The sequence below is a fragment of the Cucurbita pepo genome, chromosome 6 (assembly GCF_057944985.1).
Source record: "Cucurbita pepo subsp. pepo isolate OVF chromosome 6, ASM5794498v1, whole genome shotgun sequence".
Lineage (NCBI taxonomy): Eukaryota > Viridiplantae > Streptophyta > Magnoliopsida > Cucurbitales > Cucurbitaceae > Cucurbita > Cucurbita pepo.
In genome coordinates this window covers 4,222,571-4,358,899 of record NC_141803.1, presented here as the reverse complement: position 1 = coordinate 4,358,899, position 136,329 = coordinate 4,222,571, and the positions used below count along the sequence as shown (strand labels likewise).

The 136,329-nt window shown below is 37.2% G+C and overlaps 18 protein-coding genes, 1 long non-coding RNA gene and 1 other non-coding gene across 37 annotated transcripts in view; 7 read left to right on the top strand and 13 right to left on the bottom strand.

Annotated features, from left to right (window-relative positions):
* LOC111796616 (ultraviolet-B receptor UVR8) overlaps positions 1-1,610 on the bottom strand; it is a 5,470-nt gene extending 3,860 nt beyond the window's left edge. For both annotated transcript variants that reach the window (XM_023679321.2, XM_087124856.1), the window contains exons 1-2: positions 1,462-1,610; positions 1-201 (exon numbers count right to left, since the gene is read on the bottom strand). The exon at positions 1-201 is cut by the window's left edge and continues 486 nt beyond it. The gene's annotated coding sequence lies outside the window, so the exon portion shown is untranslated. The remainder of the gene's footprint in view (positions 202-1,461) is intronic.
* A 1,341-nt stretch (positions 1,611-2,951) lies between these two features.
* LOC111796611 (MLO-like protein 11) lies at positions 2,952-12,938 on the top strand. 6 transcript variants are annotated; one of them, XM_023679312.2, is made up of 16 exons: positions 2,981-3,108; positions 3,383-3,535; positions 4,675-4,732; positions 4,819-5,051; positions 5,142-5,258; positions 6,452-6,512; positions 6,607-6,701; positions 8,980-9,054; positions 9,231-9,316; positions 10,305-10,354; positions 10,437-10,477; positions 10,572-10,742; positions 10,826-10,861; positions 10,996-11,063; positions 11,171-11,231; positions 11,940-12,938. In XM_023679312.2, exons 2-16 carry the CDS (start codon positions 3,407-3,409, stop codon positions 12,318-12,320), a joined length of 1,662 nt encoding a protein of 553 aa, XP_023535080.2. In that variant the 5' UTR covers positions 2,981-3,108; positions 3,383-3,406; the 3' UTR covers positions 12,321-12,938. The 6 variants fall into 6 exon arrangements, with proteins under 6 accessions (XP_023535082.2, XP_023535080.2, XP_086980835.1 ...); XM_023679311.2 differs by having other exon boundaries at positions 2,995-3,160; XM_023679314.2 differs by lacking the exon at positions 3,383-3,535 and having other exon boundaries at positions 2,952-3,108.
* Positions 12,939-14,335: 1,397 nt separating this feature from the next.
* On the bottom strand, positions 14,336-21,054 carry LOC111796603 (choline transporter protein 1). Its single transcript, XM_087124707.1, has 10 exons — positions 20,561-21,054; positions 19,223-19,581; positions 18,931-19,076; positions 18,237-18,420; positions 18,076-18,149; positions 17,881-17,998; positions 16,312-16,664; positions 15,948-16,208; positions 15,614-15,841; positions 14,336-14,848 (listed from the first exon to the last, which is right to left on the bottom strand). The coding sequence occupies exons 1-10, from the start codon at positions 20,743-20,745 to the stop codon at positions 14,648-14,650; spliced, it is 2,109 nt and encodes a 702-aa protein (XP_086980833.1). The 5' UTR covers positions 20,746-21,054; the 3' UTR covers positions 14,336-14,647.
* Positions 21,055-22,580: 1,526 nt separating this feature from the next.
* LOC111796641 (E3 ubiquitin-protein ligase RMA3) lies at positions 22,581-24,988 on the bottom strand. The gene is made up of 2 exons (XM_023679357.2): positions 24,839-24,988; positions 22,581-23,518 (listed from the first exon to the last, which is right to left on the bottom strand). Exon 2 carries the CDS (start codon positions 23,499-23,501, stop codon positions 22,737-22,739), a length of 765 nt encoding a protein of 254 aa, XP_023535125.2. The 5' UTR covers positions 23,502-23,518; positions 24,839-24,988; the 3' UTR covers positions 22,581-22,736.
* Positions 24,989-26,845: 1,857 nt separating this feature from the next.
* On the bottom strand, positions 26,846-32,946 carry LOC111796614 (Nucleotidyltransferase family protein). 2 transcript variants are annotated; one of them, XM_023679319.2, is made up of 14 exons: positions 32,476-32,946; positions 31,635-31,747; positions 31,491-31,547; positions 30,665-30,760; positions 30,500-30,570; positions 30,052-30,094; positions 29,365-29,445; positions 29,188-29,247; positions 28,907-28,957; positions 28,460-28,557; positions 28,289-28,337; positions 27,856-27,900; positions 27,319-27,777; positions 26,846-27,240 (listed from the first exon to the last, which is right to left on the bottom strand). In XM_023679319.2, the coding sequence occupies exons 1-13, from the start codon at positions 32,849-32,851 to the stop codon at positions 27,328-27,330; spliced, it is 1,590 nt and encodes a 529-aa protein (XP_023535087.2). In that variant the 5' UTR covers positions 32,852-32,946; the 3' UTR covers positions 26,846-27,240; positions 27,319-27,327. The 2 variants fall into 2 exon arrangements, with proteins under 2 accessions (XP_023535087.2, XP_023535086.2); XM_023679318.2 differs by having other exon boundaries at positions 26,846-27,222.
* Positions 32,947-40,152: 7,206 nt separating this feature from the next.
* LOC111796655 (translation initiation factor IF-1, chloroplastic) lies at positions 40,153-40,910 on the bottom strand. Its single transcript, XM_023679372.2, has one exon. The coding sequence runs from the start codon at positions 40,821-40,823 to the stop codon at positions 40,407-40,409; it is 417 nt and encodes a 138-aa protein (XP_023535140.2). The 5' UTR covers positions 40,824-40,910; the 3' UTR covers positions 40,153-40,406.
* A 1,931-nt stretch (positions 40,911-42,841) lies between these two features.
* On the bottom strand, positions 42,842-48,393 carry LOC111796600 (uncharacterized). Its single transcript, XM_023679295.2, has 8 exons — positions 48,241-48,393; positions 48,001-48,106; positions 46,744-46,872; positions 44,449-45,549; positions 44,300-44,363; positions 44,069-44,208; positions 43,673-43,984; positions 42,842-43,478 (listed from the first exon to the last, which is right to left on the bottom strand). The coding sequence occupies exons 1-8, from the start codon at positions 48,279-48,281 to the stop codon at positions 43,128-43,130; spliced, it is 2,244 nt and encodes a 747-aa protein (XP_023535063.2). The 5' UTR covers positions 48,282-48,393; the 3' UTR covers positions 42,842-43,127.
* Positions 48,394-50,400: 2,007 nt separating this feature from the next.
* Positions 50,401-59,112, bottom strand: LOC111796607 (putative hexosyltransferase MUCI70). 6 transcript variants are annotated; one of them, XM_087124777.1, is made up of 10 exons: positions 58,918-59,112; positions 58,708-58,817; positions 58,025-58,630; positions 57,241-57,522; positions 56,918-57,131; positions 56,347-56,755; positions 53,801-53,904; positions 51,301-51,488; positions 50,998-51,197; positions 50,401-50,828 (listed from the first exon to the last, which is right to left on the bottom strand). In XM_087124777.1, the coding sequence occupies exons 3-10, from the start codon at positions 58,281-58,283 to the stop codon at positions 50,592-50,594; spliced, it is 1,893 nt and encodes a 630-aa protein (XP_086980903.1). In that variant the 5' UTR covers positions 58,284-58,630; positions 58,708-58,817; positions 58,918-59,112; the 3' UTR covers positions 50,401-50,591. The 6 variants fall into 6 exon arrangements, with proteins under 6 accessions (XP_086980903.1, XP_086980905.1, XP_086980902.1 ...); XM_087124779.1 differs by having other exon boundaries at positions 56,347-56,546; positions 56,646-56,755; positions 58,025-58,770; XM_087124776.1 differs by having other exon boundaries at positions 58,708-58,770.
* A 4,110-nt stretch (positions 59,113-63,222) lies between these two features.
* On the top strand, positions 63,223-69,401 carry LOC111796595 (protein SPA1-RELATED 3). 3 transcript variants are annotated; one of them, XM_023679286.2, is made up of 8 exons: positions 63,230-63,553; positions 63,765-64,586; positions 64,763-64,920; positions 66,201-67,158; positions 67,234-67,380; positions 67,510-67,821; positions 68,110-68,169; positions 68,905-69,401. In XM_023679286.2, the coding sequence occupies exons 2-8, from the start codon at positions 63,894-63,896 to the stop codon at positions 69,088-69,090; spliced, it is 2,514 nt and encodes an 837-aa protein (XP_023535054.1). In that variant the 5' UTR covers positions 63,230-63,553; positions 63,765-63,893; the 3' UTR covers positions 69,091-69,401. The 3 variants fall into 3 exon arrangements, with proteins under 3 accessions (XP_023535055.1, XP_023535054.1, XP_023535056.1); XM_023679288.2 differs by lacking the exon at positions 63,230-63,553 and having other exon boundaries at positions 64,445-64,586; positions 64,780-64,920; XM_023679287.2 differs by lacking the exons at positions 68,110-68,169; positions 68,905-69,401 and having other exon boundaries at positions 63,223-63,553; positions 67,234-67,426; positions 67,510-67,747.
* LOC111796623 (beta-glucuronosyltransferase GlcAT14A) lies at positions 69,394-72,698 on the bottom strand. 4 transcript variants are annotated; one of them, XM_023679336.2, is made up of 5 exons: positions 72,042-72,698; positions 71,313-71,949; positions 70,403-70,478; positions 70,207-70,322; positions 69,394-70,110 (listed from the first exon to the last, which is right to left on the bottom strand). In XM_023679336.2, exons 2-5 carry the CDS (start codon positions 71,887-71,889, stop codon positions 69,608-69,610), a joined length of 1,272 nt encoding a protein of 423 aa, XP_023535104.1. In that variant the 5' UTR covers positions 71,890-71,949; positions 72,042-72,698; the 3' UTR covers positions 69,394-69,607. The 4 variants fall into 4 exon arrangements, with proteins under 4 accessions (XP_023535104.1, XP_086981129.1, XP_023535103.1 ...); XM_087125003.1 differs by having other exon boundaries at positions 72,383-72,698; XM_023679335.2 differs by having other exon boundaries at positions 72,388-72,696.
* Positions 72,699-76,004: 3,306 nt separating this feature from the next.
* LOC111796604 (proton pump-interactor 1) lies at positions 76,005-79,675 on the top strand. Its single transcript, XM_087125002.1, has 7 exons — positions 76,005-76,254; positions 76,841-77,246; positions 77,778-77,966; positions 78,097-78,276; positions 78,370-78,564; positions 78,797-78,895; positions 78,992-79,675. The coding sequence occupies exons 2-7, from the start codon at positions 76,869-76,871 to the stop codon at positions 79,526-79,528; spliced, it is 1,578 nt and encodes a 525-aa protein (XP_086981128.1). The 5' UTR covers positions 76,005-76,254; positions 76,841-76,868; the 3' UTR covers positions 79,529-79,675.
* Positions 79,676-86,309: 6,634 nt separating this feature from the next.
* LOC111796645 (VQ motif-containing protein) lies at positions 86,310-87,332 on the top strand. Its single transcript, XM_023679361.2, has one exon. It carries the CDS (start codon positions 86,407-86,409, stop codon positions 87,142-87,144), a length of 738 nt encoding a protein of 245 aa, XP_023535129.1. The 5' UTR covers positions 86,310-86,406; the 3' UTR covers positions 87,145-87,332.
* Positions 87,333-90,718: 3,386 nt separating this feature from the next.
* Positions 90,719-99,689, top strand: EMB2737 (embryo defective 2737). Its single transcript, XM_023679338.2, has 12 exons — positions 90,719-91,021; positions 92,637-92,701; positions 93,166-93,264; positions 93,425-93,557; positions 93,909-93,968; positions 94,537-94,596; positions 95,653-95,775; positions 96,628-96,699; positions 97,476-97,613; positions 98,058-98,213; positions 98,550-98,654; positions 99,140-99,689. The coding sequence occupies exons 1-12, from the start codon at positions 90,797-90,799 to the stop codon at positions 99,170-99,172; spliced, it is 1,269 nt and encodes a 422-aa protein (XP_023535106.2). The 5' UTR covers positions 90,719-90,796; the 3' UTR covers positions 99,173-99,689.
* Positions 99,690-102,176: 2,487 nt separating this feature from the next.
* ENODL1 (early nodulin-like protein 1) lies at positions 102,177-104,322 on the bottom strand. The gene is made up of 2 exons (XM_023679309.2): positions 104,037-104,322; positions 102,177-103,875 (listed from the first exon to the last, which is right to left on the bottom strand). The coding sequence occupies exons 1-2, from the start codon at positions 104,197-104,199 to the stop codon at positions 102,341-102,343; spliced, it is 1,698 nt and encodes a 565-aa protein (XP_023535077.2). The 5' UTR covers positions 104,200-104,322; the 3' UTR covers positions 102,177-102,340.
* Positions 104,323-109,570: 5,248 nt separating this feature from the next.
* On the bottom strand, positions 109,571-113,214 carry LOC111796619 (protein DETOXIFICATION 19). The gene is made up of 7 exons (XM_087125028.1): positions 112,771-113,214; positions 112,142-112,686; positions 111,906-111,992; positions 110,473-110,529; positions 110,145-110,383; positions 109,952-110,070; positions 109,571-109,832 (listed from the first exon to the last, which is right to left on the bottom strand). The coding sequence occupies exons 1-7, from the start codon at positions 113,032-113,034 to the stop codon at positions 109,701-109,703; spliced, it is 1,443 nt and encodes a 480-aa protein (XP_086981154.1). The 5' UTR covers positions 113,035-113,214; the 3' UTR covers positions 109,571-109,700.
* An 8,513-nt stretch (positions 113,215-121,727) lies between these two features.
* LOC111797350 (squamosa promoter-binding-like protein 4) lies at positions 121,728-122,637 on the top strand. Its single transcript, XM_023680337.2, has 2 exons — positions 121,728-122,207; positions 122,275-122,637. Exons 1-2 carry the CDS (start codon positions 121,837-121,839, stop codon positions 122,510-122,512), a joined length of 609 nt encoding a protein of 202 aa, XP_023536105.2. The 5' UTR covers positions 121,728-121,836; the 3' UTR covers positions 122,513-122,637.
* LOC111797349 (Protein phosphatase 2C family protein) lies at positions 122,616-130,337 on the bottom strand. Its single transcript, XM_087124619.1, has 6 exons — positions 130,067-130,337; positions 128,239-128,487; positions 127,872-128,148; positions 127,631-127,785; positions 127,526-127,544; positions 122,616-122,931 (listed from the first exon to the last, which is right to left on the bottom strand). Exons 1-6 carry the CDS (start codon positions 130,097-130,099, stop codon positions 122,813-122,815), a joined length of 852 nt encoding a protein of 283 aa, XP_086980745.1. The 5' UTR covers positions 130,100-130,337; the 3' UTR covers positions 122,616-122,812.
* On the top strand, positions 123,640-123,775 carry LOC147792182 (small nucleolar RNA Z247). Its single transcript, XR_015421562.1, has one exon. It is a non-coding gene; the product is annotated as a small nucleolar RNA Z247 (small nucleolar RNA).
* Positions 128,750-130,060, bottom strand: LOC147792181 (uncharacterized). The gene is made up of 2 exons (XR_015421373.1): positions 129,428-130,060; positions 128,750-129,381 (listed from the first exon to the last, which is right to left on the bottom strand). It is a non-coding gene; the product is annotated as an uncharacterized LOC147792181 (long non-coding RNA).
* A 1,834-nt stretch (positions 130,338-132,171) lies between the features above and the next one.
* On the bottom strand, positions 132,172-135,425 carry LOC111796524 (Serine/threonine-protein kinase WNK (With No Lysine)-like protein). The gene is made up of 7 exons (XM_023679182.2): positions 134,947-135,425; positions 134,602-134,652; positions 134,390-134,518; positions 134,186-134,291; positions 134,013-134,054; positions 133,878-133,934; positions 132,172-132,966 (listed from the first exon to the last, which is right to left on the bottom strand). Exons 1-7 carry the CDS (start codon positions 135,075-135,077, stop codon positions 132,283-132,285), a joined length of 1,200 nt encoding a protein of 399 aa, XP_023534950.1. The 5' UTR covers positions 135,078-135,425; the 3' UTR covers positions 132,172-132,282.
* Between the last annotated feature and the right edge of the window lie 904 nt (positions 135,426-136,329).

Below are 136,329 nucleotides of genomic sequence, written 5' to 3'. Positions count from 1 at the left end.
TAGGCGAAATCTCAAGCAATTAAAGCAACATATAAAGAACGCATCAGAAGGGAGGAAAATATGGGAAATTGAGTATGAAAAAGGCGTTCTTGAAAAGAATTTCAGCCGTAATGAGTACAGTGGTTGGAAACAAATCATCAGATGGAACGAATTGACACCCCAACAAGTTATCCCAAATTTGAAGAAATGCAATTTCTCTTCCTGCAAAAATCAACAAAGCCAGTTGAATCAATTAGAAGGCAGTACATTACCTCAAAGTTAATGACAAAATATCATGTCAATAGTACTAAAAAATTTCAAGTTAACCTAATAGTCAAAGACGGTTCATGCTTAAAGTTAGTCGAGATGAGTATAATTAATTGGCTCAGACAACCAGTGTTAATGACAAAAAGAAAAGGGATGAATTTGAAAATGAATAACGATGTTGATGAGAGAAGAGGCTTCATGATTACAATTTCTGGAACGCGACCAAGCATGCAACAAATTGAGGATTAATACAGGAATCAGAGGCGGGAGTGATTATTACAAGGCTTTTCAGTGACAAATGAAAGGGGGATAAGAGGGAATGTTTATAAGAGACAACTTTGGATTCTTGTCGACAGAAAGAGGGAGAGAGCCGGCGAGCGTGATGATTACAAAGCCTTTTAAGTGCTGGTCTCTCCCTTTTCTGCAGAAAAGTTCAGATTCAATTGCTTCAATGATAAATGGAAAGGCAATGAGAAGGGAAGTGTATTGGCGACAACTCAGAACTTTCCTTAAAGCTCTTTCCCTGTCTAAATAACACACTCTGTTTCTTCATTTCTAGTGGATGGAATTTCAAAACACAAATGAATGGATTTAGACGATGTGTCTGATAAAATAAAGAGTAATTCGCAAATTCTTTTAGGTCACTGAAAGTCCAAGCACCACTTATCATAATTTTGGAGTTGGACCTAACATCCGTGTCTTTATTAGTCTCAACTTTCACACGAATCACCACTGGAAAGCTCTTCGTTCCCTAAAAGAAGCTCGTGCTTACATTAAAACTGCTAAAAACGCGTCAAATTCAGCTATCAGCACACCCATACGTCAAATTGAAAACCCACTAAGAACTGTGAATCATGATTCCTGAAAGAAACCTAAATTTCCCTTCCATCCACACATTTGAACAAAAAGAAATGCTTCAACCACAGAATTCTTGATTACGAGAGAGAATTTGGGCCTTCTCCGACAAATAAACAACCAGAATCCACCCAGATTTTCGGTCAAATATCATCCAACATTCCAAACAAAACCCTCCGATTTTCGGCCAGACATTAAGGATTAAAATCGATTTCGTAACAATTCAGATCTCGTTTTCCGCAAACAACATCAAGTAGATACACACACACTAAACAACAATTAGAACGAAGAACACTATCTGCTGACTGAGTATATACAGAATCAATTAGAAGAAGCAAAAAGAAATTGGGGAAGAAAAACCTGGGGGATTGAGATTCCCGCGCTCCGACTTTTAGAAGAAAGTGCAAAAATCTCCTCGATTTCTGGAGAGAATAGGAAGTGCCTTGCCTCCCATATGCACATAAACAGAAAGCTTCAATTTTGAGACAGAATCTACTCCCGAGTTTCTCTTTTCCACTTCATATATATATATATATATATATATATTATTATTATATTTATATTTATTTCTAAATATTATTTTTTAAATTTTATATAAATCATTTTATAGACCTAATGATGTAAATAGTTTAGTATTTAAATTAGTTAGGTCCATTAGTTAAAATAATTATTTAGTATAACTTAGTAAATAAGAAATCTATTATTTTTCTCGATATTTTTTAATTTAAAAAATAAAAAAAATGTCAAATATAATGACAACGACAATATTAAAAATTTATGAATTAAAATTAAATCTTATAGTATATTTAATGCATTAATTTCAAGGTCTATGTTGACTTTTTGAATCAATAAAAATATTTTTAGCATTATTATTAATTAATGTAAATATTAAAAAAAAAAAAAGATGGGTTTTTCAAACTATGTCATATTCCTTGATGGCTAAAGCATGTTTTAGAAAGAAAAGAGCTCAACATCACTTTATAGCTTAAGATGCAAGAATGTTCTAGAAGAACAAAGAAATTTGGGCGTCGATGTTCTTAATCTTGACATTGTGCGATGTATGGAAGTTTGTGGAATCTAAATGCAGCACTCGATGGTCTTAGTATTTTTCTTAATTCGAGTCTTTTAAGGATGTTTTGTCCTCACTTACATGCATTTTAGGAAAATTCTCAGAATGTCACCCAACATAGAATTGTTTCAAGCAATACATACTTTATTATAAAATATCTGTGATTGAGTCACTGAAAAGGAAGATGCACATGGTTAGTGTAGATTGTAACTTTCATTTCTTTTAAGGTTTTTTTATTCATTCTTATTCTCAGGATCGCTCTCATTCGGACATGTTATTGGTTCATTTATGTATTTTTCCTTTACTCGGATGTCACATCGTGTATCGAAAAGTATGACGTGAATGCATTGGCTACTTTAGAGCGTTGAAACGCTACGATTTAAAGAATTTTCACTATAATTGTTCGTGATGTCATAACTTTGTATAGTGTTGAGATATTGTTTGTAGCGTCTCAATGCTCTTGCATGTAGCATCTCAACGTTGCCGCCCAATCTCCTCTAAAAGGTATAGTTTATTTGTGCTCGGATCATTTTTGGAAGAAAAAACAAAAGTCAAAGATACCATTTGTTAAATCCTACATCGATTGAAGAGCGGAACGGACATTACTTATAAGAGTGGAAATCTTTCCCTAGTAGATGCATTTTAAAATCGTGTGACTGACAGCTATACATAACTGATCAAAATAGACAATATTCATTATTAGAGAACGGAGAGAAAAGATTTTCAAAACTAGATCAATAAGAGTATGTTATTGGGATACGAACTACGTGACTGGGTGGATGGTACCTTGACCTAAACACACGTGAGTGCACTTTCGAAAAGTTTTGACTCTTCTGAGATATCGCGTTCACATGCTATTGTGGCGCCAAAAGATCGCAACAGGGGCACATACATATGTCTAGCTGGTTACGTATCGCATGAAGAGCGTAGAAAAACATGTAAGCCAAAGCGAATCATAACCCTCTTGATGAGATTTCTCCTGCCTTGATTGTGCGTTTTCTTGCATTTTTGTCATCTGGGTCTTTCGTTTTGGTTCATTTTGTTCATAAATTTCACTGGGTTTATTGTTTATGATGATGCCACATTTTCTTTGTGTCAACCCCAAGAAGTTTGTGCACATGGGGTTGTCATTTGTCTATTACTAATAGTCCTTGGCCCGAGGCTTTTCCCAAATCCTTTTGGCTGTTGATTTATATATATCGTTTCCTTTAGGTTAGTCTTTAAGATTTGTTGGAAATGGCTGAAAATGGCTCCCCTGAGGGGAGATCTCTGGCTCTGACGCCTACTTGGTCTGTTGCTTCTGTGTTGACAATATTCGTTGCGATTTCATTGCTTGTAGAGCGCTCCATTCATAGGCTAAGCTCTGTAAGTATATTTCTGAGCCACTGCTTGTTATGCTTTTAAACAAATAATGTGGCCTTGTTAACTAGTGAAGAATAGTATACTTTTGAAACTTTACGTCTGCTTAAACTTCCCGGGAGGTTTTGTGTAACTGCTCCAACCCACTCCTAGCCGATATTGTCCTCTTTAGGCTTCTCCTTTCGAGCTTGCCTTCAAAGTGTTTAAAACGCGTATGTTAGGAAGAGGTTTCCACACTCTTATAAAGGGTATTTTGTTCTCCTCTCCAACCGATATGCGATCTTACAATCCACCCTCTTCGGAGCCCAGCATACTCGTTCCCTTCTTCAATTGATGTGGGACCCTTCAATCCACCCCCTTCGGGGCCTAGCGTCCTTACTGGCACACTGCCTCGTGTCCACCCCCTTTGGGGCTCAGCCTTTTCGCTGACACATCGCCCGGTTTGTGGCTTTGATACCATTTGTAACAGCCCAAGCCCCCCGCTAGCAATTATTGTCCTCTTTGGGCTTTCCCTTTCGGTCTTCCCCTCAAGGTTTTTAAAACGCGTTTGTTAGGGAGAGGTTTCCACACCCCTATAAAGGGTGTTCCGTTCTCCTCCACAATGGATGTGGGATCTTACAATTCACTCCCTTCGGAGGCCAGCATACTCGCTGGCACTCGTTCCCTTCTTCAATCGATGTGGGACCCTCCAATTCACCCCTTTCGGGGCCCAGCGTCCTTGCTGGCACATTGCCTCATGTCCACCCTCCTTCAGGGCTTAGCCTTTTCGCTGACACATCGCCGGGTTTGTGGCTCTGATATCACTTGTAACAGCTCAAGCCCATCGCTAGCAGATATTGTTCTCTTTGGGCTTTTCCTTCCGGGCTTCCCCTCAAGGTTTTTAAAACGAGTCTGTTAGGAAGAGGTTTCCACACCCTTATAAAGAGTGTTTCGTTCTCTCCAACCGATGTGGGATCTTACATTTTGTTTTAGAGGTTGATTCCCATTGTTTATGCAAATTCATGTACAATATCTATATGAACTATGTCTGGAAATCTGGCCAAGTACTTTAGAGTCTCAAACATTATTTCCCTGATACATTGTGTTTCAGCTACTGCAGATTTTGTTCTAATCATGATATGTGTTTGTTACCTTTTCTCTTTCAGTGGCTGGAAAAATCTCATAGAAAACCCTTATTTGAGGCATTGGAGAAAATGAAAGAAGGTAACTTATTCGCTCAATCACCTCAGACAAGAATGGCCTTGTCTGGTCGCTGGTTCTCATTTAACCGCCATTTCTTGCCTTTGCAGAGTTGATGCTGCTTGGGTTTATTTCCTTGCTTCTGACGGCATCATCAAGTGTGATATCAAATATCTGCATTCCATCCAAGTTTTATGATACCTCTTTTACTCCATGCAGCCAGTCACAGATTGATGAACATCATGTGGACACTTCATCTGAGCAGAGAAAGCTATATATGGTTTCTTCTTTGCCACATTTGTATAGGAGGATGCTTACTGTGAATAAAAATACATGCAAAGAGGCACGTTATGATTATTAACTTTTTTTTGTTCATAAGAACTCTGTCTTCTTCCATCCCAATAGTCTCACTTGATACTTTCCTTGCTGGCAGGGTCATGAGCCCTTTGTTTCATATGAAGGACTTGAACAATTGCACCGCTTTATCTTTGTCATGGCGGTGACTCATGTATCTTATAGTTGCTTAACCATGTTACTGGCAATTGTGAAGGTTAGATACTTTTTTCATAGTCGGTGAGATCTCACGTCGCTTGGAGAGGGGAATGAAACATTCCTTGTAAGAGTTTGGAAACCTCTCTCTAATAGACGTGTTTTAAAATCGTGAGACTGACGACGATACATAATGAATCAAAGCGAACAATATTTTTGCTAGCGGTGACTTTGGGCTATCAAAGTCAGGCACTGGGTGGTGCGCCAGTGAGGATGCTGGCCCCCAAGGGGAGTGGATTGTGAGATCCCATCAGTTGGAGAGGGGAATGAAGCATTCCTTATAAGGGTGTGGAAACTTCTCCCTAACAGACACGTTTTAAAACCGTGAGGCTGATGACAATATGTAACAGGTCAAAGCAGACAATATCTGCTAACGGTGGCCTTGGGCTGTTACAAATGGTATCAAAGGGAGGCACCGGGCAGTGTGACAGCGAGGACGCTGGGCCCCAAGGGGAGTGGATTGTAAGATCCCACATCGGTTAGAGAGGGAAACGAAACATTGCTTATAAAGGTGTGGAAACCTCTCCCTGACATACGCATGTTAAAACCGTGAGACTGACGGCAATACGTAACGGGCCAAAGCCAACAATATATGTTAGCGGTGGCCTTGGGCTGTTACCAATGGTATTAGAGCCAAGCATCGAGCGAATGTGCCAGCGAGGACGCTGGGCCCCCAAGGGAAGTGGATTGTGAGATCCCACATCAATTGGAGAGGGGAACGAAGCATTCCTCGTAAGAGTGTGAAAACCTCTCCCTAACCGACACATTTTAAAACCATGAAGCTGATAACAATATGTAACGGGCCAAAGCGGACAATATCTGCTAGAGATGGACTTGGGCTATTACAAATGGTATTTAGAGCCAAGCACTGGGCGGTGTGCCAGCGAGGACGCCGGCCCCACAAGGAGAGTGGATTGTAAGATCCCACATCGGTTGGAGAGGGGAACGAAACATTCCTTATAAGGGTGTAGAAACCTCTCCCTAACATACACGTTTTGCATTTGGGTTTGATGCGAAAGAACAACGGTTTCTATTAAACTTTGATTAAGTAGCTTAATAGAAGTTTGCCTGTTATTGTACATAATGTAAAAATATTTAAAGATCATTATGACTTCTATCATCGTAAAGCATTTTGCTTTAGAAATTCATAGAAGATACAAAAATCTCGTGGTTGACATTTTATAATTTGACCAGATCCACAGTTGGAGAGTCTGGGAAAATGAAGCTCACATGGAACGTCACGATGTATTCAGTGGTGAGGTCTATGATAATGTTGTGTGTGATTCCTCATATTTTCTCTTAGCCACTTAAAGGATTAACAAGCAATTATTTCTCTACTATTATTGTAGATACGACGAAAGAAAAGATAATGCAGAGACAATCTCACTTTGTGCAATATCTCACCTCCAATCCCTTAACCAGGAGCAATTTCCTTATCTGGATGGTAAGCCTTGATCTTCTTTTCATTTAGACAATGCCGCACAACTGCATCTATTCAAAGGTGTTTATCTGCATGAGCTACTATAGTGAAAATATTGGTGTTTTCGGATCAAGTTTATGCTTTAAAATGCGTCTACTAGGGAGAGGTTTCCACACCCTTATAAAGAATGCTTCGTTCTCCTCCCAACCCATATGAGATCTCACAATAACCCAAAGAGGACAATATTTGTTAGTGGTGGGTTTTGGCTGTTACAAATGGTATCAGAGCCAGACACCGGGCAATGTGCCGGCGAGGAGGTTGAGCTCTGAAGGGGGGTGGATTGTGAGATCCCACATCAGTTGGGGCGGAGAACGAAACATTTTTTTTATAAGGGTGTGGAAACCTTTATCTAACAGACACGTTTTAAGAACCTTGAGGGGAAGCCCGAAAGGGAAAGCCCAAAGAGGATTGTATCTGCTAGCGGTGGGCTTGTGCTGTTATAAATAGTATCAGAGCCAGACACCGGGCGATGTGCCAACGAGGAGGCTGTTGAGCCCTGAAGGGGGGTGGATTGTGAGATCCCACATCAGTTGGGGCGGAGAACGAAACATTTTTTTTATAAGGGTGTGGAAACCTTTATCTAACAGACACGTTTTAAGAACCTTGAGGGGAAGCCCGAAAGGGAAAGCCCAAAGAGGATTGTATCTGCTAGCGGTGGGCTTGTGCTGTTATAAATAGTATCAGAGCCAGACACCGGGCGATGTGCCAACGAGGAGGCTGTTGAGCCCTGAAGGGGGGTGGATTGTGAGATCCCACATCAGTTGGGGCGGAGAACAAAACATTTTTTTTATAAGGGTGTGGAAACCTTTATCTAACAGACACGTTTTAAGAACCTTGAGGGGAAGCCCGAAAGGGAAAGCCCAAAGAGGATTGTATCTGCTAGCGGTGGGCTTGTGCTGTTATAAATAGTATCAGAGCCAGACACCGGGCGATGTGCCAACGAGGAGGCTGTTGAGCCCTGAAGGGGGGTGGATTGTGAGATCCCACATCAGTTGGGGCGGAGAACGAAACATTTTTTTTATAAGGGTGTGGAAACCTTTATCTAACAGACACGTTTTAAGAACCTTGAGGGGAAGCCCGAAAGGGAAAGCCCAAAGAGGATTGTATCTGCTAGCGGTGGGCTTGTGCTGTTATAAATAGTATCAGAGCCAGACACCGGGCGATGTGCCAACGAGGAGGCTGTTGAGCCCTGAAGGGGGGTGGATTGTGAGATCCCACATCAGTTGGGGCGGAGAACGAAACATTTTTTTTATAACGGTGTGGAAACCTTTATCTAACAGACACGTTTTAAGAACCTTGAGGGGAAGCCCGAAAGGGAAAGCCCAAAGAGGATTGTATCTGCTAGCGTTGGGCTTGTGCTGTTATAAATAGTATCAGAGCCAGACACCGGGCGATGTGCCAACGAGGAGGCTGTTGAGCCCTGAAGGGGGGTGGATTGTGAGATCCCACATCAGTTGGGGCGGAGAACGAAACATTTTTTTATAAGGGTGTGGAAACCTTTATCTAACAGACACGTTTTAAGAACCTTGAGGGGAAGCCCGAAAGGGAAAGCCCAAAGAGGATTGTATCTGCTAGCGGTGGGCTTGTGCTGTTATAAATAGTATCAGAGCCAGACACCGGGCGATGTGCCAACGAGGAGGCTGTTGAGCCCTGAAGGGGGGTGGATTGTGAGATCCCACATCAGTTGGGGCGGAGAACGAAATATTTTTTTATAAGGGTGTGGAAACCTTTATCTAACAGACACGTTTTAAGAACCTTGAGGGGAAGCCCGAAAGGGAAAGCCCAAAGAGGATTGTATCTGCTAGCGGTGGGCTTGTGCTGTTATAAATAGTATCAGAGCCAGACACCGGGCGATGTGCCAACGAGGAGGCTGTTGAGCCCTGAAGGGGGGTGGATTGTGAGATCCCACATCAGTTGGGGATCAGAACGAAACATTTTTTATAAGGGTGTGGAAACCTTTCTCTAACAGACATGTTTTAAGAACCTTGAGGGGAAGCCCGAAAGGGAAAGCCCAAAAAAGACAATATCTACTAGCGTTGGACTTAAAAATTAAATATCAATGTCCAATGTGATTTCTAATCTTATTTGGGAAACCCTCTGTGGTTGAAAAAAGAAGCTGCTTTTGCAATAGGAGAAGCATCCCCATCCCATTTTTCCCTTGAACTTGGCCTTCATATACACCTGCTATTCACGTACGTATTGACACTAACTCTTCTTTGAAATAATTAAATGATATCTGTAGACATGTTTCTTTCGGCAATTTGGGAGTTCTGTTGTTCATTCTGACTACCTTACACTTCGCAAAGGCTTCATCACGGTAATAGCAAATTATTCGTTTGGATTGCTAATTTTCTTTCATGTTTACCATTTACACTACATTTTAGAGCTGTGGCATTGTCAAAATTTCAGCTCCTTGTTCACCAATGATAATGAATAATCATCTTTTAGATACCAATATTTATGATTTTCCTGCATCTTATTATTTAATTGCAGAATCATAACCTCTCACCAAGATATGATTTCCATAGCTATATGGTTCGTTCTATGGAAGAAGAATTCCAGAGAATAGTTGGTGTGAGGTAGTTGAAGTGTCTGTTGCTTTCAATTTTTTGAATCTATATGCATGTAGTTATACTGTTTTTTCTAGTCATTGCTATCAAGAAAAAGGAGTTCAGGTTCAGTTATTACTCTTTGTTACTATATTATAAAAGATGGAAATGTTCTCATCCGTTCTTTGTTGGGATTTGCATTTTGTGGGTCTCCTTGAACAAAGTAAAGTAATTTTCTGTTTTGAGTGGAATAGGAAAGCTTTTGAAGGCAAGTTTGAAGGCACCGAGAATGTTGTTCCGATATTTCTCTATGTGTAACAGCCCAAGTCCACCGCTAGCAAACATTGTCCACTTTGGGCTTTCCTTTTCGGGCTTCCCCTCAAGATTTTTTAAAACGTATTTGCTAGGTTGAGGTTTCCACACCCTTATAATTTTTCGTTCTCCTCTCCAACCGATATGGGATCTCACAATCCACTCCTTCGGGACCCAGTGTCCTCACTGGCAGTCGTTCCTCTCCAATCTAACCTCCTTTGTTGAGGCCTAGCGTCCTCGCTAGCACACTGCCCGGTGTCCACCCCCTTTGGGGCTCAGTGTCTTCGCTGGCACACTGTCCAGTGTTTGGCTCAATACCATTTGTAACAGCTCAAGCCCACCATTAGTAGATATTGTCTTCTTTGGGCTTTTTCTTCCGGGCTTCCCCTCAAGGTTTTTAAAACGTGTCTGCTAGAGAGGTTTCCACACCCTTATAAAGAATGTTCCGTTTTCCTCTCCAACCAACGTGGGATCTCACAATCCACCCTCCTTCGGTGCCTAGTATCCTCGCTGGCACTCGTTCCTCTATCCAATCGTTTCCTTCTCCAAGCGACGTGGGATCTTACAGGAAATCAACTTTTAGAATATATTGAAATGAATGTGTTTTCTGCAACAATATATCTTTAGTTTCATTCCCAAATATTACCAAATTTCTTATTTTAGTCTTTTAATTAAGGAAGCTAATTCTCTGTTCACTTTAATGCAGCGGTCCACTATGGGGATTTGTCGTTGCTTTTTTGCTGTTTAATGTGAAAGGTATGATAACCCTCTGTTGGGAACAGAATACTTTTTCTGCCTCAATTCTAATTACCATTTGATCTCCTTTTCCTTCTTTCAGGCTCTAACCTATATTTTTGGATAGCATCTATTCCTTTTACTGTGAGCTCTCTCTCTCTCTCTCTCTCAAGAGCTGCAGCATCTATCTGGTTGATTGACCAGCTGATCTTGTACTACTTTTCATTTTTTCATACAGCTTGTTCTGTTAGTTGGCACAAAATTACAGCATGTTATTGCAACTTTGACGTTGGAAAATGCTGGTATTTCCGGATTCTTTTCTGGAGCAAAGCTGAAGCCCCGTGATGATCTTTTCTGGTTTAAGAAGCCTGAATTCCTGTTGTCCTTGATCCATTTTGTTCTTTTCCAGGCATGTCTTGATTATTAACAATGTTGCCTGAATGGAATATGATGTTCTTGGTTTTATCCCCCTTTCTCTTAATTCTCTTGCAGAATGCTTTCGAATTGGCTTCGTTCTTCTGGTTCTGGGTACCTTCCTCTCCTCTAGTCATGGCTTTTTTAATCTCAGAACAAAACAATCCCACTCGTGAAATAGGAAGCATTATATAGTTTCCTTCAAAACTTTTAGGCCATAACTATTATCTTGTTTAATTTGGTTACAGTGGCAATTTGGGTATAATTCTTGCTTCATTAGCAATCATCTGCTTGTCTATGCAAGACTAATCTTGGGGTATGAATCTTTAGTTTCCGACAGTCATAACCTTGTATACATGACTATGTTTATTGTGTGGCGGGAGATGAATAGCCTTGAAATGTTTGGTTTTGTCTTTCTTGTAGGTTTGCTGGACAATATCTTTGCAGCTATAGCACCTTGCCCCTCTATGCACTGGTTACTCTGGTAATGGAAAGGCATGACATCTTACATTTTGATAGGCTGTTTAAAACTGTTGATATCCTTGGTTTATGCTAGCGGTGGGTTTGTGCTGTTACAAATGGTATCAGAGCTAAACATCGGGCGGTGTGCCCGAGGACGCTGAGCTCTAAAGGGGGGTGGATTGTGAGATCCCACGTCGGCTGAAGAGGGGAACAAAGTATTATTCATAAGAGTGTAGAAACATATTCCTAGTAGACGCGTTTTAAAAACTTTGAAGGGAAAGTCCAAAGAGGACAATATCTGCGAGTGGTAGATTTTGGCTGTTACAAATGGTATCAGAGCCAGACATCGGATGGTGTGCCAGTGAGGACGCTAAGCCCCAAAGGGGGAGGATTGCGAGATCCCACATTGACTGGAGAAGGAAACAAAGCATTCTTTATAAGGCTGTGGAAACCTCTCCCCAGCAGACGCATTTTAAAACTTTGAAGGGAAGCCTAGAAGGGACTGTCCAAAGAGGACAATATCTGCTAGCGGAGACTTGGGCCGTTAGAGTTTAAGACATTAAACTTAAACGTTTATCGTTGTACAACGAGAGTTTGGTTATGAAATTTTATCTGGTTGGTAGTCTACGGGAGTATTAACCTTAATGACGCTATCCAAAGGCTATTGACTGTGATTCATCTTTCTGCTTCATGTTTCTAACTGTAAACTTTTCCTGTGTTCGTTTTGCAGATGGGAACAAACTACAAGGCAGCCTTAATTCCTCAAAGAATAAGGGAAACAATCCATGGGTGGGGTAAGTCAGCTAGAAGGAAGAGAAGGCTCCGGATATTTGCTGATGATACCACAATCAACACAGAAACATGCACCGTGATATCACTTGAGGACGACGACAATCATCATATTGATACCCCCAACACTGCCACTGGCCATGCCACAATCGAGATGCAGCCACTTACTGCATTGAATGTGTCTGTCTCTGTTGCCAATGATATATCATATGGGGTTGGAACTGCCCGTCTTCGACCCACTCTGTCTCTTTCCTTACCTGTCGCTCAAAACTTCAATCTCCAAAACCCTTTAAGAAGCTCATCTTTGCCGATACAAAGATAACGTGTAGCTAGTAAACAAAGCTATAGAAGTAGATAACAAATACCATGAAAGAAGAAGTGTTCAGAATGTGAGGCTAGAGATTTGTTTATAGGAAACTGAGTTAGTATTCTTAGAAAACAGTACATGAAACTGCTTGCTTTGTAATATATCTCCCAACAATGCAAGGAAAGTTTAAACTCCAATTATAGAACAGAGTTTCCTGATGTTCTATATTTCATAAGTTTATTAGAAAATGAACTCCATGATGGATGTTTTTTTATTGAGAGCTAGAAGAAAACACTTTCTTTGAGGTAAGGTCTAAGCTCTAAACCAGACCACCATTGGATTTCATGTCCTGATTTGCTCCCCCACTGGATTTTATGTGATGATTTTCTGGCAGGACTGGTGGTTCAGGTTCTTCACCCATTGGAATAGATTCATCTTGGATCTTAGAGTCGTTAACCGTGCCGACTTCGAAGGTACAAGGTGGATGTGGTGCCTGGCATCCTTGGCATCCTCCTTGACATCCTTGGCATCCTCCTTGACATCCTTGGCACCCTCCTTGACATCCTTGGCACCCTTGAAATCCCGGGCATCCCTGCCACGGACACGGCGAATAAGTGTAGCAAGGTTGGCAACCAGAGCTTCCACCACCAGATCCGTAGTTAGGAGGAGAGCTTCCACCACCAGATCCGTAGTTAGGAGGATAAGTATATCCCCCACCACCAGAGCTGCCACAGTTACCACCGCAATCACCATATCCTGAACCAACAGAACTGAGTTTGGGTACGTTGCCTTCAGGTATACTTTTCAACTCAGCATTATTGAAATCTTGTAATTGATTGTCTTGTTCAGAAGATACATTGTTGCTTAATAGTTCCTTTTCAGCATCATTGTTCTTGAGGACTCGATTGGCCGAGCTGAGGCTTAAGCAGAGGAACGCCAAGAGACCGACCAAGAAACTACTTTTGGTAACAGCCATTTTCTTTGAACTTTAGCTCTCTTTTGAGGGGAAAGCTGAGTATTTTTCTGTGCTTCTCAAAGTGAAGGAGCTTTTGGTTTTTATAGTGTGGGGAGTTTGTTGAGTTTGGAGGAGTGAATGTAAAAAAAGCAAGAAAAGCATTGGCGTTGGTTTGGCCTAAGAGTCCGGAGGACATCATTGTGTGAGGTTGTTGCCTGTAGTTCTTTCAGTCTTTGTTGCATAAAACATTAAGCAACAAGATCCTTTCCTAAATGCAAGGGATTCTTAATGTAAATTAGACTTTTTATTTCAAAAAACCATCCAATCACTTAACCCCAAGAACTTGAAAGATATCTTCAAGTTTCTAGCCCTTTCCGTACGAATCAATTATCATTGAGTTCTGGTCATGGTAGCATGTTAGCTTAGAGACCATTTTCTATGTTCTTTTTGTCAGTTGAATTGATTTGGTTAGCTTGATGCAAAGAACCTGAGACAAAAAATGTAACCGTTCAATCCTAGTAGCATATTTTGTCCCTTTTGGGTTTTCTCTTTTGGGCTTCTCTTCAACTAGGAGAGTTTCTACGTTCTTATAAAAAATGCTTCTCCACTCCCCTTCAAGGCTCAGCGTTCTCGCTGGCACACCACTTGATGTCCACCCCCATGAGATCCCACATCGATTGGAGAAAGGAACGAGTGCTAACGAGGACGCTGGGCCCTAAAGATGGGGTGGATTGTGAGATCCCACGTCGATTTGAGAGAGAAACAAGTGCTAGCAAAGACACTGGCCCCGAAGTTGAGTGGATTGTGAGATCCCACATCATTGGAGAGGGAAACGAGTGTCAGCGAGAATGTTGGACCCTAAAGAGGGGTGGATTGTGAGATCCCACATCATTGGGGAGGGGAACGAGTGTAGGGGGGTAGATTGCGAAATCTCACATTGATTGAGGAAGATAACGAAGCATTCATTATAAGCATGTGGAAACCTCCCCTAGCACACGCGTTTTAAAATCCTTGAGAAGAAACCCGAAAGAAAAACCTCAAAGAAGACAATATCTGCTAGCGGTAGACATGAAACGAACCCAACATAATATTAACTAATGTCATTGCAATAATAATGGAGAATACACCATATCCAAAGCTTCTCAGTAACAAGTAACAAAAATAGTAACCTACCCATAAAAAACAAAACAAGGCCTAAAGGTATTCCCTGTCTGTCTCTTCTCTATCACTTTTCCTCCAACTTCCACACTGCAAAGAACTTGATTATTTACAGTGAAAAAACTGTGACAGTGAAGGGTTGGAGATGACTGCAGCAGGAGAAGGTAAAGCCTATTTTTTTGGTAACATTCTGAGAGGGCAATCAATAAGAAAAGTAAATGATGAAAGGCTATGAACTGGGAGGCCCTTGTGTAAGCCTTTGCATCTCATTTTGATCATTGAGAGTCTCCATTAGAAGTGGAGGGGCATATTGAGCTGTGCCCTGATGTTCTTCAGAATCTTGACAGTAGGATAGAATTATTGTATCAATGGACATCTCCACCACTCCAAAGAAAAGTGTAGCAACCACATAGCCTAGCCCCCAGCAAACCTGTTGTTTCACAACCAAAAAGGCCTTGAATCAGTATTGACACGACTAAATTTACCGTGACTCGTTTGCTTAAGCTTTTGGGTTCAGTAACGATTTAACAGGTTATCAAAGGAGAGAGCGTTGTGCTCAAAACCTTGGGATGTTGGTTTCTTCCACTAATTTCTAAGCCCACAAGTGAGAGTGTAGAAGTGTGATATGATTAAGTTTATCGTAACCCATTAGCTTAAGCTTTTAGGTTTAAAGGCCATGGACGTGTCATATCATCATTTTGTTAATAAATTTTGTCTACTTTGGCTTGTTGCATATCCCTATCAGCCTCATGGTTTTAAAACGTATCTGCTAGGGAGAGGTTTCCACACCCTTACAAGAAAATCTCACAATCCACCCCTCTTAGGGGCCAAGGTGTTTGGCTTTGATACCATTTGTAACAGCTCAAACCCACTGTTAGCAGATATTGTCCTCTTTGGCCCGTTACATATCGTCGTCAGCCTCACAGTTTAAAAATGTGTCTACTAGGGAGAGGTTTCCACACCCTTATAAAAAATGTTTCATTCCCTCTCCAACCATTGTGAGATCCCACATCGGTCAGAGAGGGGAACTAAGCATTCTTTATAAGAGTGTGGAAACTTCTCCCTAGTTTTAAAACTATGAGGCTGACGGCGATACGTAACGAGCCAAGGCGGACAATATCTGCTAACGACGGTGGGTTTGGGCTGCTACATATTTAGTCTAACACTAATGTGTAAAAAAAGTTGAAGAACTTACCAAGACCGGAAACAATGGGGAAGAAATCTTGTTATGAGCAGATCTGTATTTGTGTGTATCCGACATGAGGAATGCAAAAAGAGCACTTGAGAGGCTGATACAAAGCTTCCCAAGGAACAGAATAACGTCTCCGATCACGTTCACTCTCCCGATCCGAAGGATGTTGTTCATTATTAACTCCGTCGCAATAGCCGACGCCTTGCAAAAGCTTTTGCCTGTTATCGCAATCTGCACGAATCAGAATAGCAACGTTTGTTGGAGAAATTACTGAGTTCTTGTTCTTGTTCTGCAAACTAATATATTGTTGTCAATGAGTAAATGAGTATCAATTTACCATTATATATGCATTGCGGTTAACGGATTTGATGATCCACTCTATACATCTCAGGCAAAACCGAGACGTATTATGTGCTGCTCGGCCAATCCAACTATCTGGTGTCGTATTTGCGACTTTCAATTTGCGACGAATAGACTCGAGTATGAACCGAATTGATTCCATAAAGGATACAGTCAAGGAACCGATAGCCATGGACCCGAGGTTATATCTTGCTAGCCGTTTCATCGAGGAGAACACTGGAAGAAACGGAATTTCGGGCTGCATTAACCAAAAACAATGAGTATTAAAGAAGGTAAGAACTTATAGCCCCAAAAGAAGTTCAGAATTGTTGGATATGTCGACCCCATCGTTAGTAACTTACCGAGGTTTCACCACGAGCCCAGTAATAGGAGGCCACGGAACCTGCAATGACTGTTGAAGAGCATGCTACAAAAAATTGAGTAGCCCAATAACCTCCGAATAGGTGGAAAAAGATGGCTATGTCGATATGAGGAGTATAACGGATGCTATAACCACAGCAACGGTCGCAGTTCACTCGTTTTGAAGCAAGATCGTAAGCGCAGCAATTCGAGTTGCAATTGTTCTGGACAATCTGACCAGAGCTGAAGAGATGAAGGGCAGCTGATAACCATAACATGTAAAAGATTGCAAGGATCGCATAAGGTATGATTGGGAAGATTATGAGTGCTTGAACTTCTCCGATCACCTTTGCAGCTACCTGCACGTAGGGTCGTATGAAACCGAAGTGAAATAATGATATTATCGATAATAATCGGTTTAGAAACTAAGAGTGCCTCAATGAAATGAGCGAAAACGAGCGACACTATAACAGCCTAAGCCCACCACTAGTAGATATTGTTTGCTTTGGCCCATTACGTATCGATGTCAGCCTCAAGGTTTTAAAACGTGTCTGTTAGGGAGAGGTTTTCACGTCCTTATAAGGATGTTTCGTTCCCTTCGCCAACCGATGTGGGATCTCACAATCCACCCCCTTCCGGGCCCAGCATTCTCGCTAAGGCACCGTCTGGTGTCTGGCTCTGATACCATTTGTAACCACCCAAGCCCATCGCTAGCAGATATCGTCCGCTTTGACTCGTTACGTATCGCCATCAGCCTCACGATTTTTAAAACACGAATGTTAGGGAGAGGTTTCCACATCCTTATAAGGAATGTTTCGTTCCCTTCTCCAATTGATGTGGGATCTCACAATCCACCCCTTTGGGGGCCAGCGTCCTCACTAGCACATCGTCTAGCGCCTGGCTTTGATACCATTTGTAACAGCCCAAGCTCACCGCTAGCAGATATTGTCCGCTTTGGCCCGTTACATATCGTCGTTAGCCTCACGGTTTTAAAATGCATATGTTAGGGAAACATTTCCACACCCTTATAAGGAATGTTTCATTCCCCTCTCCAACGAACAGCCCAAGTCCATCGCTAGCAGATATTGTCTGCTTCGGCCCATTGTGTATCGCCCTCAGCCTCATGGTTTTAAAACGCGCCTGTTAGGGAGACATTTCCACATCATTATAAGGAATGTTTCGTTCCCTCCTCCAACTGATATGGGATCTCACAATCCACCTCCTTTGGGGGCCAGCGTCCTTGCTAGCACACCACCCAGTATCCACCTCCCTTGGGGGCCCAGCGTCCTTACTCGCACACCACCCGGTGTCTAGCTCTGATACCATTGGTAACAGCCCAAGCCCACCGCTAGCAGATATCGTCCACTTTGGCCCGTTACATAACGCCGTCAGCCTCACGGTTCTAAAACGCGTCTATTAGGGAGAGGTTTCCACATTCTTATAAGAAATGTTTCGTTCTCCTCTCCAACCGATGTAGGATCTCACAGACACACAAACAAAGAAATCAAAAGTACTTGAATTACATATCAGTTTATAATTTTTGCTGCCATTATGCATATATAGCATAGTACTTGCCTTGAGGACAGACGTCGCCATTATGATTCGACGGATGATAGCAATTGAAGTAAGAACAGAGACAGCCATAACAAAAGTCATTAGAACAGCAGCAGCGCGCATATGATCGAGCTCCTGAACAATAATCAATCGAGTGATCAGAATCAGACGAGTTCTTTTATCGAAAAGTCTCACGAGATTCGGTTGCATACCCTTCCAAATATGTGGACATAGGGATCGTGATCACCGATGATGGGCGTGATAGCATCATTTCCAATCCATCCAGCTATAGCAACAAAGACAATGGCAATCGGTAATAATAATATAAGATGAAATAACAACTTTAACTCAGAGTAAACATGTTCCTCCTCACCTTTGAGGTAATAAAACATTGTGACCGATACGATGAGAATGTTGAATAGGACGACCGTTACCCACGGCATCGCAGCAACGAAATGTCGAATCATTAGCAACCAAATCACTGCCAAAAATAGAGGCAAAATCCCTCCGCAAACAATCAATATCGGCCACGACTTCCCAATATCAGACATGTATCTCTGTGAGTTGTTTAGAGCATAGAATAAGTGAAAACTTCAGAAATGGTAAGACACAACGAAAAAAGTTACGACATGATAGAGAAGCTTCAGACGGGACGCTAAAGATATTATTCGAAAGATCTTGCAATTTGGAACTCGTGAGCTCGTATGACACTTTACGTAGACCTGTGATTTGTTAGGAACCAGACTCTCCACAATGGTACGATATTGTCCACTTTGAGTATAAGCTCTCATGGCTTTGCTTTTGGACTCTCTCCCGACAATTCTCAAAAATCCTCCCCTTGAACAAAGTACACCATAGAGCCTCCCCTGAGGCCTATGTAGCCCTCGAACCGCCTCCCCTTAATCAAGGCTCGACTCCTTTCTCTGGAACCCTCGAACAAAGTACACCCTTTGTTCGATACTTGAGTCAATTTTGACTACATCTTCGAGACTAGCAACTTCTTTTGATTTAAAGTGAAATTTTTGTACGATAACTGCATGCATTGTAGAAAAGAAAAACTTGTATACCTTCAAGACAGATGACCGAGAGTTGGTCGACTTATGAATAGATTTATCTATGATCAAATCCGCATCTATGTTCATTCCACCCATCTGCTTCCAATGTGTTAACGATACATTTGAGGGGCGAGCGAGGAACTGGCAGCTCCAATAAACTGAGAAGGACATCGTTCTAACAGTGAGCTCGTTGCACATTCGTTCGTAAAACATTTTTTATAAAGAATCTAGACGTGAAGTTTTCGATATCATCCTATAAGGTGGAAAACAAACAATGGCATCAAGAAAGATGAATCTCACTTACCATTAACACTAGGAAAAATGACAGGGTAACAAGGACCTTGAAGGTTCACCGAGCTGTTCCTCATCTCAGGCGTAAGGAACTCGAAATAATCGTAGTTCCTGTCTATCCAATCATCCATTGAGAGGCGTATTTCGCCTTCGGGATAGTCACAAACCCAGTTTAGAGAATCTTCTGAAGGTGTTGGGCAATCCATCAAGCATATACTCCGAGCATCCGCCAGCTTAAATTGACTGTCCTTCAGACCACTTTGATACACCTGATTAGGATTCAACCAGTATTTAAGCTCGAGTTCACGAAGGCCGGGATTAGCATGCTTGTCGCCACAGACATTTCCTTTGTAGTCTAGTCCATATGTGAGCCTGATAAACATTAGCACAAAGATCAACTAAAAGGAGACTAATAAACAAAGAGAAGGAGAAGGCAAGCACTAAGTATATGTAAGCCTGATAACCGTATAAGAAACTATCAGATTGTTACTATTATAAGAAACTAAACCAAATCACGATTGGCGAACGGGAAAACCAGGGCCAATGAGAGCTATTGTGATGGCAATACGCGAGGCAAAGGAATGCTCGGTCCATCGGTTCCAAAGGGTTCTGTATGAATCTTACAGGGTACAGTTCATCAAGGATGTAATGTCAGTTTTAACATAAGCTTATAAAGAAGGGAGAACAAAGAAAACTAGTGGAAATGTCTCATCCTACCCATATGCTAAATTTCCTTCAAACTTCAAAGGGGTTAAAACAAAGAAGAAGGCCCAATGATACCCCCAGAAGCTATCTAGCCAAACGTTGAGTGATACCCCCAGGAGATATCTAGCCAAACAATGAGACCCCCAGGAGATATCTAGCCAACGTTGAGTGATAACCCCAGGAGCTACCTAACCAAACATTGACTGATACCCCCAGGAGCTATCTAGCCAATGTTGAGTGATACCCCCAGGAGATATCTAGCCAAACAATGAGACCCCCAGGAGCTATCTAACCAAACATTGAGTGATTCCCCCAGGAGCTATCTTGCCAATGTTGAGTGATACCTCCAGGAGATATCTAGCCAAACAATGAGACCCCAGAAGCTATCTAGCCAAACTTCGAGTGATACCCCCAGGAGCTATCTAGCGAACGTTGAGTGATACCCCCAAGAGCTATCTAGCCAAACAATGAGACCCCTAGGAGCTATCTACACAACAAATTATCAGGTGGGTAGTGATGAAGTAGTAGAATTCCATGTCGAAGTGAAAAGAACATCACAAAATTAAAGAACTTAAGAGCTTTCTGAATGAAAGAGACAATACGCAAGAACAAACAGTAGCCATTGAAGCAAAAGAAGAGTCCATACCTTAATGGGTCACCTTGGTTAAATCCAAAGCTGGAGTTAACAATCATGCCCACCCAGAAAGCTATAAAGATCACAAGAAACACAATATCTCTGCATTTTCTATTATGCCTAATGATCCCACCCATTTGGGCATTCCCATCACTTGAAGGGTACCTCCCAATCACTGCCCCTAAAGGACCCCTCATCTTCACAAACCCAGGTTTCCCCCTTCCAAGCAGAAACAGAGAGAGAATCTAGAGCGAGAAAGAAACTAAAGCTTCAACAATGGAGTGGCAAAGTAAAAGCTTCAAAGAAAAGGGTTTCAGATTTGGAATCTTTATGCCAAGTCTTTCTTTCCTTTGGGACTTCTGGACAAAAGTACAGTGGTGTTTTAGAGAAGCGTTTCAAAGGGGCTCAGCTAAACAACAATTTTGAAGAACCCAATGAATTGAAGACATCGAAATGTAAAAGAAACCGGAAAAAATGGAATAAAAACCTTTAATTCCTTGTGGGCTTCTTTAGATTTTGATAAAGAACTCATTTTTTGGAATAAAAACCTTTAATTCGTTGTGGGTTTCATTAGATTTTGATAAAGAACTCATTTTTTTTTTCCCTCTCAAACACAAATTTGAGTATCAGATATTAAATTGGATGTTATTAAGCATATTAAGCTGACACAGACATTTATGTCTGAAGATCTACGGTCTTTGTCGGTCTTGAGCTGTTGTAATTGCCTATCACTGTCGATGCTGTGGAAAATTTTTGTATTGACTGCGATGATCGAGCTCATCCAACGGTGGGTAATAAAGGTGTGAACTTTATCAATTAGTATGAGTGTATTACACCGGAAATTTCCCCCCTAAAAAGTAATATTCTCTATTATAAAATTTTAAAAAATAATAAATAAAATAATTAAAGTATTTGTGGGTCAGTGATAATTTTTAAATAATATTAATTTTCATTATATCCATAAATGTTACTATTGTATCTTGGAATTAAATTAATATAATCACATAATTTTTTTTCTTTCAAAACTTTACTAATTTCAATAAAAGTTATATTTGGGATAAAATTAAATTTGACTAACACATAATTACCTTATATAAATAGCCACAAAAATTGTAAAATTAAAAATTAAAAAAATTAAAAAAAAAATTAAAAAAAATTAAAAAGAAGAGGTAAAATCGTCTATTAAACTATAGAATAAAATGTAAAATTAAAATGGAATGGATATAAAAATTGATATAGAAAAGACATTATAATCATTGTGTTGATATCATAATGAATGATTATTAGTATAATCCTTGGAATCATTGCTTTTAAATGGAGGGATTAACCAAATCTAATTTGTAGTTTAAATCCCTAATTTTTTTTAATTTAAAAGGAGCATCCTGTAATCCTTATACTAAATAAGTCTATGAATTTTGGGTCCTTATACTAAAGATTAAGTAAGTCTGCGGGCTTCGTACTCTTATATAAAGATTAAATAAGTCTACGAACTTCGGGTCCTTATGTTAAAAATTAAGTAAGTCTAAGAACTTCAAGTCCTTATACTAAAGATTAAGTAAGTCTAAGAATTTGAGTGTTTATACTAAAGATTAAGTAAGTCTATGAACTTCGGGTCCTTATACTAAAGATTAAGTAAGTCTGCGGACCTTGTACCCTTATACAAAAGATTGAGTAAATCTAAGAACTTCGGGTCCTTATACAAAATATTGAGTAAGTCTAAGAACTTCGGGTCCTTATACTAAAGATTGAGTAAGTCTATGAACTTCGGGTTTTTATACTAAAGATTGAGTAAGCCTATGAACTTCGGGTCATTATACTAAAGATTGAGTAAGCCTATGAACTTCGGGTCATTATACTAAAGATTGAGTAAGCCTATGAACTTCGGGTCCTTGTACTAAAAATTAAGTAAGTCCATGAATTTCAAGTCCTTATATTAAGTAAGTCTATGAACTTCGGGTCCTTATACTGAAGATTAAGTAAGTCTATGACCTTCGGGTTCGGGTACTTGAAAACGCAGTTAAAACTTTTAAGATTATGTTGCAAAATATTGTGATATTAGCTTAAGCTTCTGTACAAATGGATGACTTCTCACAGTAAAGTCATACAGAAAAATTCTAGCTGCTCATTTTGCTGCTGGTCAATATGATATGATATGATATGCTTCTTCACAGAACGTCTATTGCCAATTTCAAAACAATAGAAGACAGATAATAAAGCAGCAAAATAGAAAGATGGAGACTCTATTAAGAGACTTATCAAGCTGCATTTCCTGTCTTCTCATTCTGCTACTGCCATTCCCTGTGATCGAGTTGTTGTAAGTCGGGTATGGCAACAAGTTTCCATCCACGCTACCGAAAATTCTAGTGAAAACTGTTTCTCCGAACATCCCGATCGTCGGGTTTAGCAGACTTGTTATCACGGCATTACCGAGATAAGAAGGTGCATATGAAGCAACGTCGCTATAAGCCTGGGGGAAGTATTGTTGGTGATAGATTGGGTGCTGGTGCGGGTGCGAGGGCGAGCGAATATAATTTGGACGAAGCTGCTGGCTAGGATGCAATGCAGAGGCAGCATTGGAATGGGGCGGTGCGTTCATCGACGGTGGTGGTCTTCGAGGTACAGGCATACCCAAGTGAGACTTCTTGGATTCGGAATCTGAGTTCGACGTGCCACGACCATAGAGGGGAACCAAAGAAGAGGGAGTGATGCTAGCCTTACAAACAGGGCAGTTCTGGGTGTTTTCGGGTTCGTCGCTGGAGATTTGAACGTGAAGCCATATGTAAATGCACGGCCAGCAGTAGAGGTGACCACAGAGGGTGACAACAGGATCATCGGCTGAGTCTAAGCAAATGTTGCATTCGAAACAACCATTAGCATCTTCTGAGACGGATCTCCAGTTTTGCTTGAGAGAGACATCATGTCCAGACTCATGCACGGAATGGTTTTGTTCCATGGAATGAGTAATACGTTCTGTTTACAAAAGGATAAATTGAGACAATGAGATTCTTTAAAAAAGGAGTAAATTAGTGAATAAAATCAGCAGCAATGAACAATTGAAGAACATTGTCGAAAGATACCAATTTGAGCACATTAATAACAAAAACAGAAACAAAAACATAATTTTCAAAGCATAGAAACTAAGAAACTTGTGGGCGGAAGTAGTGTTTCTAAGCTTTAATTTCGAAAAACAAAACAAAATGATTACTAAACTGAGTAGGTTTCTAAACAAATGTTCTTGGAATTTGACAAAAAATTCAAAATATTTCCTCATAAATGATTACTAAACTGAGTAGTTTCTGAACAAATGTTCTTGGAATTTGACAAAAAATTCAAAATGTTTCCTTAGAAATGATTACTAAACTGAGTAGTTTCTGAACAAGTTCTTGGAATTTAACAAAAAATTCAAAATATTTCCTTATAAACGATTACTAAACTGGGTAGTTTCTAAACAAATGTTCTTGGGATTTGACAAAAAATTCAAAATGTTTCCTTATAAACGATGAAAGGATGAGAAAACAAACACAAATTTCAAAAACCAAGCTACTATCAAATAGGGCCTAACGAACCAGATTTTTTCTTACAATTGGCAAAACTTAAGCTCTGTTCCATCCACTACTAATCCAAGCCAATTTATAGCGAAGAGGCCAAAAGGATTGTGAAAACTTAAACGAAAACACAGGGATCAATGATTCAAGGGCCGATCTATAGACACAAAAGCTGGGATCAATGTAGATTATTCAGACCATTCAAAAATCATCTATCACGAACCAGAGTCGAGACTCAGAACACCCTCTTCATTAAGCTAGCAAGCCAATTGCAGGGCAACAACGCAAAAATCCCAAATAAATAACAATCAAACGTCCAATCAATGTCCGGAACAATAGACCCGTTCGGCTCGTAGGAAAAGGAGAGAGACGTGGATGACCGGAAGCAAGTTTTTAGAAACAATGTCAAAACCCCCAAATCATCTCGAAACTTCGAAGTTGAAAATCTCGAGACGGAAAAAACAAAAAGACACAGCAAACCGAACAAACTTATCCGCAAAATCATGCAGTTCATATAAAACAAAACCCCAAAATCAACCTAGATCGAATCACATGGAAAGAAGAAAAAGAGCAGTTCAAATTGAAGCCGAACAAATTCGCTTAAACGCATAGATTAAGATCCAACACTCGTTTTCTTGAACAGGAAGAAAGACCAACCCAAATTCCCCGAACACATTTCACACAATTCAAACAAAGAATGAAACAAAACGTAACCTTAGAGATTCGAAATACAAAAATCACTCACCGTTAAACAAGAATCCGAAGGGTTTCGTACGACAATCCCCGACCGAAATCAAATCCAATCAGAGAGATAAATGAACGCAAAACGATGTTGGCGGAGAGAACTTCAAGAACAATTCTAGAGAGAGGAGAATCGAGGGGAAAAAGAGGGAGAGATTTATATAAAAGGGGGGAGAGAGCGCGTGTTCTCCACGAATAGAGTAAGCGCGTCGTGTGTGTTACGTTCGTGTCGGCGCGTCGGGTTTAACTTTATCCAGCTTTTAATTTTCTTTTTCCTTTTTTAATTAATTTTTTCCTCCAAAATAAATTGATTATTTAAAAGACTCAGACCAGCCAAAGTTGAAAATTATACGCGAAGAAAGCGGAGTTAGTGGCACGTGCAAGGGAGGCACGTGCGAAACCCAACAAACTTACTTCTTATTTATAGATTAATTGATAATAGACACTCTTTTATCATTTTATTTTATTTTTAAATCACCAAAATTAGTTAGTAGTGACGTGGCAATTTATTTTCAAATAATCTCAAATATTAAACTTATTATTTAATTATTTAATTATTTAATTATTTAATTATTTATACCATATCCACTAATTTCCTATTTTATGAAAATATTTTAACAAATTTTGAAAATTAAAATTCAAGCATAATTTTAAAAAATATATATATAAATAAATATATTTTTTTTTTATAATTTAAAGCGTTATCAATATCTATAAATAAAAAATTGGCCCACCTAGTTATAATGGTCCTATAACTAATTAGAAATATTTAAAAGAAATTAATTGAGAGTATTCTTTCATACTCTCAATTAATCTACCTTAATTTTAGAAATATGTTGCAATTTTAACTTTAAAATATAAAAAAATTGTTGCAATTTTGCCCCGAACGTGATTTATTTCATCTTATTGCACCTCAATTTTAGATAAATGTTATAAGTTTAATTTTAAAATACGAAAAGTATTTACAATTTTGCGTCTATATGATTGTACCTCGAATTTAAATAAAAATTATAAACATGGTTACATTTTTGCCCCTATAATAAATATTTATTAAGAAGATTATTTAATTTCATATAATTGAGAAGATAAACATTACCATTTTAATTTTAAAATATAAAAACATTACATTTTCATATATGTTTAATGAATTATTATTATATATATATGGTACAAAATTGATGATAATGTGACTCTACGCCGGGAACATCCCTCCGACAGCGGCGGCGGCGGCGGAGACGGGATTCACAGAACGTTGGTGGCCATAATGGAAGACGGTGACTTGACGGAATGAAAAAAGTTTCTTTTTAATTTTTTTTTTTTTTATTATTTTAATTTATTAATAGAAAATGATAAATGTTGAAGTGTGTGATAAGATAGGATGACACGTCATCATAGAAACTCAAGAATATTCGATATTATCCATTCCGGGAGTGTGGGGCCCACGTGCTTCCATTTGTGATGCCGTGTCCTGTTGCGAATGAGCGGATAGTCCACGTAGGGTCCCGAAGCTGCTTATCAATTTCCACGCAAGTAAAAATGACTTTTTCAATATTTAAAAAATTTTACATTAAAATATAATTTTAAAACAATTTAATAAATCTGGAATTTTGTTTATAATTTTTTTTTTAATAAATATAAAATTAGGATTTTTTTAATAAAAAAAAGTCAAAGAAGTATAAAATGACCCACTTCATATTTTAACCAAAACTACATTTTTTTTCTTTTTTTGTTGGGAAGTTCACATTATTATCGTGACTTCACAAACCATCACTAAAAACATCCTCGTCTATAGACATGAAATAAGGTTTATTATCGACTTCTCTGTATGAAAGTGTGCAAAAATGAGATAATCTCTACAGCTTAACACTGAGGTTATGAACTCATAAGGAAGAAAATTTATGGATGGAATCAAATATACAGTATTTATTACAAACAAAAGTACTCGGTTATTGGGGAAAAATCAATATACTTCTAATGTTGAATCGGGATTAACTAGGACAGAAATAAAGCATTGAGGGAAAGGAGAGAAGCAGCTTTACCTAGATCGAAAAAAACAAATTCCGAGCACGTCTGGTTTGTCGTTACAATTACAACTTATAAAGAGGAAAAAAAAAATCAACTAAACTTGTGATGGTTATATTTGTAAGTGTTTGATCAATAAAGTTGAGGATACATAAGAAGAACACTAATTTGGTTATATATTTGTAGAGGATACATTTGAATGATAAAAACATGGAAGAAATGATAAATAAATATCAGAAGATGATAATGAATGGTATCAAAATTTGTACCTGAGTAGAGACTAGGATGGTTCCTCCACCTCCAGGTTGAGTACACTGATATCACAACAAGCTCCAGCAATGGCCGCAGAGATACCTTCATCAGCAGCTGTTAACAGTGCTTAAACTGTTAGACCAAAGTGGAAGTCAATCAAATGCATCTATCTCCAAAAACTGATCGAGCTTGTGTTCGATCAAAAGCAACCTGTATGAGTTATCTTTTCCAAGGAGACCTTCTGCCATCACTCCCATTCTCTCTCCATCGTTTCTTCCTCGAACTCTTCTCTTTGCTGCGCTTACTGCTCCCGCGGTTTTCTTTTTCCTTATTTCTCGACTTCTCACGAGATTTTCTCTTTTTTTTGGAGGATGGTGTATCCAAATTCCCGGATGCGTCGTTCCCTCGAGGCAATGGTTCATCGTCGCCAAACTGCCAATTGCACAGCATCTCCTGACCATCCCCATACTCTGGTTGTTGTTGTATAGGTTCCCCTGCTCCAGGGAGTAAAGAAGTAAAGGTCACTTCTCCATCTCTGCCACCTTTTCGCTTCAACAAGACTGGATCGGGTCGGATTATTGTGCCTAGAATACTTCGGTTTGGACCAAGACCTAAAATGGTCTTAACATTTGTCAAGATTGAAAAGGCCATTGCAAATGCAGATCTTATCTGCAACCAAGGTAGATATCAGAAACAAAGTCGGAGTCGAAAAGAAAGTTAATCGACATACATGATTGAAAAACAAACCTGGAAGTAATTGTAGGAATTCTTGCCAATGTCATTATCTGGTGCCTGGATTATACCAATAAATCACATCAGAGAAACAACTTATAACAAGGAAATGGAGACCTATATCTTACAGCCTTTTACATTACTTAAAGCAAGGAATGCTCAATCATCAAGTTTTCATTTTTTTAAGAAAAATAAAAGAGATCAAAACAAAGTGAAATTGTATTCATCAAGCAATTCATCTTGAGGTAATGAGAACACGGTCGAACCGTAACTTCTCTAAGGCCTATTTCAGAGATTTACATCTAGCACAGCAAATCAGACATCCTTTGGTCCAGACAAAACAAGTTTATGTCGAATACGAAGGGAGTTGAGATACTATATTCTACAACAATTATACACAAACTGCTCAAACAACCTCCCTGTTAGTATGTCGAGAAAAGAAATTAACCTGAGGATCCTCAATTGAAAGAAGAAATGGGCGTCCTTTTGTCATGAATCTGCAACAGTACCAAATAAAAGAAAAAAATTAGGGAGAAGCCAAAACAGGAAGTAATGAAATGTGATGCCTGAAAATGAGAATGGAATTTATATTTATCATATAATCTTTTATGTGGCTTACCCTCTGTTACTCTTCGAGAAAAAAATGCCTCCCGTATTGCAAGATACACCAACATCAGAAGTATTCAATTTGCGACCATAAAAATCAAAGAAATGTACCTGATTTTCAAAATTAAGACAGTATAAAAAAGAAATCCTTCTCCTCCACTTCTGTTTCAAAGTATACAGAAAAAATTGCAAAGGATAGACTTCTGACAGTAGAAGAGGAATTAGAAAGAGGAAAAGAGTATAGTCTAATAAAGCAAGCTTCCATAAAGCACAAGACCCAGAGGCGATTTCCGAGAATAGATTGGCTTGCTAAAAGAATATAGTACCAAGACTACTCAAAGCAGCAATAGCTACACGAAAACTACGAAAAAAAAATTATGTTTTCACACTATTTTCACATCTGAGAAAATATTTTTCACTACAATGCTAGTAGGTACTTCGAACAATAAAAAACACATACCAAAAGGACTCCCAGATTGTGTTCAAGAGAAGAGTGGGACACGTTGAAACTCTGTGCAATAAATAAAACCAAATTAAAGAATGATCTGCTACGATTAAATGGAAATGCCTTAAATTCAATTCCTAAAATACACTTCGCCAGAAACCAATGCACTGACAGACAAATATTAGCACAATCAAATATTGCTTCACACGCAAATGTAATTTGGCCGGGTCTCAATATTCCGTTTGGTAGGAAAAATAACCTATACAGTCGAAATGTTAAAGTTAAAACATACTAACCTGCAACATGGCCATAAGCATGGTAAGAAGTGCATAAGAACCTAGTCCACCAGAATATACCTGCACACCTTACAGAAAACTTGAATTAAGACACAGAAAATTTAAAGATAATGGATCGACTAACATACACGATATGACAACTACAATCAGAATTGAAATCCGCAGTTAGAAACATACCTCATTCAGTTCTCTCTGCTGCAAAAACACCTTTAAGATCAAACACAGAGGACGTAAAGGAGGCCACTTACTGATTGCACCCTGCAAGGGGGAAAGCAATAGCAATAAGCAGATAAACCATACATTCCAAATACATCAAACAATAGGAAAGTGAACGGAGGTTTTCATGCAAATATTCCAAGCCATGCTTCTAATCAACTATATGTACACAAATTTCATTAGCAATCAAGAACCATATAATTCAAAATCCATTTTTCTAACAATAAGGGAAGTGAAAGTCAGATTTCGTTTGAATTCAAACTCAAACTTATTTTCAATTATGTGCAATCAAATTCCAGAATCAATCAAAATATTCCTCAAATACAAATGACTAAAAACCTACATGTTATGTTGAAATTACAAACGGTAGAAGAATACACTGAAATCCAAACAAGAAATAGGCAGAAGACAAAAAGAAAAAATAATTAATATTTTTTTATAAGAATCAAGAAAAATTAATATACAAAAGCAAAATATCACAAAACTTGTAACATTTTTTTTTTTGAAAGTCATTTTGAGAAAACCTCACAAACCTAATTTGCAGATCAAGCAGTCACCTCCTAATAAAGATCAAAACAACAAGGTACACACTGCAATGATTGAGCTAGGAAGGCCATCTTAACGAAAGATTGAAGTACAGCAACACACCTTTATAAAATCAGCAGCCTTTGGTCCATTCTGCACGTCAAAACTGTAAACCAAGAGCTAAGATGTCAATTTTTGGACTAGTATTGGCTTTTCCGTCATTACATTCCTCCTATTGAGTTACTATTCTCTAATCACTTCAGCTGTATATTTGTGTGTGTGTGAGTGTGTGTGGTGGTGGTGGTGGTGGTGGGGGGGGGGGGGGGGGAATCTCAATGATCGTTTGGTTTTCCATCAGTTATCAGTTGCAGAAGCATATTCAATACTTAAAAAAAAAAAACTTAACCAGTGAATGGAGCTTTGTGCACTTCTGGAAACAGTACTTGTTTTTGGATGCTTTTTTAGTGCAAATCCTGTTTTAACTTCACTTTTAGTTTTCTTCGTGGAAAGAAGATTTTTTTTTTAACCAATTTGTAAATTGCAATAGTAATCCCAAAATTTAACATTATACCTTATATCAAAAGATATACCACTTTGCTTTTCAACAAACTTAATTATTGGCACACGAGCCTTTCCAATAACCTGATCCAATGATACCATAAGAGATTCCAAAAGTAAAGTCAATGAAGATCCTGATCCAATCCCGACCAAAGCAATCATTATCACTAAAAGATACCTGAATCTTTTTTGCTATTCCTTTTTGTGATAAAGCCCTGGAAAGAGCTTGCAAACCAAGTTGTGGTTTTGGGATGCCTGAATCCAGAATAACAACCTGCAAGAACGAGTTATAAATTATAATCATGAATTTACTGAAATATAAAATAAATAAATAAATAATTGCATCCAATAAGATATACCACTTGATTCTAAATAATAACCAATTTTTCCATAGTCAATCCTTTATGATATATCACTAATCAAGGACAAAAAGAAAAACTATGAATATAAAGAGGACAGTCCAATTACAAATAAAAGCTGCCACTATCCTGTTAAATATGCAATTGCAGACCGTAAGTTCCAGAGTAGAATGTAGTAGTTTAGAAAAAATGTTACATATGATGACCAAACCTTATCATAGATTCACATCGACTTCACTTGATCTAAACTAAATGTTCGTATGCCACATATTTCATATTTCTTACTTTTTTAGGCAGTATCATTCACATAGTTGCACTTAACAATAAAAAATGCAGAAACATGAAGCAAAAAAATGAAATGGAATCACTCCCAAATCCACCATATTGTTATGCAGCTGGCTCTACTCTATGAGGGATCAACTATATCATTGACTTGGATCTCATATTAGAATTCTCCGCAGATCCCCTTTCCAAAACCACTCTTAGACACTTGTCAAGAAAATTACTCTCCCCTATTCTCTAATCATGATTTCTTTCCAATGATCCAGTCAGTAGCAAACGCCAAGAAAAATGGGTAGTCGTATAGCATCTTATAATAAGATTTGAAAATCATGAAACGTCCAAAACATGGATCTAGAAACTCACATCAATGTCACTGGTTGGAAGATAAAGCCCTGTCTGAAACGATCCAAAAACTTCAACCTATAAAACGCAAAAGAACAAATAAATAAACTATTCCAAACTCTTGAAATGCAACGGACACGAGATTATAGGGGGCACCAATCATACCTTACAGTGAGGCCATATATGTTTGACTACACTAAAAACCCTTTCTACTGCACTGTCTCGTGCAACACGTTCCTCTTCAGTTGGAGACAGAAACTCACAAAAATCAACTATTTCTGCATGTAATCAAAGTTATGAACTCAGAACTACAATGATATCAGCTATTTCTGCATGTAATCAAAGTTATGAACTCAGAACTACAATGATGTGTACAACATGATAACAAATTATGGATGTGGGTATCAAGGGCCGCATCGTTAACCATGGAATGAGATGAAAGTAATGACACGGTTGTTGGATTGTTGGTGTGAGGAGAAATTAGCTTCGTATACAATTTGCAGATTAAGTAAAAGAACCAGCACCTTGAAATTTTATAGATAGATACATTAAAGGAAAGAGTTAAGAGAACAAACGCAGTGGAATTCAGATTGTGTAATCAATTAACCATGTTATATTACGAGTAGCTTGAGGAAGAAAATGTGGAAGATAATTATATTTCTCTATCCAAAACAAAAACAAAGAATCCTCTTTTAAAAATCTTCCAACCCGAATCCCTCTTTTTAATTCCACCGTCTGAGAGAAAGGTTGAGCCGAACAAAAAAAGGAAGAGTGGAACACGACTGATGACCGGATTTTAGGCTCGGGACGGCGAAGAGGCTGCCGTGGCAGTTAAATGCCAGTCCATTGAAAACGATGAGAAGTTAAAATAAACAAACAACAAGACCCACGTTCTATTTTAACTCGATAACTGAAACTTCTGTCGTCGAGGAGATAATTCAAAGATGAGTGTAACCGTTTGAAATAAACTTCTACCGTCTCAAGAGCAACAAACTAATCCAATTACCTTTATGCAACTGTAGCATAGGGCTCTTGAATCCACCATTGCCACGGAACCACCCACTTTCAAGCATCGACTGATCCTCGCATTCCGGCGTCCTAGGCTCAGTTTCCTGAACCGAAGTAACCGCCAAAGGAGTAGAAAACCCCGAAATTTCCTCCACGTTGTCAGCAGCGACATCAAGGGCAAAAAACTCGGTTGCTGCAGTCTCGGCCGGAGCAGAATGAGAGGTAGAAAGAGAGATCTCGTTGCGGAAAACGGCGTACGGCTCGAAGTTATCGGAAGGCGAAAGTTTCTCCTCGCTTCCGGTGGTAGCGACGGCGGAGAATGAAAGAGGGCTTAGAGTATCGTATAGATACTGTGGAACAGTCTCTTCCTCCATTGAAATTGAAGGCCACAGAGAGAGAGGGAGATGCAGCAGCAAGGGGTTTTAGGAATTCGTCAGTTGGGGGGAAAACGTCTGATTAGGGCTTTATAGACCCCCCAAAAAAAAAGAGTTCAATAAATAAAATATATAAATAAATAATTTTATAATATATATATATATATATATATATATATATATATATATATATATATGCCCTTAACATGGTAATGCCCTAAACTCATCTCGTACGAGCATTTCGAGATGTCCGAATATTCTATATGTTAGACGAACACGACTCTCCACAATGGTATGATCATGGGTATTGGTATGAGACCTTTTGGGCAAGCACAAAACAAAACCATGAGAGCTTATGCTCAAAGTGGACAATATCATACTATTATGGAGAGTCGTATTCATCTAACATGGTATCAGAATCATGCCCTAAACTTAGTCGTGGCAATAGATTGGTAAATCCTCAAATATCGAACAAAGGACTCCAAAAGAAAATGAGTCAAGCCTCCTTGAAGGCAGTAAAAAATGACTTAAGACTCCAAAGGAGTCGAACCTCGATTAAGAGGAGGCGCACTTTGTTCGAGGGGAGGAACGATCATGGGCATTGGTGTGAGGCCTTCTGGGGGAGCCCAAAGCAAAACCATGAGAACTTAGGTTCAAAGTGGACAATATCATACCATTGTGGAGAGTCGTGTTCATCTAACACTATATTCTTACAAAAATAAATAGGGTTACTCTATCGTCTGCCTTGTGAGAATCTCGATAGTTATTGAGTACTAGATCAAGCTCTCTATATTTATAAGGATAATCGATATCTGATACATTAAGGTACGCTCGTATCGACAAAAGTGCATCAATACACGAGTTATTCATAAAGTTTGAATTTTTAGTTCGGTCTCGAAATTTTCAAAATGTACCCTTCTCATCTCTAAAATTTGATTTTAGTTTTATTTAATTTGTAAAATTAAAAAAAAAATTATATATTCGATCTCATCTGTTCAATATACGTGGTAATTCATTCATATACCCTCTTTTACACTGACGTTACAATGTAATTACTATATATATATATATATATATATATATATTTACAATTAAAAAAATCAATAATATATTAAAAAAAATTATTATTATTTTTTTTTTTTGTATAAATACTACTCTATAGGGTTTAAATTTATGCTTAAATAAAACTCTCAATTAAATAAATTGAAATTATTAAATATTTTATTTTTAAAAAAAATAGAAAATTTTCTACGAGTTATGTTCAATGAACTATGTTCGTATTTATTTACGAGTGCATCTAAATTCATTTAATCAACTGTCTAATTCGTTAAGGTGTACAGATACGAACTCTTAATTTAATGAAATTAACAAAAAAAAATTGATTTTTTGGTATGGTTTAGAAGATATGAATTAATGGATTAAGATGATAATCAGGAAGTTAACAAAGAACTAAACAAATTTGTTTAGTAATTAACCAAAATTTAGTTTTTGAGGCAAATTTGTACGATTGATTAACAAATTCCCAAATCCCTATAAACAGACTCCCAAATCCCTAATTTCTCTTCATCCAGACACACAAAATCCTCCAACAGAAGCTTTCAACAATGGCGGATCCATTACTGACACTCCTCTTCCCCATGGAAACCATGGTTTCTGAATCGGCGTCTCCTCCAGTTATCGTCCACTACACCGTAACCCTAGACCTCCGGACCTCCATAATCTTCTCCGTCACTATAATCCTCTTCTTCCTCTTCATTTACCACGTCCTCAGCGGCTTCCTCCAGTGGTTCCTCGGCGGCCGGCGCGGTGGAGATGTGGAGGCGGGAATGGGAGAGGAGCGGCGGGTGAGGCGGGCGGAGAAGATGCCGGCGGCGGTGAGATTTGGGAGCGAGAGAATGGTGAGGAGGAGGAGCGAGGAGGAATGTGCGATATGTTTGGAGGAGTTTATGGCCGGAGAAAACTGCCAGGCGTTGCCGGAGTGCAACCATTTTTTTCATTCGGATTGTATTGATGTCTGGTTTAGCAAGAAATTTACGTGCCCGATCTGTCGCCATTGTATTGCAGCTTAGATTCAAGCTCTTCTTCTTCTTCTTCTTCCTCAACTTTTTTTTTTTTCTTTTTTTTTTCTGGATTGTTTGTGCAGATACTGAAGAATTGTGTAAAAATATAAAATGTTAAATAAATGTTTTGTGTTTTTTCAAAACTAAAAAATTATTGATTTTGAGAATTTTTTTTTTTTTTTTGTCCTGAATGGTTTCCGGATATTATAATCAAAGAATTCGAGTTTATGCTAAGTGGGTTCGTCTAACATGGTATCAAAGTCACCCAGTATCAAAGTCATCCAGTCCAACCGATTGGTAAATCCTCAAATGTCAACAAGAGACTCCAAAAGAACAAAAGAAAAAGGAGTTGAGTCTCGATTAAGAGGAGGAATACTTTGTTCGAGAGAATGTGTTGGATGATGAAACTAATACGTTTGCTAATTCAGGGAATGATCATGAGTTTAGAATCAAATAATATTCTCCTATTGGTATGAGATCTTTTTAAGAAATACTCTCTCATTGATATGAGATCTTTTTAAGGAATGATCATGGATTTAGAATCAAATAATACTCTCATTCTCTCCATTGGTATGAGATCTTTTTAGGAAATGATTATAGATTTAGAATCAAATAATACTCTCTCCATTAGTGTTTAGAATTAAATAATACTCTCTCCATTAGTGTTTAGAATCAAATAATACTCTCTCCATTAGTGTTTAGAATCAAATAATACTCTCTCCCTTCGAATGAGATCTTTTGGGAAAGCCCAAAGCAAAGTCATCATACTCAAAAAGCAAATCATACTCAAAAAGCAAAGTCTCTCCATTCGTATGAGATCTTTTGGGGAAGCCCAAAGCAAAGTCATCATACTCAAAAAGCAAAGTCTCCATTCGTCTGAGATCTTTTGGGGAAGCCCAAAGCAAAGTCATCATACTCAAAAAGCAAAGTCTCTCCATTAGTATGAGATCTTTTGGGGAAGCCCAAAGCAAAGTCATCATACTCAAAAAGCAAAGTCTCCATTCGTCTGAGATCTTTTGGGGAAGCCCAAAGCAAAGTCATCATACTCAAAAAGCAAAGTCTCTCCATTAGTATGAGATCTTTTGGGGAAGCCCAAAGCAAAGTCATCATACTCAAAAAGCAAAGTCTCCATTCGTCTGAGATCTTTTGGGGAAGCCCAAAGCAAAGTCATCATACTCAAAAAGCAAAGTCTCTCCATTAGTATGAGATCTTTTGGGGAAGCCCAAAGCAAAGTCATCATACTCAAAAAGCAAAGTCTCCATTCGTCTGAGATCTTTTGGGGAAGCCCAAAGCAAAGTCATCATACTCAAAAAGCAAAGTCTCTCCATTAGTATGAGATCTTTTGGGGAAGCCCAAAGCAAAGTCATCATCCTCAAAAAGCAAAGTCATCATGCTCAAGTCAAGGTGTCGGGTAGACAATCTATGCTCAAAGCAAAATCATCATGCTCTAAGTAAAGTAGAGCATATCATACAATTATCAAAGTTGTTTCTGATAGGTATTACTTTAATTTCTAAAATTTTAATTTCATTTCCTTAGTATTTCAATAAAATAAAAATGTGGAGATTTTATGAATTTGATATACAATCAGAAAATAAAAAATAAAAAATTTCGATATTTAGAACGAAAGTCTAAGGATAAATTTATATCAAATTTTATTTTATTTTCTCTAAAGTTCTTAAATGCAACCAATATTAAAAATTGGTAAATTTTATTTTAAAAAAAGAGGTAAAAAAAGTTGCACTCCGGCAAAGCCTAAAACCTAAAAAGTAAGGATTACTATTAGGTCAAATGATTTACACCTGAGCTTTGTATTTGGAGTTCATGAAATTTAAAAAACTAACGAACAATAGAGACTAGTTAGATCATTTTCAAATTTTAAATTAGATGAATTTTTCTTAGCGTTAGATTTTGGATTATACACAATCAGGTAGAAAAACGAAACTATTTCCTTGAAAATTTTCGTAAAAAAAAAAAGAAATCAAAGTCTCGGAAGAACGCAGTAGGAAGAAGAGAAACCAATCATCAGACGATCACAGCCAAATATCCAAGGAAATCATCAATTCCTAACACGATATCAATCAAAAATGAAATTCAAACAGCGGCATACATATTAATTAAGGCTCATCATCCCGAGGCTCGGCATTGTCGTCATCAGAGAAATCGTCACCACTAAGCTCCTCCCAACCTTCACCATTGAAGCCATCAGAGCCTTCGAAGTCGCTGTCGCTGTCGCTCTGTTCATCTATGTCCTCGATCACCGGCTGCTGCTTTCCTCTGACCTCAATCCTAAATCCGCCATCAAAGCTAGAATTAAAATGCCTAGGCAGTAGAGGCCGATCGCTTAAACCAAGCTCACGAAGGAATCCGGATGCGGATTGTGTAGGAAATGGAAGGAGATGATTATGGATGGATTGTGCTAATGGAACGGATGAGGCTGGATGGCGAAGAAGGAAATAGATTGGGGCTTTGACGTCCTTGAGAATCGACCTGGACGCCATTGGAGGAAATGGAGAAGAAAAGGTTTGAGAGGAAGGGGTGGTGATTGGGATTAAATAGAGCGGCAAGAGATGAAGGTTTAGGGTTTTTGGAAGTCGGTTCTAGAGACTGGTTCGAGTTTTTGCCACGTGGAAAACAAACCCTCGCCGCTCCCTGCATTTACCGCCCGATTTAAATTTCAATTTAATTAAGAAACTACAAGTTTATTCAACATCTTTTATTTTGTATTTATTTAAATTTTTTCTAATGAGCTTAATTTTTTTTTAGCCAATTTAGTAAAAAAAAAAAAAAAAAAAAAAAAAATCTAAAAAATACCTTAAAATTTTAAGAAATTCAATAATACTCTTAATTTAAAAAAAAAATAATAAAGAAAAAAAACCTTAAAATTTTAAGACAAATTAAAAAAATATTCCCATAAATATTTTGTTTCATTAGACACTTCTTTTTCAATTTTCAAAAGGTTTAAAAAAACCTTTTAATTTAAAATTTTAAAAAAATAAAAAATAATTAATAAATTTTTAAGGTTATTTTTAATAAGAGAAAGTTTTGAGAGTATTTTTAATGATTTCTAAGTTTTTAAAAAGTATTTAATAAATTTTTAAATTTTTAATTTTACATCCACTTTATATAGATTCAAAATTTATTTATATAAAATTCAACCGATCAATTATCAATTAATTTTCTTGATCAAATTTATCAAATACTTGTTAAATATAAAATTGAAAGTTTTAAAGACATTAGATATAAATTTAAAAATTTAGAGACTTATTAAACACATTATAAAAATATCAAGATATTTATTAGATTTTCTGAAAATTTACCAACCAAACAAATACATATTTAAAATTATATATATAAAGGATATATAAATATAAAAGTGAGATATGAATTCCAATAGATCCATGAAACTATCTAAAGAAACAAAGAACATTGGCTTCTCAAATTTGAATATAATCACCTAAAAAATCATACTACAGAACACCCAAGATAGAGATGCATAAACTCTTCTATAATACACTAATAAATAGCTGCCCAACCCGGCAGTATTTATGGAGTTACTATTTAGAGCCCGTTTTAAAAAAGTCAAGACTTTACTAGCCTACATATAACTCAATTGGTTAAGATATTAATTCCCAACCAAAAAGTCAACCAGACATGTTACGAGCTAAAAAAACATAGAATTTAAATATCTTAAGTAGGTAGCTAGCATGAAGTTATATGCAAGTCTAAGATTAATATAATACGAAGTAGCAATACATTCATCAACATCCATTAAACTAAGTTGCGTAAAATCTACCAATATGAGCATAGATAAACGATAATTACCATACTCCTTTCCTCGAGGTCGAGGATCAAATCCTCGTATCTCACGATATTGTACTAAAAAAAACGAAGTCAGTGCCTTCACATCCTCAACCGGATTTGTCTTGTGATTTTGGAAGAAAAAACTGTCCTAATCAAGTTCTCAACTGTATTAGAAAAAAGCTACAAGACAACATCCAAAGAGTCATCATTCTTAGTGTCTTAACATCCTTCAAAAGACGAGCATGCCATCAGAGAGATTAAGTGCAAATCATGCATAAGGCAAGAGGTAAAGATAAATGGTCGATTTAGCTGAGGATTGACTAATACAAAATCATAAACTTTAGTGTAACAGTCTAAGCCCACGCTAACAGATATTGTCATTTATGGACTTTCCCTTTCGAACTTCACCTTGAGGTTTTAAAATGTGTTTGTTAGGGAGAGGTTTACACACCCTTATAAAGAATGCTTCATTCTCCTCCCCAACCGATGTGGAATCTCACATTTGGGGTTTTGAGAACGAACGTGCCAGAAGAGAACAACTTGTCTATGGTTACTTTTCGCTTAAAGCATCCATAGCAACAAACACAAAGCCTGAGCTAGTTCTACAACGAATCTTACTGAAAAATCAGCAAACTTATTGATGTTTGTAAAGGGTAGTTTATGCAGGCAGCATTATATTAGCAGAAACTCACATCGAAACTAGTTCTTGACTTATGCAACATTAGCCAACTTCAAATCATACAAATGTTCCATGAAATGAGCTGACTACGCATATATACACGTGATTCACCATCCCCCAATATAACACAAAAAGGTAAACTCTGAATAGAATGGAATTCAAGATTTAATAGAAGATATAGCTAAGTTCAAAACTGACCCAAGAACTTAAAAGCTGATAAGTTATGGTAAATTTAATTATACCACAACTTCAACAATAAAATATACATACTTGGCTTTTGCTTCAGTCATCAACTTCACAGCCCCTGAATTTGATTTCTTTTCCTCTGGTTCCTTATTGAATATGACGACAGTTTGACAAGTTCAACCCTGCACCATTCACTTGCTTGTTTGTTGGTTTTGCTTTTATAAATAAGAATTACAAGAAGGAGTAACAGCCCAACCTCACCGCTAGGAGATATTGTCATTTTAGACTTTCCCTTCTGGGCAGCTTCTCCTCAAGGTTTTAAAATGCATATACTAGTAAGGAGAGGTTTCCACACCCTTATAAGGAATTATCCATTCTCCTCTCCAACCGACGTGGGATCTCACAGAAGGAACCCAGTATCAACCTAGTATCATGTGCAAGTAACTAGATTGAAAACTTTCTCTGTTATGAAGTATTCAATTCCATTGCAGATATGCACGTATTATTTAAGTTCTGCAAGTAGGTAAGCATGCTAATATCCCTTGTGAAGAAAAACCAAAAGCATCTCAAAGAATAAACTGGAAAAGCAAAATTATCCTCTTTCTTTAGTTCAAAACAATTACGAACAAGACATAAATTCATGAGCTCTGGAACTCTTAGCGATTCAACCACAACTACAAATCACAAAAACAATGGAGCTCAAGCAAACTACATTTTTCTCATTTTACATTCTAAAGAAGAACAAAAAGAGGGATCACTACACTATGTCACAAAATCAACACATTCCAAACTAATAAATCCAAAAACTAGCATTCATGAAGATGAATCCTAACTACTGCTTCGATGTCTATAGACAATACGGCCTTTAGAAGAATCATAACGACTAACTTCAACCCTAACCCTATCACCAGGCAAAATACGCACAAAATTCTTCCGAATTTTACCACATATGTAGCCAAGAATGAGGTCTTCATTATCCAATCGAACTCTGAACATTCCATTGGGGAGAGACTCGACGATAGAGCCTTCGTAGCTCCATTTCTGCTCCGTGCTGTCGCTTTTTGGAGGCTTTGCCATGAGCGCGAACCTTGCCGGACCATGGGAAGGGTTACGAAGGAACTGAGAGGTCGGAAAAGCGATCGATACGACGGAGAGATGCGATTTGATGGCAGGTAAAAAGAGAGTGGACGGCGGCCGGGAGTGGAGCTGAAGGAGAGGGAAACGGAGGAGATTAGTGCTCGACATTTTTGCTCCGCCTTCTGGTTTCTGAATTTTGGCGGTGGAAGGGAGTGAGCGCCAAAGGAACTACGACGGAGAAGGGGATAGGCCAATATTAATTGTATTAATTAATTAATTTTATGAAAAATAAATAAAGGTTTTGATGAAACTTGGGCTTGGTTTCGCTTGGGCTTCAAGTGGGCTCGATCAGGCCCAATTACAAAATAAATAGCCCGGTTTTGAAAAATAGACACAGCGCACGTGCACAACAATTACATTATCTTTCCATATTTGCCCTCCGAGGCGATACGTGTCACGGTCATGCTCGTCCAGGGCATGTTTCCCATGGCCGCATGCCCATGACAAGGCAACCCTTGTCATGTCTTTTCATTCTAGCGTTTTTCCTTTTGTAATTCTAGGGCGTATCACGCCTCAAAAATATCATGTTGCCAGACTTAAAATGGCTCAGAATGTACTATAGGGGATATGACTAGTTGTCAACTTCTCCTATGCTAGGTGGTTGTTATCTTTCTCTTGCTTGCTTATATAATGTCTCTTTCCAAAATCTCTCTTTCTAAAATCTCTCTCTCTCCTCGTTTTCTAAAACCTTCTTTTAAAATCGAGGCTAGAGGCTCGATCATACGTCGCTTGGCCGTAGGCGACGCGAGAACAAATTGGCTTAAGCTCACTTGTCGCTGGAAAGTGAGTGCCGCACAATCGCTAGTCCGCTGCCTTCGAAAGCGCGATTGTGTCAATACGCTCATAAGTCATAATGATCTCCCCCTTATTTAGGGATGGTGTAATTTAAATTTTTTTAAATCCATTTAAATTTTAATTTCCCTAAATTAGCCATACCCTTAATTTGATTTTTTTTAGTTTAAATTATGAAATCTCATTAAAAAATTTAAATCATATATTAGTTACCAATTTAGATTATACTCATAAATTTCATATTTACTATTTTTGTTTAATTATTTTACAATTTTAGTCAATTCATTAGTCGACTAACCGATCGATTAGCTCTTGGATTAGCTCTTGCTTTGCACTAAACACATACATCCACTAAGGAGAGATTTCCACATGAATGTTTTGTTCTACTCTCCAATCGATATGATCGAATCTCACGATCCACCTTGTTTGGGGCCCAGCATCTTCGACTAGTGCTAGCTTTGATACCATTTATAACAACCCAATTCGTTCTCTTCTCCAACCGATATGATTAAATCTCACAATCCACCTCCCTTGGGAGCCCAGCGTTCTCGACCAGTGTCTAGCTTTGATACCATTTGTAACAGCCCAATTCGTTCTCCTCTCCAACCAATATGATCGAATCTCACGATCCATCTCCCTTGGAGACTCAACGTCCTCGACCGGTATCTAGCTTCTATACATATACCATTTGTAACAGCTCAATTTGTTCCTCTCTCCAACCGATATGATCGGATCTCACGATGCACCTCCCTTGGAGACCTAGTGTCATCAACTAATGTCTAGCTTTGATACCATTTGTTACCGTCCAAACCTATCCACCACTAGCAAATATCATCCTATTTGAGCTTTCCCTTCTACACTTTCCCTTAAGTTTTTAAAAATACGTCCACTAAAAAGAGGTTTTCACATAAATGTTTCATTTCCCGACTACCTGCACCTGGACAGATAGACCCTATGAAGCTTCACCGTTACCCGGGATTGGCTTTGGGCCTTTCCTGTGTAGCTTAAGTGGAGGGCGAAGAAGGCCCCCTTCCGAGGGGACCGAGCCATCAGTGAGATACCACTCTGGAAGAGCTAGAATTCTAACCTTGTGTCAGGACCTACGAACCAAGGGACAGTCTACCACTATGGAAGAGCTAGAATTCTAACCTTGTGTCAGGACCTACGAACCAAGGGACAGTCCCAGGTAGACAGTTTCGATATGGGATCTCACAACATAGAAAAAACGTTTCGTTCTCCGTTCCCTTCTCTAATCGATGTGGGATCTCACAACAATTCAGCAAACTGATCGATCAACCAATCGACGACAAAAGAGAGAAGATAAAATTCAAATATTTGATAAAAAAAAGAAGCATAAAGATCTATTATTACCATGAGAAACAAAAAAATGAAACAGGTTATAACAATGTCTCATAGCCTGTTGGAAGGTAAAGACCTTCTCCTCCAGTGCATATAGAAGCAAGCTTATGTACAAAATTAGAGATCATATATGTTCATTATGACAAAATTATAGACATAGGGCAGCAGCAAGATCTACTATGATTCCTCTAAACTCTAAACTACTCTCGACATCTATCAACACTCGACTTCGTTTCAGTTAGACGTTAACACGTTCAAAATCTATCCCAAAACCAACTTCTCGACATCGTCGCCTTCCAAGCTTTCTAATTCAGCTTTACTACCCCTAGCTGATGATTGCTCTTTTGCATTTGATACCGACTTCGATAGCGGTTGCAAGAACTTCTCGCAGTCATTGACCCCAATTCTTTTAAAAGTCTCAACGAGCCGACTCAAAACATGGTTCACGCATTGCTTAAAATGGTCCGAGCAGCTCTTGTTGCTTGGTTTGAGATCTTTAACTCTGTCTTTCACTAGAGATCCTACCTGAGCACCACCTATATATGCTTTACATGCCACCAGAATGTCATGAGCCCTTTTGAAGAAATGTCCCCTAACAAAGTCCTCAAAATGCTGCAGCAAAAGATATTCTAGTCTTAACTTATTCAACAACAACAGACAACAACATCATTATGATCGAAATTCGATGAAGCTCTTGCTATACATTGGTTTAGCGTTTAAACCGAAATAAGCTCAAGACGCCATCAGTTGATACTGTAGTCAACATACTAAAGCTCCAAAACAGGAAAAGAAGTCTAGAACCATACCTTTGGTGGCCTCCTGATGTTAAACACCATGGTTTTAATAGACAGGATGTACGCCTCCTCATTATACCGTTGAGACCTATTCTCGCCTGCAACCGATCCACTTTGATATGCATACCCGGGCTCGTTAAAGTAAGGCTTTGTATTCAAGATCAACCCTTGGATAGAGACAAGAACCTGAAGCATGGTCGACATTCCAGGAACCCAATTCTCATTTCCACTGCCACGCCACGTGTTAAGCAGACTTAGACATACTTTCCCACAATTATACAAGTTCGGGTTAAGTCGAAGGCCCTTAGAGTGGTAATAGACATGCTGCATTGAAGAAACCAGTATCTGTAAGAAATTTAAGCACAATATGGTAATAAGTCAAATCTCGACACCGAAAAAAGAACGTACGGGCGGTAGGTCTGGATAAGCAGATGGGAAAAATATGTCGAAGAAAAATAATCCATCGTGGTATGGAGTACCCTGTGCTCCTATGATGACAGCCCTCATAAGATCCATTCTTGATTCATACACTCTAACAAATATAGTTTCTGTTCAACAGAGTAAGAAAGAGATTACTTAATCTTTTTTAACATGAATCTATAATATGTTCTAAATAGAGGAAAAGAAATCGAAATCTACCAGGTAAATCATTCTGCAGGATCTTCCAGTCGTCCTGAATTTTCTTTGTCCATTTCTTCGACGCCTGGCAACAAGAGAAGATCTAAGAACGAACCACTAAAAACGAATAAGAACATTCATAAACAGATAATTTTGTTCAAGACTTAGACCTGTTTCATGCTAAAACCTTTGCTAGTATAGTGATGGTCGGAGTGATCGTCAACGGTATCAAATTGTTTAAACTGCTCGAAGTTCCCCAAGATTTCATCCAAGTCTGTGGGTGCAATTGTTTCGCTTATCGAGTCATCTGGATCAATGTTTGGAAGACTTTTGGTGGAACTCTGAACCCATGGCATATCTACAACTTCTCCAAGAGTAGGAGGAACAAGAGGACTAAATGGACCATAAAGACCTGAAGCCATATGAGGGCCAAAAAATGGCTCCTTGGCTTTCATTTTGGCATAATCTGGCCAATGTGGCATAGGTTGTCCTGCTTCCGGGTGCTTAAAGAATTCCATATACCCAGGGAATTTTGAATGGGGCATACTATGCAAACCAGCTAGCTTCTTTACACTGTCAGCTGTATCAGATGTCTCGCCTCCATTATGTAACTTTATTGCATCAGATGTGTTAATAGAAATGTTATTTAATTCATGTAGCTTCTTTTTACGCTTAAAAGGGTCCAAAAAGCTCCGGGACTTAGCTGCATCGATACCAAGTGCGGAATTTAAGTGACTAACCCCGTATTTGCCCCGGTAGCGAGATGTAGCTGATTTCCTATTTGGTTGAACGTCTTGCGAAGGAAACGATGCGAAAGGTTCAATATCTTCAGGAAGATGGTTCTGAACACCAATGTCAGCCTGCAAGTTTAGGCTATTTGATAAAGCCTCCTTCAGCTGAACATGAGCAGGTGATTTGCCTAGATGATTAACAGGGCCTGGTTCACTTTGAGGTTCTGCTAATGATGACCACGAGGTGCTAGTTTCAGTGTCGATATTGTTTCCATTTTGACCATGAGGCAGCCATGGTATTGGTGCTTCGATATCAGGAGGAATATCCATATGATCAAAATGGGCTTGCAAAGCTGAATATGCATCCACATCCATGAATTCATCAAATGCAGTCCAGTCTTCATAGTCATTTGATGAATCAGAGAAATGATTGTCTATTTCGACAAAATTATGCGATGCCGAGGGAAAATTAGATTCGTCTTCGTTTGGACTCTCTTGGATTTCCACATCTGGACTAAGTGAATGGCTAGCAAATGTTTCCTGAACAAAGTAAAAGCTTAAGCTATAATTATGAATCATTGCAATAGCTGTAACAAGCATACCATGACTGCTTCAATTTACAAAACTTAACTCTTTAACGACTTCATCTTCTATTCATTTCTTTCACAAATAGTCTTTTCTTAAAGAACACATCAAGTGGTTCGTGCCAAAAAAAAAATTGTGAATACAAATTTCAAATACGTAACAACCCAAGTCCACCGCTAGCAGATATTGTCCTCTTTGGACTTTCCCTTAAGGTTTTAAAACACGTCTACTAGGGAGAGGTTTCCACACTCTTATAAGGAATGCCTCGTTCTCCTCTCCAACCGATGTGGGATCTCCAAATCTACCCTAGCGTCCTCGCTGGTACACCGCCCGATGTCTAGCTCTGATATGATTTGTAACAGCCCTAGCCCACCGCTAGTAGATATTGTCCTCTTTGGGTTTTCCCTCAAGGTTTTAAAACGTGTCTACTAGGGAAAGAAGAACAAAGCATTCCTTGTAAGGGTGTGTCTACTAGGGAGACGTTTCCACATCCTTATAAGGAATGCCTTGTTCTCCTCTCTAACCGATGTGGGATCTCCCAATCTACCCCCTTGGGGGCTTAGCGAGCTCAAGGTTCTAAAACACGTCTACTAGGGAGAGGTTTCCACACTCTTATAAGGAATGCTTTGTTCTCCTCTCCGACCGATGTGGGATCTCCCAATCTACCCCCTTGGGGGCCTAGCGTCCTCACTGGCACACCGCCCGGTGTTTGGCTCTGATATTATTTGTAACAGCCCAAGCCCACCGCTAGCAGATATTGTCCTCTTTGAGCTTTCCCTCAAGGTTCTAAAACGCGTCTACTAGGGAGAGGTTTCCACACTCTTATAAGGAATGTTTTGTTCTCCTCTCCAACCGATGTGGGATCTCACACATAAAATGTCAATAACTTTGACCTTAACAACCACTGGATCACATTTCGTAAAAATAACTTCGGAAACAAAAGAAATAATTAATCTTTAGACGTCCGCTCTAGTATGAACTGTGGGTGATATTCTTCAAGAGCATATATAGTGATGCCTTATCCTCTCAATTCTTTGTAATCATCTTAAACTAAATCATATGTCCTATATTTCCAAAAGAAAAGTGGAACATACATGAGCTCTAAGAAGACACCAATCAAGCAATGAACAAAAGCTTTTGATAACAAACCTTCAATTGATGATCACTATGCTGATATATACTCTTTCCTTTGTCATTTGTGTCAAAATCGTCATGATTAAACACGGCATTGTCGGAAGCTTCATCTTCGTCAACATCAACCCTGTCGAGCAAAATAATCTGGAAGGGGAAAGGGCAGGGCAAAACAAAGAAAGATATAAGAATTGACATAATTGTGCTTCAATCCATCATTGAACTATCAAGGTGATCAAACAAAACTGTGTATAAATGCAGTGGCACGAGTCGAAAAAATGAAAGAACCAAATGAGCACAAAGACAGAACATAGATGGTTGGAAACCATGAAAGCGAGAAGCTGAAAGAACGAAAGGGAAGGGACGATTGCAGGACATGGCTTCTTCCAGCAGCAAAGCTGAACCAATAAACGTCCAGACGACAAAGATGTCGGAAGCATCAGAAGAACACAACTTGTAGAGTAAAGCCATGAAAATCTAAAGTTTAGCTTACAAAAACACATTGAACATTGAAACATCGAAACATTGCTCGTTCTCATGCAATTTCTTTTTGTCAGCGCTACACACTGAACTGACACTTCACTTTAAACTTCACTCTCTGCCACTCCATAACATTATGCTCAATATTTAACTTATTAAAAAAATTCAGTTCATATTATACTATTTGGATCTTTATCCCCAAGAAGATTTGGATGAACACATATGAGAGTTAACTGCAACAACAGCGAGATGATCACTTAGCTGATGATTTTCATCAAACCAAACCAAAATCGAAAAGGCTTTTAAAAGATTTCATACACTAAATGTCTCTGAAAAATTGGATTCTAATAATTCAAGACCACATAATGCTCCAAACAAGAGGCTGCTACAGTAGAAAGCGACAATCAAGCGTCACTTCCACTCAGTTCATACATTCGATAAAAATCCAAGCATGCAACGATACAAAATAGAAGAAAATCAATCAAGAAACTACACATTATGGCATACACTAACTCCAATTCGACAACCAGCCTCCAGACAAGAACACGATCGTAATACCCACAATTCCAAACAAGAGTTTACGAACAACCCACTTAAAAAAATCCCACACCCATCTCATAAATTTCAATAATCCGCAATGGGTCAGTCTCAAAAGTTGAAAACTGAGTCAACCCAAAAAATTCATACAAAATGAGATACAGAATACTCGACGATCAAACCAAAAACACCGATCGAGAGCAAAGTATTCACGAAAGCAAAACGATCACATGTAAATAGAGAGCAAAAAATCCATACCCCTTGATCTTTGAGCATATTGGGAGGCCGTTTGATCATCGGCTCGGTTCCTAAAACCTGGGGTTTCGGAGACCCAGAAGAACTAGACCCAGATACTTCTTGTTTCCTGATGCCATAGAAAGAAAGATAACAATCGGATAAATTAGGGAAGAACAGGAAGAAACAGAGAGGGAGAGGGAAAGAAACTTAAAAGTAAAAAGAAGCATAGAAAACTAAAAACTGTGAGAGAAAATGGAAGACTTGGAATTGATCGAGGAATTGTTGGGGAACGACGGCTCCATTTGAGGATCGGCTTAAGCTTACAACACAAATGGAGGATTATGAATGGTTTGATCGAAGCTTGGCTGTGGGCGAGTGAGTTAAAAATGGCGGCTTGCCTCGTTAAATGGGCTCACACTTCGATTGTCCGCTTCTACTATTGTTTGTGATTGGTGGCCAGAAAGGGACCGAGAGAAACCCACAAGAAAACTTAAATAAATAAATTAATTAATTAATTAAATATAAAAATTGGGGATTTAATTATTTTAATTTAGGTATTATGAAATGAGTTTATAAAAAATATATATATTTAATGTAATTTTGAATTTTAAATCTGTTAGTTACAAATTTATATTTCAAAATTGTTAAAAAAAATCAATTTAAATTTGAAATATATGAAAAATAATAGAAATAAAATCTGGCACTTTTCAAATATTATTATTTAATATTTTTCATTTTCAAATTATTTATTTTGTTTTTTTTAATATAATTCCAATTCGATTGACCCAATATTTATGGAAATTAGTATAGAGTTAAATTAATTATTTATGCTAAATATTTATGAAAATTGTTATTTAGTATAGAGTTAAATTAATTATTAATGAATTCAAATAAAAACAAATAAACATTTTTATGCTAAACATCAATTAAGTAATGTTGATATTTAAATAATTTAATTTAATTTAATTACTGAAAATGATTAAATAAGTGTAATATTAATTTCAATAATAAAATTTTATATTAAATAAATAAGATAATATAAAATGCTATTGCAAGTGTATGGTTAAAATTTAATAAGTCTAAATAACATATTTATATTTAATAAATATTAATCTATTATTTAGTTAATTAAGTTATATTTTATTGCTATATATTCCAAGGACAAAATTTCATTAGATAAGAAGGGTATTAGAAAATTGAGGTTGAATGATTTTTTTTTTTATTTGATATACTTTATATCATAAATTAATAATGTATATAATATATTTTATATTTCATGTCTATCCTAATGAATTTTCTATATGATAGGTTGAATATACTTCAAATTCATTTCAAATAAAACATTGATGTATCAACAATAGTACATAGATGAAATTTCGTTTTCGAACGAGTTCTCATACATTTTTTCTAAAGATGTTCAAACGTCCACTATCAGTGATACAACTTCTACTATGAGCAGCATATGACTTCTCGTTAAAGATGTTGCATTTAGGAGTGATCTTTCAATACAACTTCTACTCTGAGCAGCATGTGACTGCTCGTTAAAGATGTTGCATTTAGGAGTGATCTTTTAAAATTGCATAACTTTTATCCATGCGCTTCATATTCGCCTGTAGTTTGCTTCCAGAAATGTAACCCTGTCTCCTCACTCAATCCCATGAGTTTCTTATCCATTCTCATTGGATTATGACGGGGAGCAAATCAAAATACTTAAAATGCATTTTTGAACGAGTATTAACAAACTATTGAAACACCAACATTATACTTGGTACGAATTTTGAACAATTGTTGATAAACTATTATTGATATACTTGAAATTGCATTGTTGAATGAGTGTTGATATACTACTGATGCAATAACGATGCATTTGAAATACATTTTGAATAAATACGATATACTATGCATACATCAATATCAATATCGTGTAAGAACATGTGACCGCTCGTTAACTCAAGCGTGTAAGTGGCTGTGACTAGAACACAAAAAGTTATATATACTATGTGGCTACGAGGCTGTCATATGAAAGAAAACAAATTCAAGTATGTTATCCTTAACCATAATGAGATTAGCAGCAACATCAGGTTGAGTGGCAGTGGCTAAGTGAAAGAAAGATTCTAAAGAACATACTCTGTTTGGATAGAAAACAGGAAGAACATGGCTTTGAGGAGATCGTCCCAAATCCAGCAAATGCCCTGCCCTTATCAAAAGCCAGAGATGTTATGCAGAATCTGGAAGTTCAAAACCAACAAGAAGGTGTCAAAGCCAACATATTACAGTAATAAAGTTCCATAATGAGTACAGAATTGAATTCTGCAAGAAAACCAGCAGAGAATGAGAGAACTGGTGACAAGGAAGTGTTCAGGACTTCCATGTCTAGGTAATGTTTATGCCACAGGAAGAAACTTTCATATAGACAACAGAAATCAATACATATATATATATATATATATATCAACAATTTCCAGGACAAAATGGCATCAGACAATGCTCTGAATCTAAAACAGATCTCCCTGTATTGAGAGGTAAAATTTGAGGGAATTAGAATGAGAATGAAACTAAAAATGTCAAAGGGAAAAGGAAAAAAGAACATTTTCTTCTTTATGTGAATCGAATTAGAACAAATTCTCCTCTCTATGTGCAGCAATAACTTTACGATGCCGCTTGGAACTGGACCTCTTATCACTTCTTCCCCGCTTGGAAGGATTTCTCTTTACTGGCGGAGACTTTAGAACAATATGAGGCTTAGAAACAGGCGGCGGAGGACGGCCAATGGACACCGGCGGAGGACGGCGGATAACTGGTTTGACAGGAGGCGGTGGCATGTGTTCCAGTATTTCTCTATGATATGTCTGTAGATGAGAAAGGGGAAAGAGCAGAATGTCAAGAATCATTTTTCTCAAATAGAAAGGCATGTTCATAGAATTATATGTTCTAGCAAACTGAATTAAACTATGCATTGTTAATTATGATTAGGATATTTACAGTCCAAGAACATGTATTACAAAAAGAGTTCAAGACCTGTATTACAAAGTTGCGCCTCTCACAGTCCAAGAACATGTTAACGCTCCAATTGACTTTAGACATTATCTTATCTCTCACCATTGAGAAGCTTAACTGATCTCTTGAAGTAAAACGATCGACTTCATTGAACCAAAGGCACGTGAATAAATTTGTTATAGGAATATGTTCTCGAATTATAACACATCCTTCAGGAACATCTGCAAGAAGTCCAATGCAGCGCCAAAAAGATGGTGAAACATACAGAGATAGGTTTTGCATACATAAAAAGAAGGCGTGGAAAAACAGAACTGATGCTCATACCACTAGTTATAGGAAGCTTAGCCAAAGAATATGGGGTTAAACCCTCGCTAACATAAAAATCAATCTGCTCATCAATGGAGGAATTGTCATATTTTCCAGCAGCTTTATTAGCCACAGCCTCTTCAAAGACGTCAAATCGTTTATAGTGTCTTGAAATAGCAAAAGTTGCATTTTGACGCCACAGGAACCTACCATGACAGTTTACATAAAAATGCACCACAGTTAAAAATACTTTATGGCGATTAAGCTTAAACAAGCACCCAAACATACATCAGCATAGAACCTACAAACGAGAATCAAGCCAGAAAATATTCTGAAATGATCCACGGGTAAACATCGTGTATAAGAAGCGAACAAACCCATTATTATGTCGATTAAGATATGATGTAAGGACATAAAAAGTATTCTTCTGTAAAACGATGAGCCCTATAGATCCATCCAGGCATTTCAAAGGTTTTAACTAAAGAGCACTGGACTAGTTGTTACAATGGCTCTTAATTGTTCAAATTTAGTGGTCACTCACTAAACATAAAAATAAATAAGATCCAGTCATTACTTCCACACAAATAGTTTTCTAATGGAACTGAACAATCTCGAGTGCGAATTGGATTCATAAAACAAAGTGCGTCAAACAGTTCAAAAAATATTGGACAGTCAAATATCTGAAAAAATGCAAAATTCCCGCGTAAGTAATATTGAACTGTAACGAAACAAAGCTCATAATCTCATTTATTTATCTTGTTAAATCAGTTGAATCAAGAAGACCATTGGCGAATCGCCAACCTATTTTGTACTCTTACCTTCCAGGCATTGCAGTCATTACTTCTACACAAATAGAGCACTAAATGTTTTTCTTTATAAGAAACTGAGCTTTCACGGAAAAATAAAAGAACGTATAAGGACATACAAAAAACAAACCCACGATCTGCAAACTACCCATGAACGGATTCCAATAAAAAATAATAAGACCAAGTTGACAATTCCAAAACGTTCAATTAACAAATGGCCGTAAAGAGGCATTAAACCCCACAATCTCCTAAACTTCTTGCGAAGAACTCTCAGCCCCTTGGTACTCCTACCATGTTAATCTAACAACTCAAAAAATAGGGGAGGGAAAAAAAAAATGCTACAACAGTATTCCCTTATCCCGAAAGGGATAGTTCAAGAGCACCTTCTCAAACAAATAAAGACAATCTCTATTACGATCCAAAGCAATCCCAAACGAACTAGAGCGCATAGTCCAAAGTGAGTAAGAAAGCTAGAACTCTCACAATAAATGGTCAATATCCTCCTCCTTCCGCTAGAAAAGAACACATCATTCTACAACACAAAAAGAAGAATGCCTCAGAATGAATACAGTCTTGGATGTTCACCCTCTCGTACAAAAGTTGCAAAGCAAGGAATTTAACTTTCTCAAAAAATTTGACCTTATAGAGAGAGGAGAAAGATAAGGCACCCTGGGAGGGAGAAGAGGAGCAGAGGATATAGAAAAACGATCGACAAGAGAAACCATCCAACATGTTAAGCTCCAAAAGCCATAAATCCCTTCCCCTTGAATTGGTCAACTAATTTGGAAGGAAGAAAGAAGGGAAGCCACCTCCAAAGTCTCTTGGTCAGTGAGGAGGCGAGGAAAACCCAGAGAAAGTGAGGAAGTATAAGAGGAAGACAATACAGAGGCCACCGAGTGCGCCTCTTAACTAACAAATGATAAAATTGTGGAAACAACGCACAAAGGGGCTTATCTCTCACCCAAGAATCCTCCCAAAGAGTAAATATTTGAACCAATTACCAAGACTTCAACGCACTTATAGAATAAAGGAAAACCCAAAACATTATCAGTCTAAAGGTTTTTGCTTCAACCCTTAAACTCACCACCTGAAACCCACTCAAAAGAAGTGTGGATACGGAGTAGTTAAGAAAAAAACTGTAACTGGTGATGGAAAGATAATACCGATAGGATAAACGTTTTCTTCTCCTATTCACAATTTCTATTTAGGAAAAGTTCTAGAGCAATGCTTATTTCAAGAATCAGGGATATTGATGCGCTAACTAATTCAATCACAGCTGATATGCATTCAATTGCAAAGTGTGCAAACAGAACACTGGTTAAATGAACTGTTGGCAAATTCGAACCCCTAGCGGCCTATACTGACGTAGCTGACGGTGATTCCATGAAGAAGTGTCACGACCATTTTGCTAACAGTGTCTCGTTATGTATTCTTAGGCTGCCAACACCTACCCTTCCTATCTCCATGAGCTTTGAAACTACACCTCATGTGACCAGGATCCGCAATAAATATGGATGGATAAAGATGTTTTGCAAGAAGAAAAATCGTTAACAGAAGAACGGCCATGCTATGGAAAAATTAAACCAAATAACTACCGGACATGAGGGACAAAAATTATTATAGTAAGCAAGTGGGAAGCTTAAAAATCAGCAACTTTTAATTTCATGCTTTAGAAATCTCAAGGCCCCCGGAAAATAAAACATTGGACGTACCTCTCAAGAATTTGAAATGGATCTACAGCAAGCTGAAGTTTTCCATCTATCCATATTGAGTATTGAATGTTAGGGAAAAGCCTATGCAGAAGAAGCTTGGGAATCTGCCACAATTAGATCAAGTAAAACCCAAAGAACCCACCATATTCCATAACAGTTCCAATCAAATACAACAAAGAAAAAGAAAAAGAAAATCTGTATAATCTATTAATATATTGACTACGATTAAAAGGGGCACAAACATCCATTGATTAATATTTTAGCAGTTCAAAACTTCAATGCAGAAACCGTCAGGGTAAGATTATATCTAAAGAGTAAATGTTCACAGGACTCCAGTAATGATGCTCACTTTGGCGCTAAGTTCAGTCCTATTAACTATTCTAAAAAAATAAACAGGGATTTATAATTTTATCAATTGGGTTCTCTCAGTTGTATCATGTTATCTGACGGGTGTTCTCTTGTTGGTTTTCTCGTTCCCAGCCAACATCTAAATATGTAGAAGTCACAAAGGTTCTCGTCCTACCTACAATAATGTTATGTGTTTTCTAGCTGGGGTTTGTGAATATCTTGGGTGTTTAGAGGACACGTTTCAATGTCCCAAAACAGAATAACTAAATATGCCAATTAATTTGACTCTGGATCATCACAACCTCAATGTTTAGTCTCTTGACTTTCTGCTTTATAACTATTTGGTCCCTGAACTTTAAAAAATGTCCAATAGGCCTTAAATTTTCAATTTTCAATTTTGTGTCTAATATGTCTTCGATCTATTTAACATTTTTCAAAATTTTACACACTTGCTAAAAACAAAATTGAAAGATTAGGGACCCATTAGACATAAAATTCAATTTTACATCTATTAGATCAATTGATTTTTAAATTTTTTGGAATAAGTCATTGACCTATTAGATATTTTTAAAGTTAAAGTACCTTTAGACACAAAATTGAAAGTTTAAGAACTTGTCGAACACTTTTTAAAATTCAGAGACCAAATACACACAGACATGAAAGTTCAGAACTAAATCCTTAAGTGGCATTATATACACTTTAAAACTACGTGTAGAGTTTGGCAATGAGTTTAGAAATGGGTAGCATAAATTTTTTGTTAGATCAACACATAAATTTAACAAAGACAAGTGAAATGGACTTTGAAAAAGGTTTTAAGAGGAAAAGAATAGAATATTTGAAAAGTGTTGAAACCAAATTAAGATGTTTGAAAGTATAAAGAAAAAATGAAATAAGCTTGAAAGTTCAATGACTGAAACAGGATTTAATCCCAATATTAATAACAACAGAACGCTAGCTTTAAAATTTGATTATCAGTGCACCGTGGGAAAAGAAGACAGAAATTAATAGAGAAAAATAGGCCGACGATGATTTATGCTCCTTTCACTTCTAAGTCATGCATAGAAACAAAATTGTCACCTAAGCATCTAATCAACGGTAAAGGGCATAAAGGAATTCCTGTTGCAGACAGAAGAAACAAAGAAGAATATAGCTTCAAAAAGTTTTGAACAAAAAAGATCGTGGCCAATGAGGATGCCACTCCGTCACATCTGCACACCCAGAGTGTTATCATTAGAAAAAGGGAAAGTAGTAGGTTTCTACACAGGGCTAGGAAGTGAACTGAGTTTCAATTATCATCAGCATTCGTGTAACTTGTTAATAATTTAACAACCCTCTCCACCCAAAAATCCACAAAATGACAAAGATCCAAGCATCCAAAGAGCTTTAAGCTAAAAAATGGCATGCATTTTATCAGAGTTGTTTTTGGCAGATATGATAAATTATGGCAATGAAGACAATACACACAAGCAAGCTAGTAAAGGCAATGTTTTGGAGATGTGCACTCTTTTCAGATTTGATTAGGTTCATTGACCTTTTTGGAATGGATGCTGGCTCCTTCTCAGAGTTGCCATGGTATGATGGAGTATGCAATTTTACATCCTCTCTTTCACAATACAAATCGTCTTCTATGGCAGGCTACATTTTTTTGGCTATTTGAATATCAAGTTAGAGACGAATAGGAGGATTTCGAGTATTTAGATTCTAAATCATTTTAGTGATTCTCTTTGGTCCACATGGTCAAGCCTTTTCGCTATTACCTTTGTTTCTGAATTTGATTGCTACTTCTTGGAGCTCTTTTTTTTTTTTTTTGGTGAATTCAATGCTTTATGTTCAGCCTTTTGCTTTGGTATGACCTCCTATCCTTCGTTCCAGTTTTACTTCTATTCTTCTTAATCAAAACAGTTTTTTTTTTCTTGGGGCCGAAATAAATAATAAATAAATGGTGCCTGCCTGGATATAAGTAATCTAAAGCATACTCTTTGCTGTGTTTAAGTCTCATATTCGCCAATCAAATAACTTCATGGAACATTTCTTTTATTCAAGCTAATAGAAAAAAGAGATTCAATACGAGGAACAAATTTCTCACTCGTTAAAAAAGCCTGAAGAATGCTTGAAACCAATATACCGTCAAAAGACTCAAATTTTTGGCACAGGTGTGGAAAGGAACCAATTGGGGAGAGGGAAAGAATTTAACTGACCTTGCCATTACGTCTTGAATCAGCATACGGAATATTACGAACTACAATGATTCTCCACAAGCCAATCCTCTTTCTGCTATCTAAGAGTCTAGAATTCTTCAGAAATGCTTCTGTCTCTTCATCAATGAACATGCAGAATGGAACAAATCTTTTTGATTCTTCACTAATATTAATAGGCTGCTGTAATATATCATAGTTTCCTTCAAAAGGGAAGAAGAAAATGTAAATAGTAGTCGCAGAAAGAAACACGTCCATAGAAAGAAAGTGAGAGAAAAACTTATTACAAATCACCACCGTACCAAATATGGCCGATGCAACAATGACCTCATGAAACTCCTCCAACTCCAAAAGGTCGGCTTCATCAATATCGAAACCACTCTGATATCCAGGTTTACTTCCTTTAACAAATCTAATAAGAAAAGGAGAGCAGAACACGAGTGTATGCATTTACAAAAACATACAAATTTAAATTTTTAGGAACTAAGAATACATGCATGATGAACATCAAATTTTAAATCTTTGGAAAAGTAATCAGCATTACTTATTAAATTGGTAAGAAAGTGAAACATACCCACAGTGAACTGTCATCGACTCTTTTATATTAAAAGAATCATTTCGCTGTGATAAAGAAGGATATCCACCAAAATCAGACCCCCCATGTGGTTCTGTTTTTTTTGGATTTCCCTCATGAATATATGTTAAATTGCGTAGTATGGGTGATATTGATGGTGCAATTGGCATACTAGCAATAGCCTGCTCCACAGGGATATAACATACTGAACAAGCTGGAAAAATAAGGGATGAGAATATGAATCAGAATTCTACCAAGAGGGTGAATAAGTTGCGTAGGTCATGGTAGACATGAAAAGAAATCATAAAATAACTAAAACTTACGACGTGCTCCAGTCCGCTTTCCATTAGTTGGAGCTGGCGGAGGAAGCGCAAAGTTTCTGCATGGATGTGGTGATGGAATGGAATGTCGAGGAAAAACATCAGAGATTAAAGAACGATTTGAATGTGGGGAAGGAGGGAGCAGAGATGAACTTTCAGTACTTCCATTCAAATTCCCAGGTGTAGAAGTTATATTATCCTTGAAGTCTTTTGTTCTTGGAACAGCAGGATTTATCATATATTTTAGTGTAGTTTCTTCATAAGGTGTCTTTAAATCACTGTTATCTGGTCAATCATCACAAGAAAGGAAACCATAAAACAGCAGATCTTATTGCTGCAAAGAAACCAAAAGCAGAAGGATACAGCAGATGAAAAAACTAAACACATGATGTTTTGTTGCAAGCAATCATTGGCAGAAGACAAAAAAAAAAAAAAAAAAAAAAAAAACAAATGACAAACACGTGGGTCAAAATTCCAGGAGAAAGTAAATAATAATCATATTAACCACTGTGCTTCCACAAATGAGCAAGGCTCCATGTATGCAATGTATAAATTCAGAGAGATGTCTTAGCCTCATATTCGTATCACAAAGAACCTCACTTGAAGTAGAGGCAGAGATTTATTTACAACAAATTACTAAAATGAATGCCTAACCGTTAAGTGATTGGATTCATCTATTCAGAGTAAGTCCTACACTGCAGTCATTAGCCAATACGTTCAGAACAATGTCCACCAATAATTGAGCAATACCACCACAAATCAGTAATGAGATAGAAAAAGAACAAACCTCTACTGACAGCAAAGGATCCAAATACAAAAACCAAAAGAGCAAGGACGAACAAGAGGAGCATCGCAACCCTTCTCCGACCAAAGTATCGACAAACCAAGGGAAGAACTCTCTCCCTCTCTCTTGAACTTGAAAGATTTGGTTTCCAAGGCTTGTGGGCGAACGGTGAAATTGCTGGATTTTGTAAAGCACCATTTTGTAGCTGTTGCTGCAGTGATGCATAGCTTCCCGTACGAAGACCCAATGACCCTCCAGTCATTATACCTCCAACCCCACAAATTCGACTTTCATCTCCCGTAACTACCCAGGAAAAAAATCAATCCTCCAAAATCTGAATTACATCCCAACACAGAAGTCTGAAGTGATGCACCAACTCTGGCTGTTACCATCACCAACCACGACCAATCGTAAAAATTAATCAAGTTCTATAATAGAATAATTACAAACCCTGTATCGGTTCAGGAAAAGAAAAAAAAGAGCCCAAATTCAAATCCACCAAAACTACAATTCCTCTTCAATGCTGAATTCCATTCCGCAATGGAAAACTTCAGGTCAAATACAATGCAATAAGCGAGGAAACCATCGCCATAAAGCCAAAAATTAAACCTACAATCACGAATAACAATCAAACATTGGATCTGCTAACCAGTCTCGTCATAACATCGAACTCATCACAAAACCACCTTCCACACAAAGAACTCAACTCTTAAACCCAGTGTTCAATTGCAGTGGTAACTCGTTGAAGCCTACATATCCAAGAAACCAAGGCGGATAAACAAACTCCATCCCATCCCTAAATCCAAATCAAAATTCAAATCCACAAAAAACAGTCGCAGAACTTTACACCCGTAACAGATCAGTGCATACTCCAATACAAAACCAATCGGACTTACCTCGAATAGAAGTGGATTCCGAAGCCAATCCAATCAAAAACTCCACCGGCTGACGATTGTGGTTTGTTCACCGGAGGCTATGAACAACGACGGAGATTCCCAAAACGGGTATTCCGGCCACAAAATTCCATGGTTTTACGTACCCAACCAGAGAGTAGAATAATGAAATTTATGTCGAGCAAATTGCTTCTCTTTAATAATTTCTTACTTATATTTTAATATTTACATATTTATTTTTTCTTTGTAATTAATAAAATTTCTAGCGTTACCTAATAATTTCTGATATTTAAATTTTTAATTCCTTCCATTTAAAATTACGTAAATAATAATTTTTCATTTTTAATTAAACGTCAACTCTCATAAATAATTTCGTTTATTATATGGTAATTTTATTTTTTTCCTTAATGAATTTAACACCATAAATTATTAAATAATTTCAACAATTTATTAAATATATTGACTAATTGAACATAATCGCCTAATAATTAAATATTAATTACATTTTATAAATAATTACTTTACATTATCACATTTGGTATTAAAAAATCAATACTATTTAATTGCACGTGTGGCTATCGTGTTTTTCAATTCAACAGTAGATGATTCATACATCTGATCTCTTGAACGAACGTTTTATGTGTCTTAACCAGTTGAGCTATGTTTTTAAAACAGTGCTGATTCTAAAAACATAATCGACATCTTAATTTTTAGAGATATAAGTTGACTCGTGACCATAATGTAAATTATTTGTTATAATTTTTTCTATCCGTGTTAGTACACAGATTTGTTAAGCTGGTCTCTAAGAATATATAATGTGTGAGATCTTACATCGGTTGAGAAGGGGAGTGAAACATGCCTTACAAGGGTGTGAAAACTGTTGAATGATGAAAGTACACACGCTAATTTAAGGAATGATCGTGAGTTTATAATCAATAATACTCTCTCCATTGGTACGAGGCCTTTTGGGGAAGTCTAAAGCAAAGCCATGAGAGCTTATACTCAAAGTAGACAATATCGGGGAGGGGTACTTTGTTCGAGGGGTGGATGACGAAAGTCCCACATCAGCTAATTTAAGGAATGATCGGGGAAGCCCGTGAAAGTCCCACATTGGCTAATTTAGGGAATGATCGGGGGAAGCCCATGAAAGTCCCACATCAGCCAGGGAAACCCATAATTTAGGGAATGATCGGGGAAACCCACACATCAGCTAATTTAGGGAATGATCGGGGAAACCCATGGGAAGCTCAAAGCAAAGCCATGAGAGCTTATGCTCAAAGTGGACAAAGTCCCACATAAGCTAATTTAGGGAATGATCGGGGAAGCCCATGAAAGTCCCACATCAGCCGGGGAAACCCATAATTTAGGAAATGATCGGGGAAACCCATGAAAGTCCCACATGGGCTAATTTAAGGAATGATCGGAGAAGCCCAAAGCAAAGCCACGAGAGCTTATGCTTAAAATGGACAATATCACACTATTGTGGAGAGTAATGTTCGTCTAACAAAAACCACAGAAACCTCTCATTAGTATACATATTTTATTTGCTAGCGGTAAACTTTGGTTAGTTATTTTCGAAACATTATTGATGTCAAACCAATCAAATCCATGTATGTTTTATTATTATTATTATTATTATTATTATTATAATATTGTATAGTTGACCTTTTGAATTTAATGGACAAATATATATTTCATATAATTAGAGTACTAGAATGATGTGCTTCAATGATTGGATTTTTTTATTTTTTATTTTTTATTTTTCAATATTTCTTAAATTAAAGTTTTATTATATGAAAAATAATTAATTAATTAAGCTGGCTTTCATTTTTTAATTATTCAACATTCACAACTCTCTTTAATCAATTGGGGAACATGAATAATGCCACAAACTTGGGATTTCATTTACTTCGAGAATATATTCTACCACGAGCAACAACATGTTAAAATAATTAATCATAAGGATCGAGCTAAGTCAATGGTTAGCCTGAAGAAATGTCGAGTTGGACTAGAGTAAAGGTGCATACCTGTGCATAGAGATGTCCACGGGGGCGGGGTGGAAACGGAGAATCGTTCCTTGTCCCTATCCCCATTCCTGCCACCTATTTCATTTCCCCATCCTCACAAAATTTCCCATTTATTGTTGTGGGGACCGAGACGAAAATTCTCCATAGAAAATTTGTAAGGATCGAGTTTCCCACATGTAATTTTTTCTCTGTTTATTATTATTTTTAAATAATCTTTTCATTTTTTTTATGTAACATTTATTTAAAAACTATATATATAAACATAATAAATCGATATATTTCTTTAAAAAATTCAAATTTAAATATTACAATATAGCTATTTAACCATTAAAAATAATACACAACATAGTTTTCCGTGTATATATATATATATGTTGAAAATATATTTATATTAAGCGAGAGCAGGGCGAGAAATCGTATAGGGACGGGGATAGGAGCAGAGAATATAATCTCATTCCCGACCTCATCTATCTTACAAGGAAAAAATATTCTTCACTTTCTCCCCCATTCTCCGATTAAACGAGGAATCTCCTTTCCGTTCGAGGTGATCCCACAAGTAAAATGGACATCTATACGGGATGGGCTTTTAAGGCCTTGAATTGAAGGAGAATTATTACTAAGCCCACATGTCCAAGGCCCAAGATCATGAGAAGCGATTGAGAAGCCATTACTTTAAAACCATGGTAATGGAACTTCCTGGTTTCGAGGAAAGTTGAGGCCATTTTTTTAACTATATTTTATATTAAACATCCAACATTGTTACGCAATTAATTTATTTTTAACTAATATTTAATTTCAAGTCATTAGAACAAACATTTTTAATAAATTGTATACTATGAAAAAAAATAAAAATAAATCATAAAAGAAAACATTTGTCTCCATCACACCGTTTCACATTTATCTAAAAATAAAAATAAAATTAATTTTAATGGATAAAATAATTTATATATATATATATATATTTGTCAATATTACAAATAATAAAAAAAAAATTATGGGGAAGCTCATTGGTACGAAGAATATATCTCAATTGGTACAAGGTCTTTTAGGGAAGCACAAAACAAAGTCACGAGAGCTTATGTTCAAAGTGGACAATATCATACCATTGTGGAGATCCTGTGAGCCTCGAAGGTGTAGTCAAGAGTGACTAAAAGCTCAAAGCAAAGTTACGAGAGCAAGCTTATGCTCAAAATAAACAATATCTACCATTGTGGAGATATTATGAACCTCAAATAGTGGAAAGTGATTAAAAGGCTAAAGCAAAGCTACAAGAGCAAGCTAATGCTCAAAATGGATAATATCGTACCATTGTGGAGATCCTGTGAGCCTCGAATAGTCAAAAGTGACTAAAAGCCAAAGCAAAGCCACGAGAACAAGTTTATGTTCAAAATAGACAATATCATACAATTGTAGAGATCCTGTGAGCTTCAAAGGTGTAGTCAAAAGTGACTAAAAGGCCAAAGCAAAGTCACGAGAGCGAGTTAATGCTCAAAACGAACAACATCATACCATTGTGGAGATCCCGTGAGCCTCGAATAGTCAAAAGTGACTACAAGGGCAAAACAAAGCCATGAGAGTGAGCTAATACTCAAAATAGACAATATCATACAATTGTGGAGATCCTGTGAATCTCGAAGGTGTAGTCAAAAGTGACTAAAAGGCCGAAACAAAACCATAAGATAGAGCTAATGCTCAAAATGGACAATATCATACAATTGTGGAGATCCGTAATTTCTAACCCAACAAAAAAACATTTTAAAACATTTTAGAACCCAACGAACCCTTTTAATTTTCAAATACAAATATAAAAGCGAGCGAAAAAGGAGTGTTTTTTAATTTTTTTTTAATGAATGGAAAAATATTCTCATCAAAAGGAAAAAGATTCTATATATTTGGGGATATGCTTAAACATTAATTTATTTGAAGCCCGGATTTGCTGACGCTAATATCACAATTAATATTAATTTAGTGAGTTTGAAGCTAAAGATACTCCTTCGATCTGTGAAATAAAGATTTGATTATAAAGATAAACGCTAGTTGGGAATCTCGGAAGTGGTGGCATGTGACAAATCATTAGGTGAAAATATGAATTAATTCACTTTAATAAATCTTTCCACATTAAAATAATCAGTAATTTACCAAACATGGAATGAAGAACATGGAAATTCGAGAAATAATCCTTTCTTGATTACCAAAACGGCCCACCAAATTGTATTAAATTATATTTTTGCCTCAACAAGTTAGAGGCCATGTTTCCGCCACGTAGTAGAACGGAATAAAGCAAGTGGATAATGAAGATCAGTGGCCTGCAAAAGCTCATAGAATAAGAGATATACAAAAATGGTGGGAAATTTGAGAAAAAGCGCTTCTCAGTTTCAGAGGGAGCAGAAGCGGAGCGAGAAACAGAAAATTATTGGGAATTTTGTTTTGTTTATTTTATAACACTCCGTGTTTTTTGTGGGAAGATTTCGTGTGCTTTTCTCATTGTTTTTTTTAGTGAAAAATAAAGTATCGGGTTCTCTTGCCGCTCGGGGGATGGCCTTGCAGGTATTGAATTCCACCATTTCTTGGCGATGTGTGCGACCTTTATGTTCTTGAGCTTCTTTCTCAAGGTGGGTTTGCTTCCTTTTCCTTTGATTTTCCCCCCTTTGTTGGGAATTTTCAATATCAAGGGGTTTAGTGTTCTTGTTTCCACTATGCCCATTACATGTTTGATTAAATGAAAGCGGGGTTTCGATCCTTTTTCCTTGCTTCGATTCGTCTTGTTTTTGTTTGTGGAATAGTTTTGTGTTCTAAGTTCGTCGTGTTCTTCTTTGAAAACAGCAAGAAATTCATCGTAGGAGCTTGTGAAGTAGTGATGAGCTCGTGTGTAGAACACAGAGTGTGTGATAGTAGGCGAAGGATATATCCAGTCATTGGATGTTGTGTGCGTATTGGCTTATATGAAGCTTTATGTGGATAGCAATGGAGGCATCATTTGATCCGCTTAGGAACCGGGATGATATATCTGGGGTTTGTGAGGAAGATATATTAGCTGATCCTTATTTGCGTTCACTTAAAGGGAATGATATTAGCTTAAGGCAATGGTTGGATAAGCCAGGAAGATCCGTGGATGCTCTTGAATGTCTTCATATATTTAGGCAAATTGTGGAGATTGTTAGTATTGCTCATGCTCAAGGCATTGTTGTTCATAATGTGCGTCCTTCATGCTTTGTGATGTCTTCTTTCAACCATGTAACGTTTATTGAGTCGGCATCGTGTTCGGATTCCGGGTCTGATTCTCTTGAGGAGGATGGTTTAAGTAGTCAAATGGCTGAGGTTAAAACATCGTCTTCTCCGTTTCCAAGCAGCCTTGGAAGCGAGGGCTTTCGATCGGTTATGACCCCCGTTAACGCTTTGTCGGAGACTAGTTGTATGCAGTCGAGTTCAGTATATGCAGCTCAAGTATCGTTAAATGAAGGGTCTGGAGAATGTAGAAGAAAAGATAGCAGACATGTTGAAGAAACAGAAAATAAGTTGCAATCATTTCCAATGAAGCAGATATTGGCTATGGAGACTACTTGGTACACTAGCCCAGAAGAAGCTTCTGATGGCCCAAGTTCGAGCGCTTCAGATATCTACCGGTTAGGAGTTCTTCTTTTTGAGGTTAGTACTGCGAGTTCCATCCGTGTTATTATATAATCCGAGCATGACCATGACACCTGACGCCATTTTTTACTTCCCCAGGCTCCTTTTTTTCCATTAACACTTACTTGCACCTTTAGACCTTCTATTTTTAGTTTAAAGTATAAGCTTGTCTGATAATGACACTTGTGACCCAGTTATTCTGCTCCTTCAGCTCGAGAGAAGGGAAGAGTAGAATTATGTCGAGCTTGAGGCATAGAGTGCTTCCTCCTCAATTGCTGTTGAAGTGGCCAAAAGAAGCTTCATTTTGCTTATGGTTACTGCATCCCGACCCAAGTAATCGACCTAAGCTAAGGTGAACCCTCCTTTCATTAGAATTCATGGGTTAAAAATCTTTGCATAAGCTGTTAGTGCCTTTTGTGTTTTTTTTTTCTTTTGTTCTTTTGTTCTTTTAGTTGGAAGGAATAACCATTGAGCTTCATTGAAATGTATTTTGTGGAATAAGTTTCAACGCAAGGTGCCAGTAACAGCCCAAGCCCGCCCACCGCTAGCAGATATTGTGCTCTTTGGGCTTTCCCTTTTAGGGTTCTGTTCAAGGTTTTTAAAACGTGTCGGCTAGGGAGAGGTTTTCACACCCTTATAATAAATGTTTCGTTCTCCTCCCCAAATGATGTGGGATCTCACAATCCATCCCCTTTGGGGTCCAGCGTTCTTGCTGGCACACCGCCTCGTGTCCACCCCCATTTGGGGCCCAGCGTCCTTGCTGGCACACCGCCTTGTGTCCACCCCCTTTTGGGGCTCAGCCTCCTCGCTGGCACGTCGCTTAGTGTCTGGCTCCGATACCATTCGTAGCCCAAGCTCATCCACTGCTAGCAGATATTATCCTTTTTGGGCTTTCCCTTTAGGGTTTTCCTTCAAGGTTTTTAAAATGCGTCTGCTAGGGAGAGGTTTTCATACCCTTATAAAGAATGTTTCGTTCTCCTCCCCAACTGATGTAGGATCTCATAGTGTCTGTGCAGTTAACGAATTGGTACTTGTTCAACTAATCTCGTGAATGCTAATAAGTCTTTTATGGATATCCATATGAAAACCTTTTAGCAATGTCTGAACTTGTGGGGGGTCAGGACTAAGACTACGAATGTTTCTTCTTACCTAAAGATCAGATCCTGGTCCAACTTGGATAATATTAAGATGTTAAGAGTACAATTGCAACGAGGAGTATCAAGATCAGGATCTGATCCTGGTCCAAAGGTTGAGTATCTGTAGAATGTTGGAAGGGGTTATTCTTGGGTTCCTTTTCAGTGAGAAGTTGTAATTTTTAGCATGGATTGTCAAATTATTATACTTGGAGACTTCTGTAAGCAAGAGAATGGTTTACTGCCATAAACTTGCTGGACATTCTAGCTATTAATTCAGATTGATTATGTAACGGCCCGACCCCACCGCTAGCAGATATTGTCCTATTTGGGCTTTCCCTTTCGAGCCTCCCCTCAAGATTACAGTCCTTGAATTCTTATTTACTGTATCGTTTTTGGAAATGTAATTATTTTTAGCAAATGGTGTTGACTTTTAGTAGTGCATCTGCGATTTATCTAGAGGACGTATTTATCAGGCCTCTCGTGTCTTCTTTTACAGTGAGTTATTGCAGAGTGAATTTCTCAATGAATCAAAAGATGAACTAGAAGAACGTGAAACAGCAATTGAGCTTAGAAAAAGAATTGAAGAGCAGGATTTACTGCTAGAATTCCTTTTGCTTATGCAACAAAGAAAGCAGGAAGCTGCTCGTAAGCTGCAAGATACCATTTCATTTCTGTGCAGTGATATCGAACAAGTTATGAGGCACCAAACTAATTTCAAGAAAAAGATCGGGTCGCACCCAGATCTTTCGAAGGACAATTGTTTGTCATTAAATCTCCCTTCAATGACTCCTTCTGCTGGATTGGGATCAAGGAAACGATTTAGACCAGGAATTTTGGTCCATGATATAGAAGCATGCGGTGATAACGTTGATGACAGTGAGAAGTCAAGTTCAGACAATGAAAACGAACAAGGTGTACTTTTTAAGAGTTCTCGATTAATGAAGAACTTCAAGAAATTGGAGTTAGCGTATTTGTTGATGAGAGGTAGAGTAAACAAGCCATCGGGGAGGCAGTTTGTTAAACACTCGTCAATAAGTAGCGATGGTAGGGGGTCTGTAGTTTTGACTGAAAGAAGTTCGGTTAATAATTTGGCTTCAAAAGAGAGTTGCAATGATAATCGACAAGGCGGGTGGATAAGTCCGTTCCTGGAGGGTTTGTGCAAGTATCTATCCTTTAGCAAGTTGAAAGTCAAGGCAGACTTGAAGCAAGGAGATCTATTGAATTCCTCCAACTTAGTATGTTCTCTCAGTTTCGATCGAGATGGGGAATTTTTTGCCACAGCCGGTGTTAATAGGAAAATTAAAGTGTTTGGATATGACTCAATCGTGAACGAAGACCGTGACATTCATTACCCTGTTGTTGAAATGGCTAGCAGGTCGAAACTAAGCAGTGTTTGTTGGAATCGGTACATCAAAAGTCAAATTGCTTCGAGTAATTTTGAAGGTGTAGTGCAGGTAACTGATGCCATAATTTTTACCACCTTTGAGATTCTATTGCTTTGTGGTCATATTGTTGCGTGATGTGTTTAGGTATGGGATGTCACGAGAAGTCAAGTAGTCACTGAAATGGGAGAACACGAGAGGCGCGTATGGTCCATTGACTTTTCATCAGCGGATCCAACAATATTGGCTAGCGGAAGTGACGATGGTTCAGTTAAGCTCTGGAGTATCAATCAGGCAATTCTATTTTTGCACTTGGTGGATGTCAGCTTTGAAACTAAACGTACTACAGTAATCTGATTGCGTGCTAACGATATTTATCTGGATTGTTTGATAATTTGTTCCTTACTTGGGTTGCTACTGCAGGGTTCAAGTATCGGCACGATCAGAACGAAAGCCAATGTCTGCTGTGTACAATTTCCTGCGGATTCTGGTCGGTCCCTTGCATTTGGTTCAGCTGATCACAAAATTTATTACTACGACATGCGGAATATACGAGTGCCTTTGTGCACCTTCACTGGACATAACAAAACTGTGAGTTACGTCAAGTATATAGACTCGAGCACTCTTGTTTCTGCATCCACCGATAACACCTTGAAGCTCTGGGATTTGTCCATGTGCACATCCCGGGTTATTGATTCTCCAGTCCTGTCCTTCACTGGCCACATGAACATAAAGGTACCACGTCGAACAGTTTTACAGATTTTTTTCCTTCGTGTGAAAATTTTATTTGCGTGATACCCATTCCCTCTAGGTAGGTAGCCACCACGGATTGAACCTTTTCCCTCTAAGTCATTTTTACATCCATGACTTTCATTCCCGGACAGTATTCGAGGTTACTTAAGTTCGTTTGCTAGCTCTGTAAAATGTTTTATGGGTTACGAATGACGCTTTCGTGCATTATGACTGTGTTATGTATCTTTGGTACATTCTTATCGAGTGATTCTCTCCAATTGACTATTGCAGAATTTTGTGGGACTGTCAGTCTCTGATGGTTACATTGCTACTGGGTCAGAGACAAATGAGGTTAGTTTTTGCATTCATTTTTTGTTTATTACCATGGCTCGGTTGATGATTGTTGGGTGGGAGGCTAATTTAGGGGTTGATCGTAAGTAAGGAATAGATCTCCATTGGTCCGAGGCCTTCTGGGGAAGCATAAAGCAAAACCATGAGAGCTTATACTCAAAGTGGACAATATCATACCATTGTGGAGAGTCGTGGTTCTTAACATGGTATCAGAGTCATGCCCTCAACTTAGCCATGTCAATAGAATCCTCAAATGTCGAACAAAGAAGTTGTAAGTCTCGAAGGTGTAGTCAAAAGTGACTCAAGTGTCGAACAAAGGGTTTACTTTGTTCGAGGACTCTAGAGAAGGAGTCAAACCTCGATTAAGGGGAGGCTGTTCGAGGGCTCCATAGGCCTCAGGGGAGGCTTTATAGTGTACTTTGTTCGAGGGGAGGATTGTTGGGAGGGAGTCTCACCTTGTCTAATTTAGGGGTTGATCATGGGTTTATAAGTAAGGAATATCCCCAAAGCAAAGCCATGAGAGCTTATGCTCAAAGTGACAATATCATACCATTGTGGAGAGTCGTAGTTCCTAACAAACTCTTCCTTTATTCATTCTTTTGAGAACATAGATCATTTTTCGCAGTCGGTGACGACAAAATGTATATTATCACTGTATCTAATCTTCAATAGCTGTTTTTGATCGATATTTATCTCATTAGCTTTTGGAACATGTTTCTTTATTCCCTGGATTAGGTTTTTATCTACCACAAAGCCTTTCCAATGCCAGCATTGTCGTATAAGTTTCAAATGGATCCTCTTACCAGTCATGAAATGGACGACTCCGCACAATTTATCTCTTCGGTTTGTTGGCGAGGCCAGTCGTCTTCATTAGTAGCTGCAAACTCAACTGGGCACATCAAAATTTTGGAAATGGTTTAGAGAGAGGCAATGTCTTTAATAAGGGTAACTATTTGCAGTAAATTTGAGGCAGAGCAATATGTTGAATACCCATGAAGCTTGTCCAGCAGCTATAGCTTTCTACCAAGGTTAGATCTTAATATTAAGCAACAATAATTTGGCATTATACCATAGTGGATGAGGGCTTTTGTTTGGAAGAGATTGGTCTTGTTCATGTCTGTTGATAGAAATTCAAAGGAATAAGAGAGAGAGAGGTGTGGATATATCCCTATTCTTGTATAAATTGAATGCAAAATCTTCAGAGTAATTCAGTATACGATAGTCTTGCATAACTCTCTTTACACAGAAAGGTGATTATAATCATTATCAAACATGTGTTGTTTCTCATTTAGAAAAATGAAGAAGAAACAGACCGAGAAACAAGAACGAAGAACGGCAACATGAATGTTATCGAACGATAACAACAACTATGATTAGAGAATCACAATGGCATGGGAACTTTTTATCTTTGCACTATCAATATTTCTTCTAGCTAAGACTATTTACACTGACCTTCACCTACTTTAGCAGCCGAAGTTAGCTTTTTTACGAGGCGGGTAAGCCTCTTAGCTCCTGGCCCTGGCTTGATCTTAAACGGGTTTCCGACTTTTGAGCATTTAGGCTTACCAGAACACCACCCACCAGGGGTAAAACTCCCTTTGTCATCACGTCTCAGTAGCTCTTGATCAATCTCGTCCAGCACAGGGCTGTCTCGCTGAAACTTTCGAGCAAAGGCAGCGCCGCTGGCTATCATTGTTTCGGTGTCGTTAATGGTGAGGGCATGAGGATGCTGTCGTGGTGGCACATCCCAAGAGATGTAATGTAAGTCATGGTTAACTACAGTTTTGGCAAACTCAGGCTCGTTGCAGATCACAGTGTGAAAGTAGCCTTCTGGGGAGGAAACAAAGTTTGAGTAATACATGAGAAGTGTTCTAGGAAGGTTGTCCCAACCCCAGATGAGATACTCGACAAACGAACGAGATAGAACCATCCATGCCGATCCTGGTAAAAGAACAAGCCAAGAACTTCAACAAAAAGGGTTCATTTGATAATGAAATTCTGCAGATTAGAATGATTGATCTGTTTCTCATCACAAACCAGTGAACAACTTGAATGATGTGGGGAGAGGTCGTTGTGGGTTGACCCAAAAAACATCTGATTTGGTTGTTTTGTATAATCCAGGATCTATCATCAATGGCATTGCTCGCTTACTCCTGCAAGAGAGACATTCAAATATTGGCTCATTTCACCATCACAGGGCGAGAAAGAGAGAAAAAGAGAAGAAAGAGCTCACGCTTTCCATCCTAACTTGCTTGTGTGTTCAATGAAGTTCAAATTTCTATCTAGAGGTGAGAAAGTGTGAAGAAGATCTGTAAGTAGCACCAAAATTTCTCCTCGTTAAATCACACCAAAGCAAGAAAAGGAAACAAAATAGATATATTGGTGATTTTAGCGCTACCCAAGCTTCTATGTTCTAAACCCTCCGACCTTGTTGTTGAGGATGGTTGGTGGGGAGTCCCACATCGACTAATTAAGAGGATGATCATAGGTTTATAAGTAAGGAATACATCTCCGTTGGTACGAGGCTTTTTGGGGAAGTCCAAAGCAAAGCCATGAGAGCTTATGCTCAAAGTGGATAATATCATACCATTGTAGAGATCCGTGATTCCTAACATGGTATTAGAGTCATGCCCTTAACTTAGCCATGTCAATAAAATCCTCAAATGTCGAACAAAAAAGTTATGAGCCTCAAAGGTGTAGTAAAAAAATGACTCAAGTGTCGAATAAATGGTGTACTTTGTTCGAGGGCTCTAGAGAAAGGAGTCAAGCCTCAATGAAAGGGAGGCGGCTCGAGGACTAGGCCTCAGGGGAGGCTATATGGTATAGTTTGTTCACAGGGAGGATTGTTGGTGGGGAGTCCCAAATCGGCTAATTGAGAGGATGATTATGAGTTTATAAGGAAGGAATACATATTCATTGGTATGAAGTCTTTTGGGAAAGCCCAAAGCAAAACCACGAGAACCTATGCTCAAAGTGGATAATATCATACCATTGTGGAGATCCTATCTATATGTTCAACTTGGTCTTGGTTCACGGCTTGAACGAACTCTCTCACTCAAACGATGGTAGAGCGGCTTACAAGATCATAATCACAGGTTTGTATGCTGCAAGAATTTCAAGTAAACGATGGAAATGGGACTGACCGTCTTGAGTGATGAGAGGGTAGTCTGAGGCACTGAGGTTAATAAACCAGTCCCAATCATTGCTCCTCTTAAGAAGAACAGCACAAGCATGGAGGGTATTAGCCACCATTGTTGGACCTCTGTAAGTAACCATATTTGCTTTGGTGATCATGAAAACATTCCCAATCTCAACAAAAATCGACTCATTTGCTACTCTTGAAGCAAGCTCCAACCTCTCCTCTAGAGGTGACTCCAAGTCCAAATGAACAACGTATTGATTCAATGGATGGTAAAGTGCTTTAAGAGTTCTCCATAGCTTCTCTAAGTCGCCTTTCGACCCCGAAATCAGGTAACCGAATCGTGGAATCATAGATGCAGGGTTCGTCGGTGGCGATTTTGCAACTTTCGTCTCGGCAAATAACGTTGGGTTAGTTTGGTTTGTGGGCAATGGAGATGGAAGCATTAAGAAGATTGAATTGAATGTATGGATAGAAGAGATTAGACCCATGTTGAAGGTAGTAGCAAGGAGGAATATGCATATTAGAGAGCTTATCACAAGAGGAAATAGCCATTTCTTCTCTAAGTTCACATGCCCCATTGCAGAATCTTTTCATAAACTCTCATCTACTTGAGAGCTTTTGCAACTCCATTCAACAGCCTTAAATCAAACAAGAAAATGATCAAACGAACAGAAAATTGCTGAAAAACTACACAATGAACTCAACTTCGCCCAAAACTCAACAAACAAACCTATGGTTCTTCATCTGATGAACACAATCAACAAGACAGAGAAATGTTTGAAGATAATAAGGATGGACAACTCTTGGATTTCAAATCAATGAAACAGTAGACTCTGTAACAAGCAGCAGATTCAATGAAACATTCATATAACCGACCACTTACAGGAGAACCAGACCAAAACACCAATGATAATCCAAACAAATCACGACCCAGATAAGAAAATGGATTATGAAATCGACCCAGAAACCCAAATCTTAGAAAAGTCAAACTAATCGCAAAATCAGAGGCACAAAAACGAAAACAGAGCAGGGCGCTGTTACGAAACAAATAAGAACAAACAAAAACCCTACAATACCCAGAAACAGGCGCATCTGTAAGACCAGAATAAGAGCAGCAATCCGATTGAAACCCGGAAGATGATGAAGAAAGAAGAGAAGCAGCGCAGAAGGCGACGTGGGTTTTGCTGTACGCACGTCCAGAGGAGGAGGAGGAGGAATATTAAAAAGGGAATAAAAGATTGGTTGGGATTTTGGAGTGAGCAACAGAAAGGGTGAAAGTCAGAAGAGGAAATAAAATAATGAGGAGAAAAGGGGGGGAATTGGGATTCGAGCCATTTCCGTTATGGTGCAGCTTTCTTTGGGATCTTGACCAAAACAATGGCTTCTTTCCCTAGTTGCTTGATCTCTAGTGATTAAAACTTAATTGCACTTTTTACTCTTTAAATAAGTATCATTTGTTGTTAATTTATGAAGACACATGTCCACCTCGAGGCCACATCGAGATGATTAGTCCATTTTGGAAGAGCTCGTCTATTGTGGAAAATTTCCTATCACTGCCTCTCGTGGGTGTGTGGACTGTGTCTTAGTCTCAATGTGGCTTATCCTCCTCTCAGACCAGCTACAAGTGAATTCCTCCTTTTGTAGTTGTGTTCCCTGTTGTTCCCCTCACAAGGGCAGGTTCTTACGTGTTACTCACCTGTTCGTCACTGAAAACACCACTTTTCGTCCGACTTGCATGTGTTAAGCATGCTATCAGTGGTCCTGAAGTGATCTATTAAGAGAGGTCTAGGTCGAGATGTTTTGGTTGTGGTGGGAGAAGCGAGATGACCTGTTAAATAACCTATCAACAGTACGTGATTTCTCCCCTCACATACTTCAGTGCCTAAGCCAATATTGGGTCGAAGTGATGTTCAACCAAGCTATGGTAGTATAGAAATACCTTAAATGAGGGAGGCGTCTTTGTATTTATCGACAAAGATTTAGAGCTTCATTTTCATAATGATAATATCTCGTGAGAAGCTTCCAAACGAGAAAATCAATTTTTGTGTGTAATGGAAAAAGTTTCACATTAATTACAAGATTTGACTCGGTCAAATATTTAAAAATTATTTTTAATAAATGAATTTGCTTAATACATATATATTATTGTAACTTAATTAAAAAAAAAAAAAAAAAAAAACTGGATTAAATGTTTGAGTTAGGACCTTGTCTTCAGGTAATTAATTAAAATCTATTATAATATATAATTTAATATTTATATGGGTAAATCAAATGATGAGGGGTAGTTTTGGCATTTCGAAAGTCAAATCTGGTGGTGGCTCTAAGCCTCAATTCAATCATCCAATCATTGGGCTGTCTGCAACCGTCTGATCAAAAATCAGGGGTGGAAAAAAGAAATAAACGGCCAATAAAAATGTACTTGGTGGGACCCACCAAAAAGAAATTATCCGGTGTCACGCGTGGCAACTCATGGGCCTGAGTTGGGCCGCCAACCGTGTACGGTACAGCCCATTGGAAAATTCCGAATCAAATGAATAAATTGCATTTTATTTTTATTTTTATTTTCTTTTACTTTTTCCAATAAAAAATTATAAAATTTTTAATGAAAAATTTAGTATTTAAAACTCAAAAATATTTTTTAAAATAATTTTTATTACTTAAAAAATTAATTTCTTATTATATTTTTAAAACACACAATTATTTAAGATTATTAAAAGATTTACACTTAACCATCCTTAAATTATTAATCTTCTCGTAATTAATTATATAAAAAATATTTTTTTAAAATTATATTTTTAAACGTTTGAAAAGTGATTCTAATAATGTCTAAAATGTCAATAATTAAATAAATAAATATATATATTATTTATATTGTGAAAGAGAATATGGTTAATTTACTAATTATGATTTATATATATATATATATATATATATATTAAAAATATATAAAATATTTATATTCTTGGTTTTTGAACTGTCCAAGCAATTTAAAAAAATCAAAATTCTAATTTTAGTATAAAAAAAATCATTAAAAGAAAAAAAAAATCTAGCAGGCAGAGAATTTATATTTTTCAACGGAAAAAAATAAAAGAAAAAAGAAAAATCCAAATTAGGGCAATATGGTGGATGACTTGTCAATGTGTCCTTCCCCCAAGGGCAACGGAAATCCACGTGTTACCACGTGGAAAATTAGGTTGACTCATTGAGGGAGACAGAATGATGACGGAAATAGAAAACGCAAGGGTATTTAAGTCATTGCACATTTACAGTGACCCTTATCTTTAAAGACAAAAAACTGGTCAGTTATTATCTCGCAGTGCATGCCACGCGCCTCTCTTCAACCTTGGAAAAGAAAAATTATCAATTTTCCACTTAATATTTATTAAACTAACTAATTATTTATAAAATTTTAATTTCCTATAGAGATTAAATTATAAATTTAGTCGTAAGTTAAAAAATATTTAATTTTGTGTTTAATAAATATCGGATTATAACTATGTTTATAATGAGAATGAATACACATTTTGTTAATCACTAAGTTCATGCTCGTCTGAGGCGTTTATACATGACCACATTCATCTCATGTCAAACCCTTTTATTTGATTTCATGTTGTATTGTCCTACTATTGTATCTTTTTTTGTTTATATGCCTATTCGTATGTAGGGTTGTTAGACCTGAATCGTCTCAAAATGACTATGGGAGAGATGCGACTAATTGTCAATTCTTCATGCGGGGTTATATGCTATTTTAAGGCGTCGTATTGGTCATACAACTGCTTTCAAAACCTTGTTTCAATATTACTTTCAAACTTTACTTCAAAAATCTCTCTGCCCCATTTTCTAAGACTTTCTCGAAATGGGGTCAAAGGCTTGAACACACGTTTTCCAATCTAGGTGAAGCAAATTTAAATTAGGTTGACTAACTTGGTGTTAGGAGTAAGAGCTGCACAATCGCAAAATTCGCTGCTAAGAAATGTGCAATTGTGACAAGAGACACATACCCAGTGGCTCCATATATGAGCCTTAACCTATTTAATAATCATATTACACACAATATTTAATTAACAAAAAACTTAAAATGTAAGATTGATGGATACTTTTAAAAAATTTCAAACTAAATAGATATAAACCTATAAAGCCATCGACGTACTTATAATTTAATCTTTAAAAAATAAATATTTTCTTCTGCAAAGATATTATAAATGTTTTGAAAATTTTAATTTCAAAAAATTATTTATCATGATCCTCTTTCAACACTATATATTTTAATATTTATATTCTTACAATTATGTGTTAATCCACATATATTAAAATCCAAACATAAACAGTAGCAGCAACAATAATTCCCAAACGATCCTAAAAAAAATTTGATATCGAAAAAGAACAAAGGATTCATGAATCACGGGTGGATTGGTTGAATTGGGATGTGTATAGTTTTAAACAAAGATTGCATTTTTATTTTGTTTCATAATGGATTTGGAGAAGGAATACTTTTAGAAATGATTGAAAATAATTCACAAAAGACGAATAGATTTGGGATTGGATTTCGTTATTTGGGTCTAAATTTGTCTTGATTATAAGAACGGAAAGGAAAGTAGCATTAAATTAGAATTTTCGTAATGGGAAATGAAAAAAAGAGAGAAAAAATCCATAAAATCACAGCGAACAAACACCTAGCCTGAGCAAATTAATATATAGACGGACTAGTCGCTTCCGCGCTCTCTCTCTCTCTCTCTCTCTCTCTCTCTCTTAATTCCCATCCATCCAGTTTGAAGAGAGAGAAGTGGTTTGAGATTCAACAAAGAGGACGAGATCTGGGTCTGACCCATTTCTTTTTTGTTTGTTTTTCGTTCTGGGGTTTTGCCTAAATTCGGAATTCGAGATCGCTTCGTTCGATAAGGGCTTCCTGTTCTTGTTCTTCGTATTACCCGCTTCCATTACTGGTAATTGTTCTTGTTTTTCATCATTTATGTGAATTGGGAATTTCTGATTCTCGTTTTTCTTTTCACCCTTTGTTTTGCGATTTCATGTGATTATGTTCGATCTCTCGTCATCTGGTTGTTTTGCTCTGTTATTTCGTGCCATTTCCTTCTCGTTAATCCCCTTTTTTGGGTTATTGTTGAATCTAAGAACAATTTCCATGGGGTTTCTTGGATGATATTTCATTTTGATTCATTGAGTTATCTCCTTGTTTTGATCTTTGGGCTATTGAGTTCTTGCCTGTTTTTTCTGTAATCGTTGAATCTAAGAACAATTTCCATGGGGTTCTTTGGATGATATTTCATGTTGACTCATTGAGTTTATCTCCTTGTTTTGATCTTTGGGCTATTGCGTTCGTGCCTGTTTTTTTCTGTAACCGTTGAATCTAAGAACAATTTCCATGGGGTTTTTTTGGATGATATTTCATTTTGAGTTCATCTCCTTGTTTTGATCGTTGTTTTGATATTGCTTTTAGCATTATTAATTGAGAGATCTGTTCTCTTGCTAGCTCAATTGTAGATTATGTTGTTTCTTTCCTTGTGGCATCAGGATCTTTTAGTTCCCTGAGCTGGGAGCTATGGGCGTTGAGGTTGTTGGATTTGAGATGGTCAAGGGACCGATGGAATCGGCACCGGTTGCAGATAATTACGTTTTGAAAAGCGATGAAAATGGAGATTTGGATCAATTGCCTGAGAAAAATGTGCCCATAAAGTTTGGTTCTCATGAAGAGGAGCCTGTTAAAGAACAGGCAGATGGTTCTTCTTCAGCCTCTAACGTCCCGAAAGATGCTGCTGATGAATGGCCAGCGCCTAAGCAAATCCATAGCTTCTACTTCATAAGGCATCGCCCGTATGACGATCCGAGTATCAAAGCTAAAATTGATTTGGCTGATAAAGAGATACGTAAGAGGAGTCAAGCTCGGTTTCAAATCACTGAAACACTCAAGTCAAAGAGGGTAAGAAACTGGAGCTTGAAATGGATACTGCACTATACTTTTTTCATGTTCTAAAGCATCATTTGATTAAAAAACACCTTCTTATATGTTTTCTATTAATAATTTGGATCAAGCTGGCCCCAACACCCGAAATGTGTACAAAAAGGGGATCATCTTGAATGAAAGAATGAAATTGATGATAATAATTTGAAAGGGTTTGGAGTTATATCTCATTGGCCTTGCTCGAGGCACGTAACTAGCTATAATGCATGAAAAAATGAAATGGATGCCTTCTTTTTTTGAGTTGTGTAAGCTGTGTGCAATCTGTTAGCTACCTTTTCTTAGAGAACTATGAAGTGTGCATAGTATCTGAAAGCTCCCGAACACGTGCTAGCTTCTCTAGTTATAATTCACAATAGGTGCTTGGAGTTCCTACTCCTTTATTTCTCTAATCGATGAAACCGTTTCTCTTCCTGAAATAAAGAAATTCAATCACTAGTTTGATTTTCATGTTGTGTACTCCTTGTGTTTAATCTATTACTACATTTACAGGCGGAACGAGCAGAGTTGATTACACAGTTGAAACCTCTGAGAGATGACAACCGACAATATAAATCAATTGTTGACGAGAAAATCAAGGAGATTGAACCGCTTAATCAAGCTCTTGGCAAGTTCCGTAATGCAAACAATGCTGGTCGCAATGGTGGTTTATGTTCATCTGAGGAAGAGCTTAATGCTGTTGTAAGTTTCGATATGAGTTCGTAGAAAACATCAAAACCATTTATATCTTTCCCTCTGATGTGCCATTCACTTCTTGTGCCTTCTCCCACTTTTCTTCTCTGTTTGATCCCATTTGGGTTGCTGGCTGCAGATTCAGAGCCTGCAATACCATATACAACATGAGAGCATTCCACTTTCTGAGGAAAAGCAAATTTTAAGAGAAATTAAACAGCTCGAAGGGACGAGAGAGAAAGTTATTGCTAATTCTACTATGAGAGCTAAGCTTCAGGACTCTATGGTACATAAAGAAGCCCTCCAAGATCAAGTCAAGGTTAGGAACTGTCGATTCGAATTCAATTCTGTTTTACTAATTAACTCCTGTAGTGCAATAAGTGCATGTATCTTACAAATCGTGCTAATGTAGATTATCGGTGGTGATTTGAATGGAGTGAGGAAGGAACATCAAGCAGTTCGAGCCAAGATAAAGCAGCTTGAGGAGGCATTGGAGGCAATAGACGAAGATATTAAAACTTTGCAGGACGAGCTAACTTCTGTTACAGAGAAGAGAGGCAAAGCACATGAAAACATTCAGCAACTTAGGAAGAACTCTGATGAGGGGGTGTGTTAAATCTCTTTTCTAACTCCACTTTGTCTGAGCAATTACGTAACGTCCGTGTCTTCTATCCTTTATTAGAGGCTTAAACCAAACAGATAGAAACAACTTAATAGTTTGAAAATGATGCTTATACATGTTGAGTATAATTCGGCTTTGGGGTTTGTTTCGTATCTTACCTTCTTCATATTCATCGGGTTTGTTATAATGAGGTTTGAGATGTTATTATGTTTTCCAGAACGCCCAATTTTATCAAAGCCGATCACTCTTAAACAAAGCTAAAGATCTTGCTGCAAAGAAGGACATCCAGGCCCTCGAGGAACTCGCTTTTACTGAGGTATGTTGAATTATTTTTCTTTTCGTAAGAACATTAATTGTTAAGTCTTAATTTTCCCAGTTGCTCTTTGTAACTTTCAATGCTTCTGTCCATCAGGTTGAGAAATTTATGTCCCTCTGGAATGGTGATAAGGCATTCAGGGATGACTATGAGAAAAGAATTCTTGCATCGTTGGATATTCGGCAGATGAGTAGGGATGGCCGGATAAGAAACCCGGATGAGAAACCAATACTTGCCCCTGCAGAACCAGCACCTTCTCAAACTGCGATGGCAGCTAAACCGAACATTAAACGAACTAAGGAAGAACCCAAACCAGTACCATCTGATCCTCTTCCTGCACAGAAAGTTGATGTAGAAGTTAAACAAAAAGCTGGAAAGCCCATACGGCCCTTGGAGCAGGAGGATAAAGCAGAGGAGGAGATCCCTAGTTTATTAAAATTGTCGAAAGACATCCCAAAAGAACCCGAAGTCGATCTTGCAAAATTAAAGGAAATGAAGAGGGCTGAGGAAATCGCAAAAGCTAAACTTGCCATGGAAAGGAAGAAGAAATTGCAAGAGAAAGCAGCTGCAAAAGCGTCTCTACGAGCTCAGAAGGAAGCGGAAAAGAAATTGAAGGAAATTATTTCTATATAGTTATCATTTGTGAACAAATCTTTTTAAGTTTGCATCACGATAATCACATGTTTCGGTATTTACCTCAGGATCGTGAAAAGAAAGCAAAGAAGAAGGTGACCGCGTCTGGATCTGCTACGGTTCCTGATGAAGAACCTGTTGAGGCTGATGCAGTTGAGGAGGAGTCTACAGAGCTAGAAAATGTTAATGAAAGTGCTGAAGCTGCTCCGGTTCCTGTTAAGTCCAAAATCCCGAAGGAGAGTGGCATTAGGAGCCGTGGCAGACAAAGAGGACTGGATTCGGTTCCAAAAATCATTCGTAAGCGAAAGAAGTCGATCAATTACTGGGATTGGGCTGCTCCTGCTGCTGCAGTGTTGCTTGTGATCCTTCTGGTGCTTGGATACTACTACTATTACCTTCTCTAAAAACTTTGAAACTAGGAGCTAGACGACGAGGTTATCGACGAGACAAATTTTCTGTTGATGAGCATGCTGATGAGTGGCTTAGAGGACATTTGTATTTATGTTTATTTCTGTTTATTTCATCCTTACTGGGGATGGACTCAACTCATAATGGTTGGCATTTTAGTCAGGTTCACAGTGTTTACTGAGGTTGAAACATGCAATTTGGTTCTTTCAATGTATTTCCAGATTTTGACTTTGTTCAATCTCCATTGCTCACATATCTTGAGGCATCAAATTGTTCTTATGCTGTTTGTTCATCATGAGTTTAATATTGGTATCTCCTAGGGTGGAGACTGGTTATGATCTGAACTTGTGAAGCTTTAGAATTTCGAGTTGTTTCGGACCCTTGGTCCTCCAAATGGTCCACGATCTGACTGCTCTCGAGCCCCGGTGACGATTTCAGGTCTCTTGTGGCTGTGTTTGGTTAGTACTTGCAGGTCCTTTTGGTATGCTTCAGCCATTGTTTGTTTATGGGAAACAGGAGGAAGAAGGGGTGCTTACTCCATTCAGTGGCATTCAGTTTCAAGGGAGAAGGCAAGAATTAGTCATTCTTTGAATTTGATTAAGGTTCTTATTAACTTTTGCTTAAGCTGCTTTGGTTGTTGGAAACAGGTAGCAAACATATTACTTGGTTGCACATGCCGGCAAACGTGGAGGTAATAGGGGATTGACAGAAGCAGCTGCAGAGGTTGGCTGTGCTGCTTGCCCTATCATGGTCTGCTTCTCTTCTAGATACTGCTTGTGATCGTCTGCCTTTTGTTGTTCTTTTTTAAGCTTGTTCGGGAAAGAAATCATGCCTTTGAGTCACATTTATTCACTCTAGTAGACGCATTTTAGAACCTTGAGGGACAAATCGAAGGAGAAAGTCTAAATAGGACAATATCTGTTAGCGGTGGGCTTGTACTGTTACAAATGGTATCTGAGCTAGGTTTCGAACGGTGTGCGTCTCCCAAGGGGAGTAGATTGTGAGATTCTACATTGATTGAAGAGAGGAACGAAGCATTTCTTATAAGGGTGTGAAAACCTCTCTCTAGCATATGCATTTTAAAACCTTGAGGAAAAGTTCAAAGAGCGACAATATCTGCTAGCAGTGGGTTTGGACTGTTATAAATGGCATTAGAGCTAGCTTCTGAACAATGTACCAACGAGCATGCTAGACCCCCAAAGGGAGTGGATTGTGAGATCCCACATTGGTTGAAGAGGGAAACAAAACATTCATTTTGTAAGGGTGTGGAAACCTCTCTCTAGCAGACACGTTTTAAAATCTGGAAGGGAAAGTTCCGGGCTTGGACTCTTAAAGACGGGCTTACAATTCATTCGTCTGCAATGAGAATTTGAAGGAGATTCTCTCTCAAATGCATGCATCTTCTTTTCAGACAATCAATCGGGTTTCTATAAGCTTGTTCTCATTTAAATTATCTAGTTGTGGGGAAGCATCTCATGATGATACAATCATGAGGCTAACGGCAATACGTAACAAGTCAAAGCAGACAATATCTGCTATCGGTGTGTTTGGGCTGTTACACATGATATTTGTGTATCAAATGTAACAAACTTTGCTCGTGTTCATGTTCGTGTGATTGCTTGAAGTCGAGAGTCGAAGGTTTTAGGGGATGAATTTCTCTACTTCTAGCAGTAGAAAGATTGAAAATTATGCAGTTTTGGCTCATTAAATTGTTTGCAAAACTTGTGGTGAGGAGGCCATGGCCCAGATGTTTGGTTGTCTCTGTAAATGCAGATGGTGCAACTTGCAAGCTTGTTCTTCAATTATTCAGAAGGCTAACCTGAATTTCTTTAAAAAATTATTAATTTTTTTTATTCTCTTTATAATTTTGGAAATATATTCACCCAACATATTTTCTTAATACAAAAATTATTATTATTTAATCAATTTCATTAAAAAAATAAAAATAAAAAACTTTAAAGTTGGGTTTGGTTGAGTCTGAGTTGTTTTTTTTAATTATTTTTAAAAATCATATTTATTCGTTCAAATATCAAACATTCATAAGTCACAATGCAATCGATTAAATTTCATGGTTGTTTGGGTTGGTTGACAGGACGCCAACCAATTGAGTGGGGGAGTATGTTATGGTCATGCATGTTCAAGGCGTGTTGTCAATGGTCGCATGACAGATATCTCGGTCTTGCTTGTCCACGACGTGTTGTCCATGATTGCATGCTCGTTCCAAACCCCTTTTACATGTTCTCATCCTAGATAGGGTCTTTACCATTCCATATTGGGTCAGTATGAAAATGTACTATACAGGATATGACTAGTTGTCAACTTCTTCCTACCAGATAATAGATAATTATATGCAGTGAGCCGTTGTTATTGCCTCTTGGTTACATTCCCATATACATCGGTTATAAACATAAAATATTTTAAATTTTTATAATAATTTAAAGTAGGATTGACTTTGGTAATGTTTTAAAAAGTAAAAAAGTAAAAAAAGTTAGAAATTTGGTTTATTAATAATAAATAAAATTTAATTACCGTGGTTGGTGGGAAAAGATCATGAGTGTGTGTGGACCTTTGATGGTGCCTTTGGACTGTGAATCAAATCCACCATTTGACATTGTAGATTTTGCTATCATTATAGCGTTTCTTAAAAATAATAATAAAAAAAAATTTCTCCAACCACTATCCGTTAACGTTCTAAGCCCGACACCTAATGGTCGTGATATTCCAACATGGTCATGTTCCTTATTCCTCGCTGAGCATATGAATAAGAACAAAACATACTGAAAAAAACTCATATTGATACGTAAGGATAGTCTTCACTTTTAGAAATAAAGAGCAAGTAACCTGATCATATCGTGACGAGCGATTTTAAGAATAATTGAGATTTAAATAAAGGTCGGGATCCTATTATCTCGACCAATTGAACAGAAATTCCCAAATTGCCCTCGACTGATATGGATGTGGGAATAAACATAGTATAAAAATTGGATTTGACAATTCTAAAATTTGGGGAATCAAATGGGTTTGAGCTTACTAATGCAAACACTTATTTTTGGAACAAGAACTTATTCATATTCAACACATAGTGGAAGCAATTTCATTTTATATGGTTAAATTATATTTTAATCATTTTATATTCAAATTAAATCTCATCCAAATAAAGTGTGTGACAAAGTTTCTATTTTATTTTTATTTTTATAAAACTATAGTATAAATTTAAATTAAGATATATTTGTTCATTTTCTTAAACGATATTAATTTCTTTATCAATTAACCTATATTTAGTCATCGATGTTAGGTTAAAAAATGACGTCGTAAGGTTTGACCCTTTTTTTAACCATCATTTTATGTATAAATCATACCATAAAAAAAGAAATATTATTCAATATAGCTGAGACAATACTGTTTTTAAGTGACCTTCTGCTTGTCACATATGTCACTGCATGAGTAAAGAATTTGTCACTTTCTTTGTTGCTGTAAAAGCCTCTAAAAAGTCAAAATAAGAGTGCGCTCATTTTGGGGTGTACTTTCTGTTATGACGCTGTAACAGCTCAATTTCAACGATAACAGATATTGTCTGTTTTGGCTCGTTACATTATCGTCGTTAGTCTCATGGTTTTAAAATGCGTCTATCAAGAAGAGGTTTCCACCCCCCTGATATCATTTGTAATAGCTTAAGCTCACTACTGGCTGATATTGTCCACTTTAGCTCATTACGTTGTGTGAAAACATCTCCCTATAGACGTGTTCTAAAAAATCGTGAGGTTTACGATGATAAGTAACGAGCCACAATGGACAATATCTACTAGCTGTGGATTTTGGCTGTTACAAATGTTCACGATAATTAACTACGTTCGTCCTTGTCTTGCTTCATGTATTAGTAAAAGCTTCTCTCAATGCTCTGAAGTTCCATAATTATTGCACGGGTTTACAACACGTACATAAATTAAGTCAATGACAAATTTGTTAGAAACGTAAAATTAAAAAATTTATTAATTTAATTTTTTTATAAATATCAGAGTTGAAATGTCTCCATGCCATTGGGCGGATTCGAACTCTGGCTCCAAGTCAAACCCTACTTTCCTTTTTTTTTTTTCTTAGAAAATATTTATTATTATTATTATTTTAAAATTATAAAAAAAAAAAAAGAAAAAGGGAAAATTCTTGGTTCCTTCCGTCAAACCAAACCAACGCCATCCTTCTCCGTTAGGGCATTTTCTCACCAGCCAATAACCCCACAAATTCTCCACTTTTATTATTATTATTATTTATTATTTATTATTTATTTTAAATAGTCTTCTAAAAATTAGATTCTTTTAAAGTTGACAAATATACACGTATTTAATCTATTCTCATAAATGATCGTTTAAAAAGATATTATTCTCGTGTAAATTATATTTTAAAGAACGTTTGACACATAAGTTACGTCAACATGATTATATGCTTCAACGTTCAAGATATTTACTTCTTTTTTTCCTACCTAAAGTTAGATATTCATATTCTCGTCTCCATATCTTTTATATACTATAGTTTTTAAATCATACTCTCATAAATCAACGTGTCACATGAATTTAAGTTTTAAGTACTGTTAACTCAAACTTAATCCAATAAATTAGATGTTTAGCGAATAGGTCAATTGAGGATGCATCTCACTATTGGACAAGTGTGAGATCCCTAGTAGACGTGTTTTAAAATCGTGAGGCTGACGATGATATGTAATGAGCCAAAGTGGACAATATATGCTAACGTGTGATTGAGATGTTACAAGTGGTTTCAGAGCCAGACACTAGGTAGTGTGCTAACGTGGACGTTGGGGGCCCCTAAGGAGGTGGATTGTGAGATCCCAGATCGGTTGGAGATGGGAACAAAACATTTCTTGTAAGGGTGTGAAAACTTCTCACTAATAGATGCGTTTTAAATTCGTGAGGCTGACAACCGTATGTAATGGCCCTAAACGGACAATATCTGTTAGTGGCAGATTTGTGCGGTTACAAATGGTATCAGAGCCAGACATCAGGAGGTGTGCTAGTGAGGACGTTGGGCCCCAAAAGGGTGGATTGTGAGATCCCAAATCAATTGGAGAGTGAAACTAAATATTCCTTATAAGGGTGTGAAAACCTCTCCCTAGTAGACGTATTATAAAACCATGAGACTAACAACAATACGTAACACGCCAAATGAGACAATATCTGCTAGCGGTGGGATTGCGAAAACCTCTCCCTAGTAGACGTATTTTAAAACCATAAGGTTGACAACAATACGTAACAAACCAAAACAGACAACATCTACTAGCGTTGGAATTGAGCTATTTCAAATTGTATCAGAGTCCGACACCAGGCAGTGTGCCAGCAAGGACTCTGAGTCTCAAGGGCCAAATTGTGAGATCCCACATTGATTAGATAGAGGAACAAAACATTCTTATATAAGGGTGTGAAAACCTCTCCCTAGTAGACATATTTTAAAATCATAAGACTGACAACAATACCGTAACAATCCAAAACAGACAATATCTACTAATAGTGGTAAAGACGACTTTGGGCCTCAAGGGCCAGACTATGAGATCCTACATCGACTAGAGAGGGAAACAAAGCATTCGAATATCTACTAAAAGTGGTGGAGGACTTTGGGCCTCAAGGACCCGATTGTGAGATCCCACATCGATTGGAGAGGGAAACAAAGCATTCCTTCGAATGATGTGAAAACCAACAATAAGTAACAAGCCAAAACATACAATATCTACTAACAGTGGTGGACACGTAAGTCAAACATAAGCCAAAACAGACTGCTACACAACACGTAAGTCAAACATAAGCCAAAACAGACTGCTACACAACACGTAAGTCAAACATTAGCCAAAACCGACAATATCTACTAACAGTGGTGGGATTGGGATTGTACTGCTACACAACACGCAAGTCAAACATAAGTCAAAACAGACAATATGTACTAACAGTAGTCAAAACAGACAATATGTACTAACAGTAGTCAAAACAGACAATATGTACTAACAGTGGTGGGATTGTACTGCTACACAACACGTAAGTCAAACATATAGTTCATTTGATCTTATGTACTTTTTCGACGACATTTAATTTTTAAAAAATATATATTCAATACAAAATAATAATAATAATAATAATAATAATAATAATAATAATAATAAAAAAAGTAGATTATGCCTTGGTTTATCCTATAAATATTTCAACTTCAAACATGAAAAAAAAAAGAAAAAAAAAAAAAATTGAAACCCCACGAGAAATAATAAAGTGAAAGACTTTGGAAGAGAAGAAAGGTGAGAAAAATATAACAATCAAAAGCCTAATAAGCATTTCCCCTATTTCCTTTCCCCTTTCCCTTTCCTTCTCCTTTCCTCCATTCAAACCCCACCTCAAATCCTCATCTCTCACCCCCATTTCTGCCGACGAGCGGCGGCGGACGCGGCGGCGGCACAACAACAACAACAAACCCCATCAATGGAAATCACCTCTTCTTCAACCACAACAACAAGATCATCCCATGAAAGAGAAACAAACCCATCTCCCAATACTTCCCCAAACAGCGCCGGCGCCGGCACCGCCAATCCCCCGCCTCCTCCTCCATCTCCCAAGCTTCTCCCCAGATCTGATTCCAATCCTTACCCCACCACTTTCGTTCAAGCAGATACCACCAATTTCAAGCACGTCGTTCAAATGCTCACTGGCTCATCGGAATCTTCTCCCCGGCCACCACACCCACCCTCGTCTTCCAAACACTGTTCTATTCCTCCGCCGTCACAAGACCCATTTCAATCCTCCAAGAACTTCGCTATTCCTCCCATCCGAACTGCCCCCAAGAAACAGCAGAGTTTCAAGCTCTATGAAAGAAGAAATCACCTCAAAAATAGCCTCATGATCAATACCCTAATCCCTAATTTCTCCCCTGCCGGTGGGTTTTCTCCACGCAACGCTGAGATTCTCTCGCCTAGCATCCTTGATTTCCCTTCCCTTGCTCTCAGCCCTGTTACGCCTTTGAATGATGACCCGTTGTTCGACAAATCGTCATCCTCACCGTCGCTTGGAAGCTCATCGGAGGAGGAGAAGGCGATTGCCGAAAAGGGGTTTTACTTGCATCCATCGCCGATGAACACACCGAGAGCCGCCGACCCGCCGCAGCTTCTGTCTCTGTTCCCGGAAACATCGCCGAGGGTTTCTGGATCGTCGTCTTCTTCGTAAGAAAACGTGGGTCTCTGTTTGTTTTTGTAGAGATTTGTAAGTTTTGATTGATTCTTCTTCCCCAAGAAAGAGGATCGTTGATCAAGCAACTGGGTTTGATGAATTGAGAGGAGAGAGATCTTGGTTCGAATCTTCGCTTGTACAATTTGATGAGAAATCCATTGAACTGAACTTCCCTTTTATTTCAATTGCTCTGTTTTTATGAACACTTTCCGTTTCATTTTCTTTTCCATTTTCCCGGAAAATTGGTGAGAAAAGTTTTCAATACTAACCCACAACATCAATTTTGCTTGGATCGAACTTCGTTCTTAATAACCCTCGAACCTAGATGATTTATTTTAGCCTTTCAACGGTATAAAATTATCGACTGCAAATCAGTTTATATTCGATAGCGATAGAGGAAGAAGCTTTTGATATTAATTATGAGTGACTGAGTCAATGAGAGTGTATTAAACAATGGTGGAGATCCACGAGGAAGATGGTTGGAACTTCCACTCATTGTCTTAATGGATATCTTTGTTCTATAATTGGGGCTGTAAAAACTAATGCTTTCTCACTCCTTCTGTCTTTTGTGTTTCATTCGATCCATCTGTGATGTTCATGAGACGATTATTTACGGGTTACCCACGAGAATTGGTTTCCCGATTGGTGAGTTTTTCCATTATATAATGAGTGAGATGGGACGAGAAGGGGATTTTGACGGGTTACGAATGTGATAGCCCCATTTAGGTAGAAAAACGTCTCTCCTCACTTACTTTCCTCGCTCCGTTCTGGATGAGTCACCGTGGTGCCCTGGTCCAATGGAGGAAATAGACATCTCTAATGGTAAGAATTGGAACGAAACCGTAACAACCCAAACCCACTACTAGCAAATATTGTCTTTTTGGATTTACTCTTTCGAACTTCTCCTCAAGGTTTTTAAAACGAGTTTGTTAGAAGATGTTTCCACACCCTTATAAATAATGCTTCATTCTCATCTCCAACCGACGGGGATCTCACAATCTACCTCTCTGGAGCCTAATGTCCTCGCCAACACTCGTTTCTGTTTCGGGATCTCACTGATGGTATGAAAAAACGAGTCTATATTTGTAGGTCGAACGACAAAAATAACCCAAATTTATGTCTCGAAATCCGAAAGTGGAAAAAATTTTAAAATTCAAAGCATAGCATTGAGAGTGGACCCGAAAATAACAACCACACTTTCAAAGTCAATTGTTGTTTTCAGATTTGGAGTTACCAAAATGTTAATGAATCACAAATTTGCCAACGAATTTCTTCAATTAGATTGGTTGGGTTGAAATTTAGGGCTGTGTTTGGTAAAATTAAATGTAAATTAGGCAATAAGTTAGTGTTTTTATGTCACACCCTGTTTTTTTTTTATATATATTCGCTAGCTAAGTATTAATATTTATAAATTTTGACATAAATTTCTATTTAGTTTTTAAATTTTTAAATTTTAAAATCTTATCATTTAAATCATTACCAATTTAAAAACACACAATTTTAGCGAATGACGGTAATATATATCAATTACCACCGAGCTATATGTTAGAGAGTTTCACATTGGTTAAGTAAGGAGAAACTTGCCCTTTTAACTTAGCCATGTTAGTAGAATCTTCAGGTGTCGAACAAACAAGTCGTGAGATTCGAAGGTGTAGTTATAGTGAAGATCCCGTGGTAAAGCTCTGTTGGGCTGACAATGTGCTCGGGAGAAAAAAAAAAAGATTTGTCTTGATCGTGCTGGGACCTTATCTCTCGTGGCATGAGACCTTTTTTACGATACCATGACAAATCCACAAGAGTTTATACTCAAATTGGACAATATCATAACGTGAGATCCCACATCTGTTGGAGAGGGGAACGAAACATTCTTTATAAGGGTGTGGAAACTTCTCCCTAACATACGTGTTTTAAAACCGTGAGATTGATGATAATACGTAACGGGCCAAAATGGACAATATTCACTAGCAGTGAGTTTGAGCTGTTTTAAACGGTATCAAAGCCAGACACTGGGTGGTGTGCCAGCGAAGATGTTGGTCCCCACGAAACATTCCTTATAAGGGTGTAGAAACCTCTCCATAGCGTTTTAAAATCCTGAGGCCGACGACGATACCTAACAGGCCAAAAGGGACAATATTTGCTAGCGGTGAGTTTGAGCTGTTTCAAATGGTATTAGAGCCAGACACTGGAAGGTATGCCAGCGAGAATGCTGGTCCCCACGAATCATTCTTTATAAGGGTGTAGAAACCTCTCCATAATGTTTTAAAACCGTGTGGTCGACGACGATACGTAACGGGCCAAAGTGGACAATATCGGCTAGCGGTGGGCTTGGGTTGTTATACATACCATTTTGTAGGTCACTTGTCTCTAACTGATATGTAACGGGCCAAAGTGGACAATATCTATTGGCAGTAGAGAGTCACTTGTCCCTAATATTAGACTACTTTTAACAAGCCTGAAAGTCTTGGAATATGAACGGTATGAAAACAAAGACCTCAAAGAGTAATTAATTAAGATAGCTTGGTTGGTTAAGCTTCCTTTCATAGAACCCTTCATTAAAGATAAAACAACAACAACAACAGAGCTAGAACAAATTAGGGATGACGGGTAAGCTCAAATTTATTTTCATTTGGAGATATTAAGACAAAAGTCTCGCTGGCGGTTTGAAACCGACCGTAGTACTTTTTGTTAGAACAATGATATATAATTAATAAAATTTTGTGGGATCCATTACTGAAAAAAAACTGATAGGGTTAGTATCGGTATAAATGATATTTTCTATGTACCATAGTGACCTCTCGGGGACCAATTAAGATTATAATTCATTTAGTTAAAACATATATTATCGATTTAAAAAAATAAAATAAAAAAAAGTAACATTTTACCCGTAAATTTGTCAAATCCATCTTTTTCGGTATTAAATTATATCAATAATAATAATAAACAAAAAAAAAAAATCATTATAAACTTATTAATTTCAATAAAAATAAAATTAATAATCAGATTAATCATCGAATAATTTTACTAAATTGAATTTATTAATATAATTTTGCATTATATAATTCATTCGAAAATAAATGAAATTATTTTTTAATGATATTTTGAGCGAAAATTATTAGATGGTTAAAATTATTAATATTTAGGGTAAAAATTGATTTAGCTAAAATAAATATATAAATAAATGAGATTTTGCAAAATAAAAAAAATAAAAAAATAAAAGTTTACATCATCTTAGTTAGGAGTTAGGAGTGTACATTCAACGGACAACCAGACAATTCGAACCAACCCAACCCAAACTATAAGGGTTGGGTTGGATTAGCTTTTTGAGTTAGGTTGGGTTCATTTTTCTGAAGCCGAACTGACTCGGTTCGGTTTTGGGTTCATGGGACAAAACTCTCGGGTTGGCCTGAGCCAAATAAAAATATATAAAATCCGAACCCAACCCGAAAATAGAGGGTTGGGTTGGATTATCAATCTAATCAACCCGGACTTTTGGTTAAAATTCGTAAACCCAACCCAACCCGAACCGATGTGCACGGACAGTGGGCGTCTAATATAATAAAACCCAATTGTTGTTGGATAAACCTCAGCCATCACCTCTCTGCACATAAGTTTCATCAATCCCAGCTCTATCCACTCTCCCTCTCCTTCCATGTCGAGGGGAACGGAACGTCTGGTGAAGAAGTTGAAGAAATACGCCGACGCTCGGTACAAGATCTTCACAAATCGATATGGGGATCAAATCACTGAAATACTCGACTTCCCATTTAAGGTTGTCTTAGCCCCTTTCACGCTCGCTTTCGACATTGCCGGCTCAGCTCCTCGTGGCTTCGGCGTTCCCGAGCTCATCTCCAAGCTCTCGTTTGCTTCAATTTTTGTAAGTTTTTTAGGTGCTATGTTTGTTTTCTTTCTCCTATTTTTCTAATTAGCTATGGACTATAAGAAATTCCGAGATTTTAGTGTGTTTGCGTTAGTGTGAATTCTGAGAGTGGAGAGGTTTTGCTCATAATCTATGAAGAATTGCTTCATATGGCCGCGATTGTTTGGTACAATTCCAAGGCGTAGAACGGAAATGCTTATAGAGGAACAATAGAGCGATTGGCTCCTCACGGATCCAAGTTAATGAATTTTCAGTGGTGGGTGTGAAGGAGTGATGCTCCGAATGTTCTTGAAGTTGTTGTGCGAGTATTGAAGGCGAGCTCAAGGATAACATGGTGTGCAAGTTTGGCGGGAGTGTTAGTTAAACATGGCGTATTGCTCACATTCGTAACCCATCGAACACGACGTGAGGAAAATTACTCCAACTTTGCTTATGAGAAGCTAATATCGAGAATGGGTGGGTGCAAAAACCTAATTCAAAGATAAATTGTAGTGAATATGAAGAACTTGGTTGATGACCCTGTTAAGGATGAAATGTACATCTAATTTCATTCGTTTCTTTTATGAAAGATGAGATTTGAAGTTACTGTCCCAACAAATAATTGGTGTTGATGAAAATTGGTTGGTCTAGTAGACAACAAGGGCTCGTATAAATAATAAGGAGCTCAGAGGGAACGAGTTCAAGTCATGGTGCTTACCTACTTAGAATTTAATATCCCACGAGTTTACTTGACAACTAAGCATAGTAGGGTGAGATTGTTTTCTCGTGAGAGAAGTCGAGGTGTGCATAACTTTATCCAAACACTCACAACTATATATAACAAAATGAATAGTTCCAAAGTTTTCTAGTGAAGATTGTGCCATATATTTTTCAAGTATCAAAGGGCTCTATTGATGCTGTCACAGCAGTAGGTATTATTTAGAAATTTCTAGTGGAGATGGGAGATGAGTATGTATTTTCTTGATCCATCTTTGCTGTGTGTAAAAGTTCTTAAACATGCGTTGCCTAAAGCAAAGAACAGTCTTCTAGGTGTTTGATATATTTGTAGTGTGGATATTCCTTTTGTTGAGGTCCTGGTTGTGGCTGCAGACCGAGATGTGAAGCCTATAATTTATGGATTTCTTATTTGGTAATACCTTAGGCGATAGCCCTAGAGGATTGGAATGTGGGGTCTTCGACCATTGATTGTAAAGTCACTCACAGAAAAACCATTTGCACTTTGCACAACAATGTGAATTCAGATGGTTTTGGTTAAATGTAGCATGTCCCTCGATTCCTAACAACAAGTTGGTTATATCTTTTGAAATGATTTTTTGACTGACTTCTTTGATGCACGGTGTTGTTGGTTAGATTAGTCATCTGTATTTGCATTGTACTGTCAATGTAACATATGGATCCTTGGATAAACTGTGAATCAGCCAGTTGTTTTGTTAATTCTTTTATCGTTTTGAAGGGTAAGCTGTTCTTTACTGTCAATCTTTTTTCTTTTTTAATTCTTGGAGTTTTTCACTAAATCTTTAAATTTGGAGGTAGTTAGTTTGCACGAGGTCTAAAAATTTGGAGGTACTGTCAATTCTTTTAACGTTGTTGTCTCTAACTCTGGTTATTGCAGGCTGTTGCTACTTTTGGGACTTATGATATTGCGCTAGAGCTTGGAAAGAAAGTTGTATGTCAGAGGTGCCTCCTGTTACCATCTTGAATCTCTTTTCATGGTGAATCTTGGGTATAACTATTTTGTTTCACTTCAAAACAAATGAACACATTATTTTGCTTCACTTCAAGATCCTTTTTTTTTTTTTTTTTTTTTTTCCTTTTTGTAATTATCCCTATGTTCTATTACCCAAAGCTTGAAATCTTATGATTTTGTTTTTCTGTTCTCTGCTTTTGTTCAGTACTTCGTAGGGTCTGTACTTTTATTTGTTAGTTTTTCGTCAACAAAGAAATCAAAGAAATAAAAGAAATATTTAAAATTTTGCTTTATTGCATGGTAGCTTATTTTCTAACTGGTTGTTAGATAATGCTTAGTTTCCAAATTAGATGTACAACTGGAGTTCATATTCCTACATTTTGTGTTTGTTTGTACTTTTACTTTTTTGTCCCATGTCTGGTACTTCATAGATAGTTCGGTCTTTAAATTACAGGCACTGTAATACCTGCAATGGATGGCAAGCCATGCGGTGTACCAAGTGCAGAGGGTCGGGGATGGTGAACTACCAAGTGAAAAACTATACATTGAGAAGGTGAACCAACTTCCTAATTACTTTGGTTTTGATTGTAGTTACTTAAATTATTTTTCACGAAAAGAATCATTGACAACCCATTTACCTCAGATTCATAACTTGAATCTTTCTATCAATCTTTTTATTAATACCTCAATTCATAACTTGAATCTTCCTGCAGTGGAGAGAAGGCAACAGCAGAAAGTATTGCAGATGCCATTGCAGAGAATCGGGCCGAGTTGATTCACCTTCCTTCCACCTTGGATCTTCATACACCATTGCCATCCAAAGATTGCCCAACATGTGATGGAACAGTGAGGACAATATATCCATATTTCAAGCACCTCAAGCTTAGACATTCAAAATAGTATATAAAATAAATAAAAAAACAGTCGTAGTCCTATAACCTAATTATCATCTTGGTATTGTTTTTTGCATCCTTCAGAGTCTTTCTGCTTGCAGATGACTATATAATATGCGCGCCATTTTTGCTTTATATGCACATTCTTATTCAAATGATTCCATTACAACCTATTGGTAACTTGCACACACAATGACTTTTCTATTTTTTTGGCTTGGATGTAATGAAATAAAAGGAAGCGATGGTTGGACTTAAAACTTGCAAACTTTTGCCAACAAGAATTCATTCTGTATACGTTTTGCAGGGAGTGATGAGCTGCCCTGAATGCAAAAATAAATTGCAAGTGAGAATCTCAGCAGACGATGTAAGTTTCATGAAAAGTTTAATCCATGAAAGTGCATCTTACTTTATAATGTTGAAGCTTCAACCACCTTTGATGTCTAGTATAAGGCTGCATGAATTTTCGAAACTTTTAACTTGTAGACTGACTTTCTTTCCCTGTAGCCAGCGCTGAAAGGACATAGAAGTTGATGAATGTAGGCTTGCATTGAAAACATTTGATTTGTTGAGCTAATCTATCTTTTGCTTGTTCTAAGGGCACATGACTTTTAGATTCAAAACCTATTAACTTGTGTACTCAAAAAAGAGGGGGAAAAAACCATGTACTTTCTTTTAATGAGAAAACTAATGCAACCAAAATTGTGTATTTTAGAGGCTTAGAAAAAAATGAGTCATCTTAAACTTCCAATTTTTTATTCAATACTGCAAACTTAGAACTCAAAGACACTATTCTGTAACCTATAGAACTAATTACTCTGTTCAAGCAATGTTGTTGATTAATATTAAAAACTACTATAGTGTAAATGAAAATGTTTATCTTTTTGCCTATGTAAACAAGAACGAGTCTTTATTCTGTTGTTCCCTTCATGCAGATCATGGAACCTCCTTGGAAAGCTTATAATGTTTTGAGAAAGATGGAATATCCATATGAGGTAATATGTCTTCCTTTTTGTAATTACGAACTTGATTTGTTCTTTTGAATTGGAGTCATTTTCTGTAGGTACTAGGTATGGTTGGACGCCTTTTATTAGGGCTTGTTTTTTGTATGCCTTTGTGTATTCCTCCATTTTTTTTTTCTGAATGAAAGCACAGTTTCTTACCAATAAAAAAAAGAAGAACCCGCGTCTAATCTCATAGGTATGAGAAAATGTGTTTGCTATTATTACTGCTCACAGCTCTAGCTAGTATGAGAGGCAAAGTGCTGCTTCAAATGTGATATTTAAGCATGCTCGTCTTAGTCATGAAATGTACAGGGGTGGAGACTCCCAAGTCACCACTGCAAAGAAGGGAAACTATGAGGTGCTCAAGGAACTGCACTCAGCTTGGCTAAAATTCATTTTGTATAATTGAGTTAGCACAAGGGCTGAACCCAAGCTTTGATCTCAAATGAGAGTGGAGGAAGTAAAAGGGAAACTAAAAGCTAGAAAGGACTCAGTAAGGATTACTAAGCTTGATTTCAGTCTTTGGATGGAATAAATTTTATCCTTGCCTTTAATTATCCAAAACTTCCTTAAATAACACCAAAATGGGGACTAACACCTCTTGAACCAAAGGGATTAGGGCTGGGGAACATGAAATGAGAGATAGAGAGAAAGCAACTTATCTTTTGGGGCTGCCTAGGGAAGAGTGAGGGTTGCTACGGCAAAGACTTACCCCTTAAGGCAATATTGATGGAAATGATTGTTTTACTCCTTAAAACACACAAGAACATTTATATTCTTAACTTCCATTCACTTCTAATTTTGGAGTCTAGGTAAGTAAATCATAACCAACCTTACCTTGGCAATCACCACATTTCCAAAGATAATAATTCATAAAGTTTTCAGAACACACTTGGGAAAACGGGTCATGACATTGGTCGTTCATAAATTATTTTTCATTCTCTAGTGCAAAATTCTATCACATGTGAAATTTTTCAGAGCAATTTGTTCTTGAGATGTGTAAAGTTCTGTCATAATTTATATTTGATTGTGGCTTTGGTATTTCAGCATTTAGTTCAGAGTATGAGGGACCCCAGCATTGCGACATTTTGGTTAATTACCTTCCCCCAAATTGTTGGTGGATTCAACTTCGATGATGAGGTCAAGCAAAAGATTTGGTGGCAGTACAAGGTTCGAACCAATTTTCTCACTTGCTTCCTGTTCTGTCAATCACTTTGAATATTTTTTTGACGGTATTGTCTTTTCTTTTATATTTCATAACGTAAGCGACCTGTGCCTGTTGACGTTATGTAGTAACAGAAGCAGTTTTGCATTATTAATTATTAGATTGCTCAAAGGAATCTTACTACCCTTTATGTATTTCATATTTTAACATGATGTTTACCTACGGCCTAACTATGGATTTAGCAATATTTAATTTTCAGGTATTACTTCTATGAGGTGTTTATGCCTCTCTCAATTTGTCTTAGCAAATTGTTTTGTTTGACTTGATTATATAGGCTTGACAGTACGTACTTCTATTAAATGCTTATAAGTCATATGGGCTTAGTTCTGTTACCTTGTTATAGTTCAAGAGAGAACATAGATCTCCTCGTTCCTCCCCTCTTGAGCAATATTATATCAATTTTGAAGTGTCTGAATTATTTTCTGGCTAATCTCTTGCTTTTCTATATTTTATTTCATTATAAAAATGATTTTTTATCCTCTGAGAATTTTCATAAAATTCGTTTATGTATTGTTGATAACTTCATGTAGTTTTTGGTGAACTTTTAAATCACATTCACAATCTGAATTTTTGAAACCCATTTAAGGTTTACTTGGAATGTCAATTATACATGGTTTCTGACGTGGTAAAAGATTTATACTTGCTGTTTCTTATTTGCAAACTTTTCATGCTGAACACGTTTTATTTAAGGTTGACCTTTTCAATTTGGTGCCATATTTTTGTAATAACTTGTTTAACTTAAGATTGTTGATATCACCACCCATTGATAGTTGTTAATGTTTGTGGGTTGCATTTAGGAATCCATGCGATATGATCAACTCAGAGATGTTGTTGCTAAGCGGAAACCTGGATGGGAGTACTTGCAGGAAGTAAGAAAAATTTTACATTTAGCACGTTATTTCTTCAACCAAGGAAATGCGCTAGAAGTTGGATCACGTATTTTTGCTTCTAAATTTCTGGGGATCAGCTATAGTGCACTTTGAATTTTATTATCCTGTCTTATGAGTATCAGTTGATTGTTTTTTTAACCCAGAAATGAAACTTTTCATTGAAATAAAATGAGACTAATGCTCCAAAGATACAAACTCCTTGAAGGAAAAAGATAAAACAAAATTACAAAGAAAAAAAATAAAAGCTTCCCAATTCAATGTATTCCTTGTACTGAAAAGTCATATAGATGAGGGAGAACACTATTAAGAAGTCTTGATTTTAGCCGACTCAAATTGATAGGGATTATAACATCTTTTTCATATTTTTGTGTACTTCTACTGTCGCAGTATTGTGTTATATGTTGTTTAAAGTAATCTCGAATCTTGAGCAGAAACATTTGTGTTAAAATAATCTTATATTCCTTAACAAAGTGGCCTAACTTATGTTACTTATTTTTCTTCGTCATTATTATTATTATTACATGTAGGGTAAAGGGGGTATCCAAGGTGCAAGTGACTGGGATTAGCATCCACAATTATTATTTACACATCAATGACTGAAACTTTTAATTCCCGTGAAAACAAATATAGTCTCCCTCCGCTTTCCTATCGTATATGTTTCGATTGTACTTCGCCTCCACTGAAAAATGGTTCATATTTATTTCATTGTTCTTATAAAAAAGTTTAATTTAGTTGTTGATATCTGCAATTCATAGGCCTTGATTTCCATAGACCCTGTTCGAGCCAGGGATGATCCTGTGGTCGTGAAAAACATCCCTTACTTCAAGGCCAAGAAGGCACTTGAGACAGAAGTGATGAAGCTTGATCCTCCACCACGACCACAAAATTGGGGTGTACGTCTGAACTTCCTTCATTTTTGGCACACTTTAAGATCATTGAATCAATGATAAAAGTTTGGTTCTTAACAAAAAAAATAAAAATAAAAAACCAATTTGTTACATTTTCAATCTTACAGTCATAGTTCTTTGCATTAGTTGATGAGTTATCTATTTTCTCTCTTCAATATAGTGGAGGCCTTGAAAGCCGAATATCTCAAGGTTTTATTAAGACCTGGTTTTGAAACAATGTCTCTCTTCCCTCCTACTCTTTAGCATTGGCATATCACACCATCTTTTGTTTTTATGTATATAGCTATTGCAATATAGTTGGTTGGATGATTAAGTAATGCATTTTAAGGATCCACTACCTACCTAGGCATCAGAAATTTAGAGGATAAGGAGATGCTCACTTTATTGGCTATGGCTTTTGCCATTATGCTGACTGTGGTTAATATGCAGGAGTTGGACCTTCCACTGAATTCCTCTTCTTGGAGTCAGGATGATCTAAAAGACCCGGGAAAATTTTACGAAATGACTGTCCTTCTAAATGCCCAAAGAGAAATTGCTGATAAAATATTAGATGCTCAGTGGGAAACTAAATGGCGGCAGGAAAAGGTTTGACTACTCAACCTCTGTGTCTTCTTATAGAATGAGCAACTGGTTTTCTTAGAAACAATTTCTTGATTTGGCTTCTTCTGGACCTAATCATGAAGTAATGTTGCTTCATTTTATATATCTATACGAGTATTTGAGTAAGAAACCCAAGAAAGGAGCAATGGATGAAGTTCATTGAAAGTGATAACTGATACATATGCACATGTTTGATAACAGAACTCATTTGTCTCTAATTTTTACCCATTATTTGCATTATTAGACTGTTTATTTTCTGTACTTTTTGCTTTTAACTGTCGATCTACCGTGAATTTACTATCGTTATTGATTTCATGTCAGTTGAATGAGTTGTTGGAGGAAAAGGTGCAGCCTTACTTAAAGAGTGCCAACAACAATGTCCTCACGGCACCCATTGTGTTGAAACCACAGAACCCGGATCAGAAGGTTATACCCTTTATTTTTCAACCATTACATTTTTCCTCTTCTTGATTTTATCCCTTTACCTCTCCTTTAGTGCTTCAAATATTCTATTCACTTTAGTTCGGGGTAACATAAGTTGCCATTATAAGCATTTGTATATTCTTTCAATGTTAACTAGTTATAGCACGGGTGTGTCCCGAGCCGGGAAGGGAAGTATATAGTAGTTAGTCGGTGTGAGGGAGAGGCTGCAGTTTTGGTCTTGTACTGAATCAGGGACTAAGGGAAGGGGTAGGGAACTCTTGAATCTCCCTTGGTTTAGTTCTTGGTTATAATTATGAATTAAACTCAGTCTCTTTAAGAAAAACATCTGTTAGAGTGTATCTTAAACATCTGTGTGAGAGCTGCTGTTGCTCTCTATGATACACAGTGCACACACGTACTATCAAAGCACATATTCATCTCCTCACGGCACTACAAGGATTTCATTTAACATGTTAAAATTGTTTCAGAGAAATCAAAGGCGACGATTTTGGTTCTTTTGACAACGTGCCATCTTTTCACGTCAAAGCGCATCTGGGGTATCCTAAGCTAGCTCCGAAAGATAAGATTCATGTCGACGTTCTTTCTTAAGGTACCTTGCCTCTTTTTTTTCGCTTAACGCAGCTGGAAAGTGCACTCGACTAATGTCCCCACCCCCACCCGAGCCCCGAAAATAAGAAACGAAGAGTAAAGGAAGTCAAGAGAGAAGAGACTAGTGTGGTTTTTGTACTCTTTAAGATTGCCCACTAGAACCTCTTATTTTTTATGAGTTAGGTACTTTTAAGATGATTCTGTTTCTTATGTGCTGTTAAGTTAATGAAAACATAGGGTTAAAATTCAAGCTTAATATGATTAAATATGCAGAATTATTTACCTATCTTTTAACTGTTAAATTATGAAAATAATAATTAAAAATATAACTAATTTGTGTAATATACAGATAAATGGGGTTTTCAGTCAATGACGTGTTGCTTGTGAAACTTTTTGGTGTATTAATTAAACACTCTTGACTATTTTTTTTATTTTTTATTTTTATTTTTGTAATTTCTTTATTTTGTTGTCGAGTAGTTTTTATTTTTAGAATTTGATAATGAATTTAATTATTTTCTCAAGAAATTTATTTTTAGAAATAAAAAATAAAAAATAAATGATTGTCGGTGAGATCTCAATTTACTTGTTTTCTTCCCTAACACGTTGTTTTAGAGATTGAGAAATAAAATAAAATTAGGGTTAAGTAATGAATTTCTACCCGGGATTCAATTACAAATTTAATTTTTATAATTTTAGTGGAGTCTTTGTTGGATGATGAAAGTCCCGCGACTAATTTAGGGGATGATCATGAGTTTATAATTAAAGAATACTATCTCCATTGGTATGAGACTTTTTGGGAAGTGCAAAGTAAAATTACGAGAGTTTATGTTCAAAGTAGACAATATCATACCATTGTGGAGAGTCGTGATCGTCTAACATTGTATTAGAGTCATGCTAATAGATTGGTAAATCCTCAAATGTCGAAAAAAAGACTCGAAAGAAAACGAGTCGAGCCTCCTTGAAGGATTAGTAAAAAATGACTAAGACTCCAAATGAAAAAGGAGTCGAGCATCGATTAAGGGGATGCGTAGTTTATTCGAGGGGAGGTATTGGATGATGAAAGTCACACATCAGCTAATTTAGGGACTTATCATGGGTTTATAATCAAATAATACTATCTCGATTGGTACGAGGCCTTTTAGGGAACCCAAAGCAAACCCATGAAAGTTTACAGTCTCGAGTGTATAATAAATAGTATTAGAAATTATTTTTAAAAATCATAAGAATGAACGTTTTAATATGTAACAATTTAGTCTATAAATATCGTAACAATTTAATCATTATCATAAAAAATATATATTATTAAAATTAAAATTTAATAAGATATTTTATTGACCAATTATTTTCATAAATTACAAAATTAATACTTTTTTGATATGAAATTTATAATAATATAACTAAATTATTAAAGTTCAAATTTTAGGGTACACTAAATTATTATTGGAGAGAAATAAAACTATACTTACTATATATTGGAAAGGACAAATATAATAAATGGAAGAGACGCATACGTGGCTGCCGACACAACGGTTACGAAATAAAAACCAGTAGATTTTGATATGTCACGTCACTGAATGTGACACGTGTACAACACTCCCGATATCCTTCTCCGCGTTTCTTTTACTCTAGATTACGGTTGTCGGCCTGATTGGACTGTCCCCCACTGGGCCCCACCTCCCCCCATCATACTCCCACGTCAGCACCTTCCTTTAATTAAAACGTCCACGTGTACATGGCCTTCCCTTCATATACCCTTCCAGAAAAATCTTATAGCCACGTCAGTACTCTTTAATTTATTAATTTAAAACGAAATTAAATAACTATAATTTATTATTGTTGTTATTATTTATAATACTAATTAACCCAAACCTAGGAAAGTTGCACTAATTAATTATTAGTTATAAATTTTTATTTATTTATTTAAATAAAAGTCACAAATCTTTTCATAAATTTAACTTTTTTTTAATAAATGAATATTTATTAATTATAAAGTTATATATTTAGCATATAATATCCTTCCTTCATAAGCTAAGTAGAATATGATTCTATATAATATGCTTTCTTTTTTAAATGTCTTGAAAATATATTCTTTTTAAAAAAAAGTAATTGTGCAAAATATATATGTTACTTTGACGAAAACGCCCTATTATTAGCTGCATACTTCAAGATTCGTTATATTTGTAACGAGCGTTGCAATAAGGCAGGTATTTCAGCTTTTAAGGTTAGTGGTATCATTTTGGGTCATGGCGGAAAAAATCTAATAGTATTGTTGGAAATATTTCTCGAGCAAATGAATAAGACATCAGTTACTATTTAAAGGTCGGTGGTAGATGGTACGTCCACTACGCGGAAAAATGGAAGATGATATTGAATTGAGCACTTACTTTTTAGTCAGCAATAATAATATTGTGAGAAAAAAAGGACCAAAAAAAAAAAAGTTGACTGAATTAATTGTATTTTTGTATGGTAGCTCAAGTCTTTTCACTCTCATTCAATTTGGCAACCACTTGCCCAATTTAAGAAGTGTTGTAATAATGACGTTATATTATAAAATTTAGACCCATATAACCGAAGAACTCGACCAATTTAAACTACTCATGGTTAGGTTTTTTTTATATGGGTTGACATTTTTTTGGTCGGGTCAACTTAACTATCATGAAAATAGCGTTACAATCCAACCCAAATTTTAAAATTATTAAGAATATTTAATGTTTGTAACTGATGTTAATGATGCGCTGTAACTAGTAAATGTTTGATATTTAAACTTAATGAAAGTTTAGTTATTAGTGTAACATTATTATAGATAAGTATGAAACCTCGACAACCCAATCTGAAAATAGAAAGTTGGATTGGGTTGTAAATTATTTTAGAAGAATAATGATTAAATAAAAAGAAAATGAAGGAAAAAACAAGAAATAAAATAAATTTCAAACCATATAATAAAATGAGTGGGAATTATACAAACACAAGGAAATGAAAGGGGGAAAATAGAAGAACAATATTAATATTGGAGAAATTTCTCTCAATTTTATTCACAAAACTCTAATTATTAAAAATGAGATTTATCTTCGTTCTTCTTCTTAACTGAAATTCATAAGAGATCCTATATTGATGATCATGCTTAACACAATTGTAATGGAACCCAACAAAATTACTGATGGAGTTGAAGCTATGGCGGACGATCGTGGTGTTGATGGTGTTGTGTCGTTTGCAGAGCCTCTTGGTGATGGTGCTTCTCCGGAGGAAGACGACGACGGAGATAATGGTGGAGACGGCGGGGAATTTATGGGAGCATCGCTGGACTCAGGTGGGAGTAGACCAATTGGCCCTTCGGTCGACGGCGATAATGCTGGGGATATAATCGGAGAGGATGAAGTCGGTGAAAATGCCGGTACCGGAGCTGTTGTGGGCGTGATGGCGTCGGCTGGAGATGGCGAAGTGGAGGGGGAATTTGATCCTGATGATGGTGATCCTGCCGGAGATGAGCCGGGGGTGGCGGCGCCGCCGGGGAGCGGTGATCCGGACGGAGAGGTTGCTCCGGGTATTGTGGAAGTGGGAGAACCGGCCGGGACTGGTGATGTTGTCGGTGTTTCAGAACCGGAAGGAGACGGCGAAATGTGTGACCCTGACGGAGAGCTTGCTCCAGGGTAAGGTGAAGTGGGAGAACCGGTGGACCCAGATGGAGACGGCGAAGTGGGTGTTCCTGTCGTCGGAGATTGCGCTCCCGGACTTGATGAAGGAGATCCGGCCGGGGTTGGTGTGGTCACTGGAGTTCCGGACCCAGATGGAGAAGGTGAAGTGGGCGTTCCCGGCAACGGAGAAGTGGGGGAACCGGCCGGCACTGGCGTGGTCACCGGAGTTTCAGACCCAGACGGAGACGGCGAACTGGGTGTTCCCGATGGTGGAGATGGCAAAATAGGTGTCCCAGACGACGGAGACGGCGAGCTAGGTGTCCCCGACGGCGGAGAACCCGAAGGAGATTTAGCTCCAGGATACGGCGAACCTGGAGAATGAGAACCTGATGGTACCGGAGCATGAGACCCAGAAGGAGACGGCGAACTGGGTGTTCCCGATGGCGGAGATGGCAAAATAGGCGTCCCAGACGACGGAGACGGCGGAGAACCAGAAGGAGATTTTGCCCCACCGGGAGAATGAGACCCTGATGGCGCCGGAGAATGAGACCCAGATGGAGAAGGTGAAGTGGGTGTCCCCGACGGTGGAGACGGCGAAATGGGTGTCGCCGATGGTGGAGAGCCAGAAGGCGATTTGGCTCCAGGAGAACCAGACGGCGGAGAGGGAGAAACTCCTGGCGGCTTAGCTTCCGGAGGAGAAGGCAAACCCGGAGGCGAGTAGGACGGCGCCGCTCCAGAAGGTGGTGGGGCTCCCACCGTAGACGGCGGAGGAGGGCGCTGAGCCAACACAACCACCATCAATTTCTGGCCCTTCTCACAGCTCCCCTGCTTGCCACTAACAAAATAAAAAGGCCCAGAACGATCAAACTTGAACTCCGAATTCCCATCCTCCAATTTCATAATCGGATTCTTCAAATCACACTTTTCATAACCCTCTTTACTCACCACCAACACAGAATCCGACCCTTTCGCATACTTAAACACTGCCAAACACAGATCAAACACCCAATTTAAAATCAACAAAAAACAGAGCAAAACTCTGAACCAAACCAAAAACAGAGCAAACCCCTGAAATCAACCAAAAACAGAGCAAAGCAGAGCAAAACAGAGCAAAACAGATTGATCAGAGAAAGGCTAAACTCACCAAGAACATCATTGACCTGAAACCTGTTTCTATGAGACCAATTTTCGTAGCTCTCAGAAGGGTTGAGAACCCACCCATCCTTTCCTCCGGCGTAGAACGTATAAGCATGAGAAACAGAGAGAAAACAGGGGAAGAGAATACAGAAACAGAGGAGAGACGCCATAGGCAATGGAGAGAGAAACGGTTTAAGAGAGAGAGAAGGGGTTGAAGGTAGAGAGATGAAGGACTGGAGAGATAAATAGAAGGCGGAAATGGTGACCGTTGCAGGGTGGGGAAATGTGGATAAAGCGCGTAGGCGAAAATGGTTAAGAAGGCACGGCAGTGAGTGGAACGATATGTCGAGAATGGAAGAGAGTGTAACGACGTGTCGGTAAATGAAGGGAAAATGGTGACCATACACGTGGCTGCATCCTACAACAGCTCAGGGTTTTGAATTCAGAATTAATTTTGGATTTTACTTATTTCTGACGCCGTTTGTACCACCTGGTTTTTGTTTTATTTTCCTACCGCTCTTGACAGGGGATTTAATTTTCTCCATATTTTCACATAATTATTCAATTTTAAATTTTTTGAATTATTAAATTTTTAGTTGGGAAAATTTCAAATATTTTTAATTTGACCCAAAATTAATTCAATTTTATATAAATTATTATTTTTAATTATAATTTGAGAAATCATCTCCCAAACATAAAATTAAAATATTCTTCCACTTTTAAAAAATACCCTTACCATTAATTTTATATAAAAATCGTTAATATTTTGTTTTAAAAAAATATTAATTATTTTATAAATATAAACCGTATAATGATTTTTTTAAATAATACTAATAAAGGGATTTTTAAACTTTTAAAAATAGTTAAAGAAAGTGTGTTAATTAAATTTTGTAAAGTTCGAAAATATTTTTTAAATGCTATTAAAAGTTAAAAGGATATTTTTTAAATAAATGGTAAAATATAAATAAAATTTGAAAATACAAAAATAAAAAATAAAACAAAAACCAAAATAGTATTTTAATCTATTAATTTTTAGGTATTTTTAAAAGGTATTTTTTTTTTTAATTTAGTATAATAGTTTTATCCACGTGAATTTTATCAATTATTTATCGGTATTTTATAATAATCTAAAAATATTGATTCGTTATTTACGTCGGTGACACTTATAAACATGTGAAAACATTGTCATATCAATAACAACCTAAAAAATCTCATAATTGTTTAGTAATATCTGAATAATAAAAAAATTATGTCAAATTAATATCTAGAATTAATAATATTATTATCATTTTTTAGTTCAAGCAAGAGATTATTATTTATTTTAAAAATAATTGTCCTTAATTATTTTTAGAATTGAGTTATAATTAAAATCATTAAACAAAATTAGAAAAGGCCATAAAGGAATCTCTTTAACCAAATATTTGGTTTAATTAATGTTAATTTCACTATGAACATAAAGTTAGATTTATTAAAATTAATAAATTATTGATCGTTTTCTTTAATATTTTTTGAAGTTTATCGTAGAATCATTAAACATTAGCTCGGGTTGTTTTTCCAAAAGCCCTCGTAGCAATGGTGATAGTGTTCCTCTGATCTTCATCGTAATTAGTCAATGTGGGACTACACCTCTCAATAATTCTCGGCCGTTAATTTTTAAAATTTTAAACTATATTATGAACATAATAGATATATAATTGGAGATTCGAGAACCCTTTTAAATACAAACTTAAAAAATTTAGGAACTTATAACTCGACCTTTAAAATTAGAAGGTTTAATACGTCGGAGTGTTACTCTTTCGGAAAGACTTTGCATGGATGATAGCAACATGTCAATGGAAGAGACAAAGAAAGTGGGGATTCATCTTTATTGATGTGGCTAAACAAGGAGTAAAATATCGTCATGCCATGTCTATTCATTCTTGTGTTATGTGAGAACTCCAATGTCGATATTAGGAGCTTGAAATCTCTCGAGATCAGGATCTTGATAAGTTGGGCCACCTCTAAACTCTTTGTTTTTGTTCGAGAAGCGAGAATGGAGAAGATTTTTTTATTCCCGTCCCCGCTTCTTGTTTTAGCAAAATCAATTGTGGCAAGAATTCTCTGTGGATAATTCTCGGAGATCGAGTTTTTTCCATTTTAATGTCAACTTCGAATAATTTTTAATTTCCATTTTATAATATAATTTACATTAAAAAAATAAAATATTCTAATAAATCTAATAATATGAGTTCAAATTTCAATATTACCGTCAAAAATATTTTTATATATAATAAGTTAATTTTATATCTTAGTTTTAATATATTTATATTTATATATAAAAAGTGAGGTGAGACGAGGTGGAAATTTTGGTCAGGTTAGAGACAAAATATAATCTTCATTCTCGACTCTATTTAGCTAGCAGTGACTTGATTCGTTCTCTCTAACGTTGGATTAAAACTTTTATCATATTATTTAAATTTAAATCAAACTATACGCTAAATCAAGTTCTGCTTTAGGTGAAGGAAGTATGACTGCTTTACCAGACATAATCGGAAGATGTTTGTTTGAGCGTATATTCCTACTAACGTAATGGACAAATATTCTTATCTGTTGATTCTATTCAATGTTGGAATCAGACCTGCTATTAATGTGGGTATTTCCATATTTATAGGATCTGCCGCTCAAATTAAAGCCATGAAACGAATAGCTGACAAATCAAATTAGAATTGGCTCTAGGAGCAGCCATTAGCTTCTGATCTCATACAAAATCTCCAATCAAACCCGTTTGAAAAATATAAAAATAAAAATAAAATATTTATAAAATTAAGTGGGAGGGCTATTTTTATTTATTTAAAATTAAATTAAATGGCTATTTTTTAATTGATTATTGATAAATTCAAGATGTGAATGAAATTTCAAAACCATAATCCCATGACCTAAGTAGTTACATTATAACCTAATGAAATTATTTAGGAGTGGTTACAAATCATAATTACATAATGTTTTATTATTTTTTTATGGTCAAAGCATTTAATGTCAACTAAAATATTGGCTCTTTTTAACTTTGCTTCTCACTTTTTATTTTTAATAATTATTGGAAATCATCATTTGTAAATAATTAAATAACAATAATTTAGATTTTATTATTTATACTATTTTTGTCTTATATATATATATATATATATATATATATATGTTTTAATTATTAAATAACAATAATTAAATAACAATAATTTAGATTTTATTATTTATTTCCAAAACGCCTCATACCAATATTGAGAATATTCCTTATAATCAATCCCTAAATTAGCCAATGTGGGACTTTCATTATCCAACACCTCCCCTCGAACAAAGTGCACCTCCCCTTAATCGAGGCTCGACTCCTTTGGAGTCTTAGTCATTTCTTTTGGAGTCCTTTGTTTGATATTTGAAGAATTACCAATCTATTGGCACGACTAAGTTTAGGATATGGCTCTAATACCATGTTAGACGAACACACTCTCCACAATGGTATGATATTGTCCACTTTGAGCGTAAGCTCTCATGGCTTTACTCTGGGCTTCCCCAAAATGCCTCGGACCAATAGAGTGACCAATAGAGTTAGTATTTCTCGCTTATAAACCCATGATCATTCCTAAATTAACCGATGTGGGGACTTTCATCATCCAACAAATCAAACTCGGGTCTAGAAAAATATTTTAAAATTGAACTCTCGAATATATTTTTGGATTCCGTCGTCACTTCACGACATTAAATAAACGAAAGAATGCAACCAAGAATGAGAACAAATGGGTATTTCAAAGAGCTTACATGAAGAGAGGCAAATCAGATGGCTACAACATGAAAGTCGTCTTTAATAATGGGAATGAAGAAAACGCACCATACTCTAATGAAGCGCATGAGCATGAACATGATCATGACCATCAACATGTGCATGGACATGAGCATGAACATGACCATGAGCGTCAACATGAGCATGAGCATCAACATGAACACGAGCATGGGTATTATCATGTTCATGATGATGTGGGTGAGCTGATAGAGGGTGGAACTCAGCTGAACAAAGAGTAAGGCAATAACCAGACGTTAAACCAGCCAATGACTTTGTGCAACCTTGGATGCATTGAGAGACCGCACCTCCGGCAGGGGCAGTCGCCTCCGCTGCCATTGGAAGCAAGACAACGATGCTAAGAGCAACCATCATCGTGACGACGATCAGAACCCTTCTCGGTGTTGATATAGTTGAGTTCATGATCGTCGTCGTTGCTCTCTCTTGTTTCTTTCTTGGCTCCGCCCTTGGTTGGTTTATATAGGTTGAAGAGAAGGGGTGGCTGTTTCAGGTCGTTGGCCATGAGCCGGAGAGAGCTTGTGTGGTGCAGGCAGCAAGGGCAGATTAGCCCAAGAATTTGAACTCTAAATTTAGAATGTTGGAAGTGAAATAAAATTTGGTTGGTTGGCCTTAAAATGGGAATGTTTTATCTTATTATCCAACTTAATTGGTTAAAACATTATAATCTAATACAAGTATAGGGTTGCTATAAAGGTCTGAGTGCACCCCGTACACGACTCTCCACATCCAACACCTCCCCTTTGAGCATAGGGTTGCTATATAAAGGTCTGAGTGCACCCCGTATACAAGTATAGGGTTGCTATATTATCCACTTTGAGCATAAGCTCTCATGTCTTTGCTTTGGGGATGTCTTTGCTTTGGGGTTCATGTGGGACTTCCATCATCCAACACCTCCCCTCGAACAAAGTGCGCCTTCCTTTTCTTTAGGAGTTCTTTGTTCGATATTTGAGGATTTACCAATCTATTGGCACGACTAAGTTTTAGGGCATGACTCTGATACCATATTAGACAAACACGACTCTCCACAACACACTTCCATCATCCAACACTCTTTAGGCGTGCACCCGATATCGTACTCTTTAGGCGTGCACCCGTGCAGATATTGTACTCTTTACGCTTTATCTTTCAAGCTTCCTCTCAAAGTTTTTAAAAGGCAGGGAGGTTTTGAGAGAGGTTTTCAAGACCCTTTATAAATAATATTTTGTTCTCTTCCTCATATCTCATTGTAAAATTTTCTTACTTTTTTACGTAGTTGTTCTTACACAACATGACATACTTATTGGTCAGGCCGAGAATTCAAACCTCAAATTCAATGAAACGAAATTTCAAAATTGAGCATCAAAATCGAAAAAGTTTTAAACTTTAAAGAAAAAAATCCAAATAAGGACATTTTATCATAGAATTCTATTGTATCAACGAACCCTTGTTTAATTTCTATTGAAGCATGTCTGGGAGGGAGCATAGGGCAAACGACTCGAAGCCGACTTGTAACAACCCAAGCCCACCGCTAGTAAATATTGTCCGCTTTGACCCATTACGCATTATCACAAGTTTCACGGTTTTAAAATGCGTCTACTAGAGAGAGGTTTCACACCCTTATGAGGAATGCTTCGTTCCCCTCTCCAACTAACGTGGGATCTCATACGACTCACAGGAAAAGGACTGGTGCTCGAGCTCGAGGCAAGGGAAATGGGGAACGGAATTATATTAAATAAACCTAAAATAAGAACTTTATAATCCAAAATACCACTAATTAATCAAAATCCAGCTCATACATTTCTAGGATTCAAAATTGAGTTTATTCTCATCATAGTTATTGCAGCTAAAAATCTCAACTAAGAATCAAATCAAAGCTGGATTTTGCTTACCTCCATGATCAGACAGCTCAATTCTTGTCCACTTTGAGCGAACTATTAATACCAACAGTGTCAAAGTTTGGCATAACAGGCCACAGATCAAACCAATCCACAACCCCTGCACCACAACACATTATACAACGCTAAGTTTCGATGAACATTTAACGTTTAAATCCTATTTTAGTCTTAGAATTTCCGTGTTCGTTCGAAAAAAAAACGAACCATTTGAATCCTTACCGTGGCATAAAGCTTCATTCTGAATTCCAGAAAGACTGCTGTTGAGATACCAACAAGATAGAATGTAGCTAAGTTTACAACCACAACCATGCGTTGCCAACCACATCCTCTAGCCACCCCTGCAAGTCACGACATGTGAGACGAAAAACCAGATTTGTAAAGGAAGGACGAGAGGGAGAGCGTTCGTGGGAACCTGATAATACGCCTTGGACGGAGTCGGCGAGCACGGAAATGGTGAGAAGGGGTGTCATGGAGGCAAAGGCTTGTATAATTACAGGACTACTACTGAAGAACCCTGCCCAGATGTTATGGCCAAATGCTAGAAGAAGAACGACTGAAAGGCCTAGAAGGAATGAGAGTAGAAGAGTGACAAACATGGCTTGTCTTGCTCTATCAGGGTTGCCTGCCCCCAGCTCATTTGACACCCTTGTGCTGTTCAAGATGGTTGTGTCTTTTGTTATGATATTGGAGGGAGAGGGCATGGAGAAAACAAGGAAGTAAAAGAGGAGAGATTTGTATACCTTGCAGCTGCACTGAGTCCATATGTGATCATGTAGGCAATGGCTTCTGTGTTTACACTTTTCAATGCATCATTCCAAAGGGAGATATCAGTTCATCGTTGTAAATAGATATATAATGCTTTTGACTACTTGAAAAGCACTTTTCAAAAGTGTTGTAATGGGATAATTCAAAGATTTTTCAATGTGCTATAAAAAGAACTCATGAAAGCATTTCTTCCGGACACACTTTGTTGATAGAGATGTGAGATCTCAGCTGGGGAGGAAAACGAAACGTTTTTTAAGGGTGTGAAAACCTCTCCCTAAGAGACGTGTTTTAAAATTTTGAGTGGAAGCCGAGAAAGGAAAGCCCAAAGAGGACAATAACTGCTACCGGTGGGTCTGGGCTGTTACAAATGGTATCAAAGCTATGTTCTAGGCGATGTGCCAGCGAGGAGGTTGATCCCTGAAGGGGGTGGACATGAGACGGTGTGCCAGCAAGGACGCTGGCCTCGAAGAAGGTGAATTGGTGGGTCCCACATCGATTGAAAAAGGGAATGAGGTCCAGCAAGGACACTAGGCCCCAAAGAGGAGTGGATTATGAGATCCCACATCAGTTGAGGAGGAAAACGAAACATTTTTTATAAGAATGTGAAAACCGATCTCTAAGAGATGCATTTTAAAATTTTGAAGGGAAACCAGAAAAAAAAATCTCAAACAGGACAATATCTGCTACCGGTGGGCTTGGGCAGTTACAAATGGGATCAAAGTCAGGTTCTAGGCGATGTGCCAGCGAGGAGGTTGATCCACGAAGGTGGTGGACATGAGACCGTATGCGAGCAAGGACGCTGACCTTGAAGGGGGTGGATTGGTGGGTCCCACAATGATTGGAAAAGGGAATGAGGTCTAACAAGGACACTAGCCCCCAAAGCGGGTGGGGATTATGAGATCCCACATCAGTTGAGGAAGGAAAACGAAACATTCTTTATAAGGGTGTGGAAACTTGTTCCTAAGAAATGCATTTTAAAACTTGAGGTGAATCCCAAAAAAAAGCCCAAAAAAGACAATATTTATCTGCGGTGGGCTTGGGTTGTTACAATAGTATCAAAGCTAAGTTCCAGACATTGTGCCAACAAGGAGGCTGAGCCTCAAAGGGGGTGGACACTAGGCAGTGTGCCAGTAAGGACGCTGGGCTCCGTAAGGGATGGATTGAGGGTCCCACATCGATTGGGGAAGGGAACAAAGTCCAACGAATACACTAGCCCCCAAAGAGGGGAGGATTGTGAGATCCCACGTGTTAGACAACGAAACATTCTTTATAAGGGCGTGGAAAGCTCTCCTAATAGACACGTTCTAAAACCTCGAGGGAAAACCCAAAAATGACAATATCAGGTAGCCAGCTAGCAAGTCTTACAACAAGTCTTACAAGGGAAGAAAGGAACACAGAAGATCCTTACCAAATTGCAATCAAAGAGGTATTTGTTTCAGAGTTTGGAGCCAATCCAGCCAAGAACACAAGAATCTCAAATGCCCAATACTCCAAACTGTTCACATAACCATATATAAAAAGCATCAAATCCCAAACTAAAAAACAAAAGAAAAGTGTCATAGACCTCCAAAATATGCAACAACACACACACCAACAGATTGTAAAAAGCTACACAAAAGGAAACAAAAGTTCAAAAGCACTAACCAAACCATTGCAGCAGATGGCAAAGCAAGTTTCAAATTGAATACTATGTAACTAAAAGCTTCAACAGAGAATCCTTCCCATGTACGCTTATACTTCTCACACTTAAACACATAAATAGCCACAACCAAGAAAGCCACCCACAATGAAATAGAAGCTGCCATAGCAGCTCCTTCCAGCCCCAAACTCGTCCAGTTCACAAAACCATAAGCAACACCAACATGAAGAACCAACGGAATACCAGAAAGCACAGCCAAAAACATAACATCAGATTGAGCCTGAATAAACCTCACACTATTCTGCAAAAACCCATAAGCAAACAGCCCAGGAACCAGAAATTTCATATACCGTGCAGCCGTTTTCGACACGGCGGGATCCTGCTGCAGCAAAATCAAGACCGGCTCTGTGTAGAACCAGAGAAGGGAAATGAAAATCGAGAAGGAGAAAGAGATTATACACGAGGATTGCAGATGAATCCCTAAAAATCGGTACAGTTTCGCCCCAAATCCTTGGCCACAGAGTGTCTCCAATGCGCCACTCAAACCCGTCTATGAATCGGTTCAAACAACTAATTAACAAACGCAAAATGAAATAAACACGAAAACGATTAAATAGCGAAAAGGGGAACAAACCATGAAAGCGAATCCGGTGACGGTGGCCCAGGAATTAGCGAGAGTGGCTCCGGCGAGTTCGAGGTCGCCGAGATGACCGGCGAACATGACGGAAATCAAAGGGATTAAGTAGTAGAAAACATTAGTGAGAATCATGGGAAATGAAATGGAGAACTGTTTGTTGAACTCCTCTTTATCGAACACTTTCTTCCATGAGTCGGAGGCGTTTGCGCCGTCGCCGGCATCGGTAACTTGGAGAAGAGGGTCGTATTCGTTTTCCGGCATTGTGTTGTGGTTCAGAAAGTGGTGAGAGTTGGAATTTACAGCGACGAATCTGCGGTGGCAGTAAGAGAATCAGATGTAAACGTAATGAAATTGGAGGGAAAGAAAGAAAAGAAGAACACGGAACTAATTATGATGACTCCGGTGTAAGCTGTGATAACCCATAAACAAGGGGTCTATGTAGAGTAAGTTTGAACTATTTTTTTTGTTTGTAATGTGGAAGAAGCCACTTTACAACATATATTACACCAAATATATAAATCAAAATAATTCAAATTCGTATTTATCTAAATATACCCGTGAAATTTTAAAAAGTACACTCCTAACCTTGATGAACACAACTCTCCTGATATGATAGAGTAAACTCTCGTGGCTTTGCTCTGTGCTTCTTCAAAATGCCTCGTACCAATGAAGAGAGTATTCATTGATTATAAACCTATGATCATTCCCTCAATTAGGAGACGTGGGACTAATTTAGAGTTTTAAAAGTTTAAAGAAATTCTTTTAAGCCATTTAGTTATAATATCTAAATTTAAATAAAATAGAAAATTAAATTTATATGGATGATGAATAAATTAAAATCAGTTCAGAGGATAGATTATAATTTTATATTAAAATTATTAAAGCATAATTTTCACGGGAATTAATATAATATTTTTGAAATAAATGTTTATATTTCTTCTCGATTTTAATTATGTATTTAATAAATTTATGACACATTTAAATAATTTTAAATTTAATTAACTCATTTATAAAAATTATATTTTTTTCGTTTGTAATGAAGTTATCAAATGATTTATATAACTAAATATATGAAATAAAAAGATATTTATATTTTATAGTAAAAATAAAAGAAATTAGATTTTGTAAATATTTTTATTAATACAAATAGTTTATTTATCACTTCAACTTTCTTTTTCTTTTTTTTTTTTTTTTTGGTCAATTAACGCTTTCTTAAAAGAATTAATTCCTTAAAATTCTCTACTTTACCTAAAAAAAATTCTTAAATTTTAGGAGTTTTAATTATAATTTTAAATTTTTTAAAATTATAAAAAATACATTTTCGGGATGAAAACTATTATTACTTTATTTTTAAAATACTCATAATTTTTTAACAATATTTAAAAATACTCTTACCGGTTAACCCTATATTTTAAAAATATTCATGAAATTTTAAAAATTAAAATAATTTTTATTATCAATAGGCAAGAGGAAACCCGTCTATTATTACTTTTGATTATCTCCAAATTTTTTAATATTATTTTAAAAATATTTTGATAGTAAATGTAATTTTTATTTTTTATTTTTTTATTAAAAAAATAAGTGTATTAATAAAACTTTTGAAAACTTATTTTTAAAACACTCTCCCAATATTTTTTAAACTTTTTTTAATTATTTTTTAGACAAAAATATTAATAGTTTCCATTCAAACGGACTGTATTTTTTATTTGTATTTATTAGATTTTTTAAAAATAATTTTGAATTACAAAATATTTTTATTAATTTAATTTTAAAAAGATAACAATAAACTTATCGATAAAGCTAAAAGCAACTTTAATCCATGTCCATATACTATATATATATATATATATATATATATATATATATATATATATATATATATATATATATATATATTTGGTTAAAAAAGAATAAAATAAAATTTAAATAAATCTTTTGCCTAGTCTTGATATGGGTGCCACAAACATTTTATCTTCTTTTTTTAATTTATTTAAAAATAAATAAAATTATTCACTAACTAATAACTAAATACGAAAATAACTCAATAATAATTAACATAATTTTTCTCTTAAAAAATCAAACATTTAAAATTTTATATTTTAATGATATATTTAAAACATCATTTTAATTCCTTAATTTGATATTTATTTTTATCTCAATTTTATATTATAGAGCTCTTATATAATTAATTTTTAAATATCTAATATTTATATTTTTTACATAATATTTATAATTTATAATTTAAATAGCATTTTTTAGAAAGCGATTTATGGTCACATAATTGTCTAGGTATAACATGCTCTTAATAAATGTGATCCACCTATATCACCTAACCACTTATCACTTATTTAATTACATAATTTTTTTTAAATTATTGTTTTTTATTTACTTTATTTTTAAAAATAAAATTTACCATGCACAAAATAAATTACCAAATAAATTACAAAATAAATTACTTTATTTACTTTATTTTTAAGAATCTCATTTATTCAACGAAATTTGAGTAGAAAAAATGATTCGATGAATATATATATTCTGAACAAACAATCCAACTCAATACCCTTAATTACAAATTTAAAAACAAAATCGAAACTTTAACGAAAAATTATAACATTAAACACGAGAAAAAGTTGTTTCAAACATATCTAAATAATTTTGTTCGAAAAATATTATGACATGAAATGAAGATCCGAGTTGAGAGAGAGATTACATACTGTTTTTGTTCGGGAATTGAAAGGGAAATTTATTGGAGTAGAAAATAATGATTCAAAAACAATGGCATTGTGATGAAGATGAATATCATTCTTTCTTCTCTTCCTGGTCCTTGGGTGGTGCTGGTGCCGGTGCTGGTGGCGCCGCCGTCGCCGCCGCCGCTGCTTCTTCCTTTTTGGGTTCTTTTTTGGTCGGATCTTTAGGCTTTGGGTGGCCTGGCTTGGGCTTCATGAAGCAGAAACAAGAACAGCATGGGCACTGGAACAAGAACTTCATTGCTGATCTCTCTCAATTCTACTTCAAACCCTTTTCTCTCCTTTCTTTTTATCTTCTTGGGAGAGCCACAGGAGAATATTAGATCGCGTCGGGTTAAATTAAAACTTACAACGTCTTAAAGTTAGGGAATAAAGACAGATGTGTTATCCGTTCGAGCTAAATGTCTTATCCGTTCGAGTAAGCTCGTGGTTCTTTATAATATAATTTAACCAAAGTTATTCGATCTTTATGGAAAATATGAGGTGGGCTATGACATAATGCCAACCAAAGCGTGGGACAAGTGATGCATGAGCGTGGGTCGAAGATGTTACTATATGAGGTACCCATCTCATGCATTTGTCAAACAATAAATTTATTTTTGGTTCGATTAGGTTGATTTAGTTAGTTGTTCAGATGATTTATTCCATCCTAAACTTTTTGAGTTGGGTGGGGTTGGGTTGGGTTGAGTGGTTCGAATCATTTATTCAACCATAGGGTTCGTTTGAAGTGTTCGGATCAGTTATAAATTAGATTGGTTCGATTTAACTCAATCTAGTTTAAGAGGAATTCATGAACTAACTCAATTCATAAAAATTTAATTTGTTGGAACCGAGCTCAAATGAGCTCGTAACCTATCCCAATCCAAATCGTACCAATTGAATTGTGTTAATTGTGTTTTTCTAATTATCATTTTCTTTTTTTATTGTCTTATTTTTCTCCAATTTTTAAATCGTAGGTTGCATGATTATATAATATGATAAACAGCCGAAATTCGAACAATCATACAATATCTACTTTATGTATCACGTAATTATTGAGATATTACGTTTAAAACAATAATCATAAAAGAGTCAACTATATCAGCGTAATTATGATGCATAAATTTTTTTTCATATAAGAGAAATCACACTGATCTACTTCACAGACAGATATATAAATATTTGAATTTGTGCAATTATTTTTTGAGAACGATGGTTGAATATCAAAAACTTATCCCGACATATTATTTTGCACCACATTTTTTTGTACAAAGTTGAAGCTACCCATGTGGTTGCACATGAACCAAATTGTAGGTTTCTTGGCCCCATTTTGGTTGCTCCCAACTTCTTAAGTGTAAAACCTGGTTTGTTTATATGAAAAAAATCATTCCGTGAGTTTTGATTTGATTGGATTATTTGGATTAGATTTCATTTAGTTATTTAGATTAGATTTGATTTGGTTATTTGAATTAAATTTAGTTATACCAGATTGAATTTGATATCGGGATTTGGGAATGTTTTGTGTGTCACATTGTATTTCTTCAGTGACATATTGGTGAGAGACTATATAGTGTGATAGTGAGGTATTCACTTGTAACGCTTTGTTTTATTAGTGATTGGTTGCTACCCATGGATGTAGGGGAACTTCTTCTCTCCGAACCATGTAAATATCTTGGTGTCTCTTTGTGTAATTTCGTTCATTGGTGTTGTGAGTACATTTGTTCTGCTTTCATAGCTCAACATTTGCGTGTTATGGCTCGAATTCGTAGTCAATCGATGGGAGCTGTTGATAATAAGTTATAAAAAAAAAAAAAACAAAAAGAATTTCATAGGTTAAAAGAATAGTATCCAAGCTAATCTATACTCTTTGGACTTCTTCAAGTTTAGCAAACTGCACGTATAGCTCTAAATGAAGAGAAATCAATCGAGACCTCTTGTTAGTAGCGAGATAGAGAGCGGATTTGGGTCACGAGGTCTAGAAAGAATCTCCACGTCATCCTATTGCACTTTTTTAATGTATTTGTCAATGAGTCTATAAATCGTTGATTTGAGTGAGTCTTTGTCGAGTATAATTATAGATAAGAATGAATATTTTAATAAATATTTCTACAATTATTAAGATATAGACGTCTTAATCATACTTTTTTTTAGATCTTCTTTACAAAAATAATAATAATTTGATTATTGGAGCAATTATGAAGCTTGATTATTGACTTTGTTACACTTATTGCATTAATAAAGTGAGATCAAAGATACGCCATTAATGGATTAATTCTCACTTTGACTCAATAATTCTACTAATTAATGCAAGACTGACAAGATAATGTATTAAAATCTTCTCAATTTTGGAATTATGGGCTCCTGCAAGAGGCCCAATTAGTGATGGGCTATTAGCTTGGTGGTTAGAAAAAGCCCAATGGGCTATTAGCTTGGTGGTTAGAAAAAGCCCAATGGGCTATTAACTTGGTTGTTAGAAAAAGCCCAATTAATGATGGGCTATTGGATTCTGGTTAGAAAGAGCCCAATTAGTGATGGGCTATTCACTTGGTATTAGAAACAGCCCAATTAGTGATGGGCTATTAGCTCGATGGTTAAGAAGAGCCCAATTAGTGATGGGCTATTAGCTTGGTTGTTAGAAAGAGCCCAATTAGTGATGGGCTATTAGATTGGTTGTTAGAAAGAGCCCAATTAGTGATGGGCTATTAGATTGGTTGTTAGAAAGAGCCCAATCAGTGATAGGCTAGTAGCTTGGTGATTAGAAAGAGCCCAATCAGTGATAGGCTATTAGCTTGATTGTTAGAAAAAGCCCAAGTAGTGATGGGCTATTAGCTTGGAGATTAGAAAGGGCCCAATTAGTGATGGACTACTAGCTTGGTTGTTAGAAAAGGCCCAATTAGTGTTGGGCTATTAGATTGGTGTTTGAAAGAGCCCAATTAGTGATGGGCTATTAGCTTGGTGATTAGAAAGGGCCCAATTAGTGATGATGGGCTATTAGCTTGGTGATTAGAAAGGGCCCAATTAGTGATGGGCTACTAGCTTGGTTGTTAGAAAAGGCCCAATTAGTGTTGGGCTATTAGATTGGTGTTTGAAAGAGCCCAATTAGTGATGGGCTATTAGCTTGGTGATTAGAAAGGGCCCAATTAGTGATGGGCCAAAATCTTGGTGTAGAAAAAGCCCAATTAGTAAAAAAAATTAAAAAAAAGGGTGGGGGGGGGGGGGGGGGGGGAGGAAATAAAGTTGGAATAATTAATGAAGTTTAATTTGTGGGAATCAAAGTGGGAAAATGATTGGGAGGGGATGGGTGGTTGTTTTAGCTATAAACAAAGTTGGTGGAATCTGATACTATGATGTCTTTTGTTGTTGTAAATAGAACAACATTTGTAAAAGACAAACCATTATCTACATTTCAATAACATAATTGCAACTGCTTTTCGGAATTTCATTTTTTAAAAATGCTTATTAGCTTGCATGATCCACAAGTATCTAATCAAGTTGCTGGATTTGAATGGGGATAAAATATGATGAAATAACTCGTATCAATATGTGGAGATAGTTTTCACTCGTAAGAAGCGAATATGAGTATCGTGACTATGTTTGCAGAGATGCAGAGAAATGTTAGGATCATTCGTTGCCGAATTCATTACAAATGGTATTAAAGCGACGTCTCTCCCAGTAAAATATGATTCAAGAATAAATTAAGGCCGAAGCTAGTGGGTAAGTGACACCTATGTAAAGGACGAGTATATAAAAAATAAACAAAGATATAGTTATAAATCTTTAATATAATTAAATTTAATTGAAAATTATTCATTCAAACAAAAATTTAGAATTTTATTGATTTATTTTATTTTAGAATTTATAAAACAGGTAAAAAAAAAAAAAAAAAAATTACGGATCTGTTTGGCTTAGGTTGTGCGGTGGTGCGGTGGTGCGGCTAGAGGGGTTGTGGTGTGATGCGGCGTGGTCGGAGGCAGACAACAATGGTGGGGCTGGCTGGGTGCGTAGAAGACAGGTCGAGGCAGATGGTTTGCTTGTGTGCGGGTTGTCGGTCGTTTGTGGGGCCTTCTTAGGTTCTGGTTCATGCTCTGGAGTCGCAAGCTATCATAGTTGGGCTTGGGTGCTGTGGTGGGGTTAATCCTAGTGCTTGTGGAATCACATTCCCTTGGCGCAATTCTCATCTTAATCGGTGGTGACCCTGATCTCATTTAGGTTTGCTCTACCCAGTTCGGTTCGGTTTTTCAGCTCGTATTGATGGAAGTTTCCATATTGGTTCAAAGGAGAACGAAACATTGTTATAAGGGTGTAGAAACTTTGACAGTGGGTTTGAGAGAAACAAAAAAAGACAATATCGGTTGGCGGTAGGCTTGAACCAAAGGACAGTCTCAGGTAGATAGTTTCTATGGGGCGTAGGCCTCCCCAAAAGGTAACAGAGGCGTTCAAAGGTTTCTTCAGGCCAGACGGAGATTGGCCCTCGAGTGCAAAGCCAAAAGGGAGCTTGACTGCAAGACACACCCGTCGAGCAGGGACGAAAGTCAACCTTAGTGATCCGACGGTGCCAAGTGGTAAGGCCGTCGCTCAACGAATAAAAGTTACTCTAGGGGTAACAGGCTGATCTTCCCCTAGAGTTGTTAGGGGAAAAGGGTTGTTACAGTTGTCTCGTTCGTAGGTTAAAGCATGTCTCAAACCTATTCAGCTCCGGCATATTTGATAGGAAAGAGGACAATATCTGCTAGTAGTGGGTTTTGGTTGTTACAATGTCTGGTTAAGCTTGTCTCAAACCCTACCCAACTTGTTCAACATATTTGATGGGAACAAAATAGTGTTTTACCTGTATAGCACAATTTCTAATTACTCGGGAAACTTAGATATCAAATAGTGGAAGCATAATCAATGTCTCTCGGACAATCGAGATGGAGATCGAGTTCGAATCTTTAGAAACAAATTTGCAATAAGAACAAAGAAAAAGTCTTTCTCAAACTCAACTTTCAAAAGGGGAGGAAGAGATTCTTTTTGTTGCTAAACAAAGAGGACAGAGTTGACAAATTGAAAGAAAAAAGAATTGGAAGAGACAAAAATAAGAAGAAGAAAGGCAAAAAAAAATGGGAACTTTATTCTGATTCATTCTAAGTGTGTAATGGGTTATTATGAGGTTTGGTTAGAAAGGGACAGGTTTGGCAATGCTATCTCGAACCCTATGGGAGAAGCGGCGAACACACCCTTTGATGTCATCTTCAGCTACCACCGAATCCCACTTTCATACCCACTTTTCCTTTTACTTTTTCGATAAGTCGATACGAGCACACTATCATGGCTATATTTGTTTAGGGCGTGTTGTCTATAGTCACATGTCTATATCATGCCAAAATTCTGACAGACATGAGATGTCTCAAGATGTACTATAAGGAGACTAAGTAGTCATCAAATCTCCTACCGAACTAAGTGTTGTAAGCTCTCTTGTCCACGTATTTTCAATGCAAAACATGACTTAACCGTTAAAGTATTAGCTTTTTTATTACATGCAAAAAGTTTGATCCCGGACCAATCAAGCTATACCCAATAAAAAAAATGTAACTTATAATCTTTCACGCGTCTAAAAATGTCTTTTAAAAGTTATATTAAACGTCTTATTTTTCTTTATAACGCTATTTCAATTACTATGGTTTGAATTGAAATCGTGATGAGCGAAACATGATCGTTTTTTTTTTTCTAGAAACTCGATCAAATCAAGCTTTTTAAGGACCTAAAAAATTAAACCAAAATTGTAACTAAAATTAAAATTTCTCATCATATATATATATATATATTAAAATAAAAATTAAAAAAATTAAAAAAAAAAAGAAAAAAAGGAAAGAATCATTTTTTTTTTTCAAAGTAGGAGATAAAAGCAAACTTCATTCAAGCAAGGATGCTCAAAAGATGCATAGTAAGGTAAAAACAAAATAAGAAATTTTCATTTTATTTATTTATTTATTTTTAAATATTGAAATTAAAATTCCAAACCCAAAAATAAATTTAAAAATGTCGAGCTCGTTAAGACGTGTATTCTCAATCGGAAGGTAATGGGTTGATACCTCCTTAGTTATAAGAAGAATTATGCAAATCTTCCTTTCGACATTGTGTCATTCACGACGGTTCGATCGATCATCCAAACTGGCACTCACAAAGTTAAAAATTGTGGTCCTCACCACCTTTTTCTTACCCATCTTTTTCCTTGCAGTCTCATAGTCTCTTGATGTAACTTCTAAGTTCCTATATTTTTGCTCCAACCATTTCCACCACCAGCAGAACCACCACCATCACTACCACCGCCACCGCCACGGAGCTGCCGGAGTTGGCAATGGAGGCAAAGAGGTATGAAGGCAAGCATAATCTTAAAGATAAGGCGTATAAGGAAGGTGTGATCGACGACGATTTAGAATACGAGACAGAGGAGGAAGACGTTGGCGGAGGAGGCCATGGTGGTACCAATGCTTGCACTGCATTGGGTTATTACGAGAACGAGAAGAAGAAAAGAGGGACAGCAGTTTCTGGCCGTGGACGATCTGGTAGCGGCGTTTCTTCGCCGAGTTGCCAAGCACACAACTGCACAACAGATTTGAGTGAAGCAAAGAGGTATCACCGTCGCCACAAGGTCTGCGAGTTTCACTCGAAGGCGGCCGTCGTCATGGTCGCAGGAATTCGCCAACGTTTCTGTCAGCAATGCAGCAGGTACTTCATCCTCTTTAACATAAACAAGAACACTTCAGTTAACATTCAACCCTCTCTATTTGGCTAGGTTCCATGAGTTGACAGAATTCGACGAAGCTAAAAGGAGCTGTCGTCGGAGGCTAGCAGGGCATAACGAACGACGAAGGAAGAGCTCGGCCGAGTGTCAAGGAGAAAGCACGAACCGTAAAGGATCAGCGTCACAGTCGAAGGAAGGCCATTGCAGGCAGCTAATGGAAGATCAAAGAAGCAGAATTCAGATGGCTCCTACAGGAAGCTCTGGCTATAAACACCTGCATATCAGATAAAAGAAGACTATGCTCCCTCTCTTCTGTCACTAATGCCATGTTTACCTTGAAGTTGTCTTAGTTTTCAAATAATGTGGGGTGTTTGCTTGTTTTTGCACTAAAATTTAATGTGTTGAACCATAAAACTGATGTTAAAACCAAGCATTTGATATACAGACAGCCATACACTACAATCCACAGCTAAGTTTATTTGGATTCTCCACACATCAAAGACAAAACAGCTAAGTTTGGAACTAGTTCTTCGTGTTCTTCCATTTTTGAGCTGTTGAGATAAAAACCAGAAAGAAATCCATAATGAACTCACAGAAATCTCACAACTATACAAGAAATATCATCTCTGCTCTTCCTCTTGAGGGCCTCTTCTGTCAGGTGTTTGGCAGCTGCTTGAGCGTCTTTCAGATGCCTGATCGACTCGACAGTGTTAGAATTGGTCAATCCATTAGAATAGCTTGAAGTTAGTCATGCCATAAGAATAGGCTTACTTCGTTAGTTTCCTATGAAATCGGATCTATTAGTTAATCTTTTGCCAATATAAATAGAATATGTCCTCAATAGTGTGAGGCACAGTTTTGCATAAACTTGATATGGTATCAGAGCAGAAATAAGATCCACGAGATCCATAGCCTCTGCTGTTAGACATGTCAATCCCAATCAACACAATGTCTTCTCCGTCGATCAGTCAGGTGATTAGTGTTAAGCTTACACAAGAAAATTATCTACTGTGGTCTACCCAAATCCTTCCCTACTTGCGTAGCCAAAACCTTGTTGGTTTTGTGGATGGATCCATGCCTGCACCAAGCCAGACGATCGCCGTTGAACCAAGTGAAGAAACAGGGAATCGCAAAATTATCATCAACCCTGAGTTCACAGTCTGGTACCCCCAGGACCAGCTGGTACTCAGCCTCATCAACTCATCAGTCACTGAGGAGGTTCTCAGCACGATGGTTGGAATCACCACTGCACGAGAAGCCTGGATTACGCTGGAGCGACAATTTGCTTCCACATCTCGAGCAAGAGCAATGCAGATCCGTATGGAACTCTCTACTATCCAGAAAAAGGACATGACAATTGCTGACTACTTTCGTAAAGTAAAACATCTTGGTGATACACTTGCTGCCATTGGCAAGCGAATAGAGGATGAAGAACTCATCGCCTACATGCTGCAAGGACTTGGTCCAGATTATGATCCTCTAGTCACAAGCATTACAACCAGAACAGATGTATACACTGTCAGCGACGTGTATGCTCACATGCTGAGCTATGAGATGCGGCACTTGCGTAAGGGTACATTTGAGCAACTTTCATCTGCTAACAATGTCAATAGGATATCCATTCGTGGAGGTGCCAATGGAGGTCGAGGTAGTCGCGGTCGTAGTCGTCAGTTAAATAGTGGTCATGGACAATCAAGGCGTACTGTGAACAATCCTGGACGTCAACCATCAAAGACACAAAGCAGCTCAGGCATTGTCTGTCAGATTTGTGGTAAGCCCAATCACGATGCTTTGCAATGCTGGCACAGATTTGATCAGGCATATCAAGCCGAAAATAATCTCAAACAAGCAGCTTTGGCAACAAGTGGATACACTAGTGACACAAACTGGTATGTTGACACTGGAGCCACAGATCATATCACCAATGACCTAGAGAGGCTTACCACCAGAGAATGCTACACTGGCACCGACCAAATTCAGGTTGCAAATGGCGCAGGTTTGTCTATCTCTCATATTGGGAATTCATTAATTTCTGGTTCATCTCTTGTTCTGAAACATATCCTATATGTTCCTAAAATCAATAAGCACCTAATTTCAGTACAAAGACTAGCATCTGATAATAATGCTGTTGTAGAATTTCACCCAAACTATTTTTTGGTTAAGGACCGAGTCACGAAGAAACTCCTGCTCCACGGTAGATGTAAGAATGGCCTATACGTTCTACCGCATAATTTCAGTCAAGCCTTGCTGACAGCCAAACTTTCGAAAGAACAATGGCACAGAAGGCTAGGGCACCCTGCATCTCCAATTACCATTAGAATTCTACAAGATAATAATTTAGCTATAGATACTAATATTCCCTCTTCCTCAATTTGTAATGCTTGTCAATTAGGGAAAGCACATCAATTGCCATTTGGTTCTTCTCAGCATGTATCTACAGCACCCCTTCAATTAATTCACACTGATGTATGGGGTCCATCCATTGCGTCAGTAAATAATTCCAAATATTATGTTTCCTTTGTTGATGATTTTAGTCGTTATGTTTGGATTTACTTTCTGAGATGCAAATCTGATGTTGAGTCTGTGTTCCTTCAATTTCAAAAACATGTTGAAACTATGCTAAATACCAAAATTCGCTCCGTCCAATCAGATTGGGGGGGTGAATACCATCGGTTACACAATTATTTCAAATCCACAGGCATTGAACATCATATCTCCTGTCCTCACACACACCAGCAGAATGGGTTAGTCGAAAGAAAACACAGACACATTGTAGAAACTGGCCTTGCTTTACTCGCTCAAGCCAACATGCCTCTATCCTACTGGGATGAAGCTTTCAACACAGCTTGCTTTCTTATAAATAGAATGCCCAGCCGAACCATACAACAAGACACACCACTTCATAAATTGTTTGGTAAAAGTCCAGACTACTCCATGCTTAGGGTGTTTGGCTGTGCTTGCTGGCCTAATTTAAGGCCTTACAACAACAAGAAACTGAGTTTCAGAACTACTAGATGTATATTCTTGGGTTATAGTTCTTCTCATAAGGGATATAAATGCTTAAATAGAAGTACAGGACGTATTTACATCTCTAGAGACGTGGTTTTCGATGAAAATGTTTTTCCTTTTGAAGAATCTAAGCCACCAAACAAAACCACAAATCCACATCATCCTGTTCTACTTCCAGCCTTAGCCAAACTTGCTAGTTTTTACACTGAAAATGCTCTTACAGATATTGAACCAGTTGTTAGTAATTCCCATATGAATGATGGTCAAACTGATAATATTGCTAGTGACAACTTGTCTGGTGTCAGCTTATCTTCTGCAGATAATACAAGAAGTTCAGAGGAAATTGCAGAATATGAAGCTGAGAGCAGTTCGATCAATGCTCAAAACCAAACTCATGAACATGTGTCTGATCAACCAACTGAAGCAGCTAGTCAACATCCAATGCGAACAAGGTTGAGAAATAACATTGTACAAGCTAAACAATTCACTGATGGAACTATCAGATATTCAGAAACCTCAAGAAAATTCGCAAGCGCTGTAACTATCACAACTCCGATCATAGAGACTGCTACTGAACCTCGAAACCTGCAGGAAGCCATGCAACATCCAAGATGGAGAGGAGCAATGAATGATGAGCTCTCAGCGCTAAAACGAAATGCCACTTGGGATCTAGTTCCACCCAAACCTGGAATAAATCTCATTGATAGTAAATGGGTGTATAAAGTGAAAAGAAAAGCAGATGGGTCAGTTGAAAGATTAAAAGCAAGATTAGTTGCCAAAGGATTCAAGCAAAGATTTGGTGTTGATTACACTGATACTTTTAGCCCTGTGATCAAACCGTCAACAATCAGGGTCATTCTTTCGCTAGCAGTAACCAAGGGCTGGAATATGAGACAAGTTGATATCCAAAATGCATTTTTGCATGGAATTCTGAAAGAGGAAGTGTACATGCGACAACCACCAGGATTTCAAGACTCAGCCAAACCAAAGAATTACATATGCAAGCTCAAGAAAGCCCTTTATGGCCTGAAACAAGCCCCAAAAGCTTGGCATTCAAGGTTGACTGGAAAACTTATTGAGTTAGGCTTCAAGGCTTCAGTAGCTGATTCATCTCTTTTTATTCTCAAAAACAGAGAGATAACTATCTATATGCTCATCTATGTTGATGATATAATTATTGTGAGCTCCTCTGATCAAGCAACCGAAAGGTTGATTCAGAAATTGAAAATAGATTTTGCAGTAAAAGATTTGGGTGATCTTGAGTATTTTCTGGGTATTGAAGTCAAGAAAACACGAGATGGTATCATACTGTCACAGAGACGATATGCCTTAGATTTGTTGAAAAGAGTAAACATGGAAAAATGCAAACCTATGTCTACACCAATGGGTTCTGCTGAAAAATTATTCAGAGAACAAGGAATACCCTTATCAGCTGAAGAACAATTCAAATACAGAAGTACAGTGGGAGCACTACAATATTTGACAATGACTAGGCCTGATTTGGCATTTGCTGTCAATAAAGTGTGTCAATATCTTCATACACCTACTGATGCTCATTGGGGTGCTGTGAAGAGAATTCTTCGTTATGTTAAAGGCACACTAGCATTAGGAGTGAAAATTCAGAAATCAACCATGATGTTGTCGGGGTTTTCTGATGCTGATTGGGCTGGTTGTCCCGATGATCGACGTTCAACTAGCGGCTTTGCTGTATTTCTTGGAGCAAATCTAATCTCATGGAGTTCCAGAAAACAGGCTACAGTGTCAAGATCAAGCACCGAAGCAGAATACAAGGCCATTGCGAATCTTACTGCAGAAATGATTTGGATCAAGTCATTACTGAAGGAACTGGGCGTGTATCAATCAAAGGCTCCTCGCCTCTGGTGTGACAACCTCGGAGCTACATATTTAACTTCAAATCCAGTATTTCATGCTAGAACGAAACATATTGAAGTTGATTTTCATTTTGTTCGAGAACAAGTAGCACGTAAAGCAATGGAAGTTCGGTTCATTTCATCAAGTGATCAAGTAGCTGATATCCTGACAAAACCACTGTCTAAAACTCCTTTTACTACACATTGTAACAATCTCAACATGTACAAGACTTGTTGGGATTGAAGGGGACTGTTAGAATTGGTCAATCCATTAGAATAGCTTGAAGTTAGTCATGCCATAAGAATAGGCTTACTTCGTTAGTTTCCTATGAAATCGGATCTATTAGTTAATCTTTTGCCAATATAAATAGAATATGTCCTCAATAGTGTGAGGCACAGTTTTGCATAAACTTGATAGACAGCTTCCTCGTTCGACATAACCTGAAATCGCAGATTAAACTTTTTATCAGATATTAGGCAAAGATATCAGACAATCTATTCGGTCTGCTGCTTGTGTCCACACCAACCTTCCACAATCCGTCGCTTGCTAAGATAACCAATTCGGTCTCGTCGTCGATTGTCTCCACAACCACGTAAGGCTCTGAACTCAAATGTTTCTTTAAGCTCCTATCACCAAATGCCCTTGCGACCGCCAACTGCCCGTCGACACGTGGAACATCTCCTGGATTTGTTCAGAATATGGATGTTATCATTGGGATTGAGAATGTTTGATTTATATCAGCTTAAGATACTTCACTTGATACTTACCAGGAAAGTTTGAAACGAAACCACCTCTGTCCTCTATGCTTTTTCTTTCGACGCTCGGTTCGTGATCGATTGATAATTGACTGGCTTTACCGTTACGACAGATAACTGCACGGGAGTCCCCCACATTACCGACTACTAGTTTCTTACAGTCAATCAATATGGCTGTAACAGCGGTCGAACCCCCATGACTAAAATCAACAGCTTTCTCTAAAATGTAAGCATCGGTTGCCTCGTATGCTTTCCTGACTGCGTCCGTTGGGTTCGTCCAGAAATCAGGCTATTTGGACATACAATAAGAGAGCAATAGATTAACAAAACTATGTTAACTATATTCATAATGGATAAAAGAAGGGAGCAGCCATTGCACCTCGTTTATGATATTAGCAAATAGATGGGACTGTAAATAATCAGGGATAGAGTTGCTCAAATGGCCATCGAAGATTGCAAATAAACCGAGCTCATGATGATCAACTTGCTTAAACTCGGCAACCACGTAATCTTCCATGGCATGGTTCGATTTCCCTTTCACCAAATGATAACCATGTGTGACATGCTTCGACATCTTGCTCTTTCCTTTTCCTGAGTCCGGATCGGACGAACCGAGCCCAACTTTTTCCTGAAACGAATGAATTCATATTCTGTCTGTTGTTACTGCTTGCTACTAAATAAAATCACAGTTCATCCAACTTCCACCAATGGCAAGTACTGTATAAATTCTTAGATTAGAACCCATCTATCAGGTTAAAATTTCTCACTTTTTGGTCTTGAAAGATTTCTGGGTGTAAATTCATGTCCCTCTACTATAAACATGCTTAATCAACTGCAAGAATGACAGTTTATTCACCTAATATAAGCAAATTAGTGCAAGCTATACCCAACCTCTCTTTAACTTCCTAAACGTCTGGAAACCGAACACATAAATGCAAGGAATAAAGCGGATAACATTCTCATTTTCCTGCCTCGAGAAGGTTGTAACAGCCCAAGCCCACCACTAGCAAATATTGTCCGTTTTGGCCCGTTACGTATCACTATTAACCTCCCTCACGGTTTTAAAACGTGTCTACTAGGGAGAGAAGTTTTCACACTCTTATAAGAAATGCTTCATTCCCCTCTCCAACCGATATGGTATCTCATAATCCACCCCCCATAGGGGCCCTACGTCCTCGCTAGCGCGCCGCCCGGTGTCTGGCTTTGATACCATTTGTAACAGCTCAAGCCTAACACTAGTCGATATTATCCTTTTGGGTTTTCCCTTTCGAGCTTCCCCTCAAGGTTTTTAAAACGCGTTTACTAGAGAGGTTTCCACACCCTTATAATAAGGAATGCTTCGTTCTCCTCTCCAACCGAGACTATAACAGCCCAAGCTCACCGCTAGCAAATATTATCCGCTCTAGCCCGTTACGTATCGCCATTAGTCTCACGATTTTAAAACGTGTCTACTAGATAGAGTTTTCCACCCCTTATAAGGAATGTTTCGTTCCCCTGTTCTCCTCGACAACTGATATAGGACCTCACAGAGGCACATATCAATGTCTACTCGACAACTGATATAGGACCTCACAGAGGCACATATCAATGTCTACTAGGGAGAGTTTTTCACCCCCTTATAAGGAATGTTTCGTTCCTTTTCCAACCGATATAGGCCCTCCGAGAGGCACATATCAATGTCTAAAGATTTCAATTCTACAGAAATAATGGACCATGGCATACTTCAAGAGTCAAAATGAAAGAAGGAAAACCCATCAACCCATCACTCCAAACTGCTATCTTAACACAAGGAGAGTTCTCCTTTCAAAAGCAAACAAAAATATGGTACAGATAGTTAACCTTCCCCTATAAACTACACAGAAACAACGAACTTAAAGGATCAAATCAGAAGCTATGGGGGGAAATCTACATGTATTAATCAAGGAGGAAGCAACCCAACTCAAGTAATTCATATAGAAATACAGGGGAAAAGAAAGCAAGCAACCCCAGTTTGTAAAAGTCAGTGACGGTCCACAAATTCAATCTATCAAAACCATTGACACAAGCAGGCACACAAGAGGATCTCAAAATGCGTAAAGAAATCATCAAGAACACAAACGAATCACAAAACCCAGAAAGGGAATTGAAACCTAAATCTCAAAATGAGCATAGAAACAAGGAATCAAGCGATAAGAACTAAACCCATTTGAGAACGAACAATACAATACCTTCATCTTATGGAGAATCTCTTTCCCAGTCATGGGTTTGATGGAGAAAGTGCACCAACGAGTAGAAAATTGCAGAAAACAGAGGGAGAAAACGAAGGAAACGATGAAAAAGTGCGGTTTATAGAAAGAAGAATTAGCAGGAATTAAATGAATCGTCAACGCCACGAGACGAAGCCCGCGTTTCGTGCAATCCCCAAGAGGTGGACGTGTTGGATCAATCGGCTTCTCTTTTGCTTTTTCTTCCCACTTTCGTCCAAATCTAATCTCTCTCTCTCTATCTTTCACCCTTTTTCCCCTTTCGTCGCTTTCTTTTCTCAATCTCAAAATCCATTCTATTTCCTTTAAACTCCCAAGAAATGTTCTAACCTAAAGTAGCTTCAATTATAGATATGTTCTTCATCTAATTCAAACTTATTACAAACTAAATTGTCAACGATTCAAGAACGTAACTCATGGGACTCTTAATATGTATAATCGACTATATATCCAAAATTTTATGCTGATAAATTTAGATATTTGCTCTGAATTCTAATAGTCTAGGAACAATTGTGGTATGACGTGTGTCGTAAATATATAAATAATACCCGTGTTTATAAATTTAATTTTTTATTAATTAAAAATAGTAAAATAATTTTTTTTTTAAAGTCAAAAAGTGTAATTTCCCACCTTCCATTTTTTTTTTATATTTTTTAAAAAATTTGTGAATGAATTATTGGAAGCACTTTAAATTATTTTTATTACTTAAAAAAAATAAAGAAAAAAAAAGCAATAAATTAGCCATAAAGTAAGTTTTAATTACCATAAAGGAAGTTTTTATTGATTTGATGGAAGTTACGTCATATATGTGCGGTTTTATGGGACAAGACAATTTCCTCCTTTGATTTCCATTATAAAATTAATAATTAATAATATTTTTTAAAAAAAATAATTAATTAAAATAGGTCGTTGAATCATGGACCCATATATTCTTTAAAGGACGGTCCGTATAATCTAGACTGAGCTTGATTTATGCGTGCGTGTGGCTTGGGCTAACTTTTGGGTTTCGAACCTATTGATTAAGTTGACATGCTACTATGAATTCATTAAATGACATAGGGCAAACCTTTATCGTGATGAACGAATCCCTAGAGAATATGAAAGGTCCCGTCATTTGGAGACAAATTTAGGTCACTTTTGTTTAGGTAAGTAATCGAAATTTATAAAGATTAGAGTTATAATCTTTGACACGTGTATTATTATTATTATTATTATTTAATTAACCTATGATTGAGTGGGTAAGAGTATTATTATTATTTTAAAATAAAGTTTGTTTTTTTTAAATAACCTATAGTCAAGTTGTAAAGTTCGAATGTGACATTTTATTTTATGTCTATTAGATGAGTTTAGATAGGCTTTATGCTCGGTCTAAAACTCAACTGGTTAAGGTATATACTTTCAACTAGAAGGTCAAAGGTTCGATACTCTATTTCACATGTTGTTGTATATAACACTCGAGTAAAAGAGTACATGAATGAATCGTAATCCACATCTAAATGAGAGCGATCATGAGGGTCTCCCTGCCGCACCACACTCCATCATTCACATCACTATCTTCTCATTGAACGCTCCCGATCGTTCCATGTCCCCCGTTCCATCCTCATTACCACATTGGGTCCTAACCCTTCTAACATATATATACACACATATAACATACTAATCATGTGTAGAACGAAATTCGTGCAAACCAAGAACACGGAAGAAAAAAATTAATTCACGAATTTACCCTTCAATTTTTTTTCCCGTTAGATAATAGGGTTAGGTCGGGGACAATATTCTCCATCCTTGTCCCTGCTCGATTCCTCGTTTCACCTCACTTAATGTAAATATGTTTTTTTTTACTATATTAGAAAATAAATTAATTAATTTGAGAGTATAATTAATCATTTTTTTACCATTTTTAATAAAATTATATTAAAAAAGAAAATTTTAAAATAATTATATGAGGAAAAAAATGTTTATTTATTTATTATTTTTTTTTTTTAACAATATCTATGTTTGTTGGTTATTCCTAGTTTTTGTTTTATTGAACGGTCGTGTTTCGTTGACTTTCAAGTTAAGTCCACAAATTGTGAGAAACGCATATATATAGATGAAACTACAAAGAACAGAACATCCAAATCCATGAACAAACTAACTGAAATTAAAGGCAATACAGAAACCACAAAGCTTTCCCATCTTCATTCCAAGTACGTCTCCATCACGTCCGAGTACATGCCTGCCTGCTCCGACGAGTTTCGGTATTCGACCGATTGATGTGGATTATGGTCGAGGGAAGTTGACGATGACGACGAAGCCATTCTTGCAGGCAAGGTAAAGCTTCTCTTGAACTTGCTTTCCATCTTCCTACTATTCTCAGATTGGCTATCTAGGCTCAAGAACTCGTTCGAGTTACCTCCGTTCGGGTGTTGAGTTTGATCAGGTTTGGTTCCTAAGCTCTCTGGGTTGAATAGAAGCTTAGCGTCATCAGCACGTCCAGTGAGGGCATTGAACAAAGACAACCCGTTTGGCCATTTGATATCATTGTCGTGATCACCCATCACGTCTTCCATTCGAGCTTCGGACGAATGCGGTAACAGAAACATGTGTGTCTCGTCTTTCGACTGCGGGAAACCGAGCCTATTGGAGGCGTGGAAGTTGGGTGAAGGAAGGAGGGATGTTGGAGGAGATGGGATTGGCCTTTGTGCCCAATTGAGGAGGCTGGGAGGTGGGTGAATGGGAATGGAAGCTTGCTTGGAAGCCATTGGAGAAGTGGATGAGTTTCTATTTGAAGAAAAGAGTTGAGTCAAATAATAACCAGATTGGTACCCAAGTGATTCAAAAGTATGCCTCATTCTCAGCACAAAATGCAGATCTTCTGGTATCTGAATTCAAATATAAACGATCAATTTTCGAAAATTGGTATCTAATCTAAGCTCAACGCTATCTCATACGTGCACAAACGGATATTAACACGCTATCTGAAGATATATATAAACAATCAATTTTCCTCAAGGATTGGTATCTAATCTAAGCTCAGCGCTATCTCATACGTGCATGAACGGATATTAACACGATATCTGAATGCAAATATAAACAATCATTTTCCTCAAGAATTGGCATGAACTCATATCTAATCTAAGCTCAATGCTATCTCACACATGCACAAACAGATATTAACACGATATTTGGATACATATATAAACGATCAATTTTCCTCCAGGATTGACATGAACTCATATCTAGTCTAAGCTCAAGGCTATCTCATACGTGCACGAATGGATATTAACACGATGTTTGAATACAAATATAAACAATCAATTTTCCTCAAGGATTGACATGAACCCATATCTAATCTAAGTGATGCTATCTCATACGTGCACGAACGGATATCAACACCATATTTGGATACAGATATAAACAATCAATTTTCCTCAAGGATTGACATGAACTCATATCTAGTCTAAGCTCAAGGCTATCTCATACGTGCATGAACGGATATCAACACGATATCTGAATGCAAATATAAACAATCAATTTTGTTCAAGAATTGGCATGAACTCATATCTAATCTAAGCTCAACGCTATCTCGTACATGCATGAACGGATATCAACACGATATCTGAATGCAAATATAAACAATCAATTTTGCTCAAGAATTGGCATGAACTCATATTTAATCTAAGCTCAACGCTATCTATCCGTGCACGAATGGATATTAACACGATGAACAACGGTTCGGAGACAACAACCAAACAATAAAAGGCATGGAGGAAATAAGGGAAAAGTAACTAACAATCTTGCAGGAACCAAGTTGAAGGAGGCCATGTCCAGCTTGAATGACAGCAATGGTCTGATCCAAACAGAGCAGAATAATCAAAAGGGAAAGCTAGAACAAGTAAAACACCATTAAGATTAGCCAAAAACTCACCTGAATTCCTGAATCAAACTGATCAGTCCATTCTGGAGGAAGCTGCAAGATATCAATCAAGGAAAACAAAGACAAACCCATCAAAGTTTTGATATCAATGATGAAGAACAAATCAAAATGGATATCAAAAACTCATAACAAACAAGCTTGGTGCTATCTTCTTTTGTCCATACAGCATCAAATGAACTTTGCCAGTAATTTGAAATGTTTGGCTCGCATTCTGTGGGTTCTTTGAACACCCATTTATGGCACTTATCTGATGCAACTTTCCCCATCAGCCTGTTCGAATCAATCCAATCAGAAAACAAGAACATGAACACAAAAAGCCTATAGAGAGATGAAAACAAAGCAAAAACAAACACCTACCCAGTACCCACCCTTCTCCATAATTATATAGCTGAATCGACATCTTGCTGAAGGCTTTTCTAACAGGATCATCCCCATCAATCTCCTCCAAGCACTCTGAAACTCTCCCTCGGCAAAACCCATCTTCCCACATTAACATCCTTCACAAAATTCAGTGCAAATTTCCCCTCAATTCATTGAGTAATGAACAAAAATAACGTAAGGGTTAGTGGTTAGAACTTACAAGCTGCCATTGTCGTCCCCAACTTTGCATCCATTCCCTCCTCTGATTCTTCTGTGGAGATTTGAAAAGAACCCATTACACAAAAATGGCTCAAAAACGAGAAATGAAAAGAACCCATTACAGAAAATGACTAAAAAACAAGAAATGAAAAGACCCCATTACACAAAAATGGCTCAAAAACAAGAAATGAAAGGAACCCATTACAGAAAAATGGCTCAAAAACAAGAAATGAAAAGAACCCATTACACAAAATGGCTCAAAAACAAGAAATGAAAGGAACCCATTACAGAAAAATGGATCAAAAACAAGAAATGGAGAAGGGAAAAGAGAAGGGAAGGAACATACGGACGAGGGCGGATTGTCCAGAAAACAGAGTAAGTCCAGTCTGAATTGAGGCAGACGGTTCTAAGGGCCTCGTGAAGGGCCATCATCCCAACAGCTTCTTTGCTCCTGTCTGAAGCTCCTGACCCCACCATCTCTGGCCCTTCCTTCTTTCTCTTTTACCTTTCTTTCGCTTACAAATTACACTCAACTACACCCCTCTGGGTTTTGGGGTTGTTGAGAGGTTCCCCGGCGTTGTTTACGCCGCACAAAAACTAGACAGCTCGTTCTTCATTCATTGATGTCGAGTTTTGAGGTCTTCTTCTTCCTTCTTCTCTCCTTTTGTTTGTCCCAAATAAGCAGGTTTTGTAAGCTCTAGCAGACAAGGGAGTGGAGAGGTGGGGGAAAAAAACAAAGAAAAGAAGAGAAAGAAAGGAAAAGGGATTTGGGTTGGTCCTTGTATGAATGTAACTAAACTATGTAAAATAGTAGTGGGGCAGCTTTTTCCTCTTTTGAAGCACACCTCACTCCCTCTCTCGAAACCATTATAGAGATTGTTGTGAATTGTGGCGAGGAAGAAAGGTGGAAACTCACTCTCTTTCATTATAAATCTATGATGGTTCACTAAATAAGTCGATGTGGGACTTTCATCTAACACCTCTCCCGAACAAAGTATATCTCTCCTTAATCGAGGCTCGACTTCTTTTCTTTTGAAGTTTTAGTCATTTTTTACTATGACTTCAACATTTTAGAATTTTATTGACATGACTAAGTTTAGGGCATAGCTCTGATATCATGTTAGATGACCACGACTCTCCACAATAGAATGACATTGTCGAGTTGAGTATAAGCTCTCATGGCTTTGCTTTGAGCTTCCTAAAATGCCTCATCCAAATGGAGATAATATTATTTGATTATAACGTTCCCTAAATTAGCAGATGTGAGATGTGAGACTTTCATCCAACAACATTAAGTGGAAAAAAAAATTAATTTTACCATAATTACGGAATTGATTGTAAAATATCATATTGGTTAAAGATGGAACGAAAAATTATTTATAAGATTGTGGAAACCTCTATAAGACACGTTTGAAATTTTTTGAGAAAAAGCTGAATAGGACAAAATCTGTTTGGGGTGGGTTTGAGTTATTACACCATAACCGTCCTCCACCTCTCCTCTTATCCCGTCTCTTATCAAAATGGGTCGATAGCGTTTTTCGAGTATCAATTTTATATGACATTTTCGAGTAACAACAAGAAATAGATATTAAGATAATTGTGACTCTTACCATAATGTAAAATTAAGTTTCACCCTAACTTTAAAAAGACAAATGTTGAGATAATCGCAAGAATACGAACTAAAATATGTTATCTCATTAAAAAATAATTTTGTTATCATATTTATAAA

What these genes read in the sequence shown, in the direction of transcription:
- LOC111796611 (XM_023679312.2), top strand. Translation starts at nt 3,407, where the DNA reads ATGGCTGAAAATGGCTCCCCTGAGGGGAGATCTCTGGCTCTGACGCCT. An exon ending in ATAAAAATACATGCAAAGAG is followed by an intron (nt 5,052 to 5,141) that starts GCACGTTATGAT and finishes CCTTGCTGGCAG; the next exon opens with GGTCATGAGCCCTTTGTTTC. An exon ending in CAGAGAATAGTTGGTGTGAG is followed by an intron (nt 9,317 to 10,304) that starts GTAGTTGAAGTG and finishes ACTTTAATGCAG; the next exon opens with CGGTCCACTATGGGGATTTG.
- LOC111796603 (XM_087124707.1), bottom strand. Translation starts at nt 20,745, where the DNA reads ATGAGGGGTCCTTTAGGGGCAGTGATTGGGAGGTACCCTTCAAGTGAT. An exon ending in ATGTCCACATATTTGGAAGG is followed by an intron (nt 17,999 to 18,075) that starts GTATGCAACCGA and finishes ATTATTGTTCAG; the next exon opens with GAGCTCGATCATATGCGCGC. An exon ending in GGGCTCGTGGTGAAACCTCG is followed by an intron (nt 16,209 to 16,311) that starts GTAAGTTACTAA and finishes TGGTTAATGCAG; the next exon opens with CCCGAAATTCCGTTTCTTCC.
- LOC111796641 (XM_023679357.2), bottom strand. Translation starts at nt 23,501, where the DNA reads ATGGAACAAAACCATTCCGTGCATGAGTCTGGACATGATGTCTCTCTC.
- LOC111796614 (XM_023679319.2), bottom strand. Translation starts at nt 32,851, where the DNA reads ATGGAGGAAGAGACTGTTCCACAGTATCTATACGATACTCTAAGCCCT. An exon ending in GGTATATCTTTTGATATAAG is followed by an intron (nt 30,095 to 30,499) that starts GTATAATGTTAA and finishes CTTGGTTTACAG; the next exon opens with TTTTGACGTGCAGAATGGAC. An exon ending in TGCTTATGGCCATGTTGCAG is followed by an intron (nt 28,958 to 29,187) that starts GTTAGTATGTTT and finishes TTTATTGCACAG; the next exon opens with AGTTTCAACGTGTCCCACTC.
- LOC111796655 (XM_023679372.2), bottom strand. Translation starts at nt 40,823, where the DNA reads ATGTCGAGCACTAATCTCCTCCGTTTCCCTCTCCTTCAGCTCCACTCC.
- LOC111796600 (XM_023679295.2), bottom strand. Translation starts at nt 48,281, where the DNA reads ATGGAGCCGTCGTTCCCCAACAATTCCTCGATCAATTCCAA. An exon ending in ATAGTGATCATCAATTGAAG is followed by an intron (nt 45,550 to 46,743) that starts GTTTGTTATCAA and finishes TACTTTGTTCAG; the next exon opens with GAAACATTTGCTAGCCATTC. An exon ending in AAGGTTTTAGCATGAAACAG is followed by an intron (nt 44,364 to 44,448) that starts GTCTAAGTCTTG and finishes TCTTGTTGCCAG; the next exon opens with GCGTCGAAGAAATGGACAAA.
- LOC111796607 (XM_087124775.1), bottom strand. Translation starts at nt 58,283, where the DNA reads ATGACTGGAGGGTCATTGGGTCTTCGTACGGGAAGCTATGCATCACTG. An exon ending in CCATTTCAAATTCTTGAGAG is followed by an intron (nt 51,489 to 53,800) that starts GTACGTCCAATG and finishes CTGTCATGGTAG; the next exon opens with GTTCCTGTGGCGTCAAAATG. An exon ending in GGCGCAACTTTGTAATACAG is followed by an intron (nt 50,829 to 50,997) that starts GTCTTGAACTCT and finishes TCTCATCTACAG; the next exon opens with ACATATCATAGAGAAATACT.
- LOC111796595 (XM_023679286.2), top strand. Translation starts at nt 63,894, where the DNA reads ATGTGGATAGCAATGGAGGCATCATTTGATCCGCTTAGGAACCGGGAT. An exon ending in AGTAATCGACCTAAGCTAAG is followed by an intron (nt 64,921 to 66,200) that starts GTGAACCCTCCT and finishes CTTCTTTTACAG; the next exon opens with TGAGTTATTGCAGAGTGAAT. An exon ending in CTGGCCACATGAACATAAAG is followed by an intron (nt 67,822 to 68,109) that starts GTACCACGTCGA and finishes TGACTATTGCAG; the next exon opens with AATTTTGTGGGACTGTCAGT.
- LOC111796623 (XM_023679336.2), bottom strand. Translation starts at nt 71,889, where the DNA reads ATGGGGCATGTGAACTTAGAGAAGAAATGGCTATTTCCTCTTGTGATA. An exon ending in CCCTCTCATCACTCAAGACG is followed by an intron (nt 70,479 to 71,312) that starts GTCAGTCCCATT and finishes TGCTACTTACAG; the next exon opens with ATCTTCTTCACACTTTCTCA. An exon ending in ATCATTCAAGTTGTTCACTG is followed by an intron (nt 70,111 to 70,206) that starts GTTTGTGATGAG and finishes TTCTTTTACCAG; the next exon opens with GATCGGCATGGATGGTTCTA.
- LOC111796604 (XM_087125002.1), top strand. Translation starts at nt 76,869, where the DNA reads ATGGGCGTTGAGGTTGTTGGATTTGAGATGGTCAAGGGACCGATGGAA. An exon ending in AAACACTCAAGTCAAAGAGG is followed by an intron (nt 77,247 to 77,777) that starts GTAAGAAACTGG and finishes CTACATTTACAG; the next exon opens with GCGGAACGAGCAGAGTTGAT. An exon ending in AGGAAGAGCTTAATGCTGTT is followed by an intron (nt 77,967 to 78,096) that starts GTAAGTTTCGAT and finishes TGCTGGCTGCAG; the next exon opens with ATTCAGAGCCTGCAATACCA.
- LOC111796645 (XM_023679361.2), top strand. Translation starts at nt 86,407, where the DNA reads ATGGAAATCACCTCTTCTTCAACCACAACAACAAGATCATCCCATGAA.
- EMB2737 (XM_023679338.2), top strand. Translation starts at nt 90,797, where the DNA reads ATGTCGAGGGGAACGGAACGTCTGGTGAAGAAGTTGAAGAAATACGCC. An exon ending in TCTCGTTTGCTTCAATTTTT is followed by an intron (nt 91,022 to 92,636) that starts GTAAGTTTTTTA and finishes TGGTTATTGCAG; the next exon opens with GCTGTTGCTACTTTTGGGAC. An exon ending in CACGACCACAAAATTGGGGT is followed by an intron (nt 97,614 to 98,057) that starts GTACGTCTGAAC and finishes GTTAATATGCAG; the next exon opens with GAGTTGGACCTTCCACTGAA.
- ENODL1 (XM_023679309.2), bottom strand. Translation starts at nt 104,199, where the DNA reads ATGGCGTCTCTCCTCTGTTTCTGTATTCTCTTCCCCTGTTTTCTCTCT. An exon ending in TCAGGTCAATGATGTTCTTG is followed by an intron (nt 103,876 to 104,036) that starts GTGAGTTTAGCC and finishes TGTGTTTGGCAG; the next exon opens with TGTTTAAGTATGCGAAAGGG.
- LOC111796619 (XM_087125028.1), bottom strand. Translation starts at nt 113,034, where the DNA reads ATGCCGGAAAACGAATACGACCCTCTTCTCCAAGTTACCGATGCCGGC. An exon ending in TCACCGGATTCGCTTTCATG is followed by an intron (nt 112,687 to 112,770) that starts GTTTGTTCCCCT and finishes ACCGATTCATAG; the next exon opens with ACGGGTTTGAGTGGCGCATT. An exon ending in ACCTCTTTGATTGCAATTTG is followed by an intron (nt 110,530 to 111,905) that starts GTAAGGATCTTC and finishes TGCATTGAAAAG; the next exon opens with TGTAAACACAGAAGCCATTG.
- LOC111797350 (XM_023680337.2), top strand. Translation starts at nt 121,837, where the DNA reads ATGGAGGCAAAGAGGTATGAAGGCAAGCATAATCTTAAAGATAAGGCG. An exon ending in TTCTGTCAGCAATGCAGCAG is followed by an intron (nt 122,208 to 122,274) that starts GTACTTCATCCT and finishes CTATTTGGCTAG; the next exon opens with GTTCCATGAGTTGACAGAAT.
- LOC111797349 (XM_087124619.1), bottom strand. Translation starts at nt 130,099, where the DNA reads ATGACTGGGAAAGAGATTCTCCATAAGATGAAG. An exon ending in TTGCTAATATCATAAACGAG is followed by an intron (nt 128,149 to 128,238) that starts GTGCAATGGCTG and finishes ATGTCCAAATAG; the next exon opens with CCTGATTTCTGGACGAACCC. An exon ending in TTTCGTTTCAAACTTTCCTG is followed by an intron (nt 127,786 to 127,871) that starts GTAAGTATCAAG and finishes GAACAAATCCAG; the next exon opens with GAGATGTTCCACGTGTCGAC.
- LOC111796524 (XM_023679182.2), bottom strand. Translation starts at nt 135,077, where the DNA reads ATGGTGGGGTCAGGAGCTTCAGACAGGAGCAAAGAAGCTGTTGGGATG. An exon ending in GGCAAAGTTCATTTGATGCT is followed by an intron (nt 134,055 to 134,185) that starts GTATGGACAAAA and finishes GATATCTTGCAG; the next exon opens with CTTCCTCCAGAATGGACTGA. An exon ending in AACTTGGTTCCTGCAAGATT is followed by an intron (nt 132,967 to 133,877) that starts GTTAGTTACTTT and finishes ATTTGAATTCAG; the next exon opens with ATACCAGAAGATCTGCATTT.